Consider the following 110,087-nt stretch of genomic DNA (forward strand, 5'->3'; position numbering starts at 1 on the left):
TAAAAAATTGCCTGAATTATCTTTTTTAATCTTCTTAAATTTAAACTCAAAATTGTTATTGTTACTTCGTTTCTTATATATTTGTTACATCAAAAGCAACCTGATTTTTTCATAAAATGTTATTAGGCAGTACTTTATTCATCTTTTGTATCAATATGATCTTCGTATATACGTATTACAGAGTTATCGATGCGTATAAGAAGTTATCGGTTGTGATTTCAGTATTCTGTGATGTGGTTGGTTTTATTACTTTAACTTCCTATCAACAGCCAGGGTCATGTAAGGACGTGCAAGGTTTGATGGTGGAAGAAAGCCGGACACCGACCAGCGGTCAATACCTGGTAACTGCCCCACAGGGAATTCGAACCCGCATCCCAGAGGTGGAGGGCTTGTGGTAATATGTCGGGACATCTTAATCACTCGGCTACCGCGGCCCCTTTATTCTGTGAGCAAAACTGACATCTTTTTCATTGTTGCGCTCATACATGACATAACAATCACTATCTCCCGGAAAGGCCAGATAACTATTAATCTATTAATGCTTAATACGGAATTTTTTTCTGACAAAGGAGACAATACTACGAGAAAAGAAAACAAAATACTGTGCTAAAATAGAAGTCATTTTATTGGTGAGAAAAAATAAAGATGAACAACACAGATATAAGGGCACTTTCACATTTACAAGAACAATCGACCAGGGAGATAATTATTTCAAGCACGATTCATTCATATCAGGGCATCTTTCATTCAATGGATACCACAATGTATCCCTTCATCGAAACTTCAATATGACTAATTCACGTACCACGTGATACCTGATAACGTGTTTGCCTGACTATTATTTCTATTGGTGATGGAATGACGTCAGAAGAGCGGGAAGATTTCCAAGGCTTACGTTCCATCGCCACTGGAGATACTAACCCCGCACAAACGTTACATGTATCGGGTATCACGTGGTACGTGAATTTAGTCCCATTGAAACATACAGTCAAATGCGTGTTAGCGACCACCTCTATATATAGATCACCTGCTTAATATGACCACTTTAATAGGGTCCAAATGGTCGTTTTCAACACAATTTGACCTGTGTATATAAACCGTTTGGCAATAAAGATTTTTTTCCCTTGGCTGGTCTTGAAAGGCAGGTTTGACTGTAAATATGTCACATTCCATGAGAAACACACATCACCTGGATATTTCAGTTTTCAGCTTACAAACATATTTCATTTATAACACCATCTGAACAATGATATATAATATACATCACCATGGTAATACACCAGAACATATACACTTCAAGTATGCACTATATTAGCTGACTGATATCATTTATAGAGTCAAAAATGAATCTTAATTTAATTTTTACTCTCACCAGATATTTCTGGGAAAGTGTTAGAAAACACAAGTATTACATACTTTAAGAGAAACTAATTCTTTAAACCTACACAATGGCTATTAAACCATCTTGCATTGTCACAAATTATACATCATTGTGCAAGGGCTTATTCCGTCTGCAGATTGATAGACCTTTCACTTTGCATTAGTTCGTCTAAACCTAGTTTTAACTAATGTTCATAAATTTATACAGTACAAGCAAATATTAAAATTCAAGTTGACACATTGCATGCTAACGTTTTTGTACCAACATCCTTTTGGTATCGGGATGAAAACCAATAGTATTGAATAACCGACATAGCACTGTAAACATCTTACATATCGGTGACTTATTCTTTATGACTAATGAATGTTTCACGGCCATCTAATACCACGATTTATACTTCCTGATTATATTTTACCTGTGCGTGAAACCTTTTTCGCGGCGATTGCTTTTCACTCGGGAAATACGCGAAATCAGATTGTCACAGTAATTGGCAGTAAACTTGTGTAACAGCATTCATGTTAAAACATAATCACTCAAAATCTAAAATCTAGTTGGAATAAAATAAACATAAGTATCAAACTTTATTTTCTTTTCAGTAATATAGACCTCAAATTATTTTCAACACATTTTTGTTATAGTCACGCTTAGAGTCTAAAAGATTACAAATGTTGGATAAAACCTTCTCAAAATTCCGAAACATATGTAGAAAATGTCTACAGAATTTAAACATATACTTGCTAGATTTAACATTACATTATATGACATTAAGTTTTCGCTATAGCTAAGCCTAAGCACCGGCCACAGACATTTTCTGCGATGGGCGGGTCTTATGCAAATGAATCGTTATGGCTAGTACTTTGCCATCGTGATTGCTTTGCATAAAAAGACATCTTCTCTACCCCTTCCCCATTGCAAAATGTCCTCATGTATCAACAATCACACAAACAATTTTTGTTATGCATGTGGTGAAATGCTTGTCAAGTATATAAATAATACCAGATTATCCTTAACTATTATTTTTCATAGAATGACGATAAAATGTATTATGTTGTTGTTGATTAATTAGAAGATTATGAACAATTGAAATACAATATCTGATATTAGGTTTCTTTGGTGCATGTTTATAAATAATATGATGCATCACAAGACAGCAACGTCATCAAAATTGTTGACAAAATTGATGCAACGATGTCGTCAAAAACTTTGGTTAATTTCACTCACGTATGATTATTATTTTCTTTAATTTAGACTATATACACGCTATTTATGGGTTATACCCTTATAACATATTAAAATAGACAATAATGACATCAATTCTTAAACGAATCGAGTTCTGTAAACACAACGATAATGGAAAATGAACTCACGAAACAAGTATCAATATCAAGTATATTTTAATTAGCTACGTAGCTTAAGCTCTGTCATAAGGCGTTCTAAGGTTAAAACATGTTTTGGTAAAACAAAATTGGCAGCATTAATAAACCCTTCTATAAACTAAAAGAAATATTACCACAAACTTTCTTAAATAGACAGGCAGTTGATGACTTCGTTTGAAAATAATTAATGACATCTTGTATCAGATATACCAATTCCACGGATACCAACTATGAAAACGTGATATCAGGAAAGATAAGTAGCATTATGATAATCAGTAGAGTAGGAATGATTCATGAAATGAATGTATTACAGATTTCCAATGAAAGAAACAAAGAATAAATAAAGGACAATGACAATTATGTACGGATGATGAATTCAGGGTCCCAACCTTAGCAGTGTCTGGGGAAATCTTGTGAATTCATAATTGCAAATTTTACATGTCAATCAAGAACCTTTGTTTGTTAAGATCCTTAAATTTTATGCTAGATATATAGTGTATTTGGCATTTGGCAAAACTTTTCTCTGATATACATGTTCAGTACACAAAAAACGTTTGCGAAATGACGTTCACAAAGAAATATTGACTAGGTGATTCTAAAAATGGAAACCCCGAGACGATATGCTTTATATGGAACTCGACGTGACCATATATAAGCCAATTAGAATCGTGGAAGATAAAAGCATATCTAATATAAGAAAATATCTCGTACCAAATTGATGGTATAAAGGAACCAAATAAAACATGAAAACTATATCTTTGAAAATGAGGATCATATTCAATCTTCATTTTTACAGTACTACAATGTATACAAGTCAGCATTTGCCATATTTTTGTTGAGCATAATAAAACGAAACACAAATTCACATTGTCGTAGTTAGTTAGAAGCAAAGATATTGATTCTGCTGTCCAATAATGTCATTTTTGCAAACCGAGGGAATTGAATAAGAGACACTCCCTAGAATAAGGTGAGTTTAAGATCTAATACCCCTGGCTGGCAAAAATATATACCCTAATTTGATCTGTAGTGAGATGTTAGGAAACTTTGTAAATTCTTATCGATCAGAACTACATTGTTAGACAAGAAAAACATTTTTCATATAGTAATACGGTTTTGTAAAAGACAAATGATTTCGCGAATTGACATTGACACATAAGAACATTATCAGTCGCTTCAATCATATTATGTCTCAGTAAATATTGCAATTTCTCTGATGATAAGCCATTCCTTCTGGGCCTTTGTTAACTCTATGGAGATGCATCCTACATTAAGTAGAGGCATAGTCATATTTTGCGCTGAGGTGTCAAAGTCACCAGTGCGATTGAAAGTTCCAAACAATTCCCTGTCGTCGCAAGCTTCTTGTGCACCATGAGTTGAATTACTGACCCGTGATATTTTTAAAGCGGCATTGTACAAAATATCCTTAGGGTTTTTAGGGAAACCCGAGTGGACGTAGATACGACTAATGTTCACTGGTTTATGGAAAGATATTCTGTAATAGTCTCCTAGGTTAGGGCTTAGCCCCCAGAAATACTTGTTACTGAGATCGTAGGCAAACTCAGGCCTTAGATTGTCATACACTTCTATAGATGTGAATATGTCTGCAGGAGGATTTTTCTGATAAAACTTTTTTCTATCATTACCAGTTCTGTCTCGGAAACTCTTATCAACAAGGAACTGTTTTTTGTCTTTGAGCGATGATATCACACCTCGATGTTGAAACAATGATGGCTTCATTAAGATGTCCTTGAATTGCGTCTTTATTCTTTTCATATAATTAATCAACAAATCACCAGGCTGTTCTGAGTAAAACATAAGAAGAAATTCTCCTATTGACTGTAAGTCGGAAGCTTGAAACATCTTGCCGATGAATCCTAAATGAGAGAATTGAATGCAAAACCATTTTATCTTTGGTGGTCTGGATTTAACAAACCGCTTCACTTGAGTTAGATATGATTTCGCTGTAAGTACATCATCCTCAAGCTGCATATAGTACTGCGATAGATTTTTACTATACAGGAACATGTATGCGTAATCGATATTCTGTTTACTTCTCCATGCGACGCGCGCTTCTGAATCATTAAAATTCCGGTCGAGTTTACTAAAATCAGGATAGTACTGATGGTCCGGGTGGGCGATCTGGATGAATCCTGAATCTACATGCTCCCTGTAGGATTCGTAGAGTTTCTTGGCTCTTTTTGTCACCACATCGTGGTCCTGGTCGGCCAGAAACACCAGGAGAATGACTTCCTTTCTCTCCTTGACCTGTGTATTCTTTACCAGGGAATTTAGTGTATCCTCCAGGTAGTCCACTCCGTCTCTCAGCACGGAGGGTATACCGATCGTTAGGTAACCTGAAATAAATAAACACAAATGGTATTACCAACAGAACTTCTATTTACTATTTAACACTATAAACAAATATCAATAAACAGTCAAACTTGTTAATGAAGACCTTATAAGGATGAATTGGACTTTATAGCAAAGTGGTACATATACACAGGTGAAATTGTGTTAAAATTGCTAATTGTGGAATCCATGAAAGTAGCTATACTTAACAACTGGTCACTATACAAAGGTGGTCGATAGGAAATGTTTAGTTGTATTAATCACTCATGTAGGTTGATAATGTACTATATTATAGTATATAGATTGTATAAAAGTCATTATGTAAGAGGCAATTAGAGCAAAAACATTTTGGTCGGGGAGGTTATTCCTCCCAATCTGCTAGTTAAACTGCGACATTCATGGTTAAACACAAGATATATCAGAGTTAGTCCCCTTTATTTCACTGGGTCAAACAGTAATGGCGGAGTGAAACGAAGGGAAGAAACTCTGATAGATTAGAATGCATATTATATAACCATACTTTCTAAACAAGTTTAAAGGGTCAGTCTTAGTTGTCTTTAAGGAGATCTAATTTCTTTTATCACATTTTGCTAAATATGGAGTGATGCCTTCGACATCAATGTCTGCACGGACGTCGTATAAAGTATCATTTACTGGTCACATATTAATACATACATATAAAGTAGCCAAGTCAAAATCATATCTATTAGACTATACATGATATCATCCTGGTATGAGATCGATTACCAATACCGATACCGATACTGGAGCTCTGAAGACAGTTATTTTATATTATGTTCTTGTCGTACCAATTGTCATATGTTAACGTGATTTTTGTAATATGTCATCATTGGTGAAATGCGGGACTAACCAACGGTATATCTCACTTTACCCACGTCATTTGTTATCTCTAAACCCCCTTCATTAATTTCATTAATGTTAAGAATCACACACCTTCCGTTTGGTTTCAGAACCAGCTAATATTTTCTGAGAAGGTCTGTCATCAGTGATAATAGACAAACTGATCATGATCAGGTTCATGTCTGCGACCAATATGTTTTTTAATAAACTTAATAATAACTGGGAAGCTGAATGAATAATTTCAAGTGAAGCTTTTATACCCAACCAAACAAAGAAGTGCATTTTTGTAAGCATTTTTAACACCACGTTAAGACATTTTTACCAGTCAATTATAAAATTACCAATTATATCGTATAAACAAGTTTTTTTTTAAATTTTCTTATTTGTCATCGACAAGGAGAATCAGCGCGTCTTATCATTGGGGATGAACAAAACATTCTTAGTTGTGAAACTTCTATTGCAAGAGACACATTTTCGTGTAGCGAATGAAACATAGTGATTTTCATCAATGGTGTTTTGAGAGAGATATTATGTGTGTCTTAACACAGCATACAAACGCACCAGAGACCATGTTGAATTATGTAAATAACAACATAAACATCAAAAGCATTGCTTCAAAAGAGATGTAATATCAGAAACATAATGATAATATCGGTCGTAAATAATATTGCATGCATGCAAAATAGTCTGTCAGATAATTCGTTGTGTTAATGTTCATTTTCACGCGAAACCTTTTAGTAAATTGATTTTGAAACAAAATAACAATGGTTATCATATGAATAAAAAAATATCGGAAAAATTCAGTCACGATTGCATTGGAAAATAATTACAGCTCCGCCTTAATGATATTCTGACGACGCGTATATCGATGGCTAGTCTAAAATAAATCCTTCGTCATATACTTCAAATTATATCCAGGACAAAAGGCAACAAAAGATAATTTGACTAAGTTTCATTGCAAATTAGATGTACAATTACTCGAGTATATTTTGACCAGTGTTTGAGCCAGTTGTAATGAGCTTATTTATGGCCATTACCTAAAATATCGTTAATATTTTTTATGTTGCTTTTTCCTCAGTTAAAAAGCTTTAGTTCAATAAATCAAATTTAAATAGGTTATTGAAAAAATATGACAAACAACGATTTTCGACATATTGATAATTTTCTTTTGTGTTTCAGAGAACTGAATGATAAGATACATTTCGCATACATACAAGAACTGTTCTGACATTTCAACACGTGAAAACTTTTACTCAGGTCTTTTTCATTGAATTGGTTCTCAAAACTTTGTTCAGAATTTTAAAATGCTCATTTAGAGCAACATTTAATTTACATACATGTCTTACTTCATGCTATCATTCTTAACAATATAAAAGCTTGGATTGATATTTACATCGTTCAAATGCGTCCATAGGCTCTTTCATAGTACACGGTATTGGTATGAAAAATTAACACACATTTAAAGTTGACTTACAGTCGTTTATTAACTGGGCCAAGATCGGTATGCATGAATAGGGAGTTTATGATGTATCAATGCCAATATTTATACTCATCCATATAAAGGACATATAATAGCATTCTGTTTGCATGCTACTTGTCAAACATAGCGATAGTTTTGTCAATTCGACTCAGTAAAATGTCACTGAGATGAAGAATACCGGCTTCTTACAGCACTAAATTTGATACGACAGTGCCAAATGGAAATGTTTGCTGAATTAATTTCGTTTCGTGTTGATTTACATTGTACGTAGTTTTTCTCTCTCAAAATATAGTTGGGCTAATAATATTTATCTGCAGAATACTATATTCGGCTTTATTTTTGCATATACAATATTTTGTGTTTCTTATGTATTAGCAAATACCGAGGTCTCATACTGACAATTGTACATATACATAACGTTTTACGTATAATAACTTTCCGAGGTCTCTTAATGACAATTTTACATATACGTAACGTTTTACGTGTAATAACTTTCCGAGGTCTCTTAATGACAATTGTACATACACGTAACGTTTTACGTGTAATAACTTTCCGAGGTCTCTTAATGACAATTGTACATAAACCTAACGTTTTACGTGTAATAACTTTCCGAGGTGTCTTAATGACAATTGTACATACACGTAACGTTTTACGTGTAATAACTTTCCGAGGTCTCTTATAGACAATTGTACATAAACGTAACGTTTTACGTGTAATAACTTTCCGAGGTCTCTTAATGACAATTGTACATATACGTAACGTTTTACGTATAATAACTTTCCAAGGTCTCATACTGACAATTGTACATATACGTAACGTTTTACGTGTAATAACTTTCCGAGGTCTCTTAATGACAATTTTACATATACGTAACGTTTTTACGTGAAATGACTTTCCGAGGTCTCTTATAGACAATTGTACATATACGTAACGTTTTACGTGTAATAACTTTCCGAGGTCTCTTATAGACAATTGTACATATACGTAACGTTTTACGTGTAATAACTTTCCGAGGTCTCTTAATGACAATTGTACATACACGTAACGTTTTACGTGTAATAACTTTCCGAGGTCTCTTATAGACAATTGTACATATACGTAACGTTTTACGTGTAATAACTTTCCGAGGTGTCTTAATGACAATTGTACATACACGTAACGTTTTACGTGTAATAACTTTCCGAGGTCTCTTATAGACAATTGTACATATACGTAACGTTTTACGTGTAATAACTTTCCGAGGTCTCTTATAATTGACAATTGTACATAAACGTAACGTTTTACGTGAAATGACTTTCCGAGGTCTCTTAATGACAAATGTACATACACGTAACGTTTTACGTGTAATAACTTTGCGAGGTCTCTTATAGACAATTGTACATATACGTAACGTTTTACGTATAATAACTTTCCGAGGTCTCTTATAGACAATTGTACATAAACCTAACGTTTTACGTGTAATAACTTTCCGAGGTCTCTTAATGACAATTGTACATAAACGTAACGTTTTACGTGTAATAACTTTCCGAGGTGTCTTAATGACAATTGTACATATACGTAAAGTTTTACGTGTAATAACTTTCCGAGGTGTCTTATAGACAATTGTACATATACGTAACGTTTTACGTATAATAACTTTCCGAGGTCTCTTATAGACAATTGTACATATACGTAACGTTTTACGTGTAATAACTTTCCGAGGTCTCTTAATGACAATTGTACATATACGTAACGTTTTACGTGTAATAACTTTCCGAGGTCGCTTATAGACAATTGTACATATACGTAACGTTTTACGTGTAATAACTTTCCGAGGTCTCTTAATGACAATTGTACATAAACGTAACGTTTTACGTGTAATAACTTTCCGAGGTGTCTTAATGACAATTGTACATACACGTAACGTTTTACGTGTAATAACTTTCCGAGGTCTCTTATAGACAATTTACGTGTAATAACTTTCCTTATCAAAGTATTCCATAAAAAAAGTACATAAAAATGTCTACAATTCCGTAATGGCCTAGGAAATGTTTGAGGAAATGTTAATACGACATAGATGAAGGAAATAACGATATGAATTTTAACACAATGGTACAGTATAGCTCTATAAACTCTTGGTTCAGCAGGCCATGAAACGCAATCTATCGCTGTTATCATCTACCCAAAAGATGTTAAAATAAAATTACATATTGTAAAATAAATAATGTACGCACCACTATACCACACATCCCCTGGTGGAGAAAATAGTCAATATACGCGATATACGCTTCATCAATTATTTTCAGTCCGAAAATTAATATATTTCAGAAATACGTTGCTTTCATGTTTAATGAAAATATATTTATGTATAATACAACTGCTTGATCAAAATATATAATTAATGTTTGTTCAAAGACATTTCTGACTGTAAGATTAAATATTGTTTTCGGATGAATTTAAAGACACACCACGAAAATTATAATGAACTGGGGATTTGTTTTCACATCATAAACCGCAGTAGATTGCAGACATAGTATCATAATGCAGCAATCTTAATCATAACCTATCAATATTAATCCAAATATCATATCGCCTTAGCTCCTCTACTTCTGTGAATTTATCCAGATTTGACCTAGCTCTAACGATTTGTACAATAGGTGTTATTGATACAGTAGATGACGCATGTTCTCCTGGAGAAGTTAGTCTGGTTAATCCTGTATATACTGGGTAAAGTGGATTATTCGCTATATGGGAAATCCTCATTTATTTTGCTTTCGACAAAATTTCAATAGATTTTCCATTCTCCATGAATATCAATATAACCGGCTTCCACTGCGGTTTATATTGTTCCCTGAATTTAAAATCTGAAGTATTAAGGTTGACGTAGTGAACAAAAATCACCTGAGTGTGAATTTGCATCTATTTTGTTTCATGTATTTCGATATTGCTCAGTAATATAGTCGCTTGTAACTAAGTTTTACCGTCGTTATCAATTCCAACGATTCTACTGAAATTGTCTAAATCTCTCCCAGAAATGACTTCTCTGTCCCCGTGCTGCTCGTATGGCGTCAACTAAAGCAGTAATGCAATTGTTACGAGGAAATCTGTCTGTATTAAATACTGTCCAAGATATCTCTAGGGACCTGATTTTTAACAAGTCAGCCTATTTAGGAAACTTTTGAATTTCCTATCAAATAAATCCCCAATCATAGAGCAAAGGAAACGATTTTCTCGGGGGAGGGGGGATGGGGGGGTCGTCATTGGAATTAAGTAACGGAATTATTGTGTACAGAGCGCGGAGTGACGCATTTTAAATCGCCATACACCTCCCGATTAAGGGTCAAAGATTCCCTGAGCTAATTTAATCAATTCAATAAAAAATAATTCCTGAGCATGCCGATGAATAATCCATTTCGTGAAATCGATTTCCTGTTGCACATGGCCGTACGTCCATATGGAAACCCATTATCTTGATTGAGTTATATATTATTTAATGTTATAAATAAAAATCGAATGTAATTTTGTAACATAATGGAATGATGGAGTGCGAAACCGACATATAACATGTTCTCATGACGCGGACCTTAATCAGCAGAATCAAACTATGCATTGACGAATATCTATTGCTTTTGGATGCTGTGATATCCCATCCCTAAAACACTTCAGTGTCGAATGAAGGATGAGACGAAGTTAATTATTTTGTACACTAGTCAACGGATACCGAGATCATAGCTTGGCATTAGGGAGTGACATATCATGAATTGGACTAAATTTTCTTTTGATACTCAACATAACAATGGTATGGTGGCAAGATAAACAGAATGTCACGGAATAGAAAATCATTCGTGTATGAAAGAGGTAGTTTAACTTCCTGGTATGCAGTTTCAAATTGCAATATTCCTACAAAACTACCGAGTCGTAACCTTAAACACAAACGTGAAAAGGTTTCCGTCCCATTTACGCTTAGTCTACCATGTATCCGATAAGGGTGTATACTCAGGTCTGTTTTGTTGTTGTATTGTTATAAAGCAATTGACGTTTGTTTCATTACTTTATTCGGTCATTATATTGTGGTTTAGTGAATTATCCACCAGGTGCTATTCACAAAGTTGATACTTGTGTTTTTAGCATGAAAATCGAAACGCTGTGTAACAGGGTGAGATTAGTGTGCTGCCAGCCAGGATCAAACTCGTGACTACGACTAACTGGTCCAAAGCTGCACCGACTGAGTTAAAGGAAATTCTCCATAACGCCAAGCTAAAAAGCAACCTATCACTATTTACAACTTAAACCTGCTACACTACTCCCCACTTTCAAGATGAAATTCAGAATGTGTTTTCAAGATGCCGGCTGTGACGTTCATCTTGGATTTCGGATTAACCCGAAAAATAACAACACTTTGTAGGGACCATGTCAGGATCATTTCATGAAAGTTTCAGCCAAATCGCACTTGTAGAACTTCAGAAGAAGTTAAAAATGTGTTTTCAAGATGGCGGCTGTAGCGGATTGCCCCGAAAAATAAAAAACACATTGTCAGGACCATAAGAGGATAATTTTATGCATTTTTCAGCTAAATCGCACCGGTAGAACTTCAGAAGAATTTTAAAATATGTTTTCAAAATGGTGGCTGTGGGGGTCATCTTGGATTTCGGAGGATCGACCCGAAAAATAACAACACTTTGTCGGGACTATATTAGGATCATTTCATGAAAGTTTCAGCCAAAATCGCACCAGAAGAACTGGAGAAGAAGTTCAAAATGTGAAAAGTTAACGCACGGCGGACGGCGCACGGCGCACGACGACGGACGAAACATGACGACTATAGGTCATCCTGACCGTTCGGGTCAGATGACCTATAAACATTTAGCCATAAATTATTTGGAAAAAAAATACCACTTAATCATACACTATTTGGAACTAAAATTGACAGAATACCACTTAATCCAACGATAAATTATTTGTCAATAGTGACATCAGAAGAAAAACATTTAGTCCGATATATTACAAATTGACCGACTTCCGGTACAGTCAAGATAGCCGCCATTGCGTTTGGCAAATAGTGTGGAATTGTGGGACAACAGTAACCGTTTTTCAATAGAATGTAACCTAACATAAATGTTCATCACACAGTTTTGTCAATAATGAGTTACCTACCATCACTATCTTAACCAGATGTTACTTGACTGGAACAATGAATCATTTACCTTCAACATGTTTCTAATCGTGACTTTTCAAAATTTACCAATAAAACGATACCTCATATCGATGCGTTAAGAAATACTAGTTTTAGTTGAGGGCTATCAGGATATATAATTTATGAGGATAACTCCATGCTAAATCAATAAAATCTTGAGACAAACATGTGTCTGTTTTCGTTAATATGAAATAGAGTCGGCCCCTTCACATGGCAATTTCCTCTCAAAATACATATACATGGGAGTCACTGGCCGTGTTCCATGCACTTAATCGTATCTGATGATATCGTGTGTCACTACGCCATAACCGTCACACAAACGGGATGCATCTTCAGTACGTACAGTTGCATCAATAACATGTTACGTAGGCCGATTCCGAGGGCCATCATGAAAACGTAAAACTGTTTAGCTTAGTCATCGTTTCGTATTTAGATATGATTAGTGTAAATCTGTGTGAATTGTGGGAATTTAGAATGTTTTGTAAATCAAACTTTTTGAAATTGCAATGAATGTTTGATGATGTGAAGCTAACAAAAATGTTCATGGCGATCAGTAACTTAGTTTTGTATTTAAAATTTCAATAATAAAGTGTAAATCCTAAACATTAAATAAACATATTTCATACTAGGTAATCATTTCACGTCTATGTTTAGCTCAAAATCTTCTAGTTTTGTTTTATTTATTGGGACATTTCCATTGTTGTATATATGCACACATGATGCTTTACAATAGCTTCGATTGACTATAAGTGTGTGTATATAGAACTAAGGGTATCATTGATAACACACCAATGTTTAAACTAAGTATTATCCTATAACAGAATTCATTAGGTGAGAATGATACATCGCTACTCAGCAATGGTGAGAGTGATGGCGCTTCAACTCAATCAAGCAAAGTGGTTATCGTCATCACACAGTGGTCAAAACCAAATCATTGGATAAAAAGGGAACATTTCGTGCGATTTAGGTGTTACATAGCTGGCTCGTGAAATGTTCAGTAGTGAGAAAAATGCGATTTCCATGAGCATTGCGAATGCTGATAGACTAGAGCCAGTCAAACCAGCTTCCAGATCAAATAGGCTCGCCTGGAAGGCAGAGATAAGGACGCTTGGATCCCCCATATGTAATATTGACATTTGCCGCGCACATTGCCTCTGGAAAAGTATACTTTTAAGTTGGGTGTAATATATACGTGTGTATGATAGATCTAGCGTTGCTATTTTATGACACAGACAACACACTTTGTCAAATCCATAGTGACGGAGACCGTTTATCGATAAGAAATATAAACAGAACATATATATAAATGTACATAACTGTAGAGGTTACATAACGAGTGGTTGTTGGATATGGAAGGTACGTCAAAGGAGCGAGTAAATTTTTTTGATTTACAAAAAGTGAGTGTCTTTTGTAACTTTAAAAAAATATCTTACGAATGTTAAATAAATTTCATATCCAGTAACTCCGAGTTGTTTGACCCGTTTTTATTACAATTAAATCGTCTAAAAGAAGGCAGCCATATTAAAAAATAACGTGTATTACCGACATATTTATACAAAAAAGTTGCAGTGATATCTTCAGAAGCAAAACGGTACTCATTAACATTAAAAAATCCTAATAAAAGACAGAATTGATAACAGATGATTTAAGTTATGAATAACTTTTCCACGCATTCCTACTTACTGAACGTCTTTTAGAATTTAGATTTATATAGGTACATGAACAATAAACTACTCGTTGTTGTAGTATATGTTTCCAATAAAGTGTCATCTACTTCCCGTCAAATAATCATCAAAATGTTGTAATCAAGGTCAAGCCAATGCTTCTGCGTTATGTTTTACCAAAATCACCCCAGGTTCTTCGTGAGGCAAGACATAACGCAGTCTTACGGCTGAAAGACAATTATGAATTATGAGTCGATTGTTAATGCTGCGGATGGGATAGCAGAAGGATACCGACGCCGCCACAAATTCGGTTTGTTCTGCATGCAGCAATCGGAGTACAACAGTATGACGTCATTCAAGTATTGATGACGGTAACAATTCGTAACGTGAGATTGGGAAAAAGAAGTTCGGGTCAAAGTTAAAAAAAAACTCGACCAATTTCAAGTTCGGAAGGTCAATATCGATATCTTAAATAAAATTCCATACCTGCGTCATCATGTTTCGAAGAGATCCTTTTCAGTTTCAAATGTTAATTGCAGCGAAGTTCGTTAATTTATTTATTTTGGTTTGTTCCTTTGCCTTCTTTTTATTTTGCTCTAGCCTTACGCTCTCTCATGATGAAGGAAACATCATGTAATTAGCGACCGTCGATCAGTACCTACATGTAACGAACCTCCCAGTTCGACGTCAAACAGTCTGTCCATACTTACTTGTGAAGTTCCGAAAGTGACCAAACAGTAGCGCCTCCTGCTGGTTTATCCGCATGGGGATAGATGGATTGATCTGAAATCTATCGAAACTAGATTGTCGACTGCTGTGGGTATTGCCCTGAAAAAGAACCCATAAAAACATAATAAGCATATGCAGGTACAAAACACGAGTTGATATGGTATTGTCATTGCCAGAAATGTTCCGAATTCAAGATGAATAACTGAATAATTTCAATTCAGCAACTTAACACAATAACATAATCGTTATGTTATCCTTCTATCATATGTTAGCCAGAAATTTCCAGAGCAACTTGTCTCGAAAAGCGTGCGCTATTAGTTTCTGGGGATTGCTTACTCTAGGAAATATACCAACCTGCAAAGTTGTCTTTTTATTCCAGCCCCGTGTGATGCCAAATCCCACAAATGCATCTGTAGATTACAAAGAGAAAGGTGGTTAATATTCACACAGAAAATACTTTACGTAAAATACATAAAACATTCCCTTTTCAATTTTACTGTATATCTGATGTATGGAATACAACAAACTGTAATTAAAATATATTTCAATATGGCAAGCCATGTTTTTGTAGAAGTGAATGTGCCCATTTGTTGAGAGTACTAACAAATCATTTGGCAAAACGATAACTTAATAATAAGCAAAGCATTTTCGGTATAGCTATATGATTCTCTCTTTAAGTTATTGGTTGTTTTTTTTTTTATTTCAAGGGGTTAAATATAAAATATGGCGACTGCAATTCCGAACGCAGGACTAGCATAGTTTAGAGACAGAAAAAAGGCTGATCAGACATGGGAAAGGGGGACAAGATAAGTACTTTCCATTTATATATTAATTACACTCAAAGGTGTTTTTTTACAATTTGTTAAGATCACCATACAACGCTTTAGTACAGTTGACCTTATCTTCGAATATACTCGAGATGTGGATGCAGAAGTTATGAATATTTGTATCTTAAATATAAATATTTCCTTACGAGCAGCAACATCTCAGGATGTAGCTGTCCGTGAATATTGTTTTATTTGATAGTTTCCAATACCACCATTTTTGTAAAATATTTTAAGAACGCGATGATCTCTCTCAACTGTGTCTTACTGAATAAACAAACGAGCGACCGAATCGAACCAGCGAAATATGTATTTGATAACGGATAAATACATGAATCGATCAACTAATCGATAAATCATTAAATTGATCGAATCATGACAGTATGTTTATTGCCTCTTATAAACACAAATTAAGGCGTGCCACTTAACATTGCTTCTGAACAGCGATATTGATCCCTCGTCCTTTTATCAAAATGTAGCCTTTAATATGTTTATGCCCCATGTGAAACAACATATTTAAAAAATCGACATTTTCATGGATAAAGCCATTTTCAATAGTTATAGAACTTGACAAACGCTGCACGTTAAGCCTTTTATACTTGGTCAACTACAAACGGCAATAGCCATAATGTAAAACCAACATAATTGTCGATTTTATCCTTTTTTCATAGAGACTCTAAAGCATTGCCCAATAAAAGATTGATTCTTCTTTGGTGTATGTACAAGAACATAAGTGGTCATAACAGTTACAAGTGTCAACTTTCTGTGCTATCTCCAATAATATGCATAGATTTTTCAAAATTCGTATAACACTCCTGAATACGAAACTAAACATCTGTTGATCCTAAACGGCTCTCGTCAGTCATATAGAAAGTTTGTCAAAACAGAGTTATTATTTTATATCAAAACCCCCTCTTCTTCAGCAGTCTTCTTTTAGAAGCCTTTATTAAGTTTTATTTATTGTTAAAAATATTAAGAATCAAAAAGGTATAACAAACGAAAATATAATAAAATTTAATCTTTTTTTAATCAAAACTTAATTCAAATAATCCAATTTTTAACCAGAAAACAATTTTCAGTAGAAATGTCAGTAAATCAGTGTTATATGACGATGCTACTTTATATATAGGGATTGAATGTATTTTTCTAATTTTCATAGCGGCAACGAATAGCAGAAACTATCTACACATCCCGTGGAGCACGTTAGCGCTCCTCGGAAGATATGTAGATAGCTTCTGCTAATCATAGCCTCTATGAAAATTAGAAAAAATTCATTCAATCAATATATTTACATTACAATAATTTATGAAAAGAAATATTATTGAAAGTTTATTATATTACATTTTAAATTATGACGCCCTTATACGACGAGAAACGAGATTAATGGAACAACTGGATCACAAAGTCGTTCCACAATGTTGCGTTTTCAAACTTCCGCTTTGCGGTCGACTTTTTTTGAAATTGTTAAAATAAGTTTTGATTGACTAATTACAGTAAATTAATTGATTCTATATCAAGAAACAACACATTGAATATTGTACATTAAAATATTGTGGGCACTATTTTTATTGATATGAAACTGGTATTATGTTTGAAATTAGCTGATCGATGCACGAGAATCGTTGTATTCATAGTGTTTTCATGGGCAAATGTTTGTATATATATATATTCATATAGTAACGAAACACTCAGAATATAAATATATGAATATGATTGTCTCTTTTATAATTTTCTGCATTTCTTGGCAATCCTCGGACACATGGAATTGGGGCAATCATTTCGATGTTTGAAAACATAGACTAAATAATTATATCAATGGGAGGGTTATTATTTGGATCGTTTTCCAGCCAACAAATGATAAGCCAAAATTTTCTCCATGAAGATATATCATGAAGGGGGTACTAAGATAGACTGTATATGACAGTATAACGAGGTATGGAGCCTTATCATTTGATGCTCTTTCTATGACAGTATAACGAGGTATCGAAACTCTTGACATTGCTATGTGATAAAAAGTTTCGACAATGTAGCGATTGACGCAGGCTTATAAATTGGCATTGATGTGGAAAAAATCGTTCATGTTTATGACAGAATAACAAGCTGGCCTTATCTATGACCTTTAGAAATGATGAATGCCGGGAAAAGCGATAAGGATAAATGGCAGGATTAATCAGCATCTTTGTGTATCTCGTCATATCGATTTCCTGATACTGAAGCAGTCATGCTTGCATTTTAAAACGTACTAGGCGAATACTCGAAGGCCATCAGCGTTTGCATTAGTGTACCAATGTAAAATTTCCTGATGTAATACTTATCGGAGTAGTTGTTTCAGGTTCCTAACATTACCACAACAATCAGCTTTTATCTATCACAAACTCACTATTAAAAAATCGTATACACTTTGATATGCAAAATAGACACAATGTATGGTACATTCATGAAGGAGAGAACTTAGCATTGCCTTTTATTTAATCCTATTTTGATTTATAATTGAAATGATATTTTGTTGAAATTGGAATCTATGAACAAATTTGTATATCTCTATAAGGAAACAAGATCCCAGATTTAGATAGCACCAAGGGAGATTAATTCAGTCAGTTTCACCATATCTTTACAATCTATTGCTGAATCCCACACGGGGTTCGATTTTTTGTATGTGTATCGCAACGTAATTCTCTACTGATTGATCATGCGCGGATTTTATCGTGGTAACAGCACCAGAAATCAAGACCCAGTTGACATAGAAACCGAGCGATGTCGCTTTCGTTTCCGGTTTGTTGTATACGACCGTCCAATGTCACGTGTTTTTCTATTAGAGGCATGGAAAGTGTATCTGATCATATGCCAAACGTGGTGTGTATCTGTAGATATATAGTATTACAACACACAGAAAGTATATACTATGGTGCATGATGCATCGACAATAAGTCACTGTATACATTTTGGGGTTATGTTTACTTTGTGGTCAATGTTTATGCTGTGCCTGAAATGCACATATACATAATAGATATACATTGGAATAAACCATTAGAAAACATTCTTACCAGGCGGAATATTTATTGTATATATCTCTGGGTCTTTTATGGCATATTGTATTGTATGTAGGTTACACGCGTCCTTTTGAACATATTGTATAGCTACAGTGATTTTATAACATATAATAAAATGTCCATCTAGCTTTCCTCCGTCTCGCTTTTATTTGCTTGATGATGTCCAACGTTCCTTGAGTTTTAAAATATGATTTATTGCGGACTCCGGGATTAATGCATCTTTGCATGTCACAAATCTCTAGCCATAATCAGATCTTGCGTCGTAAACACCAAACTTTTAAAATACTTGACCGATTTAACGTTATTGGTCGATAAAGTGATTAGGCTTACTATCCTATGATCAGCTGAGGTCATTTAAGGACAATTTCCCTTTTATGCAATGTTTTGTGTGTGTATGCCTGTATTTTGGAAGGTTGCAGTATATTTGTCGTGTGTCTCCTTGTGATAGCAGAACGTACACCGTTTTTGTAGTGTTAACTCACTGAATCATACCGATGATGAATCCAAACAATATCAATAAATTCTTTCGGTACAACTATGAAATACAGAGCTGAATACTTACACATTACGGAAATAATATCCGTGCCATGGTCGTTTGAGAATTTCTTTGATTTTCATATATTTATGAATTATAGGATAAAACTGTTATTTCCAACATAAATGTTTTACCTATCCGAACGTTACATTACGATACTAAACAAAATTGTTTTGATCTCCAGGGGACCCTTGATGCTGCAAAATTGTGAACATGCGCTTAAACATAAACAAAAAGGCGCCAGTTGAACATTGTAGGCGTAGAACAATTGTCTGTGGAAATTGACCAAGCAGCGTCGAGATTAACGGTTGTATCTCTCTAGAGCCTTGATGAAGTAGTTTTCTATGTCCATCAATAAACGTGCCTGGTCAGTCCGTCTCAATCAAGCGAGGCTGTCGTGCTCATCACAACTTATGTCTATCATATTGCCTTATCGATTTTAACAAAGCAATTTCCTTCTCTGGACCTGCAGATAGACCTTATCCCACTGATGCGCAAGATTGCATAAACTGTGATAGACTGTTATAGAGGGGCATTCAATTTTCTGAATCATCCAAAAGCTGTTGTAAACGGAAAATAGACATATATTACACAGAATCTATGAATAGTTTGGGAACTTTAGTTGTACTTAAATAACACTAACCCATCAAGATTCCTGTAAAGCATTGAGAACAACAAATTAAATTAAAGTAGACCTTCGAAGGTACCCAATGATTGAGTCCCGGATAGATTTTTTCAGAGCCTCTGGTTGGTTGGTTAAATACGAATTTCAACAGTAAAAACTATTTTCTGACAGGTAATTATCCCAAGGTATCAAATTTAACAATGATATAAAGGTTTAGGTATCAATTTTGACAATGAAAAGCTGCTAACAATATCGAAATTTTCACTGCTGAATATATCTTATTTCAAAATGGCCATCCTGGAGAGAGATTGAGCTGAAGGGCCCGACTTTTTATCTATCTAATGTTAAATGAGAATATTAATTGTAGGACACGACCAATGACTTAGATTCAACAGTTGTAATAGTATATACCAATATTTGCACACTGTGGTCTATGGAAAATCTTTTAACATCTAAATGTCTGAAACTTCCATCGGTACTGAAAATATGCCTATTTCTTAAATTTGAATAGATAAGGGTTGGTTAGCATTGTATTCAATAGCATCTAGACCTTAATTGCATTGGTAACATTTATCATGTTGCTATTTTCACTACGAGTCAGCATTTTAACTATTCTGTACTGTTGTATATATAATTATTTACTTGTTAAAGTTTGATCTTTAAATAACAAGTAAAATATGCGAAATTTTCAATGCCACGAAAAATTCCACTTTTCCAGTATATTGCTAAACGGATATTACATGATTTAACGTGATATAACGTGATTTCAGGAAATATCACGTGAGTAAGACGAAACGGAAATGAGAACGTTTGTTGACAAGAAATGATACTATTACATGTTCGACTAATGCATATTAGCATGGGACTAATGGAACTCAGACAAACACTAAACGAACCTGATACGGACGAAAACAACTCGCATCAATCTGTATAATTTTGTCATTACTTCAAATTGGCCTGATTATTTGTCACTAGTCTATCGATCCCAATAGTCGTTTTTGGCGTACGTCTGTCTCACATTTTCCAAGTGATGGTCCCGTGGGAGGGGATGGAGAATGAGCTGATTACCGCCCTACTCACAGCCTGTCCGAGTATGATATTACATTATTCCACTATTCACAACGTTGCATAATTGTTATAATAAAAAATATGAATATAGTGGGGAAAAGAAAAGGGAGGACAAATAGGAAGAATATATCAATTATGTTTTAACAATTAGCCTCTTACAAAAAACTTAAACTGGTGGTAGTCGGTGATGACGACGAGCAGGAAAGGACGATGACACCGACGAGGAGGAAGAGGAGGAGGAGGCAGAGGAGACGAAATTGCTTACTTTGGCAATGACGTAACATTTTCTATCTAAATAATATCGATGGGGTAGAAACAAGAGTAAAAAAGAAATGTAAGGGACGAGTGCGAGGAGAAGAGGTCAACAGAATCATTACTACAAAGAATGAACGAACCACGGGGAAATGTGAAAGAAAAATTGTTATATGTGTTGAAAGGTATTGAAAAAGAATGCTTCCGTATTTGGGAAACTTAGGATTTTGTTCTTTCGCCATAAAGACTTTAAATGATTTTTGATTTATTTCACGTTCCCTAATCAAACATACTTAACACCACATACCATGGCTATGAACAAATTAGCTGTGAGGCGCAGCTACCCATGGAAGTAAGTAAATGTTGTTGTTGTTTTTTCTTGATCAATCTCATAAGAAGTGTAGGACGATGCCGTATAGCACATTCAAAAATTAATAAAATATACAAGTATATGGCATTTATGGCTTATTTCAACCACACGTTATGATGTATATAGTTTTCTGTCTAATAAAATGTTGTTATGAATTTTCATCAAAAGCTTCAATTCTTTGATGCATAGATTTCACAAATGAATGTGTAAATGTTGTCGATCAAAAGAAAACAAATATGAAAAAGATCAATATTTGAAAGTACTGGAGGTATTCGTAACCAAAATAAGATGTATTTCAGTACAGGGACCATTAGCAGTCATTTGAAGTTTTACAGTATAATGTATGAAGCTAACTTACTTATCTTGCCTGACGTCATTTTTCAGACAGGACTTCATGCATCAATATAAACTGAAACACTCTATTAGCTAGTTGGTGTTGGATAAGTTAATAGATGACTTTACAGAATTTAAAAACAGTGAATACCGCAAAAGGAACACCTATTTTGTATTTCTTAGGCGACAGTGGTAACATAAATACAGTATTGATTTTAGGGGATTACTAAAAGGATCAAGGGGCTTAAACCTAGCGTTCCGGAAGTGTAAGCGTCTCGGATTCAGTCATTGTTGATTCAGTGTCAATCAAACAGCGAAATCAGCTTACATTTCCTTAATTTTAACTGCTGTCTTATAACAGATGATTCTGTGCTTTCGTGCGATAACACAGAGAAAAACGGCCAAACTTCACTATTAAAACGTCACAAGACAAATACACAGCAGCTTCCCAGCATATACATGTACAGACATCCAAACCCTCATCACAGTGCAGACAAGAGGTCAACCTTAAATGACCCTAGATATTAATAGTATGTTACACCTAGTCAACCAACCAATCATAAACAAATTATCCATATTGATGACGTGAGACACATGCTTCTTATTAAATTGCTATTTGTGATATGAAATGTCATGAATAGAACCTACCAAAACACTTACCTGAGATGACATCGAATCGATATCAAGGTGGAATCTTTTGCGTGATCAATATTGATCTTGGTAAACTTAATTAAATATAAGGACAAGATCGCGTGTTAACGAGGTTCTACTGAAACATACCTCATCGACTTGGCATCAGTTAAACAGAAGTCTCTTGAAATAAGAAAGAACCTTCACAGACAGACTTTGTTTGAAACAAAGTTTTTTTTATCTTTCGCATTTTCACCTTAGCCAGCAAATGTTATTGCATCATCAATTCTTAATACGAAGTTTCTTAATTCAGAGCTTTGTTCAGTTTAAGACTTACTGCAGATTTGACCTATATTTGTGTGGGCGATATATGAACAGAGGACGCTGACTTTATCGCACCATCTGGTTCTATCCTATCGTACTGGTAGTCTAGTACCAATGATATCATCACCATTGGTAGTAAGGTCAACTAGTGATGTCGATGGCAGGCAATACAAACTTAGTAAATAACATGGAAGTTGCTGTTGGCAATATTGGTTAAAATATTGTGACAATAGTATCATTGGTACACACGAATGGTTGGGTACTGATGATTTTAATTTCAAGCTGAGAGAAATATAAATTTTGTGATGATACACGGCATCATTTTAACTTCAAATGCTGTATTATCATTGCTGTATGTTGCTGAGAACAGTCACACTAGTAAGATGATGCTTCATATCACTCTAAATTCAAAAATAAATCTATTTTAGTTACCCAACACTCGAAAAAAGTAATATTGAATATAAAATTTCATAATTCGACTTTACTAAACAAATACGGGTATTTTCGTAATATAATCACACGTTTATGTCTCCCTATCAACCCCTCTCAACCCATTTGCGCCGCCATGTTTGTTATTTACCATCACAACCACCCCTCTAGTTTTTCCACAACAGTATCTGCCATTGGTAGATTAGAGTGGTACTATTATCTTGTCGTTTACAAATGGTAAGTAAATATTGAATGTCGATGATAGTTTTCTGAACATACCGTGCTTTTTATTGTTTCCTTAAGTCTTTTTTTCGGACTGTGTAATATTATTAATACAATATGCATAGCAATCGGAACTCCTCGGATCTAAAACATATTGTACAATGTACGACAGTTACATCCGATGAGTTCAGATTGATATGTAAAGAATGAGTGGATGTTTCATGTCATTGTGTACTGAATGAAATCCCCTGTGTTTATAGACAGTTGTTTATATTTGAGAAAGCTGATACGAAGGTCCTAACCTTTGCAGCCTTTAAAAGCATAAACTTTCCTAAGGCATTATTTAGCTGTATGTTATTAATAAACCGACAATTATAATCGCTAATAAATCCCTATTTTGTCTTCAACAATTTATGCCAATGACTGATTTGAGAGGTACCACTGACTTGACATCGTTATTTTTTAACCAGTGGCAACCATCGATTGTGAATGACAGTACTCTGAATTAAATTAAATCTCTTTTCGAACTTTGGCGACTGCCCACCATTTATTCGTATCTATAATATATCTGACCTGCTGTTACGTTGCGTTTATATTTACATTACGTAATAGCTAGATGTTATTTGATGTTTGCGATGTCCTAACATACAAATAAAAATCCATCTTCAATACATCAGTACCAGGTGTTACATCTGGCTTAGAAGATATTTACACTGAATGACTTAAATATTTGATGTGCTGTCAATAAACCGACGATCGCAACTCTGTAAACATATGTTTTACATTGAATAAATATCATTGATTGACGCCATAACATAGTTTATGTCATATCAACCAGGAAGCGACAACATTATACCTTAATGTCGATAATAGTGTCTGTTCAAATTTCATCACTGTTTATTTCTCCTACTGTGTGAAAACAGTATATACCGATGTATTTTTCTCCGTTGTTCTCGCTTTAGCTTCACTAAACCCATTAGCAAAATACAAAACAATGTCTGGGCTGAGTTGAAATACATATTTTGTATTGAAGTACATTTAAGCAGTACTATAACAAATCTGCGTTGAAGCTTGAATTTCAATAGGAGTTAGAGAAAATGTTTCTGAATAATTTATGGCAACCGGTTCGTAAGCAGAATGTTGTATCACTATGGTAACGGGATCCGGCCCCGGTTGTTTGGTATCTACTTCCGGAAAAATCGTACCCAAAAAAATGATAGGGGTACATGCTAAATCGCTTCAAAAACTCGAGATAATTTCATTTGTTTATCGAAACCTATCAAAAATTAGAACTGTGAAAGCATAAAATTTAATTTTTTTTTTGATATCGGATGCATTTCATGAAGATAAGATGTTGAATGAAGAATTAGGATAAAACAAAAACGATCTACCACTTTAAATTTATCATAAATACATCCTTTGTGCCATAATTGATGATCTTTAGTGAGCATTTATAACTATAGTGTACATGTACGTGTTTGGTACGCACAAAATTCTGGTTTGGTATTCATTGGTATACGGTTTGGTAATACCAACCTGGTTAAAAATTTGAATCACAAATAAAAACGTAGGACAACTTAGTGACAGTTTTATCCTTTCGCGCAGTCAAATTAACACAGCAAGAGCCGATACATAATAACCATCATAGAAAACAATTACATTTGTATACATGTCAGTTTGCAACCCTGATGTTTAGGTAGCTGTTATATAAAGCTTCGTTATATCAAAGTATTCATTTTTATATTAAACAGCTTATATCCAATTCTCCATAATTTACTGACCTGTGGTGTCATTTCGCATTTCGGTTGTTCAACTAAACATATTTTAAACATTGGAATTTATCAGGATATTCCGCTCAGGGATCCGCTGCTGGGCCCACTACTGTCCGTAATATTCGTGAACGATCTACCGGAAATCGTTATCTTTAAATGTATGTTCAAAATTATAAAACAAAAAGCGGGAAAACGAAATAATAAGTATATTTGATCGCGATCAAAGCACTCTGTTACGCGAAATTAAATTTCTCCCTTCTTGTAATAGGGGTCTCCTCTCTATAATCGGGGGTTTGGGGACAAGGGTAGGTGAATAATATGAATGTACATTTAAACAGAACTAATTCTGGACTTCGTTAAACAGCATTGCACTTTTTAAAATTGTATAATTCAATGGTTATGTTACATCTGTCTGCCCTTCAAGCATCTTAGATATCAAGCTGAGGCCAATGGGTACCCGTTCTATCCTAATTCTTCATTCAACATCTTATCTTCATGAAATGCATCCGATATCTTGAAATATTTTCATGTTTTCACGCATTTTCTCAGTTTTGTACGGAAATACGATCCAGGTTACATGTTTGTATACAAAAGACGATACTTTGTTCTCATTTTCACATACTATTGTGGGACATATTAAAATTTTACGCTTTTACTGTGGGTAGGCATTGGTTGCGAAGTCGTATTGACGTCGTCCATCTTTGCATGTTACAGAGTAATGCTACCTCCATTTTGGTAGGTATCCATTGTGACGTGATTTTTTCAACTCTCGTCGTTTTCTCTGAAAAGTATGACTTGAAACCCCTCAAACATTTGACATCACAATAAATACTTATGCTCAAGTGCAGATAACTCTGTTATATGCAAATACGGAATACGAGCGTGACGCCATATTTATTTAGAGAAACAACATGAGGTTCGCTCACAAAATAATGACGTCACAATCTCAATACCTTTCCTCACGGAAATGATTCTGTAAAATGCAAAGACAGAATTGCAAAGTTTCCCCTTAATGCTCGTTGTATTTGTACTCACCTCTCCTGGTAACTTTGAGGTTGTCATGGAAATGAACGTTGGACGAGTTAAGGAGCTGTACGACTACACTAGTTGTTACCAGAAACAGGCACGTGTACAGAATTTGTTTTCTGAGTGGTCTTCTCACTCGGCACCAGGCCATGTCCCACGCATAGTTTAAACAACTTCCAATCTGTAAAGGTAAAAGTGTCGCAATAACTTACACAACTCCCAAACTGTAAAGGTAAAAAAGGCAAAATAACGTCTAAAAATATCTGATACAACTCCCAATATGATAAAGAAGAAAGATTAAAATAGTTCATACAACTCCCAATATGAAATGGAACAGAAAACTTCAAATTAATATGGATACAATATCCAATCTCTGCATTGAAATCTCCAAATACACTTTAAAATTGTTCATACAATTTCTAATCACACACTTTACTAGTTTCGTGAAAAGGTCTCCACAACTTTCCTATCTGAAATGAAACAGAAGAAACTTACTGCCATGTGAACTGATTCCATCTCATATCTTTGATTTGGGGTCAAAACGTTTCTTTTAAAAGCTAACTTTCAAATCTAAAAATGTAGAATGATTTAGCGACAAGTCTTGAAATCGGGTCATTTTTTCTCAGTGTTGAGATTCTTGCCTGGAACTTCAGATACATTGTAATAATTACATGAGACTGTTAGAGAAACTGGCCTTGTGTAAAGAAGGCTAGCAGTTGTACAAGGTATGCCAAATGGAAGCTGGACAAACGACAGAAGGTTTAGTCTTACATTGGAAGTTTCAAAGAGAATGTAATTAAAGTAAAGTAATGAGATGTAACTTCGTTTATGAAACTATTCATCCTAGAAACTGGCAAAGAATACAGAAGGTTGGTTCTTGTCATATGATAATCCTATCCTGAGGTATGCCGCCAGAGACAAAACAAGGACATTCCACCCGGCAGTACAGCCAAGATTTCAAGATTTCATTTATTCATTCAGACACACAAAATAGTATATACGATCAGACTTTTTAAAGTGAATAGACGGGCAAAAAACCAGTCTAAATGCGTTCATTGGCCTTCCAAAAGTTCTCACATATTAATACGACGGTAAAGTTCTGCTTAGTTTCCCAGTTCTGACCATTAAAGTAAAAGTTGAAAGCATTGAAAGCGAGGCTGCGTGGAAATGTAACCACGGACATAGTCAGCCGGGAGGACGTTTTAGGATTACTATACTTTAAATTAATTTCTTCGTACGCAGACAGATTTTGGCGAGAGATTTTTATTTTTCTATTTCATAAGAAATTATACTGGATACATTCACACCATTTTTACCGACTTGAGCCATCCTTGCCCGACTGTTCACTTTAAACAGAATGGATGCATGACAGACAAAATACAACAGCATTCGCAGAGGAGCCATAACATAAATAATGTACTGATACACATACATATCCTTAATCTGCCGGATTTATCACATGTAATCCGTAACGATATCTCACAAGGCTTCGCTCCCTGTATTAGTCTATATTGGTGGACATTACTTTTATCATACATGTACCAGTGTACATTCACAGTATATATCAATAATACTCGGGGTATTACCTCAGGGTGTTTAACCTATATTGGTCATTTTGAAATGTCTGTGCAGAATCGATAATCACCGTAATATACGCTCTATTATAGGACTCAGTGATTTCCACCGATGTGGTTGATGGCCGTGATGGGAATGATGTTTACCAAGTAATGTTGGCCATTAGAGCACAGTAATCCTATTGTTTGGGAGTGATGTACCCGGGCATGTGACATAAAATGACTGAAGCTTAAGTGCCACGACGATTGTACATATATTTATTTAATGTATTGAGTGCCAGTAAATTGGTGGGGGCGATTTGATTCATACAATGATGAAATGATGGAATCTCTGGTTTAGTTTTCATTTAGTTCAATAAACAGCTTTGATCATTCATTTTTATTTACTTTACAAATCGATAACCCAGATGTCAGTTCGCGTGGGGTCTTAGAAAAGGAGTCAACCGAAGTACTCGGAGAAAGCCCACGACCGACGGGTGACTTCTGACCCTTTGCTTGGTAAGATTTGAAACAGAGGTACATTTAGTTCTGTGTTTTGACTTTGTTTTTTAAGAAGCTAAGACTACCCATAATATTTTGGAAGACTGTGGCCCATATGTTTTCAGTTTGTTTATTGCCAAAGGTCAAATATCCCCTGAATGCAATGTAATTACTTGTGGCGAGTGATGGTATGGTTTGGGAGACTGCGCTACTGTCATGTTTAATTTTGGCTAGATTTACAATGTTCAAGATAGCGCATGCCATTTAAGTAGGCCTCCCAGTGCAATGAGTTAATTTTGTATGCTGATCGCGTTTTTATGTGGAGACAACAGTACATTAAAAATGTGGTTACGTTTCCATTGTTGAGCGTCCCATGGAACACAAGTTTAAAGATGGGCCCCTCTTAATGCAATATTTTTGGGACTGTTGCATTATCTTCAATGAAATCATATGCTAACAACAGTAGGATATGCCTCGTGGTAAACATTGCAATACCAGCTGGAGTATCATCACACTAACTATCCTATGTGATGAGTGTTGAGCACTGTAATGTCATTGATACAGAAGAGGGGACAGAATACAAGAGAGGAAAACGTTCAACCAATGACCAAGACGGGTTTTAGAGATGTAATATACAAACTAGATCTGATTGACCCGGCAGCGATATCACTACTCCGGCAGGAATGTCACGTACACTTAAGCCATGGTTCAAAATAGCAAAAAGAAAAATTCTTCAGATAAATCCTAAAGGCGATATTTTAAATCAAACTGGGCTAATCAATACAGAATGATAGAATAAAATATGAAATATTTTACACAAAATTTAAAATACAAGATAAATCACTGAACATAAGTCAAATGGCTGATGTTAACATTCAAACTTCAGTCACAATAAACGTACGTATCGTCAAATCCTCAGAGATAAGGATATTGGTCCTACAATAACAAATGTCCTGCGAAAATCATTTCAGCGTAGATTTGAACGCATTTCATACACTTAGTTTCAGGATACATGTGAAGTCATGTGTGTAGTCATTTTATAAAAAAATATTTCGTTGAAATAATCTTTTTAAGTATGTTTTCTTTTTATAGCGACAAGAATGTACAATAAGAAGGTGGTTATCAACGAGGGATATCTGTACTAATATACAGGGTACCCCAAAAAGCATGTCCCGTCTTTGGTAGGTAACAACTTTGGCAATACTAAACCTTTTTTCGAAATTCAAAATGCTTTTGAGGGCAGGAGTATCCTAATTTATCTTCATTTGGTACACGAGTACTGATTACAATCACAATAACGTGTGATGACGTCATGATAGAAATGATGACGTCATCTATGTTGTCACGATTCAGTGACTTTCCATCAACATGTAGATTCAGGCTAGCATTATTGAACTCTACTATGCGACCAAAATATCTTCTACTGTAGTGAATGTAATCTTACAGAAATGACACCCAGTATGTAGCTGTCCATTTCCGGACGTAAATTCAAAGAATTGTATCAAGTCTTGAATTTAAGGGACTGAATTCCGAATGCTATAAAAAAGGTGTGGACACCCCAAACACATTCTTTAACTTAAAGTTATCAAATTTCTGAACAATTCGCAAAATTAGCGAAATATGAATTTCTCATTAATTTCGACGCAAGTGATACGAAAAAAGATAATTGGCCACATTATTGCTTATAAGTAAATAACGCGTATGTCATCAGCTTAAGTTGGCAGATTCACCCATGATATATAAACTACTGAACCTTTTCCGTTAAAATCCACATCATAAAGCAAGTCATTGGTGAAAACAAAAACACATTCTTATATATTTACGGATAAAGAATCACACTGTAAGATCACAGATTCCATGATTACACTTTCCGACATAAAACTATTCAAGATACCATTACTGGTCAAGCGAAAATCAGTCCAACCTGCCTTAGCGACCACATCTGTACTAACACCACCAGATATAGGTTAATAGAACGAGTTAAACCTTACCTTGCCATATAGAATTGAAAGCCTTATGCTATCTAGAAAAGCAACGAGTACATCTGATCTATCGCCCAGGTGCAATGCATAAGCTATATAGATCTTTTCCAATGTGCTAATTTGTTTCTATTGGGGAAAGTTCGTGATTCTGAATCTGAACTCAAACTGAAGACAACAGTGTCTCAAAAACTCTTTATGAATATTGAAATTAACGTTATAGCCCTATAACTGTTTGCGTGGTCTTTTGGTGACCGATTGCCTTTACTGAGTGTCTATTTTACTTTATGATAAGATCGGATAAAGAAGTGACTGTTAACAGTATTTGGTGTTCTCAATCACAAGGCTAGCGGGACTGTAGAATCAAACCAAAAATAGATTCCTTGAAATCCCCTTGCTCAATCACAAGGCTAGCGGGACTGTAGAATCAAACCAAAATTAGATTCCTGGAAAGCCCCTTGCTCAATCACAAGGCTAGAGGGACCGCAGAATCAAACCAAACCTAGATTCCTGGAAATCCCCTTGCTCAATCACAAGGCTAGATGGACCACAGAATCAAACCAAAATTAGATTCCTGGAAAGCCCCTTGCTCAATCACAAGGCTAGAGGGACCACAGAATCAAACCAAAATTAGATTCCTGGAAAGCCCCTTGCTCAATCACAAGGCTAGAGGGACCGCAGAATCAAACCAAACCTAGATTCCTGGAAATCCCCTTGCTCAATCACAAGGCTAGAGGGACCACAGAATCAAACCAAAATTAGATTCCTGGAAATCCCCTTTTGGGCACAAGATTTCATAGAGAGGTGAATGTTTCGGAGCCTGCTGATTGGGTATTCAGGGCGCATCAGTTTCAAATGTTTAATGTGTGGGTTGAGCAATACATGTAGATGTAAAATATGTAAAGAAATTTTAAAATTCTGTCAAGTGTGTGTCTGACAGGGGGAGGTAATCAATATTGGACTTTCATGAATATTTTGGTTAATTTTTGGTGCGGAATTCAACATAAGATGACACCCCCACATAAAAGTTTGGCAAGATGGTAGATATTAATTTCTTTTTATTCACAGGTATGCGAGATGCCATTCTTCAAAATTAGTGACAGGTGACCAGACTTGAAAACTTCATTTAACCTGGACAGTGGCAAACGTTAATATATCGTATATAGCGAAATCATTTGGTTCTGCGGTCTCTATAGACTTCTCATATTTAGATATATCAGAAACCTGTCTCTGCTTAGAAAGAAACCTTTGTCGGTTTTTATTTCGTTGAACGATCCATAATGTCTCCACAACATAGTACAAAATGAGGAGCGGTCAAAATCTCTATGGACTATACGTTAATGTAGTGTTTACATTTTCTGTCCTTCTGATAGTAAACAATGCCCTATTTAAGCTGCTTGGGGATATTAATATTACTGACCTTTACCTTCTGTAGTATTTATAATACACGTGTTTACACGAATAAATGGTTGTAACATTGATATTACACATGTGAATGTATATACCATGTATATCCAGCATTAGATTTGTGACACATATGTATTTTAACCTGTCTATAAAGGACACAAAGCGGACAAAGCAAATTGTCCTTTATAGACAGGTGTCTTTTATACAGAGGTCGGTAATATATTCAACTGTACCAAATGGGATTGATAACGGCGAGTTTGTCCTTTATAGACAGGTGTCCTTTATGTAGAGGTCAGTTATATATCCAACTGTACCAAAATGGGATTGATGATGACGAGTTTGTCCTTTATAGACAGGTGTCCTTTATGTAGAGGTCAGTTATATAATCAACTGTACCAAAATGGGATTGATGACGACGAGTTTGTCCTTTATAGACAGGTGTCCTTTATGTAGAGGTCAGTTATATAATCAACTGTACCAAAACGGGATTGATGATGACGAGTTTGTCCTTTATAGACAGGTGTCCTTTATGTAGAGGTGGGTAATATATTCAACTGTACCAAATGGGATTAATGACGACGAGTTTGTCCTTAATGTAGACAAGTGTCCTTTATGTAGAGGTCAGTTATGTATCCAACTGTACGAAAACAGGATTTGATGATGACGAGTTTGTCCTTTATAGACAAGTGTCCTTTATGTAGAGGTCAGTTATATATCCAACTGTACCAAAACGGGATTGATGACGACGAGTTTGTCCTTTATATACAGGTGTCCTTTATGTAGAGGTCAGTCATATAACCAACTGTACCAAATGGGATTGATGACGACGAGTTTGTCATTTATAGACAGGTGTCCTTTATGTAGAGGTCAGTTATATAATCAACTGTGCCAAATGGGATTGATGACAACGAGTTTGTCCTTTATAGACAGGTGTCCTTTATGTAGAGGTGGGTAATATATTCAACTGTACCAAATGGGATTGATGACGACGAGTTTGTCCTATATGTGTTTATATTTTTATATATGTCGTTAATATATAGAAGTCGGTTTAATAATTAATAGCACGGGTTGATGAGTCAGTCCTTTGTAGACAGGTGTCCTTTATACTGAGGTGTCCTTTATAGAGAGGTGTCCTTTATAGAGAGGTGTCCTTTATACAGATATTTTTGACTGTATACATGTACTTTATAATCATTTATATATTATGAAAGCGCATGAATGATTAATGTCATACATAACTATCTCATGATCAAACTTAACTGTTACATTTCGGTACTCACTTATTTTTGGAGCATCCGAATTCATGTCAATACTTTTCCGACTTTCGGACCATTACAATATACCTATAACACGATGTATCAATAATAGAACAATGTGGGGTAAGCCCTTGGAGAACACATTAATCCAGTTAGCTAGTTTGAACAGACACACGATGCAAATCTATGCTCAAAGAAATAAAATAATTGAACTATTTCACAAAATGTGTCAATATCTGAAATTGCCAAGCTGAAAAAAATATTTGACGGTGTTCACTTGATCCGGTTAATTACACAGTGATTGATAATCCCTTCATGTTAGAACGCGTAAGAGTACAATACCCTGTTAAACGAACGTTAAATATTGACACGCGTGATTTCGGTGTCAAGGTAATAGCGTGGTGAATTCCTGTACAATCCGTGCTCTATTGACAAACATATATTATAAGTGTAGTTGTAAGGATTTAAAACCCCAGAAATTAGCTAAATAGAATTTATGCTGTTTAAAACTGATACATATATACATTGTACATGTATGTGTATGTTTTTGTCATAAAGAGCCTTGATTTAGCCTACAAACACGGATTTATTTCTGTTTATTTCTTAAGTTTAGATATTATTTACCTATTTTATCATTCCAATCCTTGTAATTTAGTTCTCTTCTCTGTTCTTATAATTACAAATCGTACTAATCCTTATTAACCCGACCTAAATAGTGACTCACAATAAAGAAATCGTGTATAATAATATTTATATGTACAGACCGACAACGTAAAGGACCTACATCTTACACAAAGGAACGGGGAAAGAAAACACGGGTAAATGAACTTGATACCCCTACACGAATGACCTATACCCAAAGAATGTTGTCTCACAAACACGAAGAATTTATAACACAGGAAACAGCGACACATGTTACCCGTATACACTAGTATCTCCGCAGACGACTCGTATTTTACTAATATTAAACTGCCACTCGTTCAATATGATTTAAAGACTACTTCAGTTCGGTTCAGCCATTTATTGTGTATCTTATGCGTTTACTTTCCTTACTTCTCATTATGGTGTTTAATTATTGGTGATTATCTACGCATGTATATGCATATAAATAACCCATTGTTGTAATTAAATATATAAACCTAATAGAAAAATCACGGAAGTGGTTCAATATACTGTATATGTTCTGTATTGTGTCTATTTCCATCGTCTTGGCATACATGATAGATTCACGTTAAAGCTTATCAATGTCAATCGAAAGCAGCGACAGTAAAACGCATCAACCGTAACGCGAGCATTAACTGTTAAGCATTTACCATGGAATTGCATATAAAAATAAAAGCCAAGTTAAAATAACTGACGTTGAACTTACCTTATAATAAGGAAGTATGAGAGACAGAACTACTCTGTGGGTACTCGTTAAATACCTCTCTGTCCGACACTTAATGCAACAAAATACACAGGTGGGATCCACACAGGTATATAGGGAAAATACAACAGTGACTATCCCAAGCACGTGTTCTAGAATAGACTACGGCGGCCGAACTACAGCAGATATATATACACACAAGAGATCGATATATTCATTGTACGATGTCTGCCTAGCTAGCTATGGTATATGTCTGTGTATCACCATGCGTGACGATGCGGAGTCCATCTAATCAAGGATTTATGAGTTTTAGCAGTTACGAAGGAGGTTCATTATCAGACCACAGTTCAGTTTTACCACACTGACCAACCGTGATAACATATATTATGACGTTGTTTTTATCAGTCGAAATTAATTATTGATATGTTCATAGATAATTATTACCGATAAAACACGGTTCCTCGCAAATATTGATTGGATTTGACAGTATTAGTATTTCCTAAACAGATTCATTGCTTTTTTGCTATGTATTTTTCATTGATATGAATACCTATATACAAAGCATCGGAACTACTCATTGTACCAGCTGTGTATGATGTGCAGTGTACAGTATAATAGGTAGCTCCAAAATAATGTACAGTTTTAGTGGGGAAGACAATTCTGGGTCCACTTGTACAAAACTTTTGACGACTCCCTTACCTATTCTCCCAAAAATGCATTTCCCATAGGCTTTGACTACAGTCATAGTGTATGTAGCTAAATATCTTACATAATACTTATTGACCGCCAAAACAAGAACATTGTTTTCGAAATCCTAATAATCGAAAATCATGTTTTAGTCTCCTCAGCATTTCATCTGCTAGCATCCTATCTTATAATTTCTCATTCTGATCATGGGAGCATTACTAACGGATTGAGACGAAGGAAAGTGACGGTGATAGTAAGATACCATGATGATTCATACTATAAACACAATATAGTGGGCCTCTCAGCAATTTCCACCTTTATACATACAGTTTTATCACATAACTACACAAAACAATTATCACTTCGCTCGTAACAAATTGGATGACTAATTACATTAATCTCAGATTACATCTAAGTATAGTCATGCCTACATGACTGTATCAATAATAGAGAATTATTGACCAATGAAATGTAAGCAAGACCAAATTTTACCCATGAAAAATACGTGTACATAAAATCAGGTATCCCAGCATAGCCAATCAAAGGTCCGATATGAAGACCAGGTTTCCGCACAGGAGTAAAATGAGTTGTGATGAACGCTAAAGAAACCCTCACAGGTAAAAGAACATTTTTAAATGAGCTAACGACACTTACTAGAACAATTTCTTATTTATCTTTATCAGCACTCATTTCTCGCGTGTTGCCGTGGGCTCCTGACGCCTGCCATGAGAATCGCGATAATGAAACAAATGCCTTTTGGATGTCGAACCAACATGTGAATACCTACAGTCTACGAAGATGTCAAATTAATATTTGATGTTGAAGACACTTGCACGTGTTTGCATGTGGAAAACTTTTAATGTTTTATGTCTTACGGATATAAATCTGAAAGCAAAATGATGACTTAGGTACATGCGCTTATCAAGAAGAGGATAAGACTAGCCTACAGCAAATAATTAGCTATCAAACGACATCTTAAGCATAATCAAAACGGCCAAAAACTGAGGAAAAATTTGTGGAAAAACCCCCACTGTCAAATATGTACTTAACTAAGTTTTCTAAAGAACCGGCAATATTGTTACATATGACAAAGGATTATATTCAACAGGTCAAGAAGTACGTATGTACTCTTCAAAAGACAGAAAGACAAATTACCAATAATTTGTCTGCTGCATCAGTTACCACACATTATGCAAACCGAGAGGTAGCTGATAGGAGACTTCCATTACGCATGCATGGAGGCATGTCTTACCGTTGGTGTACAAAAATGCAGCTTTGAGGATATGCTACAAAGAGACAATGCTGGATTAAGATAGCTTTGTCTGCAATGTAACAACATTTTAGATGATCACTAAAGTTATCTTTAAATAGAATTGTTCATGTGAACGTTTTTCTTTGTCCACAGTGTAATGTGACACCCAGTCGTTCGCCTTTGTGAGTCGAACCTAACTCTCCTACCCGGTCGAGATGTTCATCACTTTATAACAATGAGAAGGATTGTCCAACTAGTTTTTGCCGTTGTCTATAAAATACCCGTGTGGAATGAGGTTTTACTTGTCTGTCTAAATGAAAAAAAAGACCTTCGAAATGGCCCCTGTGTATACAGATTGAGCCCAAAATGAAAGTAAACAAGTTTTATGGCAGATGATTATTCCTAGATAACCATGATACGAATTTAGAGATTCAGATTGAAATACAAGTTAAAAATATCAGTATAGATACTGGATAGGTAGATGAAAACTTCATGATTTTTCAGTGCTGAAAGAATTTCATCTGAATGACCCCCCTCCCTTTATTTTCTATCTTTTGTTATATGAGAACGTATACTTTAAATATAGAACCACAGGGATCTGAGAATTAGTTACAGATTATATAATCATGGACCCATCAGAGTGCCCTAAGACCATTTTTAGACATTTTACAGGTCTAGATTAAAAACGATAAAGATTATACTCTAAATGGTATATAGCACCATGTAGAGAATGATTTTTATTGGTTTTTAATCTAGACCTCTAAAATGTCTAAAAACGTTCTTAGGGCACTCTGGTTGGTCCATGATTATATAATTTGTAACTTATTCTCCGATCCCTGTGTATAGAACATGGTGGCTTATCAGATTTTAGTAGTGTTAGAAGTATATGCCAAACGTTAACACTGTAGTCTATGGAAGAGCATTCAGTTGGTTGTTCTCTCTAGGCAAGGTATCATTCGGGATGGATTCAATATCGCCTGTCCTTAAATGACCTTTGATGTTGATTTGACGTTAAACAAAATAGAAACCTAAGCACAATCTGCGTCGACTTCAACTTTTGGTTAAATCAAAGCGTACTATCAATTTTGAAGAATACAGAAACGCAATAGGTAATTGACTTGTACACACACACTTTGATTTTGAAACTTCCCGAACAGATTTCAGAGATTTTGAATTTATTTGATAAATCCTTTGTAAACATCTGATAACGTGAAATATTCATTTAAGATTTGCTAATAGTATGAATTTTTAAGAAAATCTTCTGTTTGTACGTAATATTATGTCCATTTTTCGTACTGAAAGTGAATAAAGAAATTAATTGATTAAGTATCCTGTATCAGTATTTTACCGTGATGAGTTATCCCCCTTACCTGTATGAAGCAGGAACTACATGGATCTATATGTATCTTCTTTACTCTGATCTTCGTACTGGGCTGTACACCATGTTTTCGTCCTTCCTTGCTCTTTTGTCTGGGCCCACTACTGACGTCAGCACTACTCCCCGGCTTCTCCATGGCAGATCCACACAGAAACGCACTTTCTTGAATTAAATGGCGTAGAAATAGTATTATATACAAATAAAATGTATACAATAATTCTTTATTTGACGCTAGACCCGGAAGATTTTACTGGTGCAATTTTAAAATTAACATAACAAAACAATCATGAAATATATTTGTGAATTTCATTTAACAAAGTATATACACATGTATGACTATCAGATTATCAGTAATATTAATCAAAAAGGTCTATACTCATTTCACGATTGACTGAAAGTTGTATTTTATCAATCTTAAATTAAATATAATCCCGGAAGAACCTTCAATACAATAACACACATTTTATTTCTAAAGGTGATCAAAATATGTCGTAAACACCACGGTCCTCCTCAATATCACGTAAACCAGGGAAGAATGGTTCTATAAACACATACCCAGTAAAGATCTTCACGAATACCTGCAGATAAATCAAGGGAATGTTATCGATAGCACGACAAACTATTTTTTACATCCAGCGGCTATTTTGAAACAACATTTTAAATAATAGCATTGCTTTCCATTAAATCCCACGTGTCGTATGTTGCACCTTTGGAACCCATTTGTTTGTACATTTAGATCCGATAACTAAACAGGGTGAGTTCAGAATAGTGTCCGTCGACATTGTCCTGGGTATATTTCGACGTCCATTACCCGAGTACAAAGAACCGTAAGAGTTACTGGTATTGCAGTGACCCAGATACCCGAAACCTTTTCCACATATCCACTAAATAACTCCCTTTACGTTTAAACACCATCCAAGGTTAAGATCGCGACACTACTAGAAGATATAACCACACAACACTGCAACAGTTGTAACCTATGTCTTGTAATGTTCAAATTGTCAGAAGAACAAGAACGCCACACGATCTTGTAAACCTTTGTTAGATTAACGGACTATTATTGCAGCCGTTTTAGAGAAACACTACACATCTTTAATTTACTTCTCATTCATTTTATTGCTTGTGCTTTTTCCTGTTTTGATCCCATTGCAGTTTTATACATCAATTAAGTTCGAAACTGTTTAAATATTGATATTTTACGAAACATAAACACCACATAGAACCTAACCATACTTTGACTACAAGTCATTCTGTAGACGACAATAGATATATCAAAACGTTGTCCAATCAAACCTGTATACACATGTAAAATATCTTGTAGGGTTCTACTTCGACCGTTATCCGAAATCTACGTTCACGCCAAGATAATTAGAATGTTCTACATGACAAGGTAGGAGGAAATAAATGTTTGATATCATGATGGGATCTAAAATTGCTGGAAAATAAAAAAGCGAATTTTATAATGATTAAATTGACTTTTGGTCAAGTTAATACATCATATTTAACCATTCGGAATTCAACGTTAAAGTTATTTTAAGCCCAATTCAGATAACACAGGATTAATGTTTCATCATTGTATAATGTGCTTATTTTAAATCCACAATATTACAAAATATCCTTTGACTCGAAAACAACAAGGTTCGTTACATTAGGATAGTGCAAACTTCGTCACAAATATGATATTGACTAAATTATCTAAAAGTAGTAACAAATGTATGGTTAAAATTTCAGTATATCGACCTCAATGTTTTCCTGTTTCGTGATCTACTGATAATATACTACACACACGTTTTCTTGTGTGATTGAATTTAGTGTCAAGAGGTGAATATGTATAATGTCTTGCTGCGACTATAGTACTAGATACAAACAATTGAATTTCAATGAGTTAGAAGAACTCGCCGAATTTCCCATGGTGCGGTATCAAACGGAAGTGAAGAAATGTGTTAGTTTACAGTAATATAAGAAGCGACACGATTTTTAGTTCTTTGACTTATTTATAGTTTGAATGAATTGCCATGGGAACAATAATATATATGTATATATATCAGTCTATTGACATAGAATTCTTTTTCTAAAACAGATGACAATATTAACATTAAACTACGCATTTTCTAGATATGAATTTATGTTAAAACAAATTACATTATACAATGCAATAATATATCAAATGCACTTTGACCTGGTTCCTGTAATGTTAATGTTTGTTATAGTTTCATTTGACAATTGAAGTATTGTCTAGTGATCGTTGCTGAGAAGATAATAGCTACAACAAGAATAAAGATAACAGACATCGCCTATATAAGCCCCTCCCCTGTACAGTCAGCTCTAACCTCTGTATTCATGTCACCTGTTTGTTTCTAAACTGTTGCTCGTATCATTCTTACAAGACTACTGCATAGTTGCTAATATTCGCAGGATTTCAATTTCGCACAACTTTCGAACCATAAAATCCTATCAATCCAACGATACTATATGGCAATATTGTGAAATGAATAGCATTTCGCAATACCATATATTAAAAAGAAAATATACTTTTTTTCTTACAATGTGGGATGTTAAATAAGAGCCTATCAAAACATGAAATGAATTACAGAAGCAATTGACGAAATCCCAATATACTACAAAGAAACAATATATTTTGCTTTCAACATGACTTAGAACTGAAAAACAGTAATGTCATTTCACACAAGGCTGTATAAATATGTATACTTATTCACTCATACTGACTAGACTCATGATAGAGCAGACCATACAGTCACGAAGTAAGAAAACAAAACAAATCGTGAACAAATGCAGTAGATTTTATAGGAAGCTCCAAAGATAATTAAAGCCTTTTTCAAATATTCTATTGATAGCTGTCATACTTCCAAATTCGTTCTGTTTAGATGTTTATTGCTGGTGACGTTTAACGAGGATCGCCTAAGATTATACGTTTTCGATACTGTCGATACGATCTGGCAAAAAACAGTTTTCTATGAGTATATTAGCTAGCATGTACGTGGTTCGTTCTTTTTCTACATTTAAAAGACTCAATACATGCACTCTATTCAGACAATTATGGAATTAATTTACCGAAGACTTCCCTAGAAGTAAGGTCAGGGACTACCTTACGTTAAATATTACAAACCTGAATAGATTTACGTCGGGTGCTGAGCGACCACAATACGTCTCAAAGAACATTATATATCCTAGCCCTTCAGTACGTCTATAGATTGTGATAATGGAAATCAATTGAACATAGACTTATTTACTTCCTTTAAGTAGGTCTCAATATAACGTAGAAATTTTATTTACTTTCTGTAAGTAGGACTCGGTACTACTGTAACTTGGTATAGGTTTAAAGGTTATTGGATATCTAGTCAACAATGTACATTTACGTATGGCGAGTTGTCCAAAGGTAAAGTTTTCTTGGGGGTAACATTGTACTTGATAGATCTGAAGTTAAGATTATATCTATTGGCATGACTTTTCAAATTTGTTTTATTCAATGCTTCTTCTAAACTTAGTATTCATAAATCCCCCAAAAAATATACCAACCAACCAAACAAAATAAACAAAACAACCCCTATCTTAGCATTGCCCATCTTTGAAATTCCCATTATGTTTATATATTTGAAAAATTATAAATAAAATTGATTGTAATTTTAGTTCAAAGTTGATTGTCATAGCCATGTCTTAAACTACATGTATGCTTTCGACTTCATAAAAGAAACAGAATAAAAGAGTGCAATAAAGAAAAAACGAATGAAAGGATATCATTTTGCCATGTTTTACGACCACTCAGTGATAAGCAAAGTACTTTGAATGAAGATATCGAGGATCAGCTGCATATACATGTAGTATGCTATTCCAACCATTCGATTTTTCCGGGCTCGTTGTTATTTTAGATTTAACGTTAAATGGGTAAAAGGATGTTTTCATCGTTTGAGTCCTAATTAATTAAATATTAGAGTAGAAATTATTGTTATGAGTTTTTGTGAATTCAGTTAAAAAATGAAAAAAAAAATGAAGAAGTTTGTCAGAGTAACCTAATTCAGCATATGGTCTATAATAGAAGAATCTTAAAAAATCCGGGCAAAATGTTTAGATTTGTCAATTGAAGAAATGTCTATATAACGATTCTTCCTTTAAATCATTACTTGAGACACTTAAGAAATAATCAAAAGTAATCGGCCTAGAAATTTATTTAAATACATAAATATCATAAGCTTAGTCAAAAACTCTTTACTACACAGCCTGTTAAGTTATCGTAACCGTGTCTATGTTCATAGGCGATCACGCAGACGTATTTTAGACGCTATATGTATTCTATAAAATTGAACACTATTTAACGTTGTCTGACAAATCTTAAAATATCTGCGAAAGAGAAAACTATTTTTAGCGTATAAGGTCATCAAACTTCTCTTTTACCTTAGGCAGCTGATATGTAGAAGAGTACAAAGCCAGTTCAGTAATGAAAAAATGCCTATAAGAAAGTCTTTCATTAGTATCAGCAAGAAGGTCTTTCATTAGGATCTTTAGGTACAGACACCCTTGACAGGACGTTTCTGATGTGTATCATTCATGCTGTTTTCTTTTTCTTAGATATATCTATACATGCTTGATATGAGCTGAATGGTTTCGTTTTGTTCCTTTTAGGGCTTGACCGTGGTGTTTATATGAAATATGAAAACATCAAAGTCAAAAGAGAACAGATGAATGGGAAGCAATCACAAAAGACAAATATTGCAAGTTTTGCATAACATGAGCTACCTTACTATATCACCTTACACGAATAATATGCTTCTTGGAAATCTTGAATATTTCGAAAACTGTTGCTGTCTCAGATATCAGGTTCCCAGGTCATGAAACAATCTTAGACTTAAGCTTTGACTTAGCCGATCATGTATGGCATACCTTTTTGTAACGTCATATTTGATTGGCTAATCTAAAATTAAGACAGTTTGGGAGTTTTTAAAGTCTGTTTCATGATCATGAAGTCAGCTATCGTTGTACTTGCATATTTCTACTGGGTCACAAAGAGTGTGTTAAAGATAAGAAGCGTATCTCATTTGCCTATTAATATTAATAAATCTTGAACCACGTACATGTATACCAGATTTTTACAAAAAGATAAAATAGATAAATCTATTAATAAAATCCGAATGCAAGGGAAGACGAAAAACAGCGTATACCATGTATTCACAAAAAAAAAAAAAAACCCAAAAAAACACTCTGTATGTGAAGGACATTTTTTTACACATTTTATAGTATTATATTTGCAATAAATGTAGACTAGAATACATACCACATTTCAATGGCCTTGCCCATTGTGCTGTTAGAGTATCAGATGTATACACGAATCTTCAATCTATATAGCTTCCTATTCAATTGTTTTCTTCTGCGAAGTCGGGCCTTGTGTAAACTACAGAAGTAAATACACAGTAATCATTCCCATTCTGCTGTCTCCATCTATAGGTTAGACATGACGATGCTATTTTTGTACATTAGCAATAAATAATAAACGATTTTTGGTACAATACACGTCAGTCAAAAAGGGAAATAGCTCAGCCGACATGTTCGACAGATTGTCACAACAACCACTGCCCAATGACCAGTCATTCTTGTGGTGGTGTTTCAGGTGAGTGCATAAATAATTGTGTACACATACGACCATATTTGCGTTCAACAACCAATATACGTTCCTCTAATTTAGTGTAGTGTAATTGGAAGTAAACAAACGGACTTATTATTTGCTTCATTTGAAACTAGGTCAGCGACATAAAACACATAAAACAATAAAAGTAAACATTGTCTTTTAACATATACATTGTATATCTAATATTTTTATTATAAAAAACAACGCTATGGCTTCTTAAGAATTTAAAGGTAGTTCAATCAATGCTTAATTCATATATGAAAGGATGTCCTCGCATACACAGTCAATAATATATAAAGTTTAATCAAAGTTATGATTAAACACTTTCAAAAACGAATCTGGAAAATGTCTGTCAAGTGAATGTCGTAATAGGCGTCCAATTTCTATTTTATTCGTTTGATTATTTCCATGTTATAAGTCAGAAATTGGTTTTGTGCTTGGTTTTAGTAGTGTACATATGTAAACAACGTCAACAAACAGAGTTTTAACATTTCATTGCATGTCAGACCTATTCGGTAGGTCTGTCACAAAATTGGATCATTATTTATATAACACATTAGAACCTGATTCTCATTTCAAGATTTAAGTTGATTTCAGATGGGCGATAAATTGTTTTATTCTTGACAGGATTTCAGTGAAGATCATGCTCAGATCGTCATAAATCAACTAAAAGAAAGAATCCATATTAGATAAACGTTTTTGATATTTGAAGATTTGGTGAACTAGTTTAGGAACATGTAAATTAAGTCATCCTAGGCTTTTGGCGTTCACATATCTAAGCTCATACATGTTCCAATCAAAGTTTATGACGGACGCCTTGCAGATTCCCAGACAAGTTTGAAATATTTTTAAAATAATCCGATGCAGTTAAGAAATAACATCAATGCTTATAATTCACTCTTGAGACGTCTAAATGAAAACGAGAGAGGACAAAAAAAAAAAATGAAAGATAAATCAAAATAAAAGAAAATGAAAATAAAAAAAATAATAGAAAAATTAAATGTACGATTACATTGATTCACCAATGAATTATTTCATTCAAAACCAGTAACAAAACAGAGTGTTGTGTTCTACATAAAAACAAATATTTTAAAATTAGATAAGATTCAATAAGATTATTTAAAGCATTGATGTCACCATTTTGATTTTCCATTTCATCGTGTTATAAAACAATGTCTTTGTAAACTGTGTACAAACACATACTGGCATCAATCTTTATACTCAATTTCGAAGACAACTCTACGAAATATAATCCTTTTAAGGTTCTATTCCATTGATCTATGAATGATTTTTTTCCCAAATTAATAACTGATATCTATTGTGATTTACGGTATTGTTGCCTCATCGCGCAATTATCAAAGGAGGAGTGTCAATTTGGGCCCTCTGTTGGCCATGACCGATAAGCACTATTTTTTGTTTTTAGATACCCGGGGGTTAGGACATCACGATAATACGTATGATTAAGGTCAGGCCGGAGTCCCTTGTCAGTTATGGGGGGTTAAACAAGAGGGACAATCTTCTGTTTTGTCAAGTTTTGTTGGAACCAAATTATATTTCTAAATGATTTTTATGAAATATAAAGCATTTATATGTTAAAAATAGAACACTTTGGAAAATATAACTTAGTGTCATATGTCATATCTACCCCCTCTGTAAACAAAATATAAGGCTTATCGGCTATGGCCACCAGAGAGTCCAAATTAACACTCCTCCTTTGTTAAAGACATGCGAATCAAATAATGCTGTATCGTGCATTCAAACGAGGAAACTTAATGCAAGTATATTGTCCAGACAAAACCCATTTTTCATTGTTTTAGCACTTATCGTTTAAATCGATCGCCATCGCCATGAAAGGATGAAGGATTACAACCAGATTATGTTACACAGTCACTTCGATTTAAACTTGAGCGAAATGTTTTCGTAACGACATAAATATTGTCGTGGGTGATTTAACAGCAGTGATGCGGGTTGTAAGAACGATTATGAATTTTAAATTACTATTATTGATTGTTGGCAATGGTATTGCTCATGAATGAGTTCCGTATGTATACTTTATAATAGATTCATTGTCTCTCGATAACCTGATACAAACGGACACATGCTTCGGTTCACGATCAACTCAAATGATGTGGATATCGGGAAAACAGAAAAACACACGTCAATATCAACACCAAATATCTACATAATTGAATTTGTATTAAAATTCCGTGTAGGGGGTTGTGGATATTTCGGTATTTTAAATCTGACAATGAAAATATAAAACCATTGATGTTGACATGAAAAAATATTGCTTCTATACCAACCCTGGGACCTAAGTGGCCTAAAAGAAAAAAAGGCCGCTACCTTTCTTTAAAACGTTTTAAAGAGGTCATTTACAAACCATTTAAAAAGATATGTTTTTATCTCAACTCAAATATTTCAACTTTTCAGCTTTAAAAAATATAACTAAATATCCATATAAAATTATCTTCTATTTGTTTTCCTTGTGTTCAATACATTTCATATAGGATTATATTCCTTTGCCAATTTTACCTATTTTAAACTAAGTATTATGAAAATGCCACCTGATCACGGCTATTGCTCGGGCGGAATGACATAGAGCTAAATATTGACAGTAAATAGATTTGATTTACTCAATATCGTAAATCTTAAGAGAAAGAATTAATTTTAAATTTTCTATAGAATGAAAAAAAACTTCCCATGAACTTTTCAATGCTATCCTATTGGAAATTTTGACGTTCAATAATTTACTTAAAGTTAAGAAATATTACTGGTCTTATTGGTATGACTTGTAGAGTCATTTCTTCTACTATAAATTGAGATTAATTTGAAGTAGCTATGTTTTGGCTATTTTGGCGTTTGGCATAAAAGCGCCAAAATATAGCTCTCCAGCATTGAGCATTTTTTGTTTGTTTATAAAGATCAATACATCTACACGCTATTTATTACTCAATCACGTTTCGTAAACATACATTTAAGGTATGTTCTGTTAAAAACAGATAAAAACACCGTTACTGTAAATAATGCGTTTCGAGACTTCGATGATGTTTGATAATCGTCTCACACACTCTTTGATTGTCTGGAATTTGTTGTTATTGTTTCTTTGACAACAACCGTCCCGATAAGGGTATTGCCTGTTGCGATGGCGATTAATAGTCATCAATAGCTCGCTCCGGATTTTGCCCAAGGGGATAATTTGAAGCGCAAAAATTCAGATATCTTTTTTATATTGAATTTTCATATCATTTGGCATAAAATATGTGAATTTTCCTATTTTTCTGATCTTGTGATAGGCGATAAAACATTTTCCTAAATTTGGATCCAATAGCTTTTTTCTTGTTATAACACTGAGAACTGCTAATTCACTAAGCAAATAAAACATGTTCTACTGGAATGATGTCTTACTTAGGCTTTTCCAATGTTTTTTTTCCCACTAAGTTGACTATATACTTATTGTCACTTCGACAGCTATTTGATATAATTATATTTTATATAAAATATTATATTTTATATAGTTTATTGCATTGATGTACAAGTTTAATTCAACAAATGTTGAAGCATATAAAAAGCGACTACGCAAACAAAAGAATCAAAATGCAAGTTGACGCAAACGGTATAAATGAGCCATTATAGGCACTAAGCAAGTTACAAGTTACATTATGTAATTATAGATTCTTTTGAAAGTGTTGCACTTAAAGGATGGTAGTACCAGGTAAGTATTTCAGTTGCGTAAGAGAAAGATGCTTTAATATCTAAAATTAATATATTGGGAATATCAGCTAAATTGAATGTTTCTGACAGTGTGTAAGGGAAGTTAACTCTCACATACTCAATATCGAATCACAATATTTTGAAAAAATCATACGACAATATCGTTAACGAAAAGTAACAGATTGGCTATAGTAGTGTTAAATTATTGTATGCTACTATGATGGGCTCTGACAAATAAAACTCACATCAAACACACATGTTATTGGATTATACTACATTGTATATCCACTGATCAGAGAGGTAGGTGGAAGTGTAGTTCATTCCTTGTTATGTTTTTATTGTTCATTTTTTCGTCCTCGATATTCCAGGGGTTACTATCACTGTTGTTACAAATCCGAAGGTTATGTGTGCGATAAAAGATGTTAGACGGGTAATTTGTCCCTCTGATATATAACAAAAGATTCAAATACATGTACGATATGGCTTCGAAGTTATCGTTCTCTGTAATTTTTCTAAGAAAGTCACTGTTGACCTGTGATTTGTAAGTCAGTGGTTTTCACCTCCCGAAACACCTTCAATTTTGCTATAAAACAGCCCAGGCGTTGATATAACGACAGTGATAATAACCCCTGGAATATCGATGATGTAGGTAATGTGACATTGGTACTGTGTCTTATTTTGTTAATCAATGTTTTTACTGTGTGCACTCTGTGAATATGTTTTGCTGTTTGAAATATCTAAAACTCTATCTGAATTAAATGAAAGTTTACTTACAGGCTGTATATATATTCCCCCTGAGAATTCTAGGTATTCTCCAGATAATGCATTTACAGAAATTGAAGACGAGTTGATAATGCTATCACAAGGAAACAAAAATATAAATGCTTGTCGGCGATTTTAACTCAAGAACTTCTGACGCAATAGATTATATCATACCAGATGAAAAATTGCATGATATACTAGATATAGCTGATAATAACCATGCTACCGACAATATGAATTCTTTTGAGCGATTAGCTCAATATGACATCCCTCTTGCTCGATCTTCTCAAGATAAAGGACTTATAAATAAATATGGGTCAAAATTGATTGAAATGTGTAAACGGAGATCTTTATTTATCGCGAATCGACGAGTCTCGTGCGACAAGTATCTCGGGAAAACTACATGTATACATTGTATGTATGTGTTTTATTGATGCCAGATTTATTTCCGTTCATAAAATATTTTGAAATAATTGATTTTAATCCATTGTTTTCAGATGTGCATTTCCGGAAAAAAAGATGTCCGAGATGAAACAAGTTTTGCTGATAGAGATTATGTGAGATGGAATCCCTTGAAATCGTCAGATTTTGCACGAGAAGTTAAAACAACTTGAATAATATTAATGTGAATTTAAATAATATATCACTTTAGTGACACTCTCACAAGTTATCAAGTGAATGGTCTAGTGACAGACATATGTACAGTACTAACAAATTGCGCTACAAACACGATAGGAGTGACTCACCACCATAAAACAAATAATATAAATTTAAACAAAACTTGGTTTAACAAGGATTGTAAACTTGCCAGGAAATCTTTTAGTAAATATAAAATAAGGTACAAATTTAACAAATCAACAGAAACTAAGCACACGATGAATATTAAAGGGAGAGAATACAGACAACAACTGAGAAAGAACTACAAAAAAATATCAAGCGAAATGCACAAAAGAATTAAGGGAGAACGCGAAACGAAGCCCAAAACAGTTCTGGAAAACGCTTAATAAAATTTCACAAAAGAAGAAAACAGAAACAAACATACCCATAGACGTTTTACATGATTATTTAAAAAAAAACTTAACACATCTGAAGAAGAAAATAATAATGTTATGGATGAAATTGACAACCTTGATGTTAACGATAATGACGCCAATAATACACTGAATCAACCGATTAACGAGATAGAAATACAGAAAGCTATTCGATTACTAAAAAATAACAAAGCGTCCGGCCCAGATCGTATTTTGAACGAATATTTGAAAAATTCTCCTCTGGAGATGCTCCCTGTTTATGGTAAATTGTTCAATATAATTTTATTCCGGATACTTGGAGTGTCGGTATCATCAAACCTATATACAAAAATAAAGGTAGTCCGGAAGACCCAGATAATTATAGAGCTATCACATTAACAAGTTGTATTGGCAAATTATTCACTTCAATAATAAATAATCGCCTTAATGAATATGAAAAACAAATTAACTTAATATCCCGAAACCAGACAGGCTTTAGGAAAGGTCATTCAAATATAGATAACGTTTTCGTTTTGCATATTCCCATATTTATATCTTTCAAGTGGAAAAACTATACTGTACCTTCATAGACTTCAAAAAGGCATTTGATACCGTATGGAGAGCAGGCCTTTGGCAAAAATTACATAATAGTAATGTAAATGGCAAATGTTTCAAAGTTATTTTTAACATGTATGATAATATTAAATCATGTGTTCAATTCATTTCCAGAACGTATGATTTCTTTACGTGCTTAATTGAAGTCAGACAAGGAGAAAACCTATCTCTATTTCTCTTGTCCGTGTTCCTTAATGACAGAAAGTTATTTTGCCTATTTAGGTAGTCATCCACGAACTTCACATTTTTGTTGAAATCTTTGTTCTTTTATACGCCGATGATACTGTGTTATTCTCAGAAAGTCCAGAAGGTCTTCAAAGTGCTTTAAATGTATATCAGATTTATTGTGAAACTTTGAAACTTAAAATTAATGTAAATAAAACAAAAGTTATGGTATTTTGTAAGAAAAATAAGTAAACAGAATCATGTACTTATATTGCAAAACGAAACTTTAGAAAATGCAGATAATTTTACTTATTTAGGAATTACTTTTAATTACAATGACAACTTTGTCAACGCGAGACGTAGACTAGTCGATCAGGCACAAAAGTCAATATTTTCTATATATAAAAAAATCAGGAATCTTTCTCTTCCGATAAATATACAAATAAAACTTTTTGATTCTTTAGTAGAGCCTATTCTATTGTATGGGTCAGAGGTATGGGTATTCGAAAATTTGAAAATAATTGAACAGATTCATCTTAAGTTTTGCAAAAGAATCCTGAAAATGAGGTCTACTACTCCATATTTTATGATTTATGGTGAGCTAGGTCATGTGCCGTTAGAAATAAATGTTAAATTAAGATTAGTAGGTTTTTGGAATAGATTGCTAAGTAATGATAACAAACTAAGTAGTATTTTATTGTAATTGGCCTTACAATTGCAAAATGATGCTAAGTTTTCTTTTAAATGGATTAAATGTTTACAAAGTATTTTTAACGAAACTGGATTTTCTTTTATATTCGTTAATAAAATACTGATGCCTGATAGATGTTTTGAAACAACGTCTGATTGATCAGTTTATACAAAGATGGTTTTCCGACTGTGCTAACTCATCTCGTGGATAATTATGTTCTGTATTTAAAACAGAATTTTGTATGGAAAAATATTTATTAAATTTGTCAGAACATGCCAGAATACAAATAACAAAACTGCGTACTTCTAATATTAAATTTCCTATAGAAACGGGTAGATGGTATAATATCCCAAAAGTGAATCGTGTATGTAATTTATGCGCCGAAAGCATTGGTGATGATTTTTATTATTTGTTTATATGCAACAATATTACTTAATCGACTCTAAGAAATAAATATATACCTCGCTATTATTATAAAAACCCAGATATTGATAAGTTTAAAGGTTTTTATTATCAATATGCAACCAACAAGTTCCGACAGGTTTATCTTTTTTCCTAACCAAAATGTCCCCTCTTTTGTAATTAATTCCTGTGCAGTTGTTTATCTGTTTGTTCTGATTGAAATATTAAGTTATTTATATGTACACATTTATACATATAATGTGGATTTACAAGGTGCGTGTGCGAGCGCGTGATTCATGCTCATGTACATGTGTGAGAATATTAGGTTTTTGATCGTCTGAATTGTGTGTTTGGCAGTTTATACATCTACACACGTAAATGTATGAGGATAATATGGTTGAACGTATACATTGTATGTATGTGTTTGGCTGGTGTTATTATACACATATGTATGTATATATAACTGTTAATTACCAAATTTATCTGTCCATTCTGTCAATTATATGTATATGCCTCCTCATGTTACACATATCTTATGTGTCTGAGTGTTAAAAATAAAATCTTGAAATCTTGTGTAGTCTGTCATTCTAAAAATTTAAATTGCTTCTGTAAACTTGTCACAACAAGTGAATTGATTCTTGTCTATATTACACAATGATCCAACGCTTCGTCACTCAAGTGAAACGAGAAAGGTATCAAATGTAACGAACACAAAACTCAAGGACATATGAAATGACCTTCGCGTTTTCCCTTTGTTGAGTCACCTTCAATGAGGGAACTCCGTACGACAAACATCAACCTGCCGACAAGCTTCTTACATTAACTTAAATTTCATAAAGATTGTATCAATGATATCCACGTATGACATGTTTAACTTATCATATCATACAGAAATCCATACCAAATGCTTACTTATCCGATTTCCGTCAGTTGTTGTCTCTATACACAAGTAAAGGAAATGTCGCACTAAGAAAACTTTTTACAGGATGCTGTGTGATTGTGACGCCGTACAAAATACACCATTTTCAGCCATTTTTGCCAAATTGAACCCTTTTTAGAAACAGTTGTGGTATCAAACTTTTGTTAATATTTTGCATATCAATAGGGAATGGGTTGTTCTTTCTAAATTAGGCAGAAAAATGGGGGGTCAGTGTGCTTACTTTTTTGCCCCATTTGAATATGTGTTATTTTTCAGTATTTTAGAGTAAAAAATAAAAGTGCTCAAATTACCATTAAATGTAAAAATAAAGTGACAAAAGCGTATCACTTCACGCAATAATGCTCAATATTTTAATAAACACGAACCTAGTAAAGATTAACAGCAAACATTAGCTCGATACAGCTAAAAATACTGGTGCAGTAATGATTTAAGTAAAAACAATTTCAGTAAAAAATGGTTTAACTATGGCTCTACTCAAAGAGGAAAAAGACACAATTTCAAAATGGCCGCCATTCTCTACAAAGAAATCTACTGAAAATAGAAATGTAATTTTTTGACAAAATTTGCATCTGGCAACTTGCTACAGATATTGATAAAATGTATTTGAAAATCTCATAACTTCTTTGATCTTTGTCGAAACGAGACTTCAACGGGACTGAAACCTCAGAAGAATACATCCTTAATACTACATTTAGAAAATAATAAAGTCAAAAATTCATTCAGTTATTTAAACATTGGTGGAGAAGGTTTAAGGGCAAACAATTTCAGAAAAAAAAGGTTACAATAAATCTGAAATGTGGTTTTACAATTAATCTGAAATGGGTTTATTAAGTGTTTTTGGCGGCCATCTTGAAAAATGGCCGCCAGTGACGGCGTATTAATGTCTGTAAATTCTTTTTATTTAGAAACTTAAGTGTTATTAATTCATTTTCAACATTTTTGTATCATTAACGAAAGAAAAAGTATAAAAAATGAATAAATCCTCTAAAAATCAATCTATTACAGGGTTTTAATCAATGTTGGCAGCCATCTTGGAAAATGGCCTCCATTGATATCATCAGAAAATGTCGATAAATAATATCTTTAAAAAATAATAAAGTCAATAATTCATTCGATCATTTTAACATTGTTTGAGAAGGATTAAGGGCAAAAAAATCATAAAAAAGACCTACAATTAATCTGAAATGGAGTTTTAAAGTGTTTTTGGCGGCCATATTGGAAAATGGCCGCCAGTGACGTCATATGGCTAATTCGCGATAGAGGCCAAATTTTTTTTCTTTTGGCCTAAACTTCATTTGTGCCAAGTTTCATGCTTTTATCATAATGTGCACGAAACATGCACTTATCTGCCCCACTATAAGTGGATATATAGATTTACATTATTGTGTGAGGTATATAAGGGATTATTAAAAACATTGCTGATTTCATCGACAACAATGACATTTTAGGTTGTATGGTAGTTTTATTAGATTTTTAAACTATTTAAATGTAGTGTTTATTTCAGTCGTGTGATTATACGTGCATGTCTGTGTTCAAAGATGCGGAAGATGCATAATTCTCCCATTAGCACCCCTTTTTTGCAGTATATGGTAAGTTGAAAGGACTGACACGCCTTTGTCTGGCCGAAACTCACATGCAGCGAAAGAATTTTTTTTACATTTATATTTATCTTTTACATGCCGAGGTAGGACCACAGTGGAAAAATAAATGAAAAATAAAAATCTTCATAACTTTCATTGTTATGATGTTGACACACCAGATGTGAATCATAACACAGGCTACGTTAGACATCATAACAACAGAAAGTCTTGATAGTAATGGTTAAACTTCATAAAGGACAAATTCAAATTTCTTCAAACTAGCAGATTTGTTTGTCATTTCATCTAAGTATCATTAAAACAAATGTATTCTTTTGCAGCTTGGTGCTTAATTATTTGAGGTCGTCTTTCAACAGCAACATTGGAGAATATAATGAGTGTTTACAAGGATTGAAAAAAAGAGGTTGATGACAATATTCATGTCATCACGTTACCATGATGTACTGGGTGTGATGTTCCGCTCATAACTACTGAAACAGGTATATCCTGATTATTGTTGTTATCCCTTGATTGGTCATACTCGTGTTGTACCTGACACAGTTATCATAGTCATGACACTTTGTATATACACAATAACATGATAAAACGGTATGGAAGTCACGTATCGATGGAACGGGAAATACTGCTAATAACAGTTCAGATTTCTTGAAATGTTTCAACATTCTGTGAAATCAAGATTTCAATTTAGACTCTTTTGAAGATCAACTACCCAAAGTTTATGTCATAACTTCATTTTTTCAGTTTCATATTTGTTTTTGTTTGCATAACATGCAATGATGTGGAGTAATTGATTTCTTGGTTTGGATATATCAAAATTAACTTGATAGAAATGTTCTATGGATTGTCAATGAAATTTATTTATAAAACAAATTTTGTATATATCATGTTTGTATTTTTTTTTTAAATGAAATCGCATTATATTGGAGAACTGATATAAAGTACTGTGATAGTATAGCTTATTTTGAATTGCTGCAATAAGAAATCTTATCATTACCTTCATGTGGTTTTCTCAAAGTGTAGATAGTCCTGATTCCATAAGCAGATGTTGTTTATTCATTAATAACGATATAAAAAGAGCGAGTCGGTGTGGTTTGTACATAGTATTAAATACGGCCTCTGTCAATCGGCTGATGGAGCATGCTTCTTTGGCTCAGTCGGTAGAGTCGTATATTTCTACGCCGGAGACCCGGGTTCGATTCCTGGTCGGGGCACTCGGTAGGAATATGTATTTTCCCTGTTCTTCTACAGATGGTCCAACGTCATACTTTTTCAGAGAAAACGTCGTGAATATCCTTCACAAAGGTTAATTTTTGACCACATAATGGATACCTACTCACATGGGAGATAACTCTGTAATTTGCAAAGACGGAACATAAAGACATATCTTACGAATATCTTTACTGTATAATTTCAGATAAAAGTTTCAAGAATGTCTGAAAGGCGTGTCAATCATGGATACCTGGAGACAGATATAGATGACGTCTTAGAGGACACGCCCATTAAAACCAAACCAACCCACAATGGTGACAACAAGACTCCATGGTGGACATAGCAAATATAAACAAAATTAAACACACCACGAATCACGTTATAAACATGTTAATATTTTGTGTCTTTTTTGCCTATACAACTTTCAAACTGTTTGGGGATATGCATGTTTTTGCGCTCCGCTTAAATAGTGAAATAATCCACTTTTTTATTCTGTATATGTCATTGAACTAAAAGCAAAACAGGCCAAAGTTGCCATATAATAAATAATTCCACTTCACATTAACTAATTATACACATAACACCTACGCATGAACGTGATCCTAAACGCATAAAACTAATTATTATATTTTCCCAGGTTAAAGGTTGGACAAAGGATGGCTTCAGCAAGGAAAAGAGTAAACGTGAGATCCTAACGGTTGGTATTTTCATGCCATTTATTTTCCTTTTCCTATAAGTAACATTCATAATTGTCGCGTTCTGGGAGCCAGCCAACCTTGCAAAGTTTTGTAATGACAGACTTGGATACACAATTCAAGCGTGTCAGGATCAGTATAATATTGTTAGGTAGAATCAACAGTAACACATAACCTTACATGTTAAATCTTGTCCATGTAAATATTATTTATTTTTATCGCATTTATTTGAATGAATAAATCAGGTCTTATAAGCTATAATGATAATTGATTTTATATTTGATTTATGATGCTGCATAAGAAAAACATTTAAGCATGGATGAGCCATTGAAAAATTAAACATTCGCAGCTCTGGGCGCAAAATATAAATATGGCTTACATTAAAGCCACACATATCAAAAGATTGCCGACCAAATTGTCACTTAAGGATAAAGCACGAGGTTAATTGCGTAAACGCGAATCGTTTACGTACAAATTCCCGAGTCGACTGTTCCATTGAGTTTATCATTTCATAAACTAAACAAAGAGGTAAATCATTATATTTACATGTACAAAATTTTCTTTGAACAATAAAATCTACCACGTCAGATACAATCAATTACTGTCTGTTATTCATCGTCAAAATTATACTGTCGTCATATATATCCGTGCACAACAGCCATTTAGAGAAAGGGCGACGTTGACTGCAGCTTAAACCCATACATTTCATGTAACACACCTTTTTGGTGAATAAAATAGGTTACAAGATTTTATAATAAGTAATTATGGGGGGGAGGGTGTTAAGAATTTCCGTGTTTAAGTATATACGCTCTTCATTCGTTATTGTAGTGCAATCAAAAGGGGTGATAACTCTTAGAAAGAAGAGCGGTTACCATGGGCATCGGGACAGTATTTTTACAATGAAAATCACAAAAGATCACTATAAATTAAGCTACAAATTTTTCATGGATACCACGCAATTAATCAAGTTAAATTAAGTAGAATTTATGTTTTGAATATTGATTGCATGACACCCAACATGTCATTAAGAGGTAGTTTAAAAAGTTCTAACCTTGTGGTTTTGCGATGAATTTTAGCTAATTATATATATAAATGCATGAAAAATGAGCAAATACACCAATAACCTCGAGCTCCCCTTTCCCATCCCAGGTGAAAATCTTGTTTTCTACCTGCAATTTTAAGCTAAACACACAATGATTGCCTAATATTTGTCCCTGTAATTCATCAATTTTGGTCACTTATTAGGACGCACTGGTTATTTAGAAGTAGAAAAGGATGAAGTAGCTTGTTTGTGGCTGTCAATAAGGTTGCAGAGTGGTAATGATGTCTCGACATATTTACCACAAGCCCTCTACCTTTGGGTTACAAGTTTGAATCCCATTTGGGACAAGTGCCAGGTACTTTTTTTTAGATCTATTCCCAAAAGTTATTGTTTACAATAATTATATTGTTTTTCTGGAATTGGCTGGGAGACCGAGACATTTTTTTAGACAAACTGTCATGATCAGACTCGGTAATGCAGAAGGCATACGAAAAACCATCAAAAAAACAACAGCAACCTCAAATATTAGATAGCGGATAATACTAACATCCGCCAATGGTGATAGCTTAAACAAGTAAAATACATAACTAGATCTACTTACCTGATATTGCCGATTGTAACTTGTAAAAAGAGGCGGCTTTCGACATCAATCCGAACCGGTTCAAACCGGATACACAAGTGACACAACTCTGTTATCGTACCTTTCGTCTCTCATTTCATATAAATTGATAACTCTTTTGAGCATGACGTTGTAATTTGTAATTTTAATTTGTCCAATGTGATAAATAATGTTGTTGTCGAACACCGTGTTTAACATTCTAATGTATACTGTTTTAATAGTTTGTTCACTTTATTGACCATACCCGCATGCCATTCTATGTAAAACAATTAGCTATTGGTAACTCAAGAGTAGATATGATTCATTTTCAGAATTTAAAAACAACTTTACATTAACAAAGGTTTATGCCTAAAGGCCATGGCTACATGAGAATAATGCAAATACAAGTAACAAGTAACAGGTGTTATTGTCATGCAACCCTTTTAATAATAACTAAATCAGAGGGACATAATGCTAAGGTAACAGAATGGCTTCCTCTCTCTCTCTCTCTCTCTCTCTCTCTCTTATCCCTGTATTCTGCTTTTCTATCAAATATGTTGCTACCATTGCAGCTAGATAGATGATAGAACAAGTTTCATTTTAATTATGTAAGATGCAGCTTTCCTTTCACTGAGTTTTTATGGTACGAGTAACACTAGCAATCCGACCCTGAATAGTATTAAAGAAGCTCTAGTTCATTGTGAAGTAGGCTAAACGTGTCTTCTCCACAGATTACAATGGTATGTCGATGTGTGTCGTATCCTTCCTTCCCGGAGGTAATTTCCTCATCTTCTACCATGGCTGTTTCAGTGTTATTTGACTAGGTCTGATTACCAAAGGAACTTGGTAATAAAAAAACTGGTATGAAAACCTAGTCTTTCTGATTGTGCATCCTGAATTCATGTCATTATGTCAGGTGTTATTATCCTTAAGAGATATCACTTATGATGCTAAACCCCTTATTTAGTATCTGATTTCGAAACAAGTCATGAGTTATTTATGACGGTTAGCGAGGCTGGCAGTCAAACTATATATATCATACATGTGCGTCGTCTGCTAATTTTTGATCTGGGCTTCTGACATGTTTTATTATATCCATTAAAACAACAAAACAGAATGCTGACAATATCACTGCTCCGGCTCCAATCGCGATCAGATCCTGGGTATCCAGCACATAAAAATCTGGAAAAATATCGGTAGCGTTTAGGCAAACATTTACTATCATAGCTTAAGCAAGTCAACACAAGTTACTTCCCTTTAAGTAGAATACATAGGATATATTTCTATTATATATCTCTCTTCGAATGCAGTATACATAAAACTGATTCAGAAAAACGATGCATAAATTTTATAATCAATACAGAAAGTCAATGTTCCTAGTGTGACTTTTCCCCGTTTCTGTTGTGAGAAATCTCAGGATTTTCATAACCGATCAAAGTGGGGGAAACTAATAAGTTTGCTTTAATGTATTAAAAAAGTTGGATATGATGAAGATGAAAGAAAAAAAAACTTTTCCGCGCTATTTGCGATTTTGTTTTCATTGAGATATGCAAATTGATTAATGTTTAAAGATTTTGAAAACACTTTTATTTGTCTTTCCCTCTCGTGTTTTGCTTCAAATTTGCATTAGAACAACATAATAATAATAATTGGTCAGCAGACCTTCATGTTTACAATTTGAACAGTGGTAAATACATTTCAGAGCGTCTGGCGTTTTCTATGAAGGATGATTAGATTTGTGTTAAATGGAGGTCTCATTACTCATATTTTTCTTGATACTTTAATTTCTGGTGGCACTGCAGACTGATTGCTAATTCTGTTTCTCAAAGAAATGTGTGTTTTGTCGGCATAGCTTTAGGATAAACTGCATTTGAATTTTGCTTTTACATTTTTTACTTGACACAAAAACCAGACGTTCATTTTAACTAATGCGTTGACCATTTTATATTAAAGGCACACTATACGAAACGTTTCAGTTTTTTTTGTAATCACAAACATTATAAGAAAATTACCACGTTTTCTCTGCATAAAATAATGACTAAAACAAGGTAAGATGTTACTGAGACCAACTGTGACGTTTCGAAAAAAAAAAAATTATTGTGTCCCACAATAAATACAAACCGAAAGGATACGGAGGCGTTCACGAAGCCCTCGATTTCCGGTAGATATCACGTGACCCGATCGACCATGTTAGCGTTAAAACAAACTACGATTCTATCGACTATATTAACCTGATATAATCTTAATGTTATAAAGTAGGCCGAACGATTGCAAGCAATTCTTCTGGAGAAGTAAGTATTGTTTTATGAATAAAGAAACATATTTATTGTGGTTTCATTTTGTAAAATATTGTTAAAATAAGTACTGTTTGGCTTCACTAACTATGTACATTTTGTAGAAAAAGACGAATTGCAAAGACCCTAGAAACGCCCGATCTGTCTTAACTTTTACTTGTATTCTGCCCGCTTGAACTCACGTTCCGGTTTTTGTAGTAACCAGCCGCCATATTTAAAAGTAGGTCAAAAGGTTAAGGAAATGATACTATTTTTATGAGGCTTCAAGTCATGGTTTTACTTCATAAATGGGATAATTATTACCTAAATTGTAAGTACACATCGATATTATCCGTGTTAATACATATTGATATTATTATTGCTTCATCCGACGTCGGAAGCTGCATCAAAGTAATAGGCATTCGGAAATGAGAGTCGACAGTCAGCAAAGTAACGTACGATAAAAATACGACAGACCAGTCGACTCTCATGTTATGGGAGTACGGTGATCAGCTACATGTAGCTCAGCAGTAGAATATTCGGCTAGTGTTCGGAGTTCCCAGGTTCAAATCCCGGTCTCTCAGCTACATTTCTCCTCTCCTGTTTCTTAAGCATTAATTTCACTATTTTTTCAATTTCATGGGGATATGAAAGAATCTGTATTTATTTCATAACCCGATGAAATTAAGTATTAGTAACATACTTGCTTACATAATTAATATACGTTTTAACGTAAGATTCCTTTGATTTCCAAGGGATCCTCCCTAATGATTTTTTCCCAAATCATTACGTTACGTCAATGCTTCTATTGTGACGTCACGATTACGTCGGGTTATTTGGCCAATCAGAAAGCCAGACTTGGTATGAAAAGAAAAAAAAATCAAATATTTAGTAATTACTTATTTAAGCACTTTTTCAATATATTTTTGGGTCACTTTTACATAAAAAAACCGGAAAGACATTCTTCATAGACGTGAATTGTCTATGAAAAAGAATGTCCGTCCGATTTTTGTCTATGACTTAATTCATACCCCCAAATGATATTGAGAATAATGCTCATACTTTTTAAAATTCCCCGCGAAACCGCATTGTATATATAATGCCATACTATACACTTGACGTGCAATTCTTTCGGTATATGGAAAATATACCTCAAAAATCTAACTAATAGAGATGAGTGTAACCTATGAAATCAAATTATATGAAAGAGGAAATATAACATCAACAGTGTTTCTTATTACTTATACCCATTGAGAAATGTTTTATATGTTTAATTTATGTAATAGAATGGCTGATAAATAGTGAATAAAAAACTTTGTGCCATCCAGTATAGCCGACATATATGTAGTAAACATGGCTTTTAAAATCATTAAGATATATTATAAACACAAAATATACATGTATTACTAATTACTTAAATAATTGATTGCTCGCTTATAAATCATACTTTGAGTTACTTTACAATTCAGACCCAATATTTTTTCCGTATTAGGTCACTTACAAACTGTGAAACGAATTTATCCCGTCGAAGGCACTTTCAATGTAGTAACTGCAAAATGTATTATGTACGGAGTATGGAAAACAAAACGACTCAAAACTTTTCACCTCATTGAAGACTCGAATGCGCTGACATGGTCCATTTCTGTTAAACAAACCTAAATAAGTATTGCCGATTTCGGTTTGCCTTAAAAGTGGTCATTAGCGCTATCATTCAAACATTTTGTCTCCATCTCTTTGAGTGCCGTCGTCGCGAAGCGTTACTTGACCGTCATTTTGTTGCTATTTGACGTTAGGTGCAAAGAACGATAACACTATTGTCCAAACCTGATACGATTTCTACTAACGTGATACGACTCTATCTTGGATATCACGTGATGTCATTTTAACCAATAGGAATACAAGATTCTTGTCTGAGGCTGGATAAATGTATATATTGAGAGATATACAAATATACGTATATACATACAACGTAGGCATACTCAATAACACGACATATACTTTGAGCTCGGCCTGTCCATAGGTTTATGTTTGTATATTATCGCAATACTTGATTCAATGATTTGACTGACTAATTTACTTAAAAACAGCTAGTATTGTATATTAACGAATTTCGGCACATACCTACAGATCAGGTTTAAATAGTCGATAAACGTAATTACCAACTTGATAACTTTTAGTAAACTTACTTTGAAAGAAGTGGATTGCATACTACATCAACGTGTAACGATAGGCCTAATTGTCGTTGTGGCAATGACGACTGTTCGAAGATGGCAGGTTTGTTTACAAGACGATTTTTCGACTGCTCGATATCATAGGTTTATCTTCACGTTCTAATGTTAAATATACGTCTATCATCTTTATTCTAGGTACAATGTTCGATCATTGTATATGTTTGTGATTACAAAAAAAAATGAAAAGTTACTTTTAGTGTGCCTTTAATTCGTAGAGAAGACACTAGGCCTAGTGCAAAATATTAACTGATGAAAATACAAAGAAATGGTATTGTACTTTAAACCATTATGGCCCTTTGTTCATAGAAAGAATAACCGGAATCTATAAGAGTTACATGGATGCTGATGAAAAATATTAAATATGCACTTTTGTATTTAGAGTTATTTGCCCTTGATTGTAGATTTCAATTGTTATGACATGTGTTTATGAGTGTAAAGTCAAGTCGTTCAGAGATAGTGACGTAGTTTTAACTCAAAAGCTGATAATGTCACAATCGATACCTACCCGCAAGGGCAGATAACTCTGTCAAATGGAAAGACGGAATTAATGTACTTACCTTTCGAAAACAGCTTGTTCGTAGAATCGTTTAAATTATATTCACAGAGAACAGATATTTTCTCATGACATTTACATTCTTGTCTTGTTATATTCCAATATGGCTCCAGCTTTATAAACTCGCACCTTTCCTCTTCATCTGTCGTTCTTTTACTTATAATTCTTTCATTTCTTTCGTGTTGTTCCCTCGTCCAAAATTGAACTGATGAGTTAGAGAATTTTGAAAATAGATATTGAAAAGCTGACGTCACGTCAACATCTGTGTCCATATGTGGAATGTTGCTTCCATCTCGCGTGCAAAGCTGTTGAGCACGTGCAAAATCATGGAATTCTGGGTAAAATCTAAAGCATTTCCGGCGCGACGTATCTAGCGACCAATGCGATGAAGGGCAGTCACCTGTAACGAAACAATAAATATCTATTTTGAAATAGGTGTGTAAATTCCAAACAACAAAGATTTCACCGAAGAATTACTATTAGAATCGTTAACACGTGTTACTTAAAGCTCAAGTATTGCATCTTTGAACATAATACGCTATCAAAGGATCGTACTCCTAACTGACATCCAAGTAAAACAACCCAATTAACATTTCGTTCATCTTTGAATTATAATAGAACTATTATAAGAGAAACCTCAAATATGTGTTTCATATTTCACACTAAACAAACAACTGGTACGTAATATTTCGGTAGAGGTGTTAAACACATTCCCCTACAGGTACCTTTACAAATTACAATCTGTTTCATACTTGATTTATCAATCTATTGAAAATGAAGGGAAAACATTTAGACCACATCATCACTGAATACCAACCTCGATGTTTCAGAATCGTCTCTTTTGTTTCTTACATCGAATTAATTATCTCCCATAGTAGTACCACTACGCTGACTTAGTCACTGGATATATCGCTTCAATACCCTAAACGTGTATTTACTACCCATTTCAAAATACCATCCTCAATGTTTCAGAGTCATCAGTTGGAAAAAACATATATTCCCTTTTGTTTTTTACTTCAAATTAAATAATTATTTAATTCATTAATCTACACTAGGTAACACTGCGCTGACTTACTCAATAAGTTACTGGATACGTCACTGCAAATGTAATAACCTAGTCTATTTACTACCGATTTCAAAACGATTGTTGACTATAAATAGTTATTAATCTTCGCTACACAAGCTGTCGATTCCTTTCTCAGACAATATGTTATGCTATTGCAATCACATATTTTGTTTTTAAGTGAAATCGCTGTGCGAAAGTGAAGTACATAACCATTTTCTTACAAGCTGTTTGACCTATAGTAATTAGTTTATTCATCGTACTCCGTGTAGCACTCCCAAATCCTCGTATAGGTATTTTTGTACAAACCTCACAACGGAACGGCATTGAAAGCATAACGTTTACGATCGCGATTTTGATCGTTTTGAAGAGTAGGGTCCTTCTCAAATACGTGCTATAAAGCGTTCGGAAGCGTTACTAGGTAACCTTGTCAAAATAACTGAAGAAAAGTATTGTCATTTAGAAATATGTTCCTAATATCTTAATAACTCATCATTCTCATTCAAATGGCACGAAGAGAGTTATTTCAATTTTTAAGATGTATTTCCGTGTTTTGGGGGTATTTTTCCTTCTCCGCCAATATATTTCAGTTTGTCGAATTTTCCTAAGGTAGGAAATTTTACCTGCAATATACATAACTTGTAGAAACTGGTAAGCTGGTGAGAAGTAATAGACTTTAAATAACTTTTTTAATGTATTCTGGGTTTGAAACAATGCCGAACAAGGAGTATATTTACTCTTAACGCCAAGCTCATAACTAAAATAAAGAAAAAAATATTTTTGAAATATGATAAATTTTGTCATGCCTGTTTAACCCAATCTTCATGACATTTGGTACAAAAAGTTTAAAGATTATGTCTTCTTCCTTTTATTTACTGTTTCTAGTGACATTACTCAAGAACTCTCCATAGTGTAGTCAAGGCACGATACATATGCAAGTCTTTGTCTATCTCAAACCATTTAAATGGCCATAAATTTACTATTCAAGCAAAAATCACAAAGACACTGCATAAAGCTTCATTTCTTTTGTAGGTAATCAAATTATCTAGGAATGCTTGCGAACGCTTTATAGCTGTTAAAACGACCAAAGGGGGACCAAGTACGACAAATACAACACCGAAGTAGAACAATGCACCATAAGGAACAAAAAGTGTATTCTATGGACTCTCAAAACATCCTTAATGGGTATGGAATATCACACACAGTCACAGTCGTATGTTTGGTGTATTTGGAGAAAAATGAACAAACCAAACTTCCATTTCACATCGAATCAACAAACTACGTGATAGCCAAATGATTTCAACTATTGTGTTTATGGAATGGTTTAAACAAAAGGTGGCTTTTGAAATAGAAATATTTAGCTGTTTTCTGCAGAACTTAGTGTTTTCCATTTCCAAAATGAGAAAGTCCGTCTGTAAATCTGACAGCTGGGTTCAATGAATCATAATAAATGCATCACATAATGGCGACGTCACAATATATTCGTCAATACCTGTGTCCAAGGCAATGGAGTATATATATATAGAAATTGATAACGAATAAGACCAGCCCCATATTAATTCTGTAAAATTAGAACAAAAGAAACAAATACGTTAGTAAATGCAACAAGTTTGTTATGAAGCTTTAAAGGCCCACTACCTATCCAGAGCAAAATTTAAAGGTTTCTGAAAAAAGCATTAATAGCATTAGAAAATATGGCCTATTTGGCCTAAGATGAGGTTACCACACAAAACATATGCAAGATTTCATGCGTGATATATGACATCAGTGAAGATTCATTTCTCTGTTTTGCCTTATGGTGCATTGATATTCAACTATCGCGCGGTATTTAGGACGACGGCAGGAACATAAGACGACCCGCGTTATGAAAATTAACATTTTAATTATTTATTTATTTTAATTCAATTGTTAAGAAGGAGTTGATAAGTGTAGTATTAACGGTAAGTTAATATTTTTTGCGACTCTATAAAATTATCAATTTCGTTGTACATTCCCATTTAAAAAATAAAAAAGTCCTTTCGGAAAGGTAGTGGGCCTTTAATTAACTTCTAACGTGCATTCAAGGAGCAAATCTTAAATATCACTCCTACTGCATCTCAGTCGTAATCATTTCCTACCAGCCAGAGTGGTGATGACGAATTGCTATTCTGTTCAAACGTTTATTGTGGGATACGTGCGACATGACAGGCGTCAGTTTTCTGCAGACCTATCATTTATACCGCTGTATCAATAAAGATCAATGGCAGAGTACGGAGGTTAGCAAACATCATGGTAGTAATGACTTCAAAAAACGACGTGTCTAGACATGAGCATCAGTATTTGAAAGAGACTAATAATATCTGCTGATGGATGGAATCAAGCGTTGTAAGGCTTATCTTTTTATTTATAATTTTTCAGTGTTCTCGTATGTCATATATCATGGTTGCCATGGAAACTTGCTCATTACATTTAACATGCATTGTTGATATATTAGCCGAAAAGCATTGATAACTTGCTATAAATCTAGTTAAACTAGATGTTATTATTAAACAAATATAATTAATATAGATATTTTAATGTTGTTTAGAACAATCATCAACATTTTATTAAAATTTCATTATAGGCTCCTCATGATGTATTACACTGATTAATCGACATACAGACATTTAGATGTTCGAACAATAAAAAGGGCATTCAACATCAAATGGACGACACCCAAGTTGACAATACTAGATTGTATCCTGAACCTTTGGTGATGACGACACCCGATGTAAAAGTAAAGGCATTATTGTCACACAGGGATATGTATAATAACACTAGCACGTGCTCTATACATGCTTCCATCATAAATACAGACATATTACCACATAGACACCAAATAAATCAATTAAAAGCAGTGACATGCTATACAGATATAGAGATGGTCGTGTATTTCTACACATAAAGCCATTCTACCTCAGACATGGCGACACACGTTGCTATGGGTAACTATGATGGGGATTGATGAAATTAGATCCTGCTTTTATTATTAATAAATACAATCACGCATTGTGCTTGTGTTGTATGTTGGTCTGAAACTGAGAAAGACTGAGAAAGAAAATTTAAACAAACAACACAATTTTTACTAAGTTAGCATCAATGTTTGATAGGTATGTGTGTTAAATCGTTCACGCCACTAAACATTGGTATCAAACTACGTTTGAAAACATGATTTAGAAAATCATGCCAAATATGGCATATGCAACCTTAATTAAATTAAACATGTGTACACTACTAGTGTGCAGTAATACAGGCATTATCCTTAGTATAATTTCACCAGAAAAGACTTTTTATTCAATCTTTGCATATCACAGAGTTAGCTCCCTTTCGGATAGATATCGATTGTTACGTTATTATTTTGTGAGCGTAAAAAATCGAAAATATATATGATGTTACGTTCGCAAACACATGTCGTCACAATCAATACCTACCCGCAAGGGCAGATAACTCTGTAACATGCAAATACAGAATAGGATGGGTTTAAGGTATGATTGCATAAAAACTACATACTGTCTAACATGAAATATTGGTTGTGTAGAAATGTTCTCTGTTTTCATGGTTGGTGTCGAATCACGAATATAAAAAAAACGAATTTATTTTAAGGTTATTTGGATTGCTGTCATTATGACCTACCATGAATATGTATACTCACGAAATACTTTGGAAATTTCACACAACGAAATAAAGTACCCACAAACATCTTATGAAATATATATACTTTGTCGAATTATGGTGTTTTCTTAGCTTCAGATCAAAAACCAGAATCTACACAATTGTCTCTTGTACCACATTTTTGGAGTTCAAACAAGAAAAACCACGGTCTATATCATGTTTATATTTTCTTACTTTTTTTTCGGAAATGAAGGGAAAGAATAAATGCTGTTTGCGACCATCTCTTTAAATCTTACTCGGTGACATTTGCACCAGATTTTCAATTATTTGAAATATTATGAAATGTTTCCTGATTTCAATATTATAAGTGTATTGTTTACGTTTAACATAATTTTGTGTGATTTGTGTAGACACATATACACAATTCACACAAAATTCTGTTTAACGTAAACAATACACTTATAATACTGAATTCAGGAAACAAGACACTTATATGATTTATAAACCCGAACGGCAAATCAGTCGAGAGGTGATGTCCCCATGTGGGTTATAATATACAGAAATATATATAGATATGATTAACCTTAGTTGTCTAGAATTAACAATACAAAAAGTACGATATAAAATATACAAACATTATAAGCAATACAACGGTACCTTGCAAACTAGTCTAGGTATTAATAGAATCAAGCAGAAAAATTGCTTCTGCTGTAAAATATCTATTTACAACATAATATCCAAAAGTTCATTTAAAGATACTTTGAATAAGAAGGAAAGACACAATGTGATGAAGTGGCTAGCACTTTAATTAACTACATTTTTTAAATAAAACAATATTAATAAATTAACTTTATATAAAACATATCTGAATATTTACTTCAATGAAATAACTTTTTTTAAATTATTATTCATAAGCACGTACCTTGTCTTCCATAATTGCCAGACGTTGTCAAAAAGAAATTACACAGGTGTAAAACAGGGATTAAAATGTTCTTTTCCATGTCCAGTGATTTCAGTTGAGCTGTTTCTCTTCTCTAATGGCTCTATCATACTAGACAGGCTCTAATCGTGTACTTTCATTCTCGCGCTTAAAAAATAAACATTTGCGAAAGGAAAAGGAACCCACGCATTTGTTTTATCAGACAGCGAAGGCCGTCACGCCCACAAATGTTAAACCCCAGTGAAATTCAGATCCTGTTTCGTAACATTTAAATTATCGCACATTAACCCACAGTTACTATAATGATGGACCTGTGGTTAATATGGCCAGTCACATATGTGTGTGGAAGTCTCTCTATACATATTAGTCCGAATCACTTCCGCCATTCATATACTCGTCATCGTATCTAATTATCGCTCACTCTGTTAGATAAACACAACACATGTCAGCATCAGTACCTATATCTTAAGGTACGTGGCTATGACGCGCGTTAGCCAGCTTACATAACAGCCATGTGGGTGGGAGTGTACCCTCCTCCCTCCCCCGATTGATTTGCACTCTGGCCTTTGTAACATTGAAGTGTAAACCTCTCTTGATAAATTCACTTTTAATGAATACACGACTTTTAGGGTTATGAATCATTCACATTCTCCTCTTCAATATCAACGACTAAGCTTGTCATCATCATAGCGGTATACGCGATTGGGTACAACGCGAGCGATCTATGGGTAAAGATTATAAGACTCTTTCATATGTGGATATGAAGGATAGGGATAGTCTACCCGAGGGTCACAAAATGTAGTAAAACCCGAGGCTTGCCGAGGGTTTTGCAACATTTTGTGATCCCGAGGGTAGAATATCCCTATCCTTCATATCCACTTATGAAAGAGTATTTTTCTTTCATACCACGACGTTTTACTGCAATTTTACAACTATAATATCCCGCCATTTTGAAATAAATTCGAAGAAATCCACGACTGGAAGTCAATTTCCATACATGAAAAATTACGTGATATTTTCAACACAAATTCCGTTGCTTGCATCTTTTATAGTAAAACCAGTCAATTTTGTGGAAAAAAAATGTTAAAATTTTACTGAGGAAATAGAGATTTTGTTGACGCCGTGACGTCACGAGGCTTTATTGCATGGGTAGCCATGCAATACAGCCTCAGGCGACATGAGTGTATTGCCCTAGACCAGCCAGTATTACACGTGCAGGTATGAAAGAAAAACATATTTGTATTTTCAATTTTATTTTACGCTGCTTTCGTTTACTTCAGAGCTATGGTGTACTCTGCTGTAGACTTCAGCCTGAAACCCACCAAACAATCACCTTCTTAATAGTAATTCCAATTACAGTGTAGCCACCTTGTCTTAAACATTGAAGATTCTTTAGTCAAATATATACTCAGTAAGTTCTGCATCAAACCTCCAGACGTAATCCAGAATAAAATATAGCATCGTTTATGTAAAACATAAATAAACATAATTATTCAAATAAGAAACTGATGCTTCAGCATGTATATACAGTAAAACCCTGTTTTCCATTATTGTAAATGGGGACTTCCTTGTTATAAATTAGGATCCACCGTATGATTTATCGTATGGATAACATCCAAATTACGCTAAAATAATATGTGGCTTTTGAATATATACATACTACATTAAAAATGGCGTCTCACTCTTATCATGTTGATAATCTTAATGTAAGTCATAGTGAAAGGATGCAATGCTGCTTATTTTCATCTGCATACTAATAGCTGTATATGTATGTATAGCTAGTTTGTTTAATGCTCAGCTACATTTCTGTATAAACAAGAGCTTTAGTGAAAATAGGATCTAGCCAATAACTTGTGAGGACAGATGAAATAAGATACTAATGCGAAATATGGGACATAAAACGTGAATCTTTCTTTGTTTTTCCTTATATTGAGTAAGTTTTAATAGTCATGCCACAATAATTCAATTGTATATATTGCACTCCTTTCCATTGATAAAAAGCTAAGGTTTATTTTTGCAGAGTCTGTAAGAATCTTACTTCGAGTATAATGACGTTATACATGGAAAACGTTTCAGCGGAAAATTTTAGTAGTGGCACAGTCATTGATAAACTTTTGGCAAATATATCATTGCTACACAAGTAAAATTGTTCTATTGTAAAATTAAGTAAAAGCATGAAAATTACTACCTTGCTAAATATTAAACTATATTATAAGAATTATTCTCAATATTTTTGGGTGTATGAAGTCATAGAGAAAACACAGAAGAACATTCTCGAAGAGTGTCCTTCCATTATTTTTGTCTATGACTTTATCAATCAAAAATATATTGAGAATAATGATTAATTAGCTCGAAATCATTGTAATACTCCGAGAAACCGAGAATTGAAGTTTTATGATGAATAGTGCAGTAAAAGGAGCCACCTTAGTTTTAAGACCAATTGAATAGCATGGTGTCTTCCGGTTATGAGAATTCCGGTCAAAAAGGTTCAGGTGTATGTCATAGTCACACATTATATAACTAATGTCTTTCACTAACGTCTTTTAAAACGCTAAATGAGCAAAACGCATAACAACTTTTTCATACCGATTTTATTTCGAGACAACCGAAGTTTGAAAAAGTTTAAGTAATAAAAATACATTAACTTACCCATGGAGGTGGAGACTGGAGTGAAATGTTTATTATCTATAGCTTTGTCATTGTTCGGCTGGGTGTCACTGACACCTTCATACTGGATGAACAAAACATTATAACGAGTATTTCACGACGATGGTTAAGTTCACGACTTAAACTCATTTGCTTCTACTGTGCCGAAGTTTGAGGACACATAGCACATTTAAGTAATAAATACACTTACAAAAATACAAATGTAGTGACTTAAAATAGGAGTGTAAAAAGGAAAGTTTTTTTTAAAGCGTTAATGTTTCAAGTCTAGCCAGTAGATAAGCTGAGGTGGTATCGGGGAATAAGCTGAGATGGTATCGGGGAATAAGTTAGGAATGATTGAGTATATATTGGGAGAGTAAATATCATGTTTATGTCCCACCTATCCCACTTATTCCTTAAAGAGTAATCTGACCGTTAAAATAAAAATAATACATTTTAAAGCATTGCATCATTTTAACTCCTGCACCAGGCAGACATATTTCAATTCTTCTTTTCTAGATTATATTTTCTGAAACAAGAATTGATTTTATTGATAAAAAGATATTTATACAGTAAAACAAATTCATAACGAATACTCTTGCAACGAACGAAATCATTCATGGTTATAATAAAGTAATTGTCTTTCCCTGTCTTGGTTCCTATAAGATGTCTGTGATTACGAACTCTGCTGATAGCGAAGTAGTTTCGTTGGTCCACAGAGATTCGTTATAACCGTGTGTTACTGTAGTGTCCATATATATAGCCTTTATACATAATACCAAATACCGGTATGTATGTTTTCTCTGAGTATATAGTATACAGTTGTTGACTGTGATTGAGGGCAATAGATGATTTGTTGAACCCGATTCCATAACCTTGTTACATAACAGTGGCCTTTTTAAGAAAACATTTTAAAAGTGTATCTCGGGTTGTCGCAGTTTGAGACCGCGACAACTCGATAAGGTGACAACACGAGATGACCGTAAGCAGACACCATTAAAGTCCCAATATCCGTACCTGTCTTATAGTTCTCGTGATTTAGAAGAATGTTGAAATCAAAACTCTGTTGTAAATCATGCAGAGGCAGGACTAAATCGAAGTCAAAATGAGCGATAATGATTTGGAAATTTTTGATAAAAATCAAATAATTCGTGAACATCGCTAGGTGGGGCCATTTTAGTCAAACAAACCGAAGTTAGGCGACATTGTAACGTCGTTGCTGAGAACGTTATGTGACTACCGTAACTACGTAACGTCTGCCCGAACTCTTCCGAGAACGGGTCATGAACTTTCTGACTTCCGTTCGGCAAAAATCGTAACTTCTATGGCGACCAGTTTAAAATGAAACCATATTTACAAGTATTGACTGTCAACAACTGCTGCACTAAAGTTATGAAGAAATCATTATCAATAGTCTTTGATATAACTTAGTTTAAACTACATCTACAAATACTAACAATATCGGGGTCGATATTAACTTGATATTTTGTTGAAAGTTACGTATAGTGTGGCGTTAAAGCCGTAAGGTTCAAGGAAATAAAATAATTGAATGTGTTAATTAAGTACACCTTTATTTCTAATCTATGAGCTTAGGTAACTCTACCAATGTACATTCAACCATGACAAATCCAATATAGACAATGGCAACATAGAATTACCTTTGTCGGTGTTATAAATGATGAAAGCATTCTCATGATGAACGGAATGCATGAAGCATGCTTTTGGGTTGGACAACTATCTGTAAATTCCCTTACACCATGTCCACTGACAGTGATGGAGGGTTATTACTTTCTCAGTTTAAGCGATATCATAATGTGGTCTTAGTGGCTATTCTTTCCAATGTTTGATGTGGTAAAGAAATGACCTTGCAATTCAGGTGTGTGTTTGAAAGCGTCTTGCTAAAATGATCGCATATAACAGTGATTTCCAGGCCAGTTCAAAATATAGTCTCTTCGGACAATCTTGGATGCATTCGGGAAATACTAAATCATTATGCACACATGTATCTTCATACCATATGCAATTTTATTCAACAATCAAATGGGATTTAGTCGTATAATTAGGTATACAGTCGGTACCACTGGTATACAGTCGGTGCCATTAGGCATACAGTGGGAACCACTGGTAGACAGTCGGTACCACTGGTACACAGTTGGTACAATTAGGTATACTGTTGGAACCATCGGCACACAAATGGAACAATTAGGTATACAGTCGGTGCAATTAGGTATACAGTTTGGTACCATAAGGTATACTGTCGGTACCACTAGAATACAGTCGGTGCCATTAGGTAAACAGTTGGTACCATTACGTAACCAGTCGGTACCACTGGTACACAGTCGATACCATTAGGTATATAGTCGGTACCACTGGTATTCAGTCGGTGCCATTAGGTAAACAGTCGGTACCATTAGGTATACAGTATGTACAATTAGGTATATAGTCGGAACCACTGGTACGTAGTCGGTACCACTGGTACACAGTCGGTACCATTAGGTATACAGTATGTACAATTAGGTATACAGTCGGTACCACTGTTACACAGTTGGTACAATTAAGTATACAGCCGGTACCATTAGGTATGAAGTCGGTTTCACTGGTACACACTTGGTACAATTAGGTATACAGTCGGTACCACTGGTAAACAGTCGGTACAATTAGGTATACAGTCGGTACCACTGGTACACAGTCGGTACAATTAAGTATACAGTCGGTACCATTAGGTATGAAGTCGGTGTCACTGGTACACACTTGGTACATTTAGGTATACAGTCGGTACCACTGGTACACAGTCGGTACAATTAGGTATACAGTCGGTACAATAGGGTATACAGTCGGTACCACTGGTACACAGTCGGTACAATTAGGTATACAGTCGGTACCACTGGTATACAGTCGGTACAATAGGGTATACAGTCAGTACAATAAGGTATTAAGTCGGTACAATAAGGTATTCAGTCGGTGCAATTAGGTATACAGTCGGTACCACTGGTACACAGTCGGTACAATAGGGTATATACATCTTCATACCATATGCAATTTCATTCAACAAGCAAATGGTATTTAGTCGTATAATTAGGTATACAGTCGGTACCACTGGTATACAGTCGGTGCCATTAGGTATACAGTGGGTACCACTAGTAGACAGTCGGTACCACTAGTAGACAGTCGGTACCACTGGTACACAGTCGGTACCATTAGGTATACAGTATGTACAATTAGGTGTACAGTCGGTACCACTGGTACACAGTTGGTACCATTAGGTATACAGTCGGTACCACTGGTATACAGTCGATACAACTGGTACACATTTGGTACAATTAGGTATACAGTCGGTACCACTGGTACACATTTGGTACAATTAGGTATACAGTCGGTACCACTGGTATACAGTCGATACAACTGGTACACATTTGGTACAATTAGGTATACAGTCGGTACCACTGGTACACATTTGGTACAATTAGGTATACAGTCGGTACCACTGGTACACACTTGGTACAGTTAGGTATACAGTCGGTACCACTGGTACACAGTTGGTACAATTAGGTATACAGTCGGTACCACTGGTACACACTTAGTACAATTAGGTATAAAGTCGGTACCACTGGTACACAGTTGGTACAAACAAGTATACAGTCGGTACCATTAGGTATGAAGTCGGTTTCACTGGTACACACTTGGTACAATTAGGTATACAGTCGGTACCACTGGTACACAGTTGGTACAATTAGGTATACAGTCGGTACCACTGGTACACAGTCGGTACAATTAGGTATACAGTCAGTACCACTGGTACACGGTCGGTACAATAGGGTATACAGTCGGTACAATAAGGCATACAGTCGGTACAAAATAAGGTATTCAGTCGGTCAATTAGGTATACAGTCGGTACCACTGGTACACAGTCGGTACAATAGGGTATATACATCTTCATACCATATGCAATTTCATTCAACAAGCAAATGGTATTTAGTCGTATAATTAGGTATACAGTCGGTACCACTGGTATACAGTCGGTGCCATTAGGTATACAGTGGGTACCACTAGTAACAGTCGGTACCACACGGTACATAGGTATGAAGTCGGTTTCATGTACACACTTGGTACAATTAGGTATACAGTCGGTACCACTGGACACAGCGGACATTAGGTATACAGTCGGTACCACTGGTACACAGTCGGTACAATTAAGTATACAGCCGGTACATTAGGTATGAAGTCGGTGTCACTGGTACACACTTGGTACAATTAGGTATACAGTCGGTACCACTGGTACACAGTCGGTACAATTAGGTATACAGTCGGTCCACTGGTACACAATTGGTACAATGTATACAGTCGGTACCACTGGTACACAGTCGGTACAATTAGGTATACAGTCGGTACCACTGGTATACAGTCGGTACAATAGGGTATACAGTCAGTACAATAAGGTATTAAGTCGGTACAATAAGGTATTCAGTCGGTGCAATTAGGTATACAGTCGGTACCACTGGTACACAGTCGGTACAATAGGGTATATACATCTTCATACCATATGCAATTTCATTCAACAAGCAAATGGTATTTAGTCGTATAATTAGGTATACAGTCGGTACCACTGGTATACAGTCGGTGCCATTAGGTATACAGTGGGTACCACTAGTAGACAGTCGGTACCACTAGTAGACAGTCGGTACCACTGGTACACAGTCGGTACCATTAGGTATACAGTATGTACAATTAGGTGTACAGTCGGTACCACTGGTACACAGTTGGTACCATTAGGTATACAGTCGGTACCACTGGTATACAGTCGATACAACTGGTACACATTTGGTACAATTAGGTATACAGTCGGTACCACTGGTACACACTTGGTACAGTTAGGTATACAGTCGGTACCACTGGTACACAGTTGGTACAATTAGGTATACAGTCGGTACCACTGGTACACACTTAGTACAATTAGGTATAAAGTCGGTACCACTGGTACACAGTTGGTACAAACAAGTATACAGTCGGTACCATTAGGTATGAAGTCGGTTTCACTGGTACACACTTGGTACAATTAGGTATACAGTCGGTACCACTGGTACACAGTTGGTACAATTAGGTATACAGTCGGTACCACTGGTACACAGTCGGTACAATTAGGTATACAGTCGGTACCACTGGTACACAGTCGGTACAATAGGGTATACAGTCGGTACAATAAGGCATACAGTCGGTACAAAATAAGGTATTCAGTCGGTGCAATTAGGTATGCAGTCGGTACCACTGGTACACAGTCGGTACAATAGGGTATACAGTCGGTACCACTGGTACACAGTCGGTGCAATAAGGTATACAGTCGGTACCACTGGTAAACAGTCGATACAACTGATACACCTTTGGTACAATTAGGTATACAGTCGGTACAACTGATACACATTTGGTACAATTAGGTATACAGTCGGTACCACTGGTACACAGTTGGTACAATTAAGTATACAGCCGGTACCATTAGGTATGAAGTCGGTTTCACTGGTACACACTTGGTACAATTAGGTATACAGTCGGTACCACTGGTACACAGCCGGAACATTTAGGTATACAGTCGGTACCACTGGTACACAGTCGGTACAATTAAGTATACAGCCGGTACCATTAGGTATGAAGTCGGTTTCACTGGTACACACTTGGTACAATTAGGTATACAGTCGGTACCACTGGTACACAGTCGGTACAATTAGGTATACAGTCGGTACCACTGGTACACATTTGGAACAATAAGGTATACAGTCGGTACCACTGGTACACAGTCGGTACAATTAGGTATACAGTCGGTAACACTGGTACACAGTCGGTACAATTAGGTATACAGTCGGTACCACTGGTACACAGTCGGTACAATAGGGTATACAGTCGGTACAATAAAGTATTTAGTCGGTACAATAAGGTATTCAGTCGGTGCAATTAGGTATACAGTCGGTACCACTGGTACACAGTCGGTACAATAGGGTATACAGTCGGTACCACTGGTACACAGTCGGTACAATAAGGTATACAGTCGGTACCACTGGTACACAGTTGGTACATGTAGGGGACATGTATTGCCTCATGCCTTATGTTAAAATAAAGGAAAGGATTTATATCGTTTTACTCGACTCGAGTTGAATTGTTGTTTATCGACACCGCCTTGTCCTTTAATTTGAGGTCGGGATTTTAGGCAAAAGACAGCTTCCCAACATTTTCGAAACGTTTGAAAGGAAATCTAGTAATGCGAGTCTTTAAGGTATAGCCTTTATGTTCAAAGTCAGTGCATGTGGGACCGATAATCACTTCAAAATTTCATTAATACTACGACTTTGTTGCTTCCATTTCATAAAATAGTTTTGGGCTTTTTAGACAACACATCGACATCTCTGCACTGTCGAAGAAGTTGTAGTAAGCTTAAGGTGTTTGCATTACAATTACAATTACAATTCATTTATTTGCATTTTTACATCCACAAACAGTATATGAGCTATTTTGACAATATTTAAGAATTCCGTCGAGTTCAAACAGCGCCCTGTCTTTGACAAACTCGAGGTTAAGAAGATATATTGCTGTTTCAGTAGATTTTTAATTTGAAGCGGGCCTTTTTTCATAGTGTGTGTCCTATCCATTCCAGTAATGTATAGGTTGGATCATCCTCGATACGCCAGGGGTTCCGATCACTTACTGTCTCTACTCCCCTGGACTACCTCATAGTATAACTGGAGCCAACAGAACAGGTAATTTAGTCCATAGATGTACATCAAGAGAGCACTGTGGTTGACTGTGTGACTTTGAAGTTGGGCGTCGTTCTCTCTGTAGTCTTCAAAGGATATTTCTGCTTGTCTGTGATTGGTTCAGATTGTTTCCACTGAGCTGCCTTCATTTTTACTATGAAATAGTCCAGTGGTGTAGAGATCGTAAGTGATCGAAACCCCTGGAGTGTAGAGGATGAGGTTAGTTGTCCCCATTGGATGCTCATTTCTAAAACCATTGAATCTTACAATCTTAATGCGACCATTTCCATAAATGACGGCGGAGCTATTAAATGTTCTTTCTGGTGAAAGTATGGGAGAAAATATATCTGGTCCCTGTGATACCGTTTGTTGGAAATTCGTGTCAGGTCCCTGTGGCTCCATTTATAAATCTATGAGAGATATATATGAACCTTCACATATTCTGAGAATAAAAACAAAGGCCAAACCGTTCAGTACAAAGTAGAACAGGCGTCTACATTATAGCGATAGACTATTATATTTTTTCAATAACAGCTAGCTTGTATTTTTCGTCCTCTAGACCAGACACCATTGGTGAGGCACATCTAATTAATAACCAATACTGGAAACTGCACTCCCTATATAATGCCGAGCACTAAGCAGAAGCAGATCTAGAACTATCATGATTTTTATTGGCTGAGGTGTGTCTAGGCCAGGGGAAAGAATTCCCAACCCCAACACCTTCCTCACACGCACTACACACTGTCTACATGGAAGGCGTGTAAGAGGAATACCGGTAATATGCATATCAGCAATATATCAATTAGTATTAAACCCAGGACTATTGAAATACACATACCGGTATTCTGTATTTGCATATTACAGAGTTATCTACCCTTTAGATATCGATTGTTACGTCACATGTTTGCGAGCGCAACGTCATACATTTCGGAGAAAACGACGTTAATTGCACTCACAAAATAATGACGTAACAATCGATATCTACCCGCAAGGGAGCTAACTCTATAATATGCAAAGACAATATAAATTACTATATATAGTAAACAGAACAAATAAACATCTGATATGTTATCTTTTATTTTCTTAAATTTAATATCATAAAACTCCTTTGTGAAAAATAACAAATTATTTCATAATTAATACTATCGATCAGGTATTTTAATGGACTAAGCTCATTTGCAAACGGCTACAAATAAAGCTACTGTAAATGGTATTTATGCTGTTTAACTCATGGCTAACAAATATTGTGTTTATATCCTTTCGATGGCCGCCAGGATTCGAACCTGACTCAGTTTTGATAGTCGGTTATAATAAATACCACTTATGAAAGCAGTTTGCATCTAGATTTCAGTTTGATGCAATTTTCACAATAATAACAAACAGTACACACCGCAAACTTCTATCGTTTAAGACCATCTGCATATCTGTATCTTGATAATTAAGCTCACAACGACAGGTTTCCGGGCACACACTAAAATCCGGATTTCAGACCTCAATTTTTGACAAAGGTGATTTGTGACGTCACTGATGCATTGACCGAATCGATATTGACATGTTATATAGTGATGAACATCTCCTTTTTAAAAAACTCTATTTAGTTTTCAAGGGTCTCAGTGGGGCTCCAGAAGGGTGCATGAAAAAGGGTATATGCATAATTACGCATAAATACGTTAAAGCCGTCCAAAGGATATCCCTCAATTAACAACGAAGATGGCAAAGTTTGCATATTTAAGGTAAAGTATATTGTATAAACATACATGTAGAGATGATATATCAAATATATACTAAATATGTGTGCATTGTTATATGGATAAATACAATATATAGCCATTGAACTATTTAAATCATAGGAGTGAAACCCTAGGGGTTATTATCACTGACGTTACATCTATTATCTCCTCGATTATCTCATCAAAAAACGGAAGGCAATTCTGGAGAAAATCAAAGATGTGTAATGGAAGGTAGGTATAAATAAGAAGAAGACAAAGAAAAAATTACATTTAAATGAATGGTCAACCGCATTTAAATGAGTAGGTCAGCAATACGTGCTTGTATAAACACAAGGCATATACATGCCTTTGTGTTAAAAACTGACCAATTACAGGCCTGCAGAAAATTCCTTCAAAGATTACTGAGAGAGTGACACCAATCTCCAAAGCCAAACAGTCAACTAGTGTATTGTTATTTAATTCCTTTGATATACATCAAAGAATCATAGTCTGTCATTGTTGACTTCAGTTTTACTACGAGACAGCTGCTTAGGGGAGCATATAACATCAGTGATAGTAACCCCTAGAGTATTGAGGATGAGAGTGATAGTGGTATATGTGTATATGTTTCTGAGTTAGGCCTATATAGCTAATACACTGAACAATAATATTTCCAGAACAAAAAGTAATACTAAACAAGCAAAGGGAAGCTACTCTAATATTAAAGATGAACGCCTATATCTCTTCAGTGCCTAACTCAGTTTGCCCTCTTCTACCTCTAGAATATGACTTGTACCAATCTCTTGATTTGTACCTCTTCTACATCAGAAAGCTTTTTGAATTCCTTCAGTAACCTAGAAGATCTTCTGAGAAGAGCACAGATCATGTTGAGCTAAGAGTTGTCAAGATTAAGGACGACTTCTCTGGAAAAAGATTGCATTGCTTGCATTTACTGACAGTGGAATGCGAAAATGTTATCATTTTTGTTTCTCATTAACATATTTATAAGTCTCCAACCTTCAAAAAATGAATGTCAATTTTGAAATCTATATTTTGTTATCTGATAGTTAATGGAAGTATGGTATATATAAAATAGTTTACATCAAGCGGAGACATTTTTGAAGCGTAAAACAAACAATTGATATTGGTTTCTGTAAAATCAAATTATTCTCTGTGTGTACATAGGTAGTGTATATAATATCACTTAAAACAACATATCACTATTTGATACAAATGCTTTAAGAGAATTCAAGATCATAGGTTGACAACCTGGTACTTTAAAAAATTTCTTGATGTTAATAAAGTCTCATTAAAAACTTCCTTTTAAACCAAAATATTCACTGTGTTAATCAAAATCTGAACGTTAAAAACATTTCTTTCAAATAAAAAAGAGAAAAAAGAATTTTGCATCCTTTTTATAACTTAAAAATTGTTGACCAATAAAATTGATTAAGATTAAAATACCAGCACTATAAATAATCAACAACAACAACAGTTTTATAACTTAACAACATCAAGACTAGGGATAAATATTAACATTTAACCGACATCAAAAGTTCTAATTAAGACTGGCTAATGGCAAGTAGTATTTTCATTGGTTTTCTAAAATGATTATTTTTTATCCTTAAAATGATTTTTTTATGTAAATATAAAAAAATAAAAACTTTTATGTACAATTAGCACAGTCTAGTTAACCATCATATCAGGGATTTGGTTTCAGGTCGTGTTGCATATTACAGAGTTATCTGCCCTTATGGGTAGGTATTGATTGTGACGTAATTTGCCAACAATGATTAAGTTATTCTCTCTAAAAACACATGTAAACACATGACCTCATAATCAATTTACCTATAAGGGCAGATGACTATAATATGCAAATAAAGAATTCAATATTTTTAATTAAGGGTATATCCTATTTATATAAAAGTTCTGCTGATCATCAGGAATTAGATGGCACTTTTTCTGTCTTTATATCTGCCAGTTTGCTCTCATGTGTGTGAGGCACAAGAACCGCATCCTGTCGAAAATGTTCATCAACTTCCTGTTCGAGATTTGGGTTATGTTCAACATAGCTATCCCATGATACCTGTGTGGTATCTGAGCTGTTTGTGGTCGAGGTTTGTATGGTTTCTATGGTATGTGGAATGTTTAGGTCCACATTATCAATGTTGTAGATCTCCTGGAAGTTATAGGTTTGTGAATTGTTTTCATCCCTATAGTAGTAAGCTATGGCCGACTCCATCTCATTAGAGACGTGGAGACACTGCTCAAACGTATCAAAGATAAGCTGACATGGGATATTTGAAGCCTGTAGATGTTCCAAGTCTGTAGTGATTGACACATTCTGGCCCTGCCCCTGGGATAGAAGCTCGATTCCATTCATATCCATGTGTTCCATACGACCCTCAAGATGGCGTAAGGTCTGGATAGAGTTTGGACGTTCTGTCTCAAAATCAACAGCGAATCCGATGTTAAGATTGCGAACTATTGGTTCCTCAGGTACAGGGAGGAAAGGATCATTGGAGGCAAGCGCTCTCTCAATGTCACCACCACTTGGATAGTTGACCTCTGTTATGGCCAGCTGACACGTAAATCTGTTTTAAATAAACAAGAAACTCTGCATTAAAATCTAAAAATAAATTATTTTACTAGAAGTGAGAAGTAGAGAAAAGGGAGAATGGCCCTGACTTCATACTGTATAACATGAAATGTTGGTTTTGTAGAAACCTTTGTTGTTTTGTGGTTGCTACGAGACCATGGATGTAAAAACAACAAATTTTGCTTTAAATGCTTTTGTCACTATTGCTTCATTGGCTAATAACAAATATTTCTACCCATGAATGGTATCATATCTCTATATCCTGCAGGAAAAAGTACACACAAATATTACATGTTATATAGTATATCAATGTGGATCAGGACTGAAATGACATGGATCCAATATGCTAGCAGCGTACTGGGCTAATAACTTTTGATAAGAGTCTGATGATACACAAGTCAAAACTCTTACTTTTACTGTGGCATATTAACAAAGTATAGAATGTGATTAGAATGTGCCAATGTCAGTACTGACAGGAATTATTAGTAGAAAGAAAATCGTTAATTACAACCAATGTGTTTTCATCAATTTTAGAATGAACAAACTGCTGCTGTACCTTGCTGTATATTTTCTGCTGTGTTGGGATAAGTGTGACAATAAATGCTGCAGGAGTTCTCTCCCTTCCACATATAATGTACGTACATCATTTGGCAGAGACGGTAAATATTGAAGTGCCCTAAAAAAAACAAAAAAAAAAACAAGATTTTTAACAGCAGTACCTTCAAAAGCTATTGGAAAGATTTAATTCTAAATCTTTACATATTATATCAACATCTTTTGTAAAACATGTACATGCATCCATCTTTCTGAATTTTAAACACATGTATAAAAGATTGTGAAATGCAGAATATGCCTTTATCATGTTCATTCAAGATGTTCTAAGAATGCCAAATTTGTATAAGAGCAAAATTAATTTAAAAGTTAACAATGTTTCAAAAGCTAATTTTTTTTTTTTTTTACAATATTCCTTCATGTACTTTCATATTATTTATACCATTTCAAAGACATTGACACTATAGCTAGGGTACTAGGGGAAGATGGAAGATGGCAGTGTATTAACAGGACAAAAACACCAGAAGATCCCAGAGGGATCTTGGCGCCCACCAAAGAATGATCTATGTCTGACAACAGAAAGAGGGATCTTTTCCCTGCTTTTCAAACTTTTACTACATACTATATATGAACCTTGAGAAAGATCTTTTCAGTACTTTCTGAGATATGTAGCAGTAACAAACTTCAATTATCAAAATTCAAGATGGCTACCTGTCGATCATCTTGCTGACCGATCTGTCCCAAAATGCAATATGCACAACTAGGGTCGTAGGGGAACCTACATATAAAATTTGAGAAAGATTCCTTCAGTACTTTCTGGGAAATAGTGTTAACAAACTTTAACTATCAAAATCCAAGATGGCCGCCAGTCGGCTATCTTGTTGACCGATCACTCCCAAAATGCAATATGCACAACAAGGGTTCAAGGGGAACATGCATATGAAATTTGAGAGAGATCCCTTCAGTACTTTCTGAGAAATAGCGGTAACAAACTTTAACTATCAAAATCCAAGATGGCCGTCAGTCGGTCGGCCATCTTGTTGACTGATTGGTCCCAAAATGCAATATGCACAACTAGGGCCCTAGGGGAACCTATATATGAAATTTGAGAAAGATCCCTTCAGTACTTTCTGGGAAATAGCGGTAACAAACTTTAACTATCAAAATCCAAGATGGCCGCCGGTCGGCCATCATTGTTGACCGATTGGTCCCAAAATGCAATATGCACAACTAGGGCCCTAGGAGAACCAACATATGATATTTGAGAAAGATCCCTTAAGTACTTTCTGAGAAATAGCGGTAACAAACTTTAACTATCAAAATCCAAGATGGCCGCCAGTCGGCCATCTTGTTGACCGATCTGTCCCAAAATGCAATATGCACAACTAGGGCCCTAGGAGAACCAACATATGAAATTTGAGAAAGATCCCTTCAAAACTTTCTGAGAAATAGCGGTAACAAACTTTAACTATCAAAATCCAAGATGGCCGCCAGTCGGCCATCTTGTTGACCGATTGGTCCCAAAATGCAATATGCACAACTAGGGCCCTAGGAGAACCAACATATGAAATTTGAGAAAGATCCCTTCAAAACTTTCTGAGAAATAGCGGTAACAAACTTTAACTATCAAAATCCAAGATGGCCGCCAGTCGGCCATCTTGTTGACCGATTGGTCCCAAAATGCAATATGCACAACTAGGGCCCTAGGAGAACCAACATATGATATTTGAGAAAGATCCCTTAAGCACTTTCTGAGAAATAGCGGTAACAAACTTTAACTATCAAAATCCAAGATGGCCGCCAGTCGGCCATCTTGTTGACCGATCTGTCCCAAAATGCAATATGCACAACTAGGGCCCTAGGAGAACCAACATATGAAATTTGAGAAAGATCCCTTCAAAACTTTCTGAGAAATAGCGGTAACAAACTTTAACTATCAAAATCCAAGATGGCCGCCAGTCGGCCATCTTATTGACCGATTGGTCCCAAAATGCAATATGCACAACTAGGGCCCTAGGGGAACCTACATGTGAAATTTGAGAAAGATCCCTTCAAAACTTTCTGAGAAATAGCGGTAACAAACTTTAACTATCAAAATCCAAGATGGCCGCCAGTCGGCCATCTTGTTGACCGATTGGTCCCAAAATGCAATATGCACAACTAGGGCCCTAGGAGAACCAACATATGAAATTTGAGAAAGATCCCTTCAAAACTTTCTGAGAAATAGCGGTAACAAACTTTAACTATCAAAATCCAAGATGGCCGCCAGTCGGCCATCTTGTTGACCGATTGGTCCCAAAATGCAATATGCACAACTAGGGCCCTAGGGGAACCTACATGTGAAATTTGAGACAGATCCCTTAAGTACTTTCTGAGAAATAGCGGTAACAAACTTTAACTATCAAAATCCAAGATGGCCGCCAGTCGGCCATCTTGTTGACCGATTGGTCCCAAAATGCAATATGCACAACTAGGGCCCTAGGGGAACCTACATGTGAAATTTGAGAAAGATCCCTTCAAAACTTTCTGAGAAATAGCGGTAACAAACTTTAACTATCAAAATCCAAGATGGCCGCCAGTCGGCCATCTTGTTGACCGATTGGTCCCAAAATGCAATATGCACAACTAGGGCCCTAGGGGAACCTACATGTGAAATTTGAGAAAGCTCCCTTCTGTACTTTCTGAGAAATAGCGGTAACAAGAATTGTTAACGGACGGACGGACGGACGGAAGGACTGACGGACGGACGGACGGAAGGACGGACGGACGACGGACCACGGACGAAAGGCGATTTGAATAGCCCATTCATCAGATGGTGGGCTAAAAACACCAGAAGTCAATCTTACAAAGTCCTTCTTAGAGTCATGATTGTTTGAGAACATTCTTGGTTTCACAAAAGAAGAAAAACCACAGTACCCAGAGAAAAAAGTTCAACCTATCTGGCAATTGCCCTACATGGATTTTGAATGCATTATAACACATTAATGAGGGGCCAAATGTTAATTTAACATCAACATTTACAAGTTTATGTTTTAAGTGCTTTCGGGTGTTTCCATCTTACCTGAGGGTGTATGTATAGAGAATGTCCGCTGGAAGTATCCAGGGAGTACCCATGGCAAAGAGTACCCGTAATGCACGATTTTGTCTCGCACAACCAATAATGCCCTTGTTCATTGAATCAGTTGTAGTCTGAAAAGCTGAAAAATGCAAAAACAAAAATATTTTCAGTCTGAAATAAAATTATGTTTCATTCTTTCATATTGAAAAGTAGATTAAATTAATCAAAGTTATAGTGAAACTGCAGAATGATCAAAAAACACCTTCTACATGTATATCCATACAGGTATGTATAGTGTGTTTTTTGATCATTAATATATTTGCAATTAAGATCTTGATTTTAAAATCTTGTCATCTTTCTACATCTTTGGAAATCATGCAAGATTTAATCATTGTAAATACACAAGTATTTTAGAAGGAATGCAATATGACCACTGATAAACTATACATTTAGTATGAAACCTATTACGGTAGATTTTGTTGTTGTACAGGTATTTGATACATTACGAGCTAACTCCCTAGGCAAGTGTCCAGCTGTGACAACTGAACAATGGTCAGATATATATAAAGGGCCCAAAAGCCAATCTGTCCAGGTAAGTTTTCACACATTAGCAGGACTTCCTTGTTACCTGTACATTGTTATGTACTAACAGGTATGTGGACAACAAGACACCAAACTGTGCATATATACATGTAGTCTGTTACAGGTGATGGTGGTTAGACATAGGCTAGTCCAGGTGTTAGCATGTGTCTGGCTACATGCATATGTAAGACTATACATGTGTGTATATATATATATATGATAAATTTAAAGAAAAATCCTTACGGACGAAATCTATAAGAAATAAAAACAATCACGACTGACTAGTGAGCGGTTTCGCCCCATTCAAGGATCAGACTGTTTATATAACAGTCTGAAGAGCTCCTTGAATGGGGCGAAATCACTAGTCAGTCGTTATTTTTTTATTTTATATATATATATATATATATAAAAGAAGAAACACTAGACTTTGTCAATAGGCCTTTCTGCCTTCCCAGACGTCTTCAGGCGAATATATATACATATAGCTATAGGTATAATAAATAAATATTTAATATCCTTGTGATGGAATTTAAATAGAAAAAACAAAACTAAAACAAATCTGCATTCCATCTCTAATGTTTTCTTAATTAGCTGCCGCTGTTCTTCAGCGGCAGCTGGGAAAATGTTAGAGATCGATCGCAGATTTGTTTTAGTTTTTTTCTTTCTTTCTATATATAGGTATATATACCAAGAAAAAAAGTATGTATCCATGTAGAGTTGAATATATAAAAAATAAAAGTCAACAACTTTCCTCTTGTACATTCACCATTTCATGATGGCTCTTCAGGAATATTGGCTCTCAAGGATTTTTACAATTGTTAGTGAGAAGAAAATATAAGATATTAGACTTGGTCAGTTACAACAATATCTTAAGGCTCAATGTTATCCTGTTGAGGTAATAGAGCATGGTATTAGAAAGGCAATTGAAAAGGGACCTTTTACATCCGGTATACATGAACATAAAGTTAATACGGCTTTGATTCTGTTTCTACTTTCAACCCAAGAAATTTCAATATTTTTCCTGTGATTAAAAATAATTGTAATGAGTTAATGCAAAGTAGTGATCGTATGAGAAAGATTTTTGAAAACCATACAACTTTGAAAAGTAGAAGACAACCTAAAAATTTAAAACAAATGTTAACAAGTTCCAAGTTCAATAACTCTATTGCTGACCCCGTGGTGTCGAAATGTAAGACACCTAGACGCGGTACATGTCCAATTATTGAATGTAGTACATATGTGTTTAAAAATGGCTAGCATTTTACTGTAAAAGCAAACATGAATTTCAAATCGAAGTGTGTGATATATGCTATAATTTGTTCTCGTTGTGGTGATTTTTACATCGGCCAAACTAGTAATGAACTTAGAACACGTATGACAGTTCATAGGCAACAAACAAGAACGGATTCTCTACATAATTTTCATGTCAATAAGCATATACATGGTTGTGCAGGTGATCAATTTAATGTTATACCTTTATATCAATTACATTCTTCAGACACTGTTTTGTTGGAAAACAAAGAGAATCAGCTTATTAAAATATTAAAGCCAACTCTCAATAGGCCATAATAGACAAGAGCTGTTGGAGAACAGCAAAGCTCGCCTATTCAGAAGAAGTTGATGTTCAAGTATTTACTATTTAAACATGAAAATATGACAAATTAAAAGACTCAAAAACCCCCTAAAGGGCCCCAAATTGGTTGTATTATCACGTTCAGCATCCATACACATTAAGAAAATAAAATCATAAACATTTATGATGACTTAAGCTTAAACAATTGATGAAACAGAAACTTGCTCAAAAACTTTAACATGAAATGGGACGCCAGCATCCATACACATGGGACGCCAACGCTGACGCCGATGCCGACGCCGGGGTTACAACATTAGCTCCCCCTATTCTTCGAATAGGCGAGCTAAAAATGGCACAATTTCATATTATTGTTATGTAAACGTGTGTACCTTGTGACGTCACGCTATTTGTGACATCATTAATTTGTTCTTTGAAAAATAAACATATTCCTGAAGAGCCATCATGAAATGGTGAATGTACAAGAGGAAAGTCGTTGACTTTTATTTTTTAGGTATACAATGTATATATATACATGTATACATAAGAACTCTCATGGGTTGATAATTGGGACCCCATCCCTAATGGAATTACACGTATTTGAAATTGATCAAAATTAAGAGCGCCTCCTCTAATAAGGGCGCCCCCACGTTTTTTGATAATTATGTAATTTCAATACTTACTTGACTTCAAAACGTAATTTGGCTATAGTAAGTTTCAGAAAAATACGAAACTAAAAGCAAGATGACTTTAGTCTGTTTCAGAAAAAAAAACATCTAAAAATGGTCTCAAATAACGGCGCCCCCTAGGCCATTTACCCGCGCCCGGCGCCCTCATTAGGGAAAATACGGTATTTGAAATTGATCAAAATTCCAAAGCATGCAGTTAATTAACACCTGCATTTTCCCCCTATTTATCATTTCATGTATTTTTTCTGAAAAAGTCAGAGCTAAAAAAAGGAAAATACTTTAACAGATACAGTTATAAATTAGACATGTTATGCTGTAGTTATAGGCCTGGCAGCAAAGGTCAACTATACATCACTTTATCTTCATCAAGACTTTGATTATCTTTCTATCCCTCTTGAATGGAAACTAAATGAATAAAGGAAATGTTCTAATATGATATTCAATCTACAATTTTGTTCAATAACATACCTTCTACAACAGATTGAGGTAGTGTGTCAACAAGTGCCACCTGGACCTTCTTCTTACAGTCGGCACATTCATAGTCTTCCTCGTGGTTCCCCTCACAAAGCTCCTCCTCCACCTCCTCAGGAGTTTCCTCCCCTGAAGACGACCCCTCCTCTGTTATGTCCTCAGATGCGATTCTTGACGGAACCTTAGAGAGCGAAACAATGGCAGATCTAACACTGAGGTGTCGCGTGCAGGAAATTAGATCTGAAGTCATCAAACATTAAAACAAACTTAGTGCTTTCTGCTTTATCATGACACCATGTGAAATTATAAGCCATTTGTATAGTCAGATTTTCCCATTCCTACAATTAGTGCATTGTCATAATCAATTCTTAACAACAATTTAATGATACTATAATTAGTATAGCAATATAGATGGCAAGGCAGGGTTTAACTTTTCATGCTGATAACTAGAAGTTACAGTACACATTACCTGGGTACAGAAAATTACTTTCCGATATTACATAAAAGTAATGCGGCAAAATGATTTTTTAAATGAATTTTATTCATGTTACAATAAATCAACAGCTCAAGCCTGTGAAAGGTCTAATCTGGAAAGATACCTTTGGTACTCGGAAAAAAACAAAACATGGCCATGCATCAAGCAGCTGAGGTTTTTTCTTTTTCTTTTTTCTTTTTTTTTTTAAACCACAGAATGAAATGGAAAGCCAAACAGCTCTATTGGTGTTAAAGACCCCAAGTACATGTTACCACTATGCAACCAACAACCAGCATTTTCTGATAAAAGATCAACGAATGAAGAGACTCACTGTTTCTCTGTAAAAATTTCAGACAATCATCGAATCCCTCCTGACACATATCACTAAGGATCTCGGGGTGAGGTGGAAACAGGGCACGACTGATGCGGTACAGGTTGTCGCCGGAGCACTGGAAGCTGGTGTTGGCAAGAGTTATGTGTAGGAGGTTGGCAGACGGATCTCTGGGACATATGTCACTCTCGCCACAAAACGGTGACACAGTGACCGTCTCACTGTTAAGTTGTGGGATATTATCACTTAATCCACCATCTACATACCTCTACAAGAGATGTCATTGTCACAAGTTACAGGAGCATTTAGAATCATATATAAACAGTTGTTAGCATTATACTTATACTTTGAGGTCTCTTTTAACTTTCTTAAATGGCCTTTGTGAATGCAAATAATATTTCAATATACATGAATTAACCAAATGAAACCAAAAGAAGTTTTCAACTTCTATCCTGTAGTAGCTAGAAGCTTTTAACAACACATTTATAACTGTATATGTAGTTGTATTTTATATTTGTGATCTTAATAATAAATATCTGGTAACTTTTTCATCATTTCTTGACATATTTGAAAAAACTATAAGATTACACCGTTTGTTAAATAGAGTAGCTGTATACATGTATTGTGATTCTGCTGCCAGATTACACATATATTTAGTATTCTTGGGTGCACCATGCCTTTGATAGTACCATATATGGCACAGCACCATTCATTTTTTGTATTCATGGCATTCCTGCCAAATTGTATGTGGTCATGACTTTTTGGATTAATTTCTTGGGTCCCATGCCATTTTTATAATACAGCTGTGGTATAACATAAAATCATATAAACATGTACATAAATATTTTGCATACATGAACATGTCTACATATATGTACAAATCTTATTTTTACACTACTCTAAGTGTTTCTATTAGTGAATAAGATGTAATTTGTTAAGGTATACTTACGACACCTCGAAACGATGGAGGCACCAAACCCGAGTACAGAGGCACAAAAGCACTAGTAAGTAGGGCCTGAAATACAGATAGCAATCATTAGTTAGGTCAAACCACATCAAATATATGTACATTTCTACATATATATATATGTAGTTCCGTGGCAAAATATCAGCCAGACATCTTAAGAATGATTGATATGAAATCCCATTCAATCACAAGCTTTATAAGGTATAATTATATATAACTAATTCCAAAACAAGGTACCAGGTATCTTATTATCATCTTATCGCTGGGCTGGAAAAGGAAGTATGTGAACATCTGTATTATTATGAATGAAAATGCACACTATCATACAGCTGACTACGTGTATATATTTATAACACCTTTTCTTGTCTAAAACCTGAAATTGCAATAAATTTCACATTACTGAATCAACCCTGCTGTATAGTCATCACATGGTTTCCTTCGAATTCTCAGATAAAATCAAACACTTTTAACATTCATAATGTACATATCATTTTCTAGTCAATAATTATATACCAGGTATATCCATTGTATAATTTAAAAGCTTCTAATTTTCTTTTTAACTAAGTTGACAAAATTACTTTGAATTTAGATCTTTAAATATAATGCATAATGAATCTCATACATTATTTAATTAATTTCTTTATTTTGTGTCTTTTTCAAATTGTTCTGCAGCAACTTTGTTTTTAGGAGTCATTTGGTCAAAAGTCTAAATTTGGATCCCACTATATAGCTATAGTATATAAAAATAAAATAATGTATACCCTTATATTACTTATCGCAATTAATTGACCAGACTCCCTTTAAATGTTCCCAATTTGTCAGCATTTTGGGTGCTTATTGAGTCAAATACAGTATGTATTGATGTTGATTCCTAATTAAAAGTTTAATTTCCAATAATTATAAGCAGCCAACAACAAGAAGAGACAGATGTTAAACATCAAACATGACCATCTGCCTGTGAAAATGTTTGTCACGCGTGCACGTGAACATTACGACAGGGTGAGGGGTTTGTAAACATTAACATCTGTAGTAAATCATCTACTGAGTTTGAATAATAGAATGAATATATTCATGTATACTTCAGATGTCTGGTTCAATTGGACAGTCTAGATATTCATAAGCACACTATCAGATAGTAATTAGCAGCTTATTATCATTTATAAGTTGCTAATTATATAAATTTGCAGGTGCTTATAAAATTACATCAAGTAAGGAATTTAATTTTAAAGGTGAGCAATGGTACATGCAAATACATCGTTAATGTAAGATCATAATTATATAAATTTGTATATAAGATGATTTGTAAAGAACAAATGTTGACAATTATCTACAGACCCCATTCCTCTATATTCTATAACTGTAGCCAGCCATCCTGCTCTTTTTTGTATTTGCATATTATAGTTATCTGCCCTTGTGCAGATAGAGTTTTCCCAAAATTCTTTTTTTAATAGGAGCTTGAGGTAGAATTATAAGTAGAACCATCAGGCTAATGAGGCCCATAGGGGGACCCCTACTCTTGCAATTGTCTCTCCCTGAGAAGATGTCATGTGCCAGCATTCGCTATGATTATAATCTATTATTCTAGCATTCTTTCAATAATTTTGGGTATACATACAGGTATTGATGTGTAAAACATTTGTGAGTATTTACAACAAGATAGTTAATTTTCGTTCACAACTAATGATGTCTCAGAATTAATATCCACGACCAACGGCAGATAACTCTATAATATACAGACCAGTGGAATAAGTTACAGGGGTACTTTTGACATACCTGTATGAGTTCCTCTTTTGACTCAAATTCTGAAACAATCACAGCTTTTCTGTCCGACACTCTTGTCAGAGAAATGTGTAATCGTCCTGACACGATCTTATGGGCATTTTCTGGCAGTACTTCATTCAAAGCATCACTTAAAATTTGGTTGATGTCAAAGCTGGGATGAAGAGGTCCTAATGAATGATGTCTGGCCTTGCTTGCTAGTCGTAGAGTAAAACTTGTACATTCACCTATATAAAAAAGCATACCAATAATAATTAAATGTATTACTTACATTTAAAAGTTTTGTGTATTGTTTATGTCTTCTACATAATAACATTAGAATAAGATTATCGATGAGATACAATGATCATATATATGACACCACACGAATATTTGCATACCAGTAATATTTATTATCTTGCATCCATCAATTTAAATTCTTATTGAAAATGATTACATATTTTGCTTTAATTCCTTTTACATTAACTGTCTTGATTAATGATAGGTTATTTGGACTGAAACATTCACATGTTATAACCTCCCTAAAACCAACCTACCCTTAGTACATATGTACCTTCACCGCTTGCAACATTCCCAGAATTACTTCAAACTCATATTCATTGTATAATGTACATAAACTACAAATACATGAGTAATTGTACACTATAAACATATGAGAAACAAACTGCCTGATACAGTGATGTATTGTGCTTTGATCTCTTTATATTACTTTGTTTCTCAATTACACAGACATAAGGAAGGCCAGCTAACTCCTAAAAAAGAAATAGCTATGTATATGTTGGTGAGTCAGCCACTTCAAAGTGACCATGCAAACTTAAAATTGTCTTTTCATCGCAAATAAAGTAGAGCAATAAATAATAGCAAAACAACCAATGATTCAATACATATTCAATTATAATTGCGTAATGAATGTACATTAATTGTCAAATGTTACATATTAGAATAGTCAAATGTTCAATAAGCTGCAGCTGTCTCTTAGTAATGTGCATGAAGGCTCAGAGGTATGATTTTATTTTGAATATATTTATGATTTATTTATCAACATATCCATATTTGCTATATAAAGGTATGCAATTAAATACAATATGTTGAAGATCTAGTTTTAAACTTTTGGATGACTCACTGTGACATCAGGTGCAAATTCTATCCTGAATTATATATGTCGACGTCGTTTACATGTATATTGAATACTTACTACTTATATTATATAGAGTTTTATTTGAAGGACCCACAGCCTAAACAGAATTCTTGCGATAGAGTGTTCTAACATTATGGTTATCCATTCTTTGTGGTTATATATGCAGATGAGGACAGCTTAACTTTCATAATCTATTATTTTAAATACACTATGTTAACTTAACAATGACCATTGCTTATGTCCATCTCACAAACAGCCCATAAAGTGGCAAGCAAAACTACTAATGATAACCCACAACAAAAGAATCCATGCATAATTGTGGGCACTAGCTATAGCCAGCTGGGCACTTATCATGCTCACTTCTTGTCCATTGTGTAGGACCCATCCTAAATATAACCTGCTGTGAAGCTATAGGACTAGGTGAATATCTAAGTACGTATGTACTACACAATGTAGTAGTACTTATAATATATAGTGTCACTACAAACATGATTAAGTAATAACTTTAAGGTTCATGTCACTCAAACAATTTGATTAAACCTTTATTTACAAAATTGGGACTTTGAAATGATCGCTATAGCATATAATCAATCAGTAGTGTTTCTCTGATTGTTGAATTGTTCTGGAGGTATTGTACATGTCAGATCAGCATCATGCAGTTTTAATTACACTGATCAATAAGAAATAATAGTCTAGCTCAATTAATTATAGGGATATTTTTTAAAGGCCCATTAACTTTGCGGAGCAAAATATAAAGGTTTCTTAAAAACATTAATAACATCAGAAAATGCATACCGATCACCTAAAATAAGGTTACGACACCAAACATATGCAAGATTTCCTGCGAAATATATGAAAACAGTGGAGAGTCAATTCGCTGTGTTGCCGTCTGGCGCAGTGATAGTCAACTACCGCACGGTATTTAGGACGACGGCGGGAAACATAAGACGACCCGCATTATGAAAATAAACATTTTATTTATTTTAATCAAATCGTTCACAAGATGGTGATAAATGTAGTATTAACGGTAAGTTAATAATTTATAAGACTCTACAAAATTATCGATTTTGTTTTACATTCCCATTTTAAAAATTAAAAGCCGTTTCGGAAAGGTAGTGGGCCTTTAAAAGAGCTGTGTGAATATGAGCTTTTAATTTATCATTTTTTTCTTCAATACTTTTAAAATGTTGAAATAAATCATGATTTCTTTCCAAACAATAACATTTTAAATCAAACATATTAAAAAAAATATTTATATGTAAACATGTTGGATCATATTTATTTATTTGGATTTTAATGGACCGTTATGTATAAAATTTTCTATTATGTACACGATTTCATGCATGAATTGGTAATAATTCATTATCATGACATAAGGGTATGTTTGGTACATGTAACTGTAGGTCTTTATCATACAAATATTGGACTTTGGTGGGTCATGGATTTGCATATGGCCTATATATCATTTTAGAGTGTAACTTAATACAATAAATCAGGTAGGCTGCGTCACCTCAAATAATGCCGACGGCATAATTTGATCACATACCACACCTATTTTGTGTACGGTCAATTTATAAATATAAGACACGTTTCGAAGACATAATGCCTCGGGTCCCAAACTATCGACACTGACCATGGTAACTGGTCAAGCGCCAAGAGTTTTATGTAATAAATAGTAGGCCTAGGAGTTTTTTGAAACGGACTATAGCACCACTGACCCACTTTCCGACATCTGGACGATAGACCACGTCATCGAATTAATTGACGTGACTAGAGATCTCGATTGAATTATACTTACCAAGACAACAATCGCACATCAAACAGCATGCTACAATAGCTCCAGCACTCGCACCTCCAAACTTCACACTATCAACCAAGTGTGGGACATGTTGTTTCAAACAGCTCGCAACTCCGACATGATAAATCCCTAAAAATCCACACCCAGCAAAGGAGAAATTCATCCTTCTGATTTCCTAACCTATAACTGTACCTTAGCCATGAATTACGTTGTGTTTATAATGTCCTGACGGTTATTCTTTGATTCAATAATAACATATTCAACAATAATAACAACAGAATCGTCTCCGCCTGCTACGAGGTGTCCATCTTGGTTTGTTTGCCCACGTGATTTGTGGTTCAATGACGTAGCTGACATACCCCCGTGACCTAGCGATTTGATTGGCTGAACAATACGTGGAACGATAAGCGGGATGACACACCTTCAAACTTTAAATATAGGCCATACTAAACCTACTTTCGTTTTACAAGTATTTCCAATACACATACAGTAAACAGTTCCCATTTCAATTCTGTTAATATTCGATTTCACCCCGTTTTGAAATTTACTTCATCTAAAATTGTTAGCAACCATAACTTACCTAGTCCGCTAAATCTGCCAATATCATTAGGCTATACATGTTCATTGCTAGCCTACTATTATTTCACTGTCAACAAGGATTTATAAGTGAGAAGGATTCGTGACTGTCTCTTTACACTACTCAACACCACGCGAGACGCCTATGAACCGGGAATAAAAACCGTTTTTCTCAACAAATACTTGTCTTATCGAGTCAAACGAAACACCAATGTAAAGTTTATTAAATTTCACAACGTTTATAACTTGTTTTAAGGACGGATAATTTAGAGAATATGTCTTAAATTTTCGTTAAAAGAATATGACAGCTCATGAAACGACGACCCGCTTCAGAAAGTAAGACGGTAACCCTCGCACCCGCAAGCTACATCAAAGGCTGCGCCGGCGGATATCAAAGGAAAACCAGTCGTCGCCCAACGTCACGGTCAGTGCACAAACACAAAAGCTCCTGCCTTGTACTCCCCCAAAACCCAGTGTGACTTATCCTTCTCATATACGTCCTTGCTGTCAAGGATACGTCCTTGTTCACAGTGTATTGTATTGTGTCGCCTGCGACGCAAGGGCGACACTTAGGTATCACTATGTCGGCGGCGGCGTCGGCGTTCGGGAAACTGTTTCCGTGCGATAATATATTATATAAACTAATTGTCCGATTTAATTCAACCAAATTTGCTAGGCCTATATAAAAATTGCTTTTTCAAGGGAATCTTGGATGAGTTCGATAATGTTCGAAATCCGTCAATATTTGCAAGAGTTACAGGACTTCAAAATCGTCAAAACAGATAAATCCATGGTTTTCGCTCGATGACTGAAATATTTCTTGTCCAATTTCAACCAAATTTTATTGTTTTATATCAATGAGATCTCGGATAAGTTCTATAATGGTCAAAATCCGTCAATATCTGCAAGAGTTACGTGACTTAAAAATCGTAAAAAACGGATAAATCTATGGTTTCCGCTCGATCACTTCAGTATTTATCTGTCAATATTTGCAAGGGTTACGGGACTTGATAACTTCACCGAATTATATAATTAACAATATTTCCAACTGGAAATAAATATTTTTTGTGATGATGTGCAAGCGACACATCCACTTCCGTGGAACTCTTAAGTTGTATCAAAAGCGAAAAATGGACATAAGTTATTCAACTTACTTTTAAGGAGCCGTCTCCTATCGTAATAATTCAATACAATTAACAATTAAATACTTAATTTATCAAGTTATAAATTAATGACAATCTATGATTTGAAAAAAAGCCACATATGAGTATTTATAAGTACAATGTAGCAAAATCTGAATCTTCCGCTGCACCTTATATGAAATATTCTACGCATATACAAAGTATACAATGTAGGATAGGGATTATTACTAATTGAACAATTTCTACGCGCGTCGACTCTGAACAAGCTAAAAAAAATCTCTTTTTTTTCTCTCTCTTTCATATATATGTACATTTATATGAGAGACATAGAGAAAAGTTTATGAATTTCAGATTGATTAACAAATTGAAAAAGTCACATGAGTGAACAGAAAACTAAGATAGTAAATGTTATATCAGTATTCAATTTGAACTGAAGCATGTATGAAACATAAAAATCATAAATCGAGAATGCTTAACGCATTCATACTAAGTTTGGAATGATGCTTTGTTCAGTGCGGAGATTGGTCAATTGTACCGACTGCTTACGTGCGGAGATTGCTCAATTGTACCGACTGCTTACGTGCGGAGATTGCTCAATTGTACCGACTGCTTACGTGCGGAGATTGGTCAATTGTACCGACTGCTTACGTGCGGAGATTGGTCAATTGTACCGACTGCTTACGTGCGGAGATTGGTCAATTGTACCGACTGATTACGTGCGGAGATTGGTCAATTGTACCGACTGATTACGTGCGGAGATTGGTCAATTGTACCGACTGATTACGTGCGGAGATTGGTCAATTGTACCGACTGATTACGTGCGGAGATTGGTCAATTGTACCGACTGCTTACGTGCGGAGATTGCTCAATTGTACCGACTGCTTACGTGCGGAGATTGCTCAATTGTACCGACTGCTTACGTGCGGAGATTGCTCAATTGTACCGACTGCTTACGTGCGGAGATTGCTCAATTGTACCGACTGCTTACGTGCGGAGATTGCTCAATTGTACCGACTGCTTACGTGCGGAGATTGCTCAATTGTACCGACTGCTTACGTGCGGAGATTGCTCAATTGTACCGACTGCTTACGTAGATGTGGATAGAGTTGATATAACCAACACTGACACCTAGCTATCGGTAAAATTGATCAATCTATCGGTAACTGGTATGTTTTTCTTATCAAATTTTAATTGTTTTTACAGAACAACAATAATAAACATGAAAGTGAATAAAAAGGGAAAAAAATATATTGTGAAGCACAATGATGAGAAAAAAGAGAGAGTTATGAAAATCGGCAAAAGCAAAATAAAAGTTGGTAAGAGTGTGATTTGTGTGCGTGTATGTATGTATGTATGTTAATATGTATGTATGTATGTATATGAGTATGTGAGTGGGTGGTGAGGATGAGTGTGTGTGTGATTGTTAGGCAAGTTAATGCAAATTTAACGATAGCTTCCATTAGAAAAAATATATGAAAGAAAAAAAAAAGAAGTAGGGAAATGATTTTGCTTGCCGCAGTCATATTCTCTACCTCTGAATGTTAAAAAGAAAAGAAAAGAAAAAAAAAGAGACAAATTGAAAAAGATTTGCTACAAAGCTTGCCCTCCTCCTGCTCCTCTCGTTCCTCCTGTTGGTTTCAGCTCTTCTTAGTTTCCTGAGCCTTTCCCTGAGACACTGCGTCAGTGCGATGATTGGTTGGTTCTGACCATCTGTTGCATTTCTTAATTGTTTTTGCAACGTTCTCAGTTCCCTTTTGATGTTCCCGATCTCCTCCTCTCTTCTTTTTTCCATGATGGTCCTTGCTCTTCTTCCTTTCTTTTCTTCTGGGCCAAACCTCTCCATCCCTACATTTTTTTTTTTTTTTTTGGGGGGGGGGGGGGGGCATTCTTTTCACTTTCTTGTCAATGTTCCCGGCAAGCATGGATTCAAGAACATTATTACGGCGGCGTATTAGGGCCACTATATAATTTAATTTATCTTGTACGTACAAGTTAGTATCTTGTACGTACAAGTTAGTATCTTGTACGTACAAGATAGTATCTTGTACGTACAACTTAGTATCTTGTACGTACAAGATAGTATCTTGTACGTACAACTTAGTATCTTGTACGTACAAGTTAGTATCTTGTACGTACAACTTAGTATCTTGTACGTACAACTTAGTATCTTGTACGTACAAGATAGTATCTTGTACGTACAAGTTACTATCTTGTACGTACAAGATAGTATAATGTTGAAACTCTCGGTATTAAAGGCTGTGGCTGATTTACTGTCACCATGGTATCGCATGAAGCTATACGTATATTACGTACCCTTTGTATAAGCCAAAGGGAAAAAAGAATACCTTGCGACATGTTGTGGAGTTGTAATGCTGTGATAAGTTTCCGAACATATAGATGTAAATGTTTATAACAGAGTATTAACTATGATCATCATTTTGACAATAATTGATGTGTGTATATATGTCTAATAAACACAAAAACATATATGAAATAATTTGTTTTGCTTTTGTTGTCTGTGCAATCAGTAAATCATTCGAATTAGGGCATAATGCCTAAAATTGTTTTCGGAGGCACTTAATTATTTTCAATACTACTATTCTGAAGTAAAATAAATGCTCAAACTTTTCCAATAATGGCACAAGTGTGAAGTATTTAACTTTTATTACTGAAGAAAATTACGAATTTGTTTGCTCCTCTTTTTAATAGATAAAACATATCATTCATCGGAGATGTATCATATCCATTTTATCACTAAATGTATCTTATCTATAAAACAAGCGACTGTACAGTTTTCTCGAAAGGAACTATACAGTGTCAGTTTCAAAATAATGCAAGTGACTATACAGTTTCAACTCATAATCCGGCAATTTCATATTACGATTGTGAAAAAGATATTGTCCTCATTAATATATATCTATATTTTTAATATTGTCAAATAAGTTTATAAACCTGTGATCGTACTTGAAGCAATGCAAATTAGACCGACTATCTTTAATTACGAGAAATATCAGGCGGGTGACTCAATTCTGCGGTGATGAACAGCAGTTCAACTCAACTTGTATGTACAAAATACTAAGTTGTACGTACAAGATACTATCTTGTACGTACAAGATAATATAAGTTGTACGTACAAGATAGTAACTTGTACGTACAAGATAGTAACTTGTACGTACAAGATACTATCTTGTACGTACAAGATACTAAGTTGTACGTACAAGATACTATGTTGTACGTACAAGATACTATCTTGTACGTACAAGATACTATCTTGTACGTACAAGATAGCTATCTTGTACGTACAAGATGCTAAGTTGTACGTACAAGATACTAACTTGTACGTACAAGATACTAAGTTGTACGTACAACTTCGTACAAGCTACTAAGTTGTACGTACAAGATACTATCTTGTACGTACAAGATACTAACTTGTACGTACAAGATACTAACTTGTACGTACAAGATAAATTAAATTATATAGTGGCCCTTCTAGATCCAACGAACATTCTCTGCCTCATGCCAAAAACTGTTTACTCACAGCCCTTATTAGATGTCGCTGATCTGCTCCTACGACTCCTAGTAGCCATAAGGCTCGCCAGACTGACTGACCAGGAAAACCACTTTATCCCACTTCTATAGGTAGGCACCATGTCTTTCATCCCCTTTGTTGACATTCCTTAACCAGCTGTTGGTATTTCTGTTGCTTTCGCTCGTTGGCCTCCTCGATCCTGTCTTCCCACGGTACGGTTAATTCGACCATCACTACTTTTTTTGAGGTGCGAGACCACAACACAATGTCTGGGCGGAGTGGTGTTGATGCCACTTCTGATGGGAAATTCATCCTCTGATTGATGTCTGCCCTCATCTCCCAGTCTCCTGCCGTTGCGAGTATCCCGCCTGCCTCTCTACCTTCCCAGTAGCGCGAGATCCAGACTTCACGAAGTTGACAAAGAATGTTGGCCCCTTGGATAATGTCCGTTTCTTTTTTGCGCAGTCAAGGCTTGGAGTGACTTCTTTAAGGACCTAGCCGTGGCGCCACGTGTATCTCCCGTCTGAGAGTGCAACCTGGCATGATCTGAGGACATATGTTAGGTTAGCTGATTTCCCACACAGTGTGCAGTCTGCGTTGTCCTTGATACCCAAGGTTAACCAGTTGATCGGGCGTGGCAGTAGATCATATGTTGACTTCAGCAGGAAACTGAGCCTGTGGCCTTCCATCTTCTATATGTCACTCCAGGATATCTTCAGATGCCTCACTCCCTCCCAGTGAATCAAGCTACCATGCTGTCTCATACTGACTGCCTTCACCTGCCTAGTCTCCTTATCTATCGTTTTTATCTCTGCATGTACCATGTTCATGCGTGTCCGCTGGTTTGCACTTTCCTATCTTGGCCTTGTGATGGTGCCTAGGCCAAGACGCTCCGATGCCACTGTACCAATAATATCCTCATGCCTCAGTCTTGATTCTGCTTCCTTCAAGGCCTGTTTGGCGTCCCATTTCCTTCCTGTCCGTGTCGTGACCCTCGCTTATTGAAAAGATAATCAAATTATTCAATTAAGATTTTCAATTATTGATTATTCTGTAAATAGTTGTTCAAAATATATGTCTCAAGTTTATTCTACGCTAAATATTTGTATTTATTATTCAAGGCAAGGATCGAATTGAGAGGAAAATTAATTAACCATGCAACATCAATATTATTAATCATGAGCATGTGGAATTCATTTACAAATGTAATTCTATGAATTTTGGAGTAGTTTTCAGCAAACTACTGCTGACGAGACAGAACTATCATTAAAAATAATCCAAGTATATGTGTGCATGGTTTTTACACTTAGATGGTTCCTTCTACAGCGTGTCGGAATATTTTTTTCCACAGAATATCACGATCCAAAACAAAAAATATATATACTTTAATTTTAACCTTGAAATCATTATATTTATAGAAGAATAAAATACATGCCATTTACGACGCCGTTGCTTATCAACTATATTGAATTTTGGAATATTTTTCTCAAACTAATTAACTAGATACACTATCCATGCTTTATCATTTTCTCTCAAAATCTGGATTTCGATGAACACATTTCCCAGCTAATTCAAATCCATAAACACATCTATTCTCAAAGAAATAAAAGTGAACAAAACTTTAATCAACACCATCACGTTGTACTGAAATGAAGGAATGGAGCTAGACTATATATATGATAAAGACTATAAGGATTAGTAAATCTAGGTCAAGTAATATGTACAGGGCAAAAATACCTGCACAACCACACCGACCTAGGTCAAAGCATAGGGGTTCGACTCAAAGCCAAAGAATCTATATTATGATTAAATCCATATACAATATATTAATGTAGTTTCTGTTGTTTTCATGTCGAAAACCTGTGCTACAGAACAATGTTCTTTGATTGTCTATTTTAAAGGAAATTTTGAAGAAACAAATATCAAAATCCATTTTATATCTGGTTGTACCAAAATACAACATTTCTGTTGAACGTACTGTATGTGATCGATAAGATTATCAACAGTCACCAGCGTACGTTACCCGCCTTTATACTCCATTGTCTCTCTTTTATGAAGGGTTTCAAGTCTTCATGTGACCGAGTACTGTTACGTCATTTAGCCATATGGTCAGTTAATTTGATGACCCACAATCTAGAATGTCTTTATCGTTTACATGGCATTTTAAGGATTGACAGTGAAATGGGACGGAATTACAACATGGTTCAGGTGAATAGTCTTTTAAAATACTAAAATATTTTGAATTCAAAATTTTGATCTTTTCTTATCTTACATTTAATAATTTTCATCTTCAACGAATTTGAAATATATATGAACAGTTGGTCTATAAGATAGTTGGAGTATATCATATACATGTATAACAAATTATAGAAAAGTACGTATTAAAGTACCAAAATAGCTGTACACGAAAAGTTCAAATGATAACAATATACGTCAAAGTTGATAAATTCTGTTTAACCAGCAGGTCAGCTCACCATACACGGTATGTAGTTCGTACATCGACAATCAAGACCTTTAACTTTAATCAGATAACACCCAGCGTTATATCACCTGCACGTTTTTATCCACGTGGGTATTGACCCGAATGTAGATATAGATATAAAGATCGTTCTGTAAGGAATGTGATGGATGCCCTCCATAGAAATAACACTGTGTCATCGAGTCATCAAGTTCATGTGTGTCTCTTTATCAGAAATTCATATCTGTTTACTTACATAAAAACACTATAATACTAATTATATTCGAATACACATGAAAAGTGATTTTTAAAGTTTTTTGTTTCCATTGTTTTCCTATTGTGACTTTTTTAATTTTTGACACTAACATTGGGACCTTTACGGTCCTTAGTTTTTGGTTACATAATTTAATTTAGCTGGGGTTTCCCTATTATATAATTAACACATGACACCAAGACAGCATTGACAACATACATAACATCAATTGTATTTAGTATCACTGATATTGTTTAATATCATATAAGTATCACTGGTCTTTAGTATCAATGCCTTTTAGTGTCACTTTAAGTGTTTTATTACAATAGCTGACTTAAGTATGAATCAATTTTAGTGTGACTGACATTTTAGCACAATTGACCTTTAAAGGACCTTTTTATTATAATTGGCCTTTCGTATAATTGACCTTAAGTTTAAATGAGTATCAAAATGATTGAACTTTAGTATAATTGACCTTTAGTGTAAATGACCTTTAGTATAATTGACCTTTAGTATAGTTGACCTTTAGTGTAAATGATCTTTTCAGTATGATTGACCTTGAGTATAATTGACCTTTTGTGTAAATGACCATTTCAATATGATTGACCTTTAGTATAATTGACGTTTAGTGTAAATTACCTTAAGTATAATTGACTTTTAGTATTATTGACCTTTAGTTAAATGGCCTTTAGTGTAAATGACCTTTACAATGATTGACCTTTAGTATAAATGACCTTCAGTGTCAATGACCATTGGTATGATTGGTATAACCGACCTTTAGTATATCTGACCTTTTTATCATTCAGTGACCTTTAATACAATTGACCTTTAGTATAACTGACCTTTAGTATCATTTAGTAACCTTTTGTATCATTGACCTTTTGTATAACTGACATTTAGTAACATTCAGTAACTTTTAATATCATTGACCTTTTGTATCACTGACCTTCAGTATTATTGACCTTTAGTATAACCGACTTTTTGTGTCATTCAGTGACCTTTAATATCATTCACCTTTAGTATTAGTGACATTTGATATCAATAACCTTTAGTATAACTTATCTTTAGTATCACTGACCTTTAGTATAACTGACCTTCAGTATCATTGATCTTAAAGTGTACACGGAATGGTTTGGTATATAAGGCTAAATAAATGTGTCATTGTATAAAATTTAGAATGGAGAAAGTACGAGTTTCATAGCGAATACGGTATTAGAGATAATGCGACTTTTCTCTAGAACACACCTGAAGCCCCAAGCCATTGACCCCGATTCGGGACCCCTGACCTGTGACGTCACGAGGACAACAGGACCTACTCTACGCCAGCTCCGCGCAGAGGGGCACAGGGCCAAAATTGTGCGCGATATCCTATATGTAGATGGACAACCCTACGACGAACAAGGCCATCAGATACCACAACCCACAGGAAAATATGCCCAAGGTACCCAACGTAATGCTACTCCACCATTCCACGCATTCGGCACGCCCAATCGACGACGCCCCCGCAAGCGAGGGCGTTTTGACTCCACCCCTGATAGATACCGCTAGGGGTGCGAGGAGGAACTATACAGTGACTCTGACGATGAAACACCGGGGCATTATCCGAATAAATCAATCAAAATTACATTTGTTAATGTATGTGGTGTATCATCAAAACTGAGATCACCAGAATTTGATTTACTTATCCAATCGTACGACATATTGATTTTTGCCGAAAGTAAAATGGATGAATTTGATGTATTAGATTTACCACATGGCTATGAATATTTCTGTAAAAACAGGTCTAAAGAGGTGAAAAGAAAATCGGGTGGCATTCTTATTATATATAAAGAAGAGCTGAAAACTCATTTACAATTCCACCAAACTCCATCTGATTTTATACAGTGGATGAGATTGCCTAAAACATTAACTAATAAGGATTTTGATATACTTTTAGGTTGTGTTTACATTCCTCCTGAAAACTCGAAATATTCATCAGCCGATTGTTTTGAAGAAATTGAAAACGAAATGATTGATATTGCTGACGGTAATTGTAAATTTGCTTTTGTTGGTGACTTTAATGCCAAAACACAATGTAATAATGATTATATACAGCCTGATGATACTCTTATTGATGTTTTAGATATCAATTCTAATGATGAACTCTATAAATACTTTTATGATCTACAAAAGCTAAGTGATGCTGGTATTTCGTTACAGAGAACAAGTCAGTGTAAAGGAAGAATTAATAGTTTTGGATATAAACTTCTAGAGTTTTGTAAAAATAATAATATATTCATTGCTAATGGTCGGATTGGGAAAGACAGATTTATTGGAAAAGTTACATGTAACGAAACTAGCGTGATTGACTATCTACTACTTTCATCTGATTGTTTCAAGCACATATCTAACTTCGAAGTATTTGATTTTGACCCCTTATTTTCGGATGTTCACTGTAGACTTGAATTTTGCGTCTCAAAAAAAATGGATATAGCTAGAACAAACAGAGAAGATATAGAGAACACTTCAGCAAATAATTATATAAAATGGAATAATGAAAAATTAATGGCTTATGTTAACCATATCGAAGAAGATGCGTTTGGTAGTCTTCAAGATATCATGGGAAAATTGGACAGGTTAGTAGTTAAGCCGAATGAGCTAGTCACCGCTTCTGAAATAGACAATGTTGTAAATGATTTAGGTATATTATTCAAAAATTCGGCGAAGCATATTTTTGGCGAAAAGAAAAGATCCCACCATTCATTTAGATGTAAAAAAAGAAATAAACCTTGGTTCACTAATGAATGTCATCTTAAAAGAATTTTATTTCACCAGGCTAAAAGATGTTATAATCAAGATAAAACTTCTACAAACAAGACTACCCTTAAGAATACTTGTAAAGAATACAGAAAAACTCTGAATAAATTTTATAGAATTCACCAAGAAAAAATGGAAAGGGAATTACGAAACGTATCCAGATCAGAGCCCAGAACATTTTGGAATATCCTCAATAAAATTGACGGAACTAGTAAACAAAATATTATTGATAAATCCATAGAAGATTTGTATGATTATTTCAAAAATTTAAACAAGGGAGATAACTCTAATAATAGCTTTGATGGCGAAATTGTTGATGGGGTATTTGATGATTTATTAAATAATGAAATTACTGAGGATGAAATAACTTGTTCTATTGCTGGTTTAAGTAATAATAAGGCTCCAGGTCATGATGGAATTCTAAATGAATACTTAAAATCCACCGCAGAAATTCTTATGCCATTATATTGTAAGATATTTAATATCATATTTGATACGGGCTTCATTCCAAGCTCATGGAAAGTAGGGGTTATAAAACCTGTATATAAACGTAAAGGGGATCCTAACAATTTAGATAATTATAGAGCAATAAGTCTTGTTTCTTGTCTCGGTAAAGTTTTTACATCCATATTAAATTGTAGACTAAACAAAATGGCTGATGAAATCAACTTGATAACTTCTGCCCAGGCAGGATTCAGGAAAAACCATTCTACAACTGATAATATTTTTATTCTACATGTTCTAACTTCTATCTATTTCTCACTTGGTAAAAAACTGTTCTGTTCGTTTGTTGATTTTAGAAAAGCTTTTGATTCAGTTTGGAGACTCGGTTTATGGCAAAAAGTTCAAAGAAGCAATATAACTGGGAAAATGTTTAAAGCAATAATTAATCTATATGAAAATACAAAATCCTGTGTCAAAAATGGAAATGATGTATCTGATATGTTTACTTGCAACGTCGGTGTAAAGCAAGGAGAAAATTTGTCACCCTTCTTATTTGCTATTTTTCTTAATGATATTGAAAGTTTTTTTGAAGAGCATGGTGTCAATTGTTTGAAGAATATAAAAGATTTAGGTAATACTATTGGAATGTATATAAAACTATTTGTAATTCTTTATGCAGATGATACAGTTATAATGGCTGAATCAGCTAACGATCTACAGTCAGCCTTAAATAAATTTGAAATTTATTGTGAAAATTGGAAACTTGAAGTAAACACAAATAAGACAAAAATTGTTATTTTTTCAAAGAGGAAGTCTCGAACCCGTCCTCATTTCACATTATTTAACAAAGAGATTGAAATTGTAGATTCGTTTTCTTATTTAGGAATATTGATGAATTATAATGGGAGTTTTCAGAAAACGAAATTGAAACTGTTGGAACAGTCAAGAAAGGCTATGTTTGCTGTTTACAAGAAAATAAGAAACATCCATCTTCCTATTGATCTCCAGTTAAAAGTATATGATTCCCTTGTTTTACCAATATTGATGTACTCAGTAGAAGTATGGGGCCACGAAAATATTACAGCTATAGAAAAGCTTCATTTACAGTTTTGTAAACGTATACTCGGCGTTAGGAAAAGTACGTGTAATTACATGGTATATGGTGAATTAGGGAGATTCCCTCACTATATAGAGGTTAAAAACAGAATTATTATGTTCTGGCACAAATTGATTACTACTGATAATCTTTCAAGTAATATATATAAGTTGATGTTAAACTTGCAAACAAATAATATCATGGAATTCAAATGGATGCATAATGTTAAAAATATTTTTGAAGAAACTGGTTTGAATTATATATGGGACTTCCAGAATGTATGTACATATAATAGAGAATATTTAAAATCTATCGTAAAACAAAGATTACAAGATCAATTTGTACAAAAATGGTTTAATGACATAGAGAATTCATCAAGAGGTCGTACTTATTCTATTTTTAAAAGTAATTTTGAATTTGAAAAGTATCTTGTGAAACTAAAGCCAATAGATAGACAAATCATCATAAAATTCAGAACCTCGAACATGCACTTACCTATAGAAACTGGAAGATGGACTGGGACCCCTGAAGTAAATAGAACTTGTAATCTATGTTTTACTGATATTGGAAACGAATATCATTACTTGTTTCAATGCAGTAATGAAATGGTGAAACGTTTACGAGAAATGTATATACCAAGTTACTATTATAGAAACCATAGTGTTATCAAAATGAAAGGCCTGTTTACTATATGTAACATTACTGTTCTGACAAATATATGTAAGTTTTTGAAAAAATTTGAAAAACTATTGATTGAGCATGTACATCACTAATACATATTGTAATAGTTGCACTGTTGCGCTATGGGCCCAATATACTTGTATGTTTATATTATGTATAGTGACCTCCTGTTACATACTTGTATGTCTGAGAGTGAAATAAAATCTGAAAATCTGAAAATCTACTCGCATAAGATAGAGTGGCGATTTTCTGTGTCCGCCATCTAATATAAACAATCTGTTTGTAAATATCGATACAGACACAAGTACCTGTGTACATGTCCGATTCCTATATAATATTATCCTCAGTCACAGATATGAGTTTGGAATACGCTTGAAAATAGGGATTTATACCATGCATATATCGATGTACCTGTCGTAGATAAATGAACATTTCTGCGCGATTTCTGCACAATATTATACAACATAATGTTTATAATAATCCACGTACGTTGTAAATCTACGGTATTTGGAACCACATATACATGGATATTATGTAAAGGATTCTTGACTATGTTATCCAAAACCCGACTCGTGTCGTTGTTCTGGTCAAACCCGCATTACAAATTTCTGACTTTTTCATATAACCTACCCATACGAATTAAGTTATGATTCTAAACAGAATTTTTTGCATATATGTAAATGCATCTACTAATTGCGTTATATCTGAAATCGATCCATTTTTTTTGACGAAATACATTCAGCTTTCATATAATACAATACATCCGACGACTTGTTGATATTTCGCTCAAGTTCATTTATTAGTGTCTTTAATTGAAAAAATAAATCATGCACGAGTCAGACGAAAAAAAGACTGAAGATGTCTATGTCTAATCCAAGTTGCAGATATCAAGTACAGAACAAAATCAGAACTGTACTTCCGAATAGCCAATGTCGTGCTGCGTTTATCTCTTTACCTGTATACTGCAGTAACTAAAACGCGTGGTCAACCGAGACTAATGAGGGGGCTAATAACCAGATTACGTAAGAAAGGTGTTTAGTGACCTGTCACGCTTCGTTGATTAGCTCACGTCAGGTGTCAAAAGTAAGATCACAGGTAAGTTAGCGATGGACAATCATTTAATTGTTGTATAATGTCATATTTGTTTACACTTATAAATCCTTGGTTTACAGTAAAATATACCGTTCGAACATAACATATAACAAGTGTATAAATCACTAGATGTATACATAATTGTATATTTCAGAATGACCAATGTATACATTTGTCTCGTATATATATTTCTAGTTATATGTATATGTATTTTTATAACAGAAACTACAAAATTATTTACAAATGGCATGTCGAGAAAGAACAATGCAAATATGATGCACAATGCCAGAATTTTGATATTTCTGGTAGTTGCTAGATTTTGGATATCCAATTCTTTGTGAATTTTGGTCAATATCGATCATTATATAATACTAATAATGATAATCTATATGACCAATAAATGTACTGTTGAATATTGTTAAAATAACACGTTCTCATACATGTACTTGTACATGTAGCTATAAAAGGAAGATAGACTCGTTACAGCTATAAATGAATTATGTATTTTAAATTCAATTTCTCAAGTGGTTTATTTTTTTTAATTTACTCCCCCTCCCAATTTATGTCTATGATATTTACGTGTATTGAACTATGAAATACATTTAACACCTTTTCTTTTCGTTATGCTGATTCTTGAAATCCATAGGCCAAGTGAATTTTTATTTATACAGAAACATATTCAAATGGATAATTATATGACCATTATTTTTCGAATTCGTCTCTTTTTATATGACATTATGAAAATTGAATATTACCCAGGTTTGATAATTTAGTAAGCTGTTAAAACAGAGATACGATCTCTACTTCAAAGTTTTTACACAGGGTACACCTGGCTTATACCAGAAACATAAATAACCTATAATTTCCGCGAATCTACTTATGTATTTAGCATGATTTCAGTTGCAATATTTCCTATTTTATATATAATTAAATCTTCACCATAACTGTATACTGTATATATATCTGTAAAATTCTCGTAACCCCATTTTAGGAATACATATGTCCACCTTTGTGCTATAACCCCACTACCAAACACCTCATTGCCGTTGTCCTCGTGACGTCACATCCGGTTATTCCCCAAATCAGCGTGAGCGGCCGATTCCCTGATTAGCAGTTGATATACAGGTAAAAATCGAGCACTTCGGAGGGCGGTATCTCGGTACTGAAGCGGCCGATTTTGATGCGGTTTTCAACATTCTTGTCAGGAGATCAAACAGAATAACATATCTAAATATCATTTTCCATTCCGTGTACACTTTAAGTATAACTGACCTATAGTGTCAACGACCTTTACTATAATT

General features: G+C 34.6%; 3 protein-coding genes and 1 pseudogene across 5 annotated transcripts; 1 reads left to right on the top strand and 3 right to left on the bottom strand.

Annotated features, from left to right (window-relative positions):
* Positions 1-607: 607 nt before the first annotated feature.
* On the bottom strand, positions 608-43,433 carry LOC138329176 (alpha-1,6-mannosyl-glycoprotein 4-beta-N-acetylglucosaminyltransferase-like). Of its 3 annotated transcripts, none has more exons than XM_069275973.1 (6): positions 43,140-43,433; positions 37,845-38,014; positions 26,483-26,654; positions 15,368-15,423; positions 14,995-15,112; positions 608-5,111 (listed from the first exon to the last, which is right to left on the bottom strand). In XM_069275973.1, exons 2-6 carry the CDS (start codon positions 37,986-37,988, stop codon positions 3,940-3,942), a joined length of 1,662 nt encoding a protein of 553 aa, XP_069132074.1. In that variant the 5' UTR covers positions 37,989-38,014; positions 43,140-43,433; the 3' UTR covers positions 608-3,939. The 3 variants fall into 3 exon arrangements, with proteins under 3 accessions (XP_069132074.1, XP_069132073.1, XP_069132075.1); XM_069275972.1 differs by lacking the exon at positions 43,140-43,433 and adding an exon at positions 38,408-38,867; XM_069275974.1 differs by lacking the exons at positions 37,845-38,014; positions 43,140-43,433 and adding an exon at positions 34,539-34,716.
* Positions 43,434-47,138: 3,705 nt separating this feature from the next.
* On the top strand, positions 47,139-55,809 carry LOC138328921 (uncharacterized; annotated as a pseudogene).
* A 1,270-nt stretch (positions 55,810-57,079) lies between these two features.
* LOC138329177 (uncharacterized) lies at positions 57,080-68,205 on the bottom strand. The gene is made up of 3 exons (XM_069275975.1): positions 67,601-68,205; positions 61,990-62,385; positions 57,080-58,110 (listed from the first exon to the last, which is right to left on the bottom strand). The coding sequence occupies exons 1-3, from the start codon at positions 67,677-67,679 to the stop codon at positions 57,965-57,967; spliced, it is 621 nt and encodes a 206-aa protein (XP_069132076.1). The 5' UTR covers positions 67,680-68,205; the 3' UTR covers positions 57,080-57,964.
* Positions 68,206-78,060: 9,855 nt separating this feature from the next.
* On the bottom strand, positions 78,061-95,061 carry LOC138329178 (1-acylglycerol-3-phosphate O-acyltransferase Pnpla3-like). Its single transcript, XM_069275977.1, has 8 exons — positions 94,720-95,061; positions 91,778-92,010; positions 89,987-90,052; positions 89,038-89,305; positions 88,229-88,471; positions 84,923-85,058; positions 81,866-81,985; positions 78,061-81,304 (listed from the first exon to the last, which is right to left on the bottom strand). The coding sequence occupies exons 1-8, from the start codon at positions 94,880-94,882 to the stop codon at positions 80,650-80,652; spliced, it is 1,884 nt and encodes a 627-aa protein (XP_069132078.1). The 5' UTR covers positions 94,883-95,061; the 3' UTR covers positions 78,061-80,649.
* Positions 95,062-110,087: the final 15,026 nt, after the last annotated feature.

This window comes from Argopecten irradians, chromosome 8 (genome assembly GCF_041381155.1).
Source record: "Argopecten irradians isolate NY chromosome 8, Ai_NY, whole genome shotgun sequence".
Taxonomy (NCBI): domain Eukaryota; kingdom Metazoa; phylum Mollusca; class Bivalvia; order Pectinida; family Pectinidae; genus Argopecten; species Argopecten irradians.

What these genes read in the sequence shown, in the direction of transcription:
- LOC138329176 (XM_069275973.1), bottom strand. Translation starts at nt 37,988, where the DNA reads ATGGAGAAGCCGGGGAGTAGTGCTGACGTCAGTAGTGGGCCCAGACAA. An exon ending in CCTCAAAGTTACCAGGAGAG is followed by an intron (nt 15,424 to 26,482) that starts GTGAGTACAAAT and finishes TGTAATCTACAG; the next exon opens with ATGCATTTGTGGGATTTGGC. An exon ending in TCACTTTCGGAACTTCACAA is followed by an intron (nt 5,112 to 14,994) that starts GTAAGTATGGAC and finishes TATTTATTTCAG; the next exon opens with GTTACCTAACGATCGGTATA.
- LOC138329177 (XM_069275975.1), bottom strand. Translation starts at nt 67,679, where the DNA reads ATGGAAAAGAACATTTTAATCCCTGTTTTACACCTGTGTAATTTCTTT. An exon ending in TGGCAATTATGGAAGACAAG is followed by an intron (nt 62,386 to 67,600) that starts GTACGTGCTTAT and finishes GTTTCGTTACAG; the next exon opens with GTGACTGCCCTTCATCGCAT. An exon ending in GAACAAGCTGTTTTCGAAAG is followed by an intron (nt 58,111 to 61,989) that starts GTAAGTACATTA and finishes ATATTTTTCCAG; the next exon opens with ATTTTTATGTGCTGGATACC.
- LOC138329178 (XM_069275977.1), bottom strand. Translation starts at nt 94,882, where the DNA reads ATGAATTTCTCCTTTGCTGGGTGTGGATTTTTAGGGATTTATCATGTC. An exon ending in CAAAAGAGGAACTCATACAG is followed by an intron (nt 90,053 to 91,777) that starts GTATGTCAAAAG and finishes TCTGTATTTCAG; the next exon opens with GCCCTACTTACTAGTGCTTT. An exon ending in ACCTCAATCTGTTGTAGAAG is followed by an intron (nt 85,059 to 88,228) that starts GTATGTTATTGA and finishes TGCATTTTTCAG; the next exon opens with CTTTTCAGACTACAACTGAT.